Here is a 141,945-nt window from a genome sequence, read left to right as displayed (position 1 = left end):
ATTCTACAGTTTATTTGTGGGGAGATATAAGATGGAAGAGTCCAATGGGGAGATACTGCCTTGAGGGGTAAGTGGGTTTGAAGGCTAGGGATGCAGGTCAGACAGATGGGCTGAGATGGGAAGGTGCTTCTGGACAGCATTTTGAGGGACAGAGGATGGGCAGACTAGGGATGAACTGGTCTTCCACAGTGAACATTTCTTCTGCCCCCTGAGAGTCAAGAACCCTCCTGGGAGCTGTGGTGGGGTTTGGCCTGTGGTCTCAATATGGCGGACACTCTCTGGGAGGGAAGTGGTTCCCAAAGGCTGGTGGAGACCTTCACCCTGCCTCATAGTAGGGGAGACAGGTTGCTCTGCCTGAAGGATATTTCCTTAACCAGAGACACGTCTACATTCCACTATGCAAGACATCCTGTCCTTTCCTGGGGGCAGTAATTTGGGGAAATTCGGCGGCAGAGTAATGTACTGTGGTCTCAGGCAGAGGAGAAGCAGGGCTCTCAGAGGAAGGGGCCCTGGGGTCCTCACGACAAGGCACTGCCGTCAGAGGGGGCTTGACTGAAGGCTTTTAGGAAACACTTTCCCAACTGCTTGACAGAGAACAGACCTGTGGGCTAGAATGAGTGCAGCCTCCTAGCAGGGACGCTCTTGGTCAAGACCAGGAATTGGATTGACATCATAGATTGACGTAACGAACGTCATTACGTAACGTCCTTGGCGCATCTCCGCTTCAGGCTGTCCAGATGCCTGACCCCGAGGCCCTACAGCCCAGCCAGGCAGTCCTGCGTATCTCAGAGCCCCTTTTCCCTCGCTGGGCTTTCTCCACTCAAGGTTTCCCTGGACGGTTTTCAGGGCCCCCCAGAGACTGCCCTGTGGCCCAGCTTCCAAGGGCTGTATTTTGGTGGACAAGGCCAACTATCTAAGTAGCCGGCCCTGGGATCCTCTCCTCCGGGACGCAGGCCCACGCATCCCGATGTGCTTGCCCTCCCCACGCTGACTGGTCCTCCTGCACATTCACCCAAGCCCAGGCCACCCCCAAGCCCAGGCTTGCCGACCACCTGGACTACTGATTTCTCCTCCCATCAGGTCTGGCCTCCAACTATAGGCGAAGGTCCATCTAGTCAAAGCTATGGTTTTTCCAGTAGTCATGTATGGATGTGAGAATTGGACCATAAAGAAGGCTGAGTGCCAAAGAATTGATGCTTTTGAACTGTAGAGCTGGAGAAGACTCTTGAAAGTCTTCTTGGACAGCAAGGAGATCAAACCAGTCAATCCTAAAGGAAATCAGTCCTGAATGTTCATTGGAAGGATTGATGCTGAAGCTGAAGCTCTGGTACTTTGGCCACCTGATAGGAAGAACCGACTCATTGGAAAAAAAAACCCTGGTGCTGGGAAAGACTGAAGGCAGGAGGAGAAGAAGGTGGCAGAGGATGAGATGATTGGATGGCATCATCGACTCAATGGGCAGGAATTTGCGCAAACTCCAGGAGACCGTGGAGGGCAGAGGAGCCTGGTGTGCTGCTGTCCATGTGGTTGCAAAGAGTCAGACAAGACTGAGTTACTGAACAACAACAACAAAATGTTCTGAGTGCTTATTGTGACCTAGGCTCTTAGTTAATTCTCCAAAGTACCCTTGGCTTATCCCCATTCTACAGGTAAGGAAACAGAGGTTTAGCATGCTTGAGCGCTTAGGGATGTGAGGGCCTTGTCTCCCCAGACCAGCTGGGGGCAGCTCCAGGGCAGGCCATCTTGTTTACTATCTGGATTCCCGGACCCACTCCACTGGGTGCTTGTTGAGCTGTGGAAGAGGAGCACACCCATCTGTTGTCTCCTGGGAGCTTTGGTGCCTAGAATCCACCTTATCAGTCAGAGCTTTGACTAAGTCAGGGTAACAGCCAAAGCACAGATCCTGGAGAGAGAATGAATATTCAGCGATCCATTCTTCCCTTGGCTGCCAGAATGCTTACAGCTAAATTTACTGCTCAAGTGCCACTCTCGGAGTCAGATGTCTGGTGTAGCTCACATACTTTATGCTTTACTAGCCGTATGGTAACATATGCCCTTTGTTCGTCGTTCCTCCAGATGCTCTACACCTGCGGTAGCAGATGAAAAGACGCACACAGACGCAGAGGAGGAAAGAGCCTCACTTGGCAGAGGGGACAGGAAGGGAAAGTAAGGATGCTGGTGTTGGGGGAGCCTAGGAATAGACCAGTGGTCCTTAAACTTCTGTGGACCACCAAGCAGGTGGGTAAGATATTTGAAAACTCTCTCCAGAAAAATGTGCATAAAAACAGCAGACTGGAGACTCCCCTGGTGGTCCAGTGGCTAAGACTCCGAGCTCCCAGTGCAGGGGGCCCAGATTCGATCCCTGGTCTGGGAAGTAGATCCTGCAGCTAAGAGTTCGTATGCCACAACTAAGACATGGCACCATCAAATAAATAAATATTTAAAACAAACAAAACCAAGAATTTGCATGTAATTTCAGAAGTCACGTGGATCCTCCCACCCCCACCCAAGCCCACCCATCACCTTCAGAGTCTCTGAAGCTCTGAAATTTTAACCCCTCATCCTGCACATATAAGAACAGAGGCCTTTAAAAGGAGAGGGGCCCCTGGGGCTGAGGGTGGGAGGGAAGGAAAGATGGAATCTGCAGTTTTGCCAGGGCGGGCCCTGCTGGCAGGTGTCCAGGTCTCCTTGTGACCCTGGGCTTGGGAGCACCCACCACAGGAGGAGCCTGAAGGTAATTGGGAAACTGTGTGGGGCCAACGGAAACAGCTCCCCAGCTCTGCAACCCTCTTCTTGTTCTGCAGGCTTGGGAGCGTTGGGTATGCAAGCCTACAGCTAAGTGGGCTGAGACTGGGACCAGATCAGGAGTCACCATTAGCCAGAGGACCCCAAGACCCTCGCCTCTGGGCCCAGATTGAAGGCTCCCTGCTACCTGGCTGGGCCTGGAGGCTGGAGTACACCCCCGGAGGTCCTGCCTGGGTCGGAACCAGGAAGCCCAGGGCCTGCCAGCCCGTGGGTTGCCCCTTCCTCGTGAACAGTCTGATGAGGGCTTTTCATTTCGCAGCTGCAGCAGCTGCCGGCTCCGCCCGCTCCATCTCCTCTGGCTCTGCTGTGCTTTGTTTCAGGAAGAAGAGAAAGCAGTGATTGCTCGCCCCCACTTCTATTCTCAGTCAAGGTCACAGGCTTCTCCTCTCCTCCTGGGGTCAGTGCTAGTCATCTCTTATCAGGGTTTCGAGAACAGTCTTCTGAGCTTTCCACAGCTCTGTGAAACCGGTTGTTTGGGGACCCATCTCTGTGGGGTCAGGGAGATGCTCAGAAACTCTTCGTTGTCTGTCTGAGGTCAGGTAGGCACTTGAGAGAACCTGGGGGAAATCAAGGACTTATCCACTGTCACCATGGGGACCTGCCTTTTGCAAAAGTATCTGGTTTATTAAATGAGCTGGACCAGGCGGGTAGCAAGCAAGAGGCAACTTTTTTTTTTCTTCCATCATCACGTTCAACCCCTTTCTGTCAGACCCGCCTTCTTTACTGTACCAGATTTCCACTGCTGCCTGATTATCACCAACACCGAGTGACTGAAAACAACCACCTCTCACGTGCACACGGTCCTGCGGATTAGCAACTTGGGACAGGCCCCGAAGGACAGGTTTTCAGCTGGTGCCACCTGGGGTCCTTCATGCTGTTGTTGTTTTGTGGCTTTGAGGCTCGATGGGGCCTGGATGGCTCCAGATGGCCCGGTTCATGCATCTGGTGGTTGGTGCTAGCTCAGCTAGGCCCCCTCCTGCCCCAGCTTTCCTGCTGCTTCGTTCACGTGGACATGACACTGCCTCCATGTTTTCAAGGTCCCGCTGTCACCATTGGGGCTTCTGGCTGCAATGCAGGAGATGCAAGAGATGAGGGTTCGATCCCCGGGTGGGGAAGATCCCCCTGGAGGAGGGCTTGGCAACCCACTCCAATATTCTTGTCTGGAGACTCCCATGGACAGAGGAGCCTGGCGGGCTATAGTCCGTGGGGTCGCAAAGAGTCGGACACAACTGAAGCGACTGAGCGTGCACGCACACTGCCACCATCAATCAGACGACTGACTGGCTTTCTCAGTTCCAGATTCCTAGAGGAGAACATGGGACAGGCTAAGTTCAAGTCAAGTTTATCCAGGTTTGATCAGCCGTGACCAGGCAGATGCAGTCTCGTGGTTGTTATACAAGTGTCGTGTTCTGCTCTGTTTACAGCAGAAATGGAAATTCCCAGGGAGACACGTGGCCATGGGCTCCCAGGCTGGACAGACAAGCCCAGGAGGCGTGTGCTGCAGTGGGCACTGAGACCAGAACCAGCCCCGAGCTGACCACTCACGATAACAGCTCCCACAAGCCCATCAGGCTGATTAATTCCGAAACCATTGGTGGTTACTTAGAAAGCTGCTTCAGCAAAGTGGTGGGAGCAAAAAAGCAGATTATGAGTGGCTGAAGGTAAGTTGGAGCGAGGAAGTGGAGGCAGCATTTACAGACTGCTTGAATTCATAGAGTCAGAAAGTTCATTGGTAGATGCTGGGGGCTGGTGGGGGTGGTGAGGAGGGAGGATGGGCACTTAGTGTTTAATGGAGATGGAATTTCAGTTTCAGAAGATGAAGAATTCAGGAGGTGGATGATGGTGAGAGATGTACAACAATGTGAATGTACTTAGCGCCACCGAACTGTGCAGTTAAAAATGGTTGAAAGAGTATGTGTTAGATTACATGACTTTTATTGTTGTTCAGTCACTCAGTCATGTCCGACTCTTTGAGACCCTGTGAACAGCAGCACACCAGGCTTCCCTGTCCTTCACCATCACCTGGAGTCTGCTCAAACTCATGTCCATTTAGTCCATGATCCCACCCAACCATCTCATCCTCTGTCACCCCCTTCTCCTTTTGCCCTCAATCTTTCCCAGCATCAGGATCTTTTCCAGTGAGTCAGCTGTTCGCATCATGAGGCCAAAGTATTGAAGTGTCCGCCTCAGCATCAGTCCTTCCAATGAATATTCAGGGTAGATTTCCTTTGCAGGATATTCCCTTTTCAGGGTTTGATCACCTTGCAGTCCAAGGGACTCTCAAGAGTCTTCTCCACCACAATTTGAAAGCAACAATTCGTCAGCGTGCAGCCTTCTTTATGGTCCAACATCCACACACCACTACTGGAAAAACCATAGCTTTGACTGTGCAGACCTTTGTTGGAAGAGTGATGTCTCTGTTTTTTAATACACTGTCTAGATTGTCATAGCTTTTGTTCCAGGGAGTAAGTGTCTTTTAATTTCATGGCTGTAGTGACTATCCAAAGTGATTTTGGAGTGCAAGAACGTGACCTTTACCACAGTAAAAAACATTACCAAAAAAAAAAAGATGTCCAGACTGCTCAGAATAGACATCTTTCACTCATCCAACACATCTGTCCTTCTGGGGAGAGCTTCCCCGATATTCCTCCTGCTTCACTGACATGGCCGGGTGGAGCTGCCATGTACTCACATGGTCCTGCTTCCCGTACCAGTTGGGTGAGCCCCCCCAAACTCCAGCTGTGCCCATTGGAGCCCTTCCACAGGGCACAGGACTTTGCACCATGAGTGGGGCAGCAGAGGCTGTACTTGTCAAACTCAGAAGCTTCTAGGACGTTTTTTTCTTATCACGTGGACAAGGCTGGTCTTTAGTGAAGGACCATGGAGCTGACCACAGAGCGGAATGGGACTGAGAGATGGAGAGAAACTTGGCGTCCAATGAACCATAGATTCCTGACATTTCTGAGGCCAAATTGCATTCAGGGCTTTCTGTGACAGCTATGAGATGCACCTCGTGGGTTTCCCTCCCAAACCAAGGCCATTCCACGTGGGTGAGTTGGGCACGGTCAGCCTGCCACTGCCAGTGTCTCCAGAGTCCCCTTCAGCTTGTGAGCTGAGACCCAGCTCTCCTCAGGAAGTCCCTGGCAACTGGAGGGTGGCGGTCACTCGTGCCTGGCCGTTCCTGTCTACGTGGACTCGGGCATGGCCGTCTGAAGTCCCACCTACACGATTCTGTTCCCCCACTTTCCTTTCCAAGGTGTCAGAGCCACATTGTGCCTGAGACTGTTTGCTCCCTTTTAAAAAGATCTTTCAAAGGAATTGGGCTTCCCTGATAACTCAGTTGGTAAAGAGACCCTGGTTTGATTCCTGGGTCAGGAAGATCCCCTGGAGATGGGATAGGCTACCCATTCCAGTATTCTTGGGCTTCCCTTGTGACTCAGCTGGTAAAGAATCTGCCTGCAATGCGGGAGACCTGGGTTTGATCCTTGGGTTGGGAAGATCCCCTGGAGAAGGGAAAGGCTACCCACTCCAGTATTCTGGCCTGGAGAATTCTATGGACTGTATAGTCCATGGGGTCACAAAGAGTTGGACATGACTGAGCAACATCCAGTTTCACTTTCAAAGGAATTACTTTCCAATATATCTCTTACCCCCGCCTCTGCCTGCTTTCAGAAGGGCCTATCTGACACCCCTTCCTACGAATTCAATGAGCCAATATATTTCCCTTTTCATCTTGGCTAGTTGAGCTGGGCTTCTGACCTTGCAATCAAAAGAACCCTGACATTCTCTTCTTGGCTTACACAAGCAGTATTAAAAACATGAAGTGGGTTCCCCAGCCTCTTGTCCAGGACTCCTGCCCTTCCTGGAATCTTTTCCTCCCACCACCAGAGGACCCAGCTGGCCTGGTTTCCCATTCAAAGAATAGCCCTCCTGACCCCTGGCTTGTTCCTACTGGCTGGAGTCCAGAGCTCTGCTCCATCAGCAGAGGGTCCATTCCTGTGATGTTCATTGGAAGATAGGAACACAGATTCATGGAAAAACCCACTCCCCTCTCCTCCTAGCCACTGATTCTCAGAAGATGGAGGCTTGCCTTTTCCCCTTCCTCCAGGTGAAACAGCAGTGGACAGGCTCAAGAGCCCTACTCAATGGGAGCCCAGTTATGTGCAGGCCTATAAGGGGGTGGCAGAGCCTGACACTTGCAAGCTTCCAGCTGGGGTCAAGGTTATTAACACCCCACTGTGCCCAACATCCAGGCAGTAACCGTCCCTGGTGATGCCACTATTGGAAACGTCACTGAATGCCTGACTGCTAAAGGAAAAGAGGGCTTCCCCAGTGGCTCAGCAGATAAAGAATGCCCTTGCAATGCAGGAGCCACAGGAGATGTGGGTTCAATCCCTGGGTCAGGAAGATCCCCTGGAGAAGGAAATGGCAACACACTCCAATATTCTTGCTAGAGCATTCCATGGACAGAAGACCCTGGCAGAAAAAGAAGGTGGCAGCAAAGGGCCCTGTAAGTTCTGTCAACTTAGAAACAAAGAAACAAACGAACAAAATGAAACAAAAACCCAGCCACAACCTAAGAGTTGAGAGTTATGTTTTATTTGGTGGAAATTTTTAAGATTTCAAGCCCAGGAGACAGCATCTCTGGTGACCCTGAGAAAACTGCTCTGAGGAGGCGAGTGGAGGAGCCAGGTTATATAGAAGTTTTACAACAAAGGGCAGGGAGGCTGAACATCAAGAGATTATTGTTCATTAAAGGAAATAAGATATCCCAAGTTAAGGAGTGTAGCACTTTTCTATGTATAGGAAGTTGCACAAGTCTGGGCTCACCGAAATCATTCCTTTCATATTATCTTACCAATCTGAGGCCAGTACATCCTGAGTTCCTCAGTGCTCACCATTAGGAGTGGCTTCAGCCTGGCGTCTGCTGGATCTCAGGTATTATTCTCTTTCCTGGGTGCCTTCAGGACTCACAGATTCATCTTTGGATGGCTGGAATCGCTGATGACAGTGGCATCCTTGTTTACTGATACAGCAGATGGTAAAGAATCTGCCTGCAATGCAGGAGACCTGAGTTCAGTCCCTGGGTTGGGAAGATCCTTTGGAGAAGGGAATGGTAACCCACTCCAGTATTCTTGCCTGGAGAATTCCATGGACAGAGGAGCCTGGCAGGCTACAGTTCATGGGGTCACAAAGAGTTGGATGCAACTGAGCAACTACATTTTCACTTTTCACTCCATTTCTTAGTTCCTTTTCATCAGCCTGCCTTCCAGAACCATTTTTGTTGTTCAGTCACTTAGTCGTGTCCGACTCTTTGCAACCCCATGGACTGCATGCAGCACACCAGGCTTCCCTGTCCTTCACCATCACCTGGAGTTTGCTCAAACTCATGTCCATTTAGTCCATGATGCCATCCAACCATCTCATCCTCTGTCACCCTCTTCTCCTCCTGCCCTCAATCTTTCCTAGCATCAGGATATTTTCCAATGGGTTGGCTTTTCCCATCAGGTGGCCAAAGTACTGGAGCTTCAGCATCAGTCCTTCCAATGAACATTCAGGGTTGATTTCCTTTGGTTTGATCTCTTGCTGTCCAAGGGACTCTCAAGAGTCTTCTCTGGCACCACAATTCAGAAGCATCAATTCCAGAACCATCCTCCAAACCAAACCAGCCATGATACCACAAGGACAGAAATGATAACTGGGGCCCTCAGGCCAGGGCCTGGAGCCAGGGATACAACCTTTCCTGGACCACCTGGAGCCATTTTCAGGCAAACATGGTAGAGCCTGTGGGTGAGGCAGCCCTCCCTCTTGACTGGAAAGACTGGCCTCCGGCAGCCTCAAGCAAGAAATGGAAGAGAAGGAAAACCTTCCCTGGAGTGGGGCCTGTGAAGGAAGAGGAGACCCCTGGCAGGACTGTGCGACAAGAGGGAGAGCTCTCCCCTCTTAAAGGATGTGATTCAATGTGCCTCCAGCATGACTGGGAAGAGAGGACCCAGGGAGAGCTTGTCTGACACCAACTCAGCCCTTCCCCTCACCCTAGCTGAGCAAGGTGACTTAGCTAAGCCTCCACTTCCTCTTGGCAAAATGAGGACAAAGTGACGCTTCACTGGAGGAAATGGAATAGTGTGTAATTGATGGAGCACAGGGCCTACTGCATTCTGGGTCTGAAATTATCTAATGTTAATTAAAAAGCACATTCATTCTTATTTTATAAAACTCATTTGGGGCAGAACTATTCTCAAATCTTTCCAACCTAAATCCTCACGGAGCATCATGATTGTGAGTTGCAGAAGTAAGTGCTTCCCTTGTGGCTCAGCTGGTAAAGAATCCGCCTGTAATGCGGGAGACCTGGGTTCGATCCCTGGGTTGGGAAGATCCCCTGGAGAAGGGAGTGGCTACCCACTCCAGTACTCTGGCCTGGAGAATCCCATGGACTATACAGTCCATGGGGTCACAAAGAGTCAGACACGGCTGAGTGGTTTTCACTTTTCACCTTCAGTGAGTGGTAGCCAGTGATGGTTTTGTTCATTTTGTTTTCTCCTAGGAGACAGGAGGTTTTATTGATGCTGATCGGGGTAGGAAGGGCCCCAGGAGCCTGGAGTGGGTTGCAGGGCTGAGTCAGTCAGCAGATGCATAAAGCCTGGGCACGTGGGGGTGGGTTAGGGCACATCCATCTGTTTAGGAGTCTTCTTTTCAGGGGTCTTTGTGGTGGCGTGTGAGATCTTTGGTTGTGGCATTTGGGATCTAGTTCCCTGACCTGGGATTGAGCCTGGGCCCCTGCACTGGGATTGCAGAGTCTTAGCCACTGGACCCCCAGGGAAGTCCCCAGCTTTTCAGGATTCTTTGGCTCCTTCTTTGGGGAAGGGAGGGAGCACCTTGACGGGGAGCAATTTGCAGAGTGGCGAGCGGGAAGGTGGGGATGACTGAGAGCTCCTGACCTGAGAGAAGCCCCCGCAGCAGGCAGGAACATCTGTGTGGACGGCTGGTTTAGCTGGTCAGTAGGGGAAAGGGAAGGGGCACTGGGTTGGCACAGGCCAGTTCTCTGTGAGTGACAAGTGGGTGCTGCGGCTGAAGGTCAGGCCAAGGTCAGAGGCACATTCGTTGAATGTGTCTTGATAGAGGGCTTCACAAACAGAGGTCACGGCCAGGGTTGAGAGGCCCCAAGTGAAGAGCCGTGATGATGGGAGAGTAAAGAAAACAGGATGGTTTTTAGGAGAAAAGTTGCCGGTTAGAAACATGCGTAGGTTTAGGGTCGTGGAGTTCATGTGAGGGTCACTAGCAGTAGGTCACACAGTCCAAGGCCCAAGTTCACACACCAGCCAAGTACTCTGACACTGCAGTGTCTCTCTTGGTGGAGGCATCTCTCCGTCTCTCTCTCTCTCCCCATGCCCTCCCTCATAGCATCAGACAACAGTCTGATCCCCACAGCAGACCAGCTTTTGTCAGTACATGCTGGACAGGTGCCAGCCACGGGTAAACAGTAGGCCACCTAACATGCATGTGGGATGGGGTGGGGCTGGAGGTGGCAGCTGAGGCTCCCTCCTGCCCTTGTGCCCGCGGCGGGCACACAGGCTGCCACTCGCCTGGCTGGCCCCACACGGCCGAGGAGACTGGCAGGGCCAGGGGGTTGAGCAGCACGAGGGCCAGTAGCCACCCACCCCCAGCTCCACAGTGGTCCATGCCACTCCCTCGGGCTGCACTGCCCCCTCTCCCTTTCCTGGGGGCAGGGAATTGAACAAAGGCTCAGGACCCCTCCCCGGCCCTCCTGCTTGGATCCGCATCCTTTCCCCAGGCTCAGGGAGGAGACTGTACTTCCCACGTGCCCCCCCACCCCCAGCCATGAGCCAGGGGCGCTCTGCTGGTTGGAAATCGTGGTTCTCAGCAGAAGCCTCTCCTTTCCCCCACTTCTTCCCTGCACCCGGAGACCCTGAACAGCCTGATATAAAACAATGGAGGGCACTCAGCACCCCCTGGACTGGATGAGAGTCTTGAACACGAGATCAGTCATGAAGAAATAATGAGTCAAATTCAGATAATGGGATGTTGTACAAGACAATGCGCTGACCTGTGAAGAATTGTCAATGTCCTTAAAAAACAGAAACAGAGTTACCATGTGATCCAGCACTCCCATGCCTGGGCATGTATCTGGAGATATCTCCAAACATACAGGCATATATCTGGAGAAAACTCTAATTAAAAAAGATACATGTACTCCAGTGTTTATAGCAGGACTGCTTATAATAGCCACGACACGGAAGCAACCTAAATGTCCATTGACAGATGCATGGATACAGAAGATGTGACATACACGATGGAATACTACTCAGCCATAGAAGAGAATGAAACAAAGGCATTTGCAGCAACATGGATGGACCGAGAGATTATCATACCTAAGTAGGTCAGACAGACAAAGACAAATATCAAATGCTATCACTTATTTGTGAAATCTTTAAAAAATAGTAGAAATGAGCTCAGTTAGTTACAAAGCAGACTTACATAGAAAACAAACATATGGTTACCAAAGGGGAAGTGGTGGGAGGGATACATTAGGAGTTTGGGATTAGCAGATACTACTATCTATAAAATAGATGAGCAACAAGGACCTCCCGTATAGCACAGGAAACTATATTCAGTATCTTGTAATAACCTATAATGGAAAAAAATCTGAAATATATATATATTTATATATGCTATATATGTGTGTGTGTGTGTATATATATATATATAACTGAATCACTCTGCTGTACACCTAAAACTAACATAACACTGTAAATCAATTATATACTTCATTGAAAAGAGAAAAAAGAATTGTCAATGTCATGGAAGAAAAAAGTACAGAAGAGGTTCTAGATGAAAGAAGACAAGAGATGGGCCAACCAAATGCAATGCATGACACACAATTTATCTTTGTCCAAGGTCAGTTGAACCTTGGACAAAGATAAATTGTAAGTCATTATTGGGACCACTGGGGAAATCTGAATATAGACTGCATTATACAATGATATGTCAAAGTTAAATTTTGGGGGTTGTAGTAGCATTATGATTATGGAGAAGTTTGTCCTTAGGGTATCAGTCCAGTCCCCCCATTAGTCACTCAGTCGTGTCTAACTCTTTGTGACCCCATGGACTGTAGCCCGCCAGGCTCCTCTGTCCATGGGATTCTCCAGGTAAGAATACTGGAGTACTGGAGTGGGTTGCCATGCCCTCCTCCACGGATTCTTAGGGTATACATGATGAAATATTTCAGAGAGAAATACCATGATGAATGTATTTCATGATGAATGAAATGCCATGATACTATGTTTATGAATTATTCATCAAAAAAATATATATATATGGAGAGAGAGATGGAAAGCAACTGTGGCTAAGTTTTTTCTTTTTTAAAATTCATTTGGCTGCACCAAATCTTAATTGTGGCATGTGGGATTTTGTTGTAGCATGTGGGATCTAGTTCCCCCAGCAGGGATTGAACTCAGGCTCCCTGCATTGGGAGCACAGAATCTTAGCCACTGGACCACCAGGGAAGTCCCAGTTCAGTTAAGTCGCTCAGTCGTGTCCGACCCTTTGCAACCCCATGAATTGCAGCACGCCAGGCCTCCCTGTCCATCACCAACTCCCGGAGTTCACCCAGACTCACGTCCATCGAGTCAGTGATGCCATCCAGCCATCTCATCCTCTGTCGTTCCCTTCTCCTCCTGCCCCCAATCCCTCCCAGCATCAGAGTCTTGTCCAGTGAGTCAACTCTTCGCATGAGGTGGCCAAAGTACTGCAGTTTCAGTTTTAGCATCATTCCTTCCAAAGAAATCCCAGGGCTGATCTCCTTCAGAATGCACTGGTTGGATCTCCTTGCAGTCCAAGGGACTCTCAAGAGTCTTCTCCAACACCGCAGTTCAAAAGCATCAATTCTTCAGTGCTCAGCCTTCTTCACAGTCCAACTCTCACATCCAGACATGACCACAGGAAAAACCATAGCCTTGACTAGACGAACCTTTGTTGGCAAAGTAATGTCTCTGCTTTTGAATATGCTCTCTAGGTTGGTCATAACTTTCCTTCCAAGGAGTAAGCGTCTTTTAATTTCATGGCTGCAGTCACCATCTGTAGTGATTTTGGAGCCCAAAAAAATAAAGTCTGACACTGTTTCCACTGTTTCCCCCATCTATTTCCCATGAAGTGATGGGACCGGATGCCATGATCTTCGTTTTTTGAATGTTGAGCTTAAGCCAACTTTTTCACTCTCCACTTTCACTTTCATCAAGAGGCTTTTTGGTTCCTCTTCACTTTCTGCCATAAGGGTGGTGTCATCTGCATATCTGAGGTTATTGATATTTCTCCTGGCAATCTTGATTCCAGCTTGTGCTTCTTCCAGTCCAGCGTTTCTCATGATGTACTCTGCATAGAAGTTAAATAAGCAGGGTGACAATATACAGCCTTGACGTACTCCTTTTCCTATTTGGAACCAGTCTGTTGTTCCATGTCCAGTTTTAACTGTTGCTTCCTGACCTGCATACAAATTTCTCAAGAGGCAGATCAGGTGGTCTGGTATTCCCATCTCTTTCAGAATTTTCCACAGTTTATTGTGATCCACACAGTCAAAGGCTTTGGCACAGTCAATAAAGCAGAAATAGATGTTTTTCTGGAACTCTCTTGCTTTTTCGAAGATCCAGCGGATGTTGGCAATTTGATCTCTGGTTCCTCTGCCTTTTCTAAAACCAGCTTGAACATCAGGAAGTTCACGGTTCACATATTGCTGAAGCTGTAGCTAAATAACAAATGGTGAATTCTAGGTGAAGCATGCTTGGATTTCATAATACCATTCTCTCACATTTTCTGTAGGTTTGAAATTAAAGGTAAACATATCAATTCCACTATACTACATGATATATTTTGTGGAATTGATATGTTTTGCTAGTGCTGACGGAGAAGGCAATGGCACCCCACTCCAGTACTCTTGCCTGGAAAATCCCATGGATGGAGGAGCCTGGTAGGCAGCAATCCATGGGGTCGCTAAAAGTAGGACACGACTGAGCGACTTCACTTTCACTTTTCACTTTCATGCATTGGAGAAGGAAATGGCAACCCACTCCAGTGTTCTTGCCTGGAGAATCCCAGGGACGCGGGAGCCTGGTGGGCTGCGGTCTATGGGGTTGCACAGAGTCAGACACGACTGAAGTGACTTAGCAGCAGTAGCAGCAGCAGCTAGTGCTGAATGTCTTTTAGAAAACATTTGACTTCCCCTGTCCAGAGCCCTAAGATGTGTATTCAGTGATTCTATTTCAGGGGACTTCAAAACAGGAGAAAAGCCTTGGGCACTGCAAGCCAAACACCAACAGTAAAAATATGTCCACACAAATGATGGTGCCTTGGTTGCATGGAATGTTGTTCAGTGATTAGAACTGCAATGTGAAATGGTTCACACAGTCACATTAAACACTCAGGATACACTCACTTCTGGCTGCAGGAATCATACTGGAGGGCTTTATAACAACTTTGGGATTTATTAATACCAATGTTGTTGTTGTTTAGTCGCTGACTTGTGTCTGGCTTTTTGTGACCCCATGGATTATAGCCCACCAGGCTCCTCTGTCCACGGGATTTCCCAGGCAAGAATACTGGAATGGGCTGCCTTTCCCTTCTCCAGGGGATCTTGCCAACCCAGGGTTAGAACCAGTGTCTCCTGCATTGGGAGGCAGATTCTTCACCATCTGGGCCACTAGGGAAGCCCCTTGCTAATACAATGGACTTTGTAAAATAAAATGTGAAAATTGAGAAAGGATATATCTGGCAGGGGGAACAGCAAGGAAAACAGTGAATGCGTGGGCTCAGGTATGCGGAAGGAGCCTGGCTGAAGTGTTAGTTCTGGAGAAAAGTCAGTGTGTGATATGATTGTTCAGCTAAGTAGAGGCCGCCCATGAAAGGCTGTGGATACCAGCGGGAGGCGTAGGACTTGATTCCGCAGGCCAGGCGGCGTCTAGGAAGGATGCTGACCCCGCCCCCAGCCCCAACCTCCGCCCCCAGCAAGGTGGCAGCAGTATCCAGCCCTGCTTTAGGGAGAGAAGCCTGGCAACAGTAAGACGTGGACTCACCCCACATCCAGGAAGCACACACAGGATGACTTCATGTGTGGGCAGCGGAAGCTTTGAGGGTGTCCTTCAACTTGTTCGGAAATAGGAGGGGCCGAGGTCGTGGCTTCTCAGCCTTCCCTGCAGCCTTAGGACCACACTGGTTGCAGCTTTGATCTGTAATTTCTTACCCTTCCCTGCAGGTGGCGCCGAGGCCCTGGGACGGACGCCCCTTCTACCAGTTGCCAGCCATTGCCTCCTAAACTGGAATTCCAGAAACGCAGCCACTCTGCCTTGCTTTGACAGAGCAGGTGGTCCCCATGCAAGGTGATGAACGGTGAGAGGCACCCCAGACTAAGGAGAGCCTCCTTTTCTGCTCACCACTGCCTGCGAGTCAAGGGGTGATAGAGTGATAGACAGACCCCAATGCCAGGCCCACTCCAGACCAATGGAATCTGTGTGCCCAGGGATGAGGGCCGCTGCTCTAGGGTCCTGTCCTTCGTCACCTTAAAGTCCAGATCACTGCCAAGCCAGAAACATTTACAACCTTTAGAGCGGAGAGGATGGAGTGTCAGGTCCCGTGATGGGAGGACACAGATGCTCCAGGACCACGAAACAAAGTTCCTAACCTGTTACCTGTAATAATGTGTGGCCAGCCTGTTAACAGGTGGTGCAGTGGTAAAGAACCCCCCTGCCAATGCAAGAGACACAGGTTCAGTCCCTGGGTTGGGAAGATCCCCTGGAGAAGGAAATAGCACCCCAGTCCAGTATCCTTGCCTGGAAAATTCCATGGACAGAGGAGCCTGGTGGGCTACAGTCCATGGGGTCGCAAAAGCACTGGACACGACTGAGCGACTAAGCACACACAAGCTGTTAACATGGGGGAAGCAGAAACACAGCGCTGAACCCCAAGTGTTGATGGTACAAGCTCACAGTTTCAGTTAGAATCTGGAGGTTCTGTCAACTCTTGGGAAATTTCAATGAATTCATATCAATACCCTTGTTCTCTGGTGTCTCAAATCCAAATAAGAAAATTATCCAGGCTTTCGGTACATGTTGATTGAAGCCCTACTATGTCCCTAACCCAGTGTTGGTACAGAGATACGATATGTATCCACGCTCATTCATAGAGCTTACAGTTGGGGATGGGGAGCAGACAGTCAACAAATAATGTACAAAATAAATATTTAAGTTAGTAATTGTAAAAATCTTTTCTCTTCCTCCCTGAATTGCCTCAAACGTGAAGGTGCAGCTTTCAGTATGCCCTCAATCCAGATGTTTTAGGCCTAACTTTGCTCCAAATCCAGATTACCCAAGCTCCCAGCACAGCTTCATCCCCTGGTGGCTGTGTGACCTTGAGCAAGTTTGTTAACCTCTCTGTGCTTCAGTTTCCTCATTTGTAAAATAAGAATGAGATAATAGTAGTATTTACAGCTATCTAAACTGTTGTGAGGAATGAAGGAACTCATAAAAAGTGCTCAGCAGTTTTCACCATATAAACTTTTGATGGATTTATTCCTAGATATTTGCATTTTTTACTAAAGGTAAAAATTGTTTTCTAAATGCCAGCTGTTGTTATATGCAAATACAACATTTCATGTACTGGTCTTTAGCTAGTTACCTTATAAACTCTCTCATTAATTTTAATAGGTTATCTATAGATCCTTTTTCAACTGTCTATGTATAGAGTCCTGTCACTTGTGAGAAATGACTCCTGTTTGTTTTCTGAGTCTCCAAACTTCTTCTTTGCTTGCTGTCCTGCCTGGGACATCCACTGCAGTGCTGAGTTACAGTGTGAAAGCCAGCCTTCTTTTCTTGTTTAATATGTCATCATTATGTATTATGTTTGCTGTAAGATCCCCCCCTTTTGGGGGGTAGATAATCTTTATCAAATAAAGCAATGTCCTTTCAAAAGGACATCATGTTATTATAGGAAGGAAGTTAGAAACATTCTTTCCTGGTCCTGGAGCATCTGTGTCCACCCATCATGGACCCAACACTCCATCTTCTCTGCTCTAAATGTTGTCCATTCTCACTTAGCACGACTTGGACGTGCTAAGTCGTGTCCATGACTAAGTGTTTCAATTGTGTCCGACTCTTTGCCACCCTATGGCCCAGGACCCTGTCCATGGGATTCTCCAGGCAAGAATATTGGAGTATTGCCATGCCTTCCTCTCTTCCTGACCCAGGGCTTGAACCCACTTCCCTTACGTCTCCTGAGTTGGCAGACAGGTTCTTTACCACTAGCACCACCTGGGAAGCCCAGTCTGCTTAGAGTATCTATGGATGTAGGCTCTTATCAAATGATTTTTATGCAGCTATTGATCATGTGACCTTTCTTCTTTATTATGACCATGGGTTATGACTAGTGATTTCCAAATGTTAAAACCATCTGTGAATCTCTGCAACAAACCCAACTCAGTCATGATTTTTTTTCTTTTTATAAACTGCTGATTGTTGGATAATACTCTGAGATTTTTGCATCTTTGAACATTTTTGGAAATTAGTGTGTGACTTTCTTCTGTTGTACTGTTCTCAAGTTCTGGTTTCAAGATTATGCTAGTTTTACAAAATGAATCCAAGTATTCTATATTTTTCTGTTTCTTGGACTACTTTACATATTACTGAAATAATCTCCTTAAATGAGGTAGAATTTACCAGTGAAGCTTTCTAGGTCTATCATTTTGGGGAAGGTGTTTGGTCATCAATGCAATTTTTCTAATGGCCTGAGACTAGTCAGGTTTGCTATGTCTTCCTGAGTCTTTTTTGGTAAGTTGTATTCCTGTGGGAGTTGTTTGAGTTTTCAAATTTTTGGCAAAGTTTGCAGTATCTTTATCTTCATATAGCCTATACCAGAATCTGCAGTGACGTCATCTCTTTCATTCTCGAGATGGGTGATTTCTGCCCTTTTTTTTTTTCCAGTGATGGATCACACCACAAACTGGTCAATTTTATTAGTTTTGTTGAAACCAAAATTTCTGGCTTCCTTAATCATATCTATTTGTGTTGTTCAGTCACTAAGTGGTGTCCAACTCTGCGACCCCATGGACTGCAGCATACCAGCTGTCCTTCACTATGTCCCGGAGTTTGCTCAAACTCTTGTCCATTGAGTTAGTGATGCCATCCAACCATCTCACCCTCTGTCATCCCCTTCTCCTCCTGCCCTCAATCTTTCCCAGCATCAAGGTCTTTTCCAGTGAGCCAGCTCTTTGCAACAGGTAGCCAAAGTATTGGAGCTTCAGTTTCAGCATCAGTCCTTCCAGGAATATTTAGGAACTTATTTCCTTTAGGATGGACTGGTTGGATTTCCTTGCAGTCCAAGGGACTCTCAAGAGTCTTCTCCAACACCACAGTAAGAAAGCATCAATTGTTTGACGCTCAGCCTTCTTGATGGCCCAACTGTCATATCCGTATGTGACTACTGGAAAAACCATAGCCTTGACTATACAGACCTTTGTCGGCAAAATCTGTCTCTGCTTTTTAATATGCTGTCTAGGGAAGCCTCTCTATATATTTATGTTTATGCTATTTCAATAATTTCTACTCTTTAAAAATTAATTGGAGGATAATTACTTCACAATATTGTGATGGTTTTTGCCGCACATCAACATGAATCAGCCATGGGTGCACCTGTATCTCCCCAAATTTCTCTTACCTTTACATCTCCTTAACCTTTGGGGGAATTTCCTTCATTGTCCTGTTTGTAAATGCTCAGCCTTACCTTTTTTTGTACTCACTTAGGCCTACCCATTTTTAAGTATTAATTTAGCTTAATCCTACAAGTTTTGATATGTGGTACTTATAGTTCAGTTCAAAATATTTCTTATGAGTTCCTCATTGACACACAGATTATTCAGAATAATTCTTTTCTAATATATAAGAATTTTTCATTTTTTGTTATTTGCTTCTAGCTTAAAGCTAAAGTATGGCCAGAAAACATACTCTGTATAATTTTAATACTTTTAAATTTGTTTAAATTTGGGCTTAGTATAATGTCAATTTTCGTAACTGTTTTACGTACGCTTGAAAAGAAGGAATATTCTGTAGTCCTGTGGTGCAATGTTCTAACTATTCATCAATAGAGCCAATTTTGTTACCTGGTTTGCCCAAATCTTCCATATCCTTCCTGCTTTGTCCAATCAGTTTCTAAAAAAGAAAAACTATGCTAAAACTTCCCAAATACAATTGTAAATTTGAATGTTTCCCCTTTTAGTTCTTTAAATGTTGAGGCTCATCAAGGGGGGAAAGAATGACTCAAAACCCACAACACTGCCAGTAGGAAAGAAGCTTCCTGCCCGAAATGAGTGAGACAAAAACACCAGCAAAAATAAGATGGTATATTCAAATCTCAGTATATCAACAATAATATTACACAGAAGTGGATTAAGGGCTCCGACTAAAGAATAAAATTTGTCAAGTTGGATTAAAAGACAAAATCCAACAGGAGGCTGTTTACAGAAGCCACATCTAAAACAAGGACACAAGAGGGTGGAGAGCAAGCCTGGTCCGCCTGCCTGACAAGCTCCTTCCGGAGAGTGGTGATGTCTGGGGGTGTCTCAGGGGGCTAAGGGCCCCCATTCTACTGGACCCTTGGAGGGGGCATCTGGAGGCTGTGGGGCCCTGCCTTGACCCGCCCAGGTGGGACCTTCCCTCTTTCCTGCCTCACAGTGGCCTCGGGCTGACAAGCGGTGGTCGGGACACAGGGGACCCTCATGTGTGCAAGCGCCCGGGGAGGGAAGGTTCTCTGCCCCCCACCTCCTGCCCCCGGGAATTCCTGAGTTCACAACAGTCTGTGGTTTCTCCTACCAAAGTGACCACACTTCCTCATCAAGTAGATGAAGACAGACACAGGACCAAACTCCTAAACTGCCAACAGGTTTCTCTACCAGATCAGTGGTTCTAGAAGGCTTTTCAATTCATGCCTTGGGAGGGGTGTTGTCCACGTGGCAGTGGACCTGGGGGGAAACACAGCCGCAGCTCATGGAACCTCCCACCGTTCACTTCATGGCTGACTTTCCACATTCTTAAAAAAGGACCTGAACTTCTCACAAGGTCCAGCTGGACTGGGAGCCCCCCGGCCTGGGCGGCATCAGGGCACGCACTGTTCTAACTCGGCCGGAGGAAGGCTGTGCATCCCCGAGCAAGTCCCTCGCCCTCTCTGAGCCCGTGTGCTCCTCCGTGCCTGCAGCACAGGGTGGTGCAAAGGCTGGTATTTGCAAAGCCCACAAAACCGAGCCCTAAAATGTCACACGGGCGTGTACAGCGGGCCACCCCGACTCCTGCTACGGAGGGTGAGCAAAGGGCCAGACAAGCCCTCCTCCTTCCAGCCCGAGCCCCTGGTCCACAGCGCTGACTCCATCAGACCCTTCCAATGGCTCTGAAACGGCCCAGCGTCACTCCCTACACAGCCTGGAGACAGCTGGACTCATCTTTCTAGGAAGAAGGCCTAGACCTCTTCTGTTCCTTATTCTTCATCAAGTTATGGCTAGCTGTGAAAGCTGCGTGTTTAAACAACCTACTTACATGATCTCATACACCTAGCTTCTGAGACGGTCATCGAGGGACTTGCTCCAGTCCTGGAAACGTTCTAACACTCAGTTTTGATGGTCTGTTTACCCAGCACTTGCCTCTCCTGCCATTGGCATCAGTGCCTGCTCCTTCCACAGGGATCATGAGCAGCACAGGCCAGGCCCTGCGTGTCCCCAAAAACCCGATTTTAGGGGTGCACTGGGCAAACCAGCCAATGGGCCCCCCTTGAGCACTCACTGTGGCTACAGCCCCTCTGGGTCCCAAGCCGGCTCAGGCCTCAGTGCTGCGCCCGGTTCCCTGACAGCACAACTGGGCAGGGCCTTCCCAGAGTGCGTGGACCGTCCCGAGGATTCCTCAGATCAGGTAAGGGCTTGGTGGGGAAAGATCAGGAAAAAAGATCGGAAATGCAGTGATGACAAGCAGGTCACTCCTGATGCCCCAAGTGAGGGGTGGGACCCAGGGCAGCCCGGTGACGCTCCCTCCTCCCACCAGGACCAAGACGAGCTCGGTCCCTCATGTGTGTCGGGGGTTGGATTGTGCACTCCCGTCCCCAGATTCACACACTGGAACCCTAACAACCCCAGGACCACGAACGAGACCTGAATTAGAGATGAGGTCTTTACGGAAGCGATCGTGTTAGAGGGAGGGCGTGAGGATGGTGTCCTTAGACAAAAGGGACACTGAGGGGCATGAGCAAAGGGAGAGCGCCCTGGGAACGCGAGGACAGTCAGCGACCAGCCCCGCAGAGGGGCCTAGGGCAGACTTGGAAGGAACCAACTCTGCCGACACCTGCGTCCTGGACCTCTGGCCTCTGAACCGGGAGGATGTAAACGTGTGTTGTTGGAGGCTCCTGGGCTGTGGACTGTCATTACGCGAAGCCAACACATGCGCCGCTCTCTCCCTTGGAGTCGGCAGGATTCTTCCCCTAACATCGGGCAGGCTGCTGGATTCTCCGGAGGAGGCGGGAAGGCAGGAGCCAGCTTGTCCCCAGTACTGGTGACAACCACACAGCCACACTCTGCTGCGGCCCCTCTGAGTGCCTTTCTTCCCCTTGGCAACCACCTTCAGTAACTCAGAATGCACACAGGTACATCCAGCCCCGGCCAGGGGGTGGTGGAGATCTGCCTCAAAGGGAAGCTAAGCCCCTGTGGACCAGGAAGACGGGCACCACGCTCCCCAGCGCTGAGGTCAGGATGGCAGGTGCTGAGACGAAGTGGTCTCATGGCCCCTCTGCAGCGGCCCGGGGCACCCCGGGCACATGTGGTGTGCCCGCACATGGCACACACACACATGTGGACGCACACCACCCTCCCGCCCGCCTTGGCGGTTCCAGTGAGAAGGGCCAGAGGGGGAAGCAACATTTAAATGAACCTGAGTCAAGAAGCCAGAGGCATGGTTGGGGAATGCAACCCCCTCAAACGGCGGCCTCCCTGAGCAATGGTCACCCTGGAGTCAGGGGGCCCCTTCACGGCCTCAATGTGGAGAAGGTTCTGCTGGAGGGGGGCGAGGTGGCTGGAGGTGGGGCACCCTCCGTGGGGCTGAGTCCATGAAGGTGGCGGCTGGGGGGTCCCCATGCTGGGTCCCTGAGCTCTCCACCCCACTGTTCACCCTCAAGGGCTCTCTGGAGCCCCACCAACACGCCACCTGGATCCTTCGGCCACCTTGGGATCCTGGGTGGGGCAGCCACCACACCCCGCGGTTCTGCCTCTGCAGTGCCCACCGAAGCAGCCACCTGGGGGGGCAGGGCAGCCGGCAGTGAAAGGGGAGGGGGGCTCTGGTGGGCCTCGGGGTGCCCGAAGGGGTGAAGTACAGTCTGCACAGCAGGGCCACTGCAGGCTGAGGAGTGAGACTGCCAGGGAGGGCTGGAGCCGGGCCCGGGGGGCTCTGCTGAAGGGGTGTCCAGAGGCACCCGACGGAGCCTCCCACTGGACAGGCCCGATGACAGTTCCCCGGCCCTGCAGCCTTCAGCCAGGCCCCCCCGCAGGATCTTCGGTCTTGGCCTGGGGGGGCCCTTGTGCCTCCAGTAGGGCAGGTGTCTGTGGGCAGGGCCGCTGGACAAGCGAGGGCCCCGGGGAAGTCCCTTGGGCCCCGTGCCCCGCGGGCGCCGCCCGAGTCGATCCACCTGGGTCCTCACGGCAGCCACCTCCTGAGCCAGGCCGGCCAGGGCCCCAGCTAGCCGGTCCAGCTTCTCTGAGAGGGCGGCGCCCAGGCTGTGGAGCTCCTGTTGCAGGGAAGCCCCACAGGGGCACGGCGGCCGCGGGGAGGTACCAGGTGAGGCCCCAGGGACAGCGGCTGCAGGCTCTGGCTGGAGCACACCCCCAGGAAGGGGCTCCCCATCGGTCCCGGCTGAAACCAGAGCGGGATGCGGTGAGTGTGTTCAGCTGCTGGGACCTTCCCTCCCCCGAGGCCCTCCAGCTGGTGTGTCTGTCACCCTGCCCACTAAGGGAAGGAAGGGTCCTGGTGACTCAGGCTGGGCAGCATGGAAGGCTGCCCCCCTAATTCACGGGCAAGATAGATCACAGGCTGGGTCTCCACAGAAACCAAGCTGGCTTAGGACAGAGGCCTCCCCACCTCCTAGGAAAAGGACTGGTGGGTTCCTATGCCACCTCTGGGACCTACCGCTGCCTCAGAGCAGCTAATTCTGCCTCTGGAGGGCCGGCGGGCAGGGCCCAGAGAAGCTGCTATGAGGCAGGGCCGTGTGCAGTGTCTAGAGAGGGCCCAGGTGTTTCTAGCGGAGAGACAAAGGGGGCCGCATCAGCACCTAGCACTATTTGCTCTTCAGTCCCTAAGTCGTTTCCAACTCTCTGCGACCCCATGGACGGCAGCACACCAGGCTTCCCTGCCTTCACCATCTCCTGAGTAGCTCAAACTCATGTCCACTGAGTCAGTGATGCCGTCCAACCATCTCATCCTCTGTCGTCCCCTTCTCCTGATTTCAATCTTTCCCAGCATCAAGGTCTTAGTCATAAGCAAACCACAGGGGTCCCCACCCCCTCCTGACCTTTATCCTCCCTAATCAAATTACAGACATAGGACTTAAGTTACTTTAAAAAAAAAAAAAAGTCACCTACTCCTTCACCCAAGCTTCTCCTGGACCTCGTCTTCACCCAAGGCCAGCCTCATAAGGAGCCGCAGGACAGACCTGGTTTCTGGCCATGTCTGAGTCCCCAGACCGGCTCCAGCCTGAATCTCCCAGGACCCCTAGGGCTTCAAACAGCAAAAGTGGAGACTGGAGCCCAAGGACTCAAACGCTGCCCAGCCATGTTCTTCAGGAAAGATCTCGGCTAAGGGTCAGCAACGGTGCTGCTGTCCTGGGTGTCTTTCTACCCAAGCTGGGGCAGTGAGTCCATGGGCCTCGGGCCAGCTTAGCACTCCTAATAAACAGCTGCACCTCCAGCCAGGCCAGGCCCATGACACGCTGGAGCCCCCATCACAGGCTTCAAGTGTGAGGATCTGGGTGCATGGCCCAGAGCGGACTGGGCACCAAGCCCCGCCCGCCCACCTCTGCTGTGGTCTGGAAGACCTTCCCGGGGTTCAGGGTACAGACGCCTCTCTGGGGACCTCCCCGCCTGGTCACTCACTACTGACCCTCATTATCCCTACCTGTTCTCTAAAGTCCCCTCAAACCCCAACCTTGATCCTGGATGCATCTATTCAGTGTTTCTTTTGCCTCTAAGAAGTGTCTGCGTCCTTTCATAAAATAGCCAGCTATTCCTATAGGAAAACCCTGAAATGAAATAAGCCAGCTGAAAGGGACTCGACATGAGGCTCTTCCTACTTATGACCCAAAAGACCCTGGAAGGCTGTTCAGAGAAAGCCTACCCCAGGCTGTGGCCCCAGGGCTTCTCACCAGCCCACCCTGCCAAAAGGAGCTGAGCAGCGGGGAAGGAGGGAGGGGTGACTGTGCAGACGCTGAGCCCCAGCCGCCCCCCGGCCCCGTGCCTGTGGGGCTCCCGATACTTGGGGGGCTGGGGAAGCCCCAGCTCACCTGTCACACCTGGTCTTCCGTCCCCAGGCCCCAGGCCCCTGGACTCTTCACCGGCCGTCGGCTTCCAGGACTGGGGCCCATGGGCTAAACCAGGAGGCTGGCAGGGTCCAGGCCCCGGCCTTCTTCCCAGCTGAGCGGCAGGGCAGGGATGCACAGCGGACCGCACAGGAAGAGCACAAAGCATTTCCGGTGTGGCCACGCACGGCTCCGCCACGGCCACACTGACGGGGGACACTTGGACATGGCCTAAAGCAAAATGAAACTTTCAAGCACTGGTGAAATGAGACGCAAGAGGGTTACACTGGGCTCACCAGGAAGCCCATCTCTGGTTGAATGGCTGGCTGGGGCCCGCGGGCTGAGTGAGGGTGGACATTGTTTCCGGAATCTTCTGCGGCTCTAGCATGAGGCCTCTGGCTCTCCCAGGAGGCTGGAGAGAGCAGATGGAGAGGGCTATACCCACAGGTCCAGCCCCTGGTGAGGTTCCTCCAGGGACGTGCTGGGGGCCCTGTGGGTCCATGCCCGGCCAACTCTGCTGTCTCCTGTCAGGCCCACGGGCAGGAAGGAACGTGGGGACCAGCCAGGGCCTGTTCAGAGGCCAAGGACTGGGTGGAGTCACTGGCCTGAGTGCAGCAGGGGGGGCCCCCTTCCCAGACCTGGCAACCCACCCACCCCTACCTCCTCCGGCGCTGCCCAGGGAGCCAGGCGGTCCCAGGGTCTCCAAGCACACCTCTCTCCAGGGTGAATGGGACCTGCCTCCCACCTTCTCTTCTGCTTTTCCTGCTGGGAATGATCACTGGGTCAGGACTGGACTGAGAAGCAAGGAGGCGTTGATACATATATATATATGTATGCTAAGTCACTTCAGTTGTGTCCAACTCTGTGTGACCCCATAGACGGCAGCCCACGAGGCTCCCCCGTCCCTGGGATTCTCCAGGCAAAAACACTGGAGTGGGTTGCCAGTTCCTTCTCCAATGAATGAAAGTGAAAAGTGAAAGGGAAGTCGCTCAGTCTTGCCCGACTCTTAGCGACCCCACGGACTGCGGCCCACCAGGCTCCTCCATCCATGGGATTTTCCAGGCAAGAGTGCTGGAGTGGGGTGCCATTGCCTTCTCTGATATATATGTATATATATATATACATATATATATGCATGCATGCATGCTAAATCGCTTCAGTCGTGTCTGACTTTTTGCAACCCTATGGACTGTAGCCCACCAGGCTCCTCTGTTTATGGGATTCTCCAGGCAAGAATACTGGAGTGGGTTGCCATTTCCTTCTCCTATTATATATATCAAGTTTACTGGGCTTCCCTGGTGGCTCAGACAGTAAAGAATCCACCTGCAATGCACAACAGTCAAGTTCAATCCCTGGGTCGGGAAGATCCCCTGGCGGAGGGCATGGCAACCCACTCCAGTACTCTTGCCTGGAGAATCCCATGGACAGAGGAGCCTGGTGGGCTACAGTCCATGAGGTTGCAAGGAGTCAGACACGACTGAGCAATGGACACTTCGACTTTCCAAGGTGATTGCCAGGTCTTTAAACACACTCGTCTGACAGCCCTGGGGCCCCAGGGGCCTCAACATCTCCACCTTTTTTTCTTGGACTCGGCTCATCCTACAGGGAACTCAAGTGTGACAAAGGCAGAGAGCCTTCTGGCAAGAGTCAGGCCAAGTGATGAGTGGGACTGTCCTTGCACCCATGGCCCTCCTGGGGGACACGCTCCCCTCCTCCAGAGACCCCGGGCTCACCTGCACTGAAATCGCAGCGCTGCCCGGGCTCACGTCTCCTCGAGCCTTCCCCAGGGCTGCAGCCAGCACGGGGGCCGCCACGTTGTGGGGACAGGGTGCCAAGGCCCTTGCTGCTGGGAAGATGGTCCCTCTCTGGCAAAAACAGAGCCGGGGTCAGGGTAGCGCTCACATGCCGAGGCCGGGCTCCTGGTCCCCATCTCCCCCCAACAAGCTCACCCTGCAAGGGGTGCTGCCAGAGCTCGGGTTCCGGCCTCGGGTCTTCTCCTTCTGAGCTGCTGATGCTCGAGCTGGAGCTGGAGCGTGGGCTGGGGCCCAGGCCGGCCAGGCAGGCAAAGCGCAAGGGCCCCCCAGGCAAGATCCCCTTCAGAGAGTTCTCCAGGCAGTGGAGCGGGGAAGGCTTGGTGGCTGGCCCTAGGCAAATGGCAACCAAAGAGCGCTCTGTCCGTGAGCCCAAGGACAGGCCGGAGGGCCTCGGCCTCCATGGACAGGCACGCAGAGCTGGTCCCCCTCCAGCTCAGCCCCACACAAGCCCTGGGGGAGCCTGAACAGCATCCCATGGCCACGGGAAGCGGAAGGAAGCAAAGCCAGATGCTGGTCTGGCCCCCAGGCACTCTGGAAGGCCACAGCAGAAACTTCCAGAAGCTTGGGTTCCGAGTGACCCTGGAGGCCACTAACAGTCTGGTTCCAGCCAGGCTCTGGGTCTCGTAAGCCAGGCAGCCCGTTCTACTTGTGTTCACTCAGGACCAGCAGCCTACGGAGAGGCTCAGTCAAGTCCACGGGAGGCCCCCCGGAACAGCGCTTGCCTGGAGGGAGTATGACAAATACCTGCACTTTCTCAATTAGGTCAGGCCTGACCCGCCCACTTCAGCAAATCTAGGCAAGGATTCCGCTGTAAGTTCAACTGAACTGGAGCAGCAGAAGGAGGAGACCCCCACCCCCCAACCCCGACCTCCATCCCCAGGCAACTAGAATTAAGGAAATAACCGGTCCTTCGCCCAGAGAAACCCAGCCTCTGGATGAGAGCAGTGCTTTCCCCACTTGCTTTCAGCACACCTTGGAGCGCTCCAGCCAGCAGGCTTTCGGAGACGCACGCACACACCCTCCAGCCAGCAGTCCAGGAATGGCTGAGACAGTGAAGGAGTGGAGGAATAGGAGGGGAAAGGGAAAGTCTATTCTCTCATCAAAGATTTTACACGGAGGGGAGGAGACATGCGAGCGAGTCCCTAGGCAAGAATCCCGCTCACCGTCTGGAAGCCACCTCCACTGTCCTGGCCTGGCTGCCCCGAGGTCTCTGGGGCCTCGTGGGGAGCAGGTGGGTAGGGCACCAGAGGCAAGGGCCTGCGGGCTGGCCAGTCGGAGGCTCCTGGCAGGCACGTCACCCCCACGCTGTCCCAGGTGGGCTGGTTCACAGGCCTCGCCCCTCAGTCCTGTTTCAATGAGAAGCCAAGAGGCCCATCAGCTGGGAGCCCTGAGTTAGCACGCAGGCCAGGGAGGCGCTGTTCAGAAGACAAACTCTGGTCCAGGATGTTGGATGACGCTACCGAAGTGGGACACACCCTGGCCCTGCAGATGTTCCCAGGGCCACCCTCATCCTCCAGGATCTCATTATTTCTGGACCCAGCTACCCAGCCTCCCGGGAGCCCCCACAGCTCAGCGCCGTGCCAGAGACCAAGGCCAGCATACAGACACCCTGTTGCCAAGGCCCCACCTCAGGCCTGGACTCGGAGCAGCACTGGGGGGCTGGGTGTCCAGGCCCACCACACCCCTCCACCCAGGAGAACAGCGCTATTGGCCTTGTGGCCTCCCACGAGCCTCTAGCCAAGCTGCTTCCAGAAGGTTGACTCATATCAGGCCGGGAAGTGGGCCTGCCCACATTACCTTCCATGCCTGCTGCCCAGTTCCTGGGCTCTGCTCGCCGTGGCCCTCCATCTCCAGCTGAGGAGCAGGGCCAGGCAGGCTGCAGCCGGGGCTCAGGTATCTCTCTGAGACAGTTCTCCAGGCCCTGGAGCGGGGAGCTTCCCACGGGGCTTCCTGTGAAAACCCAACACTCACGGTCCTGGCCAGCCAGAGCTCAGTCCTGTGAACCCCAGGAGCCTTGCCCATGTCCCGGGTCCACTGCAGCTCGGGCCCTGGACCTGTCACACCAGCTCAGGGCACCCAGAGGGAGACCTGGCCCCAGACCCGTGTCAGCCCTGCCTCTGGGTGGCCCTGGGAGAGGCCCCCTCATCTTGACTGCCTACACAGAGAAGCCAGTCAGCAGGCCATCGGGCCAGTGACGGGGGAGATGGGCCCCGAGGCTGGACTGTCGTCAGCTATTCACTATTCACGTGACTAGTCAAAGAGGGAAAAGGGTACAGATGCAGCAGGTGAAGAAGGAGAACATGAATGCATTTCAACTCGAGGATAAAAACACACTGCAGAAATCCTATTTCTAGTGACAGCGCTGGAGAAACTATAGCCACTACATGAACTGAAATTCTAGATACAGGAAAAGCCCTCCCCTTCCACATCTCAGCCAAGCTCTTTCCAGAAAAGCATCTTTGCTGATGCGGGCGTCAGGCAGAGAGGGGGAGAAAAGAGAAGCTGCCAGAGGTCCGAGCATCGTGGGGCTGGGACCTCAGTGTCTTGAGAGGAGTCCTGCATGTGGCTTCCCCACGGATGCTGCGGGGTTCTGGGGCAGTGCAGGGAGAGCTAGGGGGCTGGGCTGGATGCGTCCACAAGGCAGTGTGAAGTCGCCTGCTGTTTGGGTGACTCAGAAAACAGGTCTGCCGATAGAGAACACTCGAGAAGGAACCACAGACACTGAGCAGCTGCAGGAGAAAGGGGAGGGGGCCCGTGCAGCGCCGAGGACCCTAAGGCCAAAGGGAAGCGGGAAGACAGGGAGCTCGGTGGAGAATCCGCGAGAGGGATGCTCGCCTGCGCAGCATCCCTGGAAGTGCAGGAACCGGCAGCAGGGGTGGCTCAGGGGACGCAAGTGCTGGAGAGCAGGGGAGGGAGGCAGACACCACCGACCCTCTGCAACCTAACCGCAGCTTTTCAACAAGACGAAACGAGCACAGTACCTACTAAAAATTAAAAAGCAAAGTCAGCTGCCTGTTGGGAGCTAAAAGCTCCCCTACTCGAGGGGCTGAGCTGTGGTGGGCGCAGGAATGCGGGCCCTAAGCCCATCCGATGGCCCCAGAGGGCCCAGCACAGAGCCCCAGGGGGGCTTCAGGCCTTTCCACTGACAGTGTGAGGCCAGGACACAGAGGTGAGCCCCGGGGAACCAGGTGTCCATGAACAAGGCAGATGGGGAGCCCTGGGATTATTCAAGTAGAGAAAAGGGTTGAGGTCCTGCAAGGTCCCCTCACGGAGGGACCTGGGGGAGCACACACCAAACACACCCTTCCAAGATGGTTTTACACGTTTTCCCTAAGTTAGAGAGTCAGTCAGATGTTACAGACACTGACTTCTTCAAGGCTGGGATAAGGAAGTATTTGATGCTTCTAGTAAGAATGCTTCTAGTAAGAAGCATCAAATGCCTTCTAGAGATCTTAGATGTTGTCCTGCCTTTTCTGAGCCAAGTCACTAAAACAGACCCCCACCCCCCAAAACAAGTCCTGCGCCTGCTCTCTGCAGCCGCTCCAGGCGCGGAAGCCTGGTTTGGACACTGGTCGGGTCGGACACGTGGCGGTGGGCAAGGACGCTCCCCGCCGCCCTTCCCCAGGACCCACTCCCAGCCTCAAGCTGGCCATCTCACCTTTTCCGGGCCGATGCCCCTGGCTGCGCTCAGGGCTCTGGAAATCTAGGTCCCCGTCGGAGCTGCTAGATGACGAGAAGCTGCTAGGGGTGCCTTGGGAGCCCAGGGGCAGGGCCGGGCTGTCTCTCATGCAGCCCTGCAGGCCCAGAGCCGGGAGAGGCCCTATGACCACATCTGTGGGGAAAAGCACAGCTGGCATCGAGGGGAAACCGTGGGCGCTGGGCTGCGGACAGGCGCCCCGCCCTGCCCCAACGCCTCTCCCGTGCGATCTCCCCTGAGGTTAGGGTGCTCATGGCCCTGATTAAAATCCAGTAGCTTGTTAACCCACATAAACCCAACTGCTGGCCTCAGGGGCCTAGAGGGTCAGTGAAGCTCTCAGAGGTGGCAGGGGGCAGAGTTTAACTGGCTTCCACCAAATGCAGGGGTTGTTGGGGGGCAGGCATGAGAAGGGGCTGGGAGACAGGGGCATGTGCGCCCCCCGCTTTAGCCTGGGATGAGGAGGGGGGACCTAACAGCGTCCTCAGCATTCCCCCCACCGACCCCCTTCCGTACACAAGGATAAACGCCACCCTGAGCCCATGGCACAGGCTACCTTTGCTGTGTGGTCCAAGGCGCGGTAGCTCGGGCCTCTGAGACCCGGGGTCTCCTGGCTGGGGGCTCCGGGACCAAGAACTGGCCGGTGGCTGGGGAGGTAACGACCCACTCAGGGGAATGCCCTTCAGACAGGCCTCCAGGGCTTCCAGGGGTGAGCTCGAGGCGCTGCCGGCTGGGACGGGGAGATGGCCCGTCACCATCTCTGGCCCGTCTCCCCCCACCGGCCCAGCCCCGGCTGACTGCCCGGCCTGCCTGTCTTCCTCAGGAGTGATGAGTCCCACATTAGGCGTGGGGCCTGCCAGGCAGGATGCCCTTCCCTCAGGGCCGGCTCCCATCAGCTCTCTGCTCCCCAGTCTGGAGGAGCGATGCCAGCCAGCTGTACCCAGGCCCAGGGGTGGGTGGAGAGAGAGCCACACGCAGTGGGCAGCTTCCTGACACTTGGGGATTCTCTGCAAAACCAAGGCCCTTCTAATGGAAGGCTCCCTGGGCAAGGGCCTGGGTTAAGGAGGATGGAGATTAAGGGATGGGACGAACCACTTGGAACCCTGGAGAAGGAAATGGCAACCCACTCCGGTATTCTTGCCTGGAAAATCCCATGGACAGAGGAGCCTGGCGGGCTACAGTCCATGGAGTCACAAGAGTCGGACACGACTTAGCGACTAAACCACCACCACCACCACCTCTTGGGAAGGATGCCCAGGTGGACGCCTCTGTCCACGCGCGAGACACCCAGGTGCCCCTTCCCTGTGGGCTGGCAGAACCTTGTTGGGGGCCTGAGACCCCCACCCGGGAGGACTTGAGCAGATGAGCCCAGGCCTCACCTTGAGCTGCAGGGCCCCAGCTGGGCATCCGGACCTGGGCGAGGGCAATGTCTTTGACATTCCTGGGGCTGCTGGTGGCAGAGGAGCTGTGGGGCTGCTTGCTGAGCTGACAGGATGTGGGCTCCAGGGGTCCCTGGGGCCAGCTATCCTCCACCTTCACTGCAGAGAGCATGCTGCTGGCTCCAGGCCCAGGCCCCGGAGGAGGAGTCTGGAGGGGTCGGAGTCCTGTGGGAAGTCACTCATGAAGTCTCTATAGGGTCAGGATTGGGTTTCCATAGCCCCCAGCTTCCACAGCCATCTCAGCTCCAAGACAGTCACTGCCCAACCATCAGCAGATGGACCAAATCCCACTTTCACGTCTAGAGGTTTCTACTGAGGGGTGATGCCAAGCCAGCCCACCCCAGGAGCATTGAGTCAGGGTCCTGCTTCCGAGGCCAGCAGCCAAATGACTCTCAAGAGTTCTGGAACACCAACGACCCATGGTGAACCCAAACGATCACAAGAACCCCCACATCAGAACGAGCCCCGGCATGTGCACTGCCCGGAGCTCTGCCTTCTGCTTTTTGTCTCTCCCTCCCAGTGATTCCCTCCTTCCTTTTGGAACCCTCAGCTCCTACTATAAGAGCCAACCTGGAATGTTTTCACACTGATGCACTCCCACATGCCCAGCTCCTTCTACAGCGTGAGCCCCAACGTCTGGCCACTCTAGCCAACACACTGACATGCGGGCCCGAGTGTCTGGTGGTGGAAGGTCTGCTTGGAGCAGAGAAAGGAAACAAGCGATGCCCAGGGGCTCCCTGCCCAGCCGGCGGCCTTTACCTCCAGAATTCCTTTTCCAGGCCCCTGGGTCCTCCCGCAGCCATGGGTCACTGGCTCCTGAGGGGCTGGGATGCCTGTCCCGAGCCTCGGGGATCTCCTTCAGACAGTTCAGCAGGCCCTGGAGGGGACAATCTCCCGAGGCTGCCTCTGTCTTCACTACAGGAAAAAAGGAACACGCGTCCCCCTGAACCCAGTGACCTCAGTCTTGGTGACAACAACCGAAAGAGGGATCAATTAAAGGTCCAAGGCCAGAAACCCGGGGATGTGGGTCTTCTTGCAACTCACTCAGCCTTGCGCAGGGCCACTGTCTTCTTAGCACTTGGTTTAAAAATGCCTGGCTACACCTCCCAGAGCTGGCTGGGTAAAAGGAAGATGAGGTTCTGCTCTGAGAACAAACAAAGGAAGTGGGTGGCCTGGCTCACTACTTGGAAATGGTTCTCTTGGCCTTGAGCAGAACTTAATTTGAGGACGCCCAAGCGTTTTACAAACACTTACACACACATCATTAGTGTGCCTAAGCCTCAGGACAGTCCTCTAAGGTGAGAACAGTTACCCTTTTTACAGATGGGAAACCGAGGCTCGAAGCCCCAAGGAGCTTTTCACATTCTGCCCGGCTACCAAGCTTCAGAGTTCAGGGCTGGGGCTCCAGCCCCCACCATATCACCCCCATCCCCAAAGCCCATCCCAAGGATCCCGCATAGGGTCAACAAGAAGTGCCCCTCAGCCTCTTATTCTCAGATGTCCCACCTTAGGATGAGTCAAGAACCCATAAGAATCCAGGGCAAAATCTATTTCTGGTTTTCTTCCACAAGCTGATTATGCTGACCACGCTGTTCCCTTAACACAGCCATCTGGCTCCAGAAATGTGACACTAGAGATACCGGAGCAGCCAAGCTGGCAAGGATCCTTAGGGAAGACGCCATACCTACAGAGAAGTATCTACAGAGAGCAACTGGAGCTCTCCACGGGCTCAGAAACCTTGGCCCAACGAGACAGGTCCGCAGGGACTCACCGGCCCAGGGAGGGCCCCCAGGCCCCAGCTCTGCCCTGCTCAGCTGGGAGGCACCCAGGCTGGGGGCGGGTGGCGGTGGCGAGCTCCGTGGTCCCTCGGGGCCCTGGGGCCCAGGCTCGAGGATCTCCTTCAGGCAGTTGATGAGGCCTTGCAAGGGGCTGTGCCCAGGAGAGATGCTCGCAGCTCCTGCAAGGCCAGCCGCGGTCAGGTTTCCCACCCATGACCACAGGGATGCCGTCTGCCAGGTAGGACCATCAGGAGGCCCCAGGTGAGGGCCACATGATGCCTCCCCACCTGCCCCCCATCCTCAGCCCCACCCTCAGGAAAGCCGGCCCCTCACCTGCCCCCGGGGTCCCTCTCTCCGGATTCCTGCGGCTCTTGCTACTGCCCTGACTGCAGGTGGCAGGGCTGGGCTCCCGGCCAGGGGCTCCTGGGCTCCCCTCCTCCACAGGCCTTGGCTTGTCGGTAGTTTCTGTTGCAGAAGAGACAGGCAGGCCTTTCCAGCCCAGGCTCCAGACCCTGAGAAATTGCCCCTTCCCAACACACACACAGAGGATGGGCCTCCCCAGCTTTTAACTGCTCCCCAAGGGACAGCTGAGTCCTGGGAACTCGGTGGCTCAGCCAGCTATGACGGGCTTGTTCCCAGAGTCCATCCTAAGGTGCAGGGTCCTTCCCCATTTCCTTCTGGTGTGAATGTAAACACAAGACTGCTCGCCCCGGGGACCCTCCCGTGAGGGTCTCTGATTGCCTCCTCAAGTTTCTGATTGCCTCCTCAAGTCAGGCCACAGCCTTGCACTCAACATTTCTCAAAGCTGGACATGTGGGACTCCAGAGCAAAGGTGCCAGCTGATGCCTGAAACTACGAGCTAAGTGGGGCATGCTTTTCTTTTTTTTGGTGGCCACCGGCATGTGGAATCTTAGTTCCCTGACCAGGGATTGAACCCATGACCTCTCCATTGGAAGAGCAGAGTCTTAACCACTGGACCACCAGGGTTAAGCCCCTGCTGCTGCTGCTGTTAAGTCACTTCAGTCGTGTCCGACTCTGTGTGACCCCATAGATGGCAGCCCACCAGGCTCCCCCGTCCCCGGGATTCTCCAGGCAAGAACACTGGAGTGGGTTGCCATTTCCTTCTCCAATGCATGAAAGCACTGGCTATTTTATGCCATATTAATTCAAAATAGTTTAGATAAAAATAGACATTTAGACAAATGTAAAATCCGCAAGCATTTTAAAAATAAACTGAGACCCAGAGAAATTCCAAAGGCCAGCCTTGTCTTCCCCCGCTGTTAGGGCTGTCCTGATGAGAGGTCTGAGTGTCAGGTCCGCAGACACACTGCACACAGCACTCCACGAGTGAGGCTGAGCATCCTGAATCCTCACTGGTCCCCAGACAGAGGCCAGCACCAGGCCTGCTCCGCACCTCCCCCAACTCCGCCCCACTGAGGAGCTGGACCCAGTTATAAAGGAAACCAAGTCCTGGAAAAAAATCAAGAGGGTGTGGGCCCCCTGCACTGAGTCCTACTCACTGATGGGGAGGGGGCTCCCCGGCCCCCTGGCCCCGGGGGTGCTGCTGGACGAGCTGCCGCTGGGCGTGGCGGCCAGGCCAAGCAGGCCCACGGGTGTATCTGGAAGGCAGCGGAGCAGGTCTCGAAGAGGGCACATATCCTCCGTCACAGCTGCTGAGGGGGGTGGGGGGGGTATTGGAATTAAGCCTGGCAGGAGGTACAATGTCCCAACACTGCCCCATGCTGGCCCTTCCTTGCCATGTTCAACTAACAACGACCAGGATGTCAGTAACCTCTGCCTTGCCATCCCTGGGCTCCAAGATGTAGATTCAGGCTGTGGCCTTGTTCTAAGAAGATCGTCCCCAGCTGACCATCAGCTGAGGGGACGCAAAGAAACCCTGCAGGCTGGGGCTGGGGGGATAAACTTCTGGGGAGGCGGGAGAGCCTTGCAAGCTTGGGGGAGGAAGAAGTCTGGTAAGACAGGGAGAGCACAGGTTGTGGGGGACTCAGCCGCTGGGCACTCATCTACACAACAGGGACGGCCTCATCCACCACTGTAGGGCAGGACGCGACGGGGGTCCCAAAGGCGTGGATGAAGCTGGGTCAAAACCACTAGAGAAAGTCAGAGGCCACAGTCTCTCCCCCGTCCGTGTCCTCTCAGGGGACCGGCCTGCCACCCAGGCATTCATATTAACGGGTAATTCCACCCAGGGGCCGGGCCGGCAGCTTGAACTCGTCTGTGGGATGCAGCGGGGCCCCCCGTCAGACTCACCCTGGGAGCTCACAGCCACCCCATCCAGGCTGGCTCCCCCACTACTCTCGGGGCTGCCTTCCCCGAACAGGAACTCGGGGATCTCCTGCACGAGCTGCACCAGGGCACTGAGGTGCAGGCTGTGCTGGGGGGCTCCTCCTGCCAAGAGACCACAGTGAACTCCGGCCCCCTCCCCCAACATCAGTCGGCACATGCTGCGTCTCACGTAATCCTCCCACCACGGGAGGGGCTGCAAAGGAGACACTGATGTGCGCAAACAAAGAGAACCTGGGTTCAAGGCAGGTGCCCTGCGCGTGGGCACAGCAGGACCAAGATGCTGGGGGCTGCGGGTAACAGAGCTCCTCTCTGCTCTGTCCCTCGGTCCCTGTTGGGCCATGGAGGGGACACCAAGGGAGGACTGCCTCCCCATCTCCGGCCACCATCCGGACTCCTGCCTCTCCTGCCAACCCCTGGACCACATCCACCCCCCCGAGCTCTCTGGACCTTCAAGGGCTGCAACTGGCTCTGCTTGGGTGGCGGGGGAGGGGGCCTGAGGGGCAAAGACTCTCCCAGGGTGAGCCCAGGCTGCTTCTGAGCGCTTCACACAATGAGCAACAGTATACCAGGCTCCTGGTTCAGAGGGGTCGGGGTGAAAGGTCAGGGAGGGGTGGGTGTGGCGAGGTGGGGAATGCTGAGGTCACAGTATCCTGTACGGAATGAATCCAGGGGCCGAGGACCACACAGTGGGAGGGACATGAGTGAGTCCACCCAGGGCCCAGGCAACCCAGGGGGTCCAGGACCCACCCCGAGGGGCTCTCATCTGCACAGATTACTCACCCAGGGGGCCTCCTCCCTGGGGCGGCTCCTGCCGGTCTCCAGCACGGCTCCGGGCCCCCACAGCTCCTCCAGGCTCTGAGGGAGATAGGAAGGCCGAGAGGGGGAGCGGCTCCGCCGTCCCTGGGAAAGAAAAGAGGGACCGTCCCCGGGAGTGGAAGCCGGCCTCCACCCTTCTACATCATCACACCAGAGGCCCAGGCACCCAGACATCCAGGCACCTATGTACATGTGTGTATGTGTGACCACCCAAACCCCATGTACATGTGTGTACATGTGTCTCCATGTGACCACCCAAACCCCATGTACATGCATGTACATGTCTATCCATGTGACTTCCCAAACCCCATGTACATGTGTATACACATCTATCTGTGTGACCACCCAAACTCCATGTACATGTGTGTACATGTGACCACCCAAACCCTGTGTACATGTGTACACACATGTCTGTGTGATCACCCAAACCCCATGTATATGCATGCACATGTCTATCCATGTGACCACCCAAACTCCATGTACATGTGTGTACATGTGACCACCCAAACCCTGTGTACATGTGTACACACGTCTGTGTGACAACCCAAACCCCATGAACATGCATGTACATGTCTAGCCATGTGACCACCCAAACTCCATGTACACGTGTGTATGTGACCACCCAATCCCTGTGTGCATGTGTACACGAGTGTGTTTGTATGACCATCCCAAACCTGTGTACATGTGTGTACATATGTGTGTCTGTGTGACCACCCAAACCCCAGGGACCGTCAGAACTTCCAAGACCAATGCCATTGTGCCAGCTGTTTGGCACCCCCACCAAATCGCACCCAGACCCTTGGTACTGTCCACAGTAACAATGGCATGGAAGACCTGAGAGGCGCCCCCAGCTCAGTGTCGGCTCTCGGACGCCACCTTGCTGTGTGAACGAAGACTAAGGCCCCACGAGACACCCAAGCTCCCAGGCAACCCTGGGCCCTCGAGTTGCTGCGCCGGCACCCTCCCACCCGACAACGGCCCCGCTCCTCACCCAGGGAGGCCAGCGTGTCGTAGTTCTCCCGCATCACGTCCAGGTAGAGCGCCCTCTGGCCCTCCCCCAGCAGCCGCCACTCGTCCTCGGAGAACCGCACGGCCAGGTCCTGGAAGGCGATCGACACCTGTGGGCACAACCTCAGGGCAGTTGGCTCGTTCCCTCCCAGCAAGGCCGCCCAGGAGTGGTCCTCGGCGTGCTGACCCAGCCCACATCCCCTGGTGGACACGGCGTGGGCACCTGACACATGGAAACAGGCAAAGGGGCAACGGGACAAGAGACGTGTTCCCAAAAAGGCATGCTGATGTCTTCACCCCGGTAGCCGAGAATGTGGCCTTATTCAAAACTAGGGTCGCTGTAGATGAAATTAGTTAAGCTAAGGTCATAATGGACTAAGGTAGGTCTTTAATTCAATATCTGGAGAAGGAAATGGCAACCCACTCCAATACTCTTGCCTGGAAAATTCCTTTGGATGGAGGAGCCTGGTAGGCTACAGTCCATAGGGTCGCAAAGAGTCGGACACGATTGAGCAACTTCACTTTCATTTTCCTTCACTTTAATCCAGTATGACTGGTGTCTTTATAAGAAGAGGAGCACAGACAGACCCACAGGGAGGAAAAATCCACGTGACCAGGGAGGCAGGAGTGATGGGGCCACAAGTCAAGGAATCCCCAGGGCCACCAGATGCTGGAAGAGGAAGGCAGGATCCTGTCCTAGAGTCTTGAGAGAGGGCATGGGCTCGCCAACATTTTGATTTTGGACTTCTCCCCTCTTGCACTGTGAGATATTAAATTTGTTGTTTAAGCCCCCACCCCCGCTTTGTGAAAGTACTTTCATGGCAATCCAGGGAAGCTAATACAGAGAGTCTCGTGGCCTGCAGCTCAGGCCCAAGAAAACATCAACTCCAGGATGGGAACTCCAGCCAGCCCTGAATTCACCATGCTATAACAGGTTTTTTAAGATGGTTATGGAGGAGACAGGATGGCTCTTGAGTACAAATAAATGATAAATAAATACAAATAAATGTGTGTGTGTGTGTATTAGTCGCTCAGTCATGTCCACCTCTTTATGACTCCATGGACTGAAGCCCACCAGGTTCCTCTGGGCGTGGAATTCTCCAGGCAAGAATATTGAAGCGGGTTGTCATTTTCTTCTCCATGGGATCTTCCCAATCACTGAATATTCACTGGAAGGACTGAAGCTGAAGTTGAAGCTCCAATACTTTGGCCACCCGATGTCAAGAGTCACTCATTAGAAAAGACCCCGATGCAGAGAAAGATTGAGGGCAGGAGAAGAAGGGGGCAACAGAGAATGAGATGGTTGGATGGCATCACCGACTCACTGGACACAACTTTGAGCAAATTCCGGGAGATAGTGAAGGACAGGGCAGCCTAGTGTGCTGCAGTCCATGGGGTCACAGAGTTGGACACGACTTAGCAACTGAACAACAGCTCCTGCATTGCAGGCAGATTCTTTACCATCTGAGCCACCAGGGAAGCCACTGCTAAATGGCTGAGTTTAATAGCACGGCCCTGGCTGTAGCAGCAGGCGGGGAACCCAGCAGAGCTGAGTGGTGATTCTGTTGACCAGCTAGTTCACGCCAACAGATAGCTTCTATACTTAGCAAACCAGATAAAAAATACTCTGCGTCCTTATCTTCTCCCATCAGAGTTTACTACCTAACAACTGAAAACACAAAAGAGCTTTTAGGCTCAAATAAGGTTCACAGTTCCCTTTATTGAGGACTGAATTTCTCACCTGATCTTAGATCGACTAAATCACAATTGTGTTCAGTGCTTTCAGAACCCAGAAGCTGACATCTTCAAGCTTCCCAGATGATTCTGACACATTCTAAGTTTAGAATCAGAGTGCTGGGGAAGAGCTGCTGTCCAGTTACTGGCTCAAGACTGGGCAGACCTGCCTGGGCTGCCAGAAATGAAAACTACTCCGGTAAACGGGACCCTCTCCTCCCCGCAGGGGAGAGCTGTCCACTATAGAACGTCTGTGAACTAGAACTCACCGACAACTGCAGAATACCTTTAAGGGGTAGTGAACATTTAGTGCCAACTTCTAGGCTCACACGGTGAAGAAGCTGTCTGCAATGCAGGAGCCGCAGGGAGATGTGGGTTCAATCCCTGAGTCGGGAAGATCCCCCAGGGAAGGGAATGGCCACCCACTCCAGTATTCTTGCCTGGAGAATCCCATGGACAGAGGAGCCTGGCAGGCTACAGTCTACAGGGTTGCAAAGGGTTGGATACCACTGAGTGACTAACTCATTCATTTTTTTTTTTTTCTATTTACAATAGGGGGCTCTTCAATTTCTACTTGAATACCCATAGCAACTATGGGGGCTCACCACAGTCCTATGGCTGGCCTAATCTGGCATTAAGAAGTTCTGGGACACAAACAGGCAGAGTGTGGAGGTTTGACCTTGACCCCAGGAGCCACGTGGCTGGAATTCCAGTCCCTGCTTTGCTTACATTTAGCTCTGGGCCCAGTAAACTCATCTATAAAGGAGGATCATAAGAACCTCTCTCATAGGGATGTTGTGAAGAGTAAATGAATTACTGTGAGAAAAGTGCTCAGAACAAATGCTGGGATGTGGTTAAGTGCTATGATTCCTGCTCCTGCAGCCAAATCTGTCTGCCTCACATCCACTGGCAGGTCACAGTTGGCCACCTCACACACCACTCCTAACCCCAAATGCCTCTTTGTCTCCTGGCTAAATATACCAGCTCTTTTAGACATCCGGAAGAGATGGTTTCCAGGCCACTCGCCACCTCAGCCAGAAGATAAACTCTTGTCCAACAAAGTTGGGAACAGGAACTGACTGTGGCCAGGGTAAGTGGGTCCATTGGTAGCAGCCCCCACCCAGAAAAAACAGAGGAGTGTGTGTGTGTGTGTGTGTGTGTGTGTGTGCACGTGCACAAAAAAGGTAGGGAGCAAGCACAATGTGCAAACCCTCAGGCCACAGACTCGGCCTGCGGGTCCTTCCCAGGGCAAACCCACTTTCCTGGCGTGTTTCAGGCTCAGCCCTGAGCCCTGCTGCCCCCACCTGTGGGCTGTGCTCCCACAGCCTCTGGGCATTTGGGAGTCACGTTAGACAGGAAGACAGGAGGCGCACCCTGTTCCTCTCCATCTGACTGTGACCTACTAGCCCCCAAGGCCACGGCCAGGCCCTTTTCCATGAAGACACACAGCGTAAGGACACACCCCAGGACACTGGATCTGAACGATCAGTGATCCAGCCCCTCGCTGTATAGAGAAGGAAACTGCGGTCGGAGGAGGCCTGAACATGGGGCCCTTGGGCACATCTGAGCAGAGATGGGGGTGATGGTGGAGGGTGTCCTTCGGCTTCCTAACTGTACGGCCAGATCTGAAAAGGAGACTGCCCCTGCTCCCACAGCAGCCAATCTGCCTGTTGTTGTTGTTCAGTCGCTCAGTCGTGTCCGACTCTTTGCAACCCATGGACTGCAGCACGCCAGGCTTATCTGTCCTTTGCCATTTCCCGGAGTTTGTTCACACTCACATCTATTGAGTCGATGATGCCATCCAACCATTTCATCCTCTGTCGCCCCCTAACCTACCTGGCTTCTCGCTTTTTCCCAGGAGCTTGTGGGGCATTAACGCCATCAAGGTCTTGGCACAGTGATGCTCTGCCTGGCCACAGACTGCCCCAGCCCCTCATTACCACCCGCTCCTGGGCCCTCAAACCATGGAGTTGGCAGTTGCCTGAGGTTGGCCCAAGCTAATGAGCCACAATTACAGAGCTGGCTCCAGGCTCCCCCAAAAGGACGTCCAGCAACTCCCCACTGGTATCATCAGGTTTCCTAGCGCCTTCACCGCCCTGCACACAGCTTGCACCCGACAAACTGGTCCCAGGCTATGACAGATGGGGCTCCCCTTGTAGCTCTCGGACCTACATATCTCACCTAATGGCTAAAAACCTGGGACCCTGTTCATGCCCTCCCCCATCCGGGAGCCCAGGATCCTACCAAGAAGGAAAGTGCACAGATTTATTCTTTCTCCTTGGGCCTCCATGCCCATCGCTCCCAGGATAATTTTTAAAAGCCACGCCAAGAGAGTGCGAGGCTTAACCCAAAGGAGTTTCCAAAGATGGAGCTCCGGCTCCAAGTCCCTTACACGGAGGGGACGGGGAGAAGGGAAGAGGAGGGGTCCCAGATTCTGGACTTCCCTGCACCAAATCCTGCGCACCCCAACCCCCAACGCACCTCGCCCGGCCAAAGTTAGCGGGTCCCAGGCTCGCCCCCCGCCCTCGAGGCCCGCACAGCGTGGCACTGGGCAGGCCCGGCCAAGGCGATCGTCTGTCCTCCCCGGCTGCCGGCGGGGTCCCGGCTCGCGCGGCGCTGTCCTGGCTTGCCTTACCTGGCCCGCCATCCCGGACTCAGTCTCTGCTCCCGACTTCCGGCACGGCGGGGGGAGCACTCGCTCCGTCAGCGATCTAGGTCGGCGCAGGAGGAAATCGGGCCCTGGGGAGCGGGCCGCAGGGGAGGGGGCAGGGGTAGGTGGGCGTCCGAAGCAGCCCAGAGCACCGCATCCCAGGAGAGGGGGACCAGCCCCCGCGGCCCTCCGGGCGCAGGCGCGAACTACATTTCCCAGAAGGCGCCGCCTAGCCGGCAGGGAAGGCGAGGGGCGAGGGGAGGGCGGGGCGAGCCTGGCGGCGCCCCCTCCCCACTGGTTATGCCTAGACCCGGTGAAGCTTGCCAGGGGAGGGGCTTGGCGCCGGGATCTGCCTTGTGGCCAGCTCGCTGTGTGCTTGCCGGACTAAACCCGTGCATCCACACATCCATCCATCCATCCATCCTTTCTTGCATCCAACTTTTACTGAACGATTCCTATCCGCCAGGTGGGGATGCTCGGATTAAACGGGATCCGTCTCTGCCAAAGGACGCATCCCGCAAGCCGACCGTGACTAGGGAAGGGGTGGGGGAAGCGGACCCCGAGAGGGGCGGAGGGGGCTGCAGGCTGGACCCCGTGACTTGGGTGGTGGATGGGCTGGAGTGGCCGCCAGACCCCAGCGCGCGCTCAGGTCTGTCCCCCCGCTCCCGCGCTCACCCCCGCCTTGACCAGTGAGCCACTGTACCTGTGTAACTATTTGCTGCTCTGTTTTGTTGATTTGTAGACGTTCCTGGCACGGAGTAGGCCCTCAGATAAATGTGTTGAATGAATGAAGCGCGAGCCCACCATTCTATGGGTCAGAAAGGACGCAGAGAGGCTGGAGGAGAGTTGTGTTCTCGGTGCGGGGGAGACGATCCCCGGCTGGGCCTCATCCCAGGTCTGGTGGACCCTTGTTAGAACAGCTTAGAGAAGGCGGGCTCGTGGGGCTAAACCTGCGGTTTGCAGAGGCCGAGGAAGCCGGGGTCCAATAGGAGGCGACGCCTGCCGCCCGGAGAGCCCTTCCCCACGCCTGCGCCCCCGACAGTTCTCTTCCTCTGGACTCAGAGAAAGGGAATTTATTGCCCAGAAATCCCAGTGTTGGTCCCTGTGGGTCTAACCTCCGTGGGTCTCCGCTGGCCTTGCTGCGGGTCACCTCCCAGAACTTTGGGGTACAATGTTGACCACTTTGGCCTGGCCTCCAAGGAAAGACTGCGTGGGTAGAACACCCCCAGTGACTGTCCAGCCCCTTCCCTGGACAAAGCCCCCTTCTCCACACCCAGGGAATCACTGACACAGGACCCATGTTGTGAAGCCCACGGTCCTGAAGATCTGAAGATATCACAAGGTGTCAGGCGGTGGAAAAAGGCAGGTGCAAGTTCAACATCTGCTCTCAGGATTCCTCAAGGCCACAGTGCCCCTTGGTAAGTACCTTACTTGTGCTTGGTGCCTAGGGCCCTTCTTGCTGAGGTCAGCTTTCTCCTGGTAGGTATCCCTTCTCTCAGCTCATCCCACATGCCACCCTTAGTTTCAGAATCCGTAAACTTTAAAATCCCTTCACTTAAAAAAAAAAAAAAAGTAATATCTCTACCCAAGAAAGATACGTTTCCTTTAGCATGTACAGGCTTGGTACCTCTTTGATTCAACCTCCCCCTTACCTGACCAGGCTGGGGCCCCAACTGTAGACTCTGGGTCAACAATTGCTTTAAGCAATTCACCAACATCCTGTGTGCTGAATGACCCTGTTGCCAAAAATCAATTTGCAAATGGCCAGTTCTCCCAGTGCCTGAGAAACCTCTTTCCTACCTTTAAATTGTAGTTGTACCTCCCACCCCATGCCGGCATCCACCTTGGCTTCTGTAACTGCCGTGTAAAATGATTGTGGAGAATGGTCCTAAATTTAGATCATTGTTTATTTGGCGGTTCTGCACACAAACAAAGGGAGGAATGCAAATGGAACACAATTTTTAAAGATTTTCAATAATTCAGATTGGTTTTTCAGCAACTCAATGTTCAGTGGTTTGACTTTCATACACTTTGCTTTTGGCTCTCTGGTCATTCTGTGAATTGGCTTTTGGTGAACTAGCCAGCTACAGTTTTCCCAAATAATTTAGCTAGCTTCCTGTAGAGATGCTGTCTACTTCTCCTTGTGAAAACAGCCACAATCAATTTGAGTATTTAAATATTTTCTGATTTTTGTTATTTCCTTTTTTATCTATTAGAGTACTTTTTAGTTTCTGAATGTATGTCTTTAATGATGTTATATTTTTGTAATTGAGTTTTGCCTTGCATTTAAAAAATGTAGTATGTGATGCTCATATTTTTAAGGATTTTCTGATACGCACTTTGTGTTAAAGTTATGCAATAAATGTTTCAAAGTGTTCTATGTTTGCTTCAAAAGAGTACATATGTGTGTGTGTGTGTGTGTGTGTGTGTGTATGTGTGTGTGTAGAGATCAAGTTACTTCTATTACATCAAGCTTGGGTTGTGTTATTTATGTCTTCTATATCTTTTTTATTTTTTAACTTTTGATCTATCCGTTACTGAGAAAGATGTGTTAAAACCTCCTATCAATCTTGTGCGTTTGTCAATTTCTTCCTGTATTTCTGACAATTCTTGCTTTACATATTTCGAGACTGTGTTTACAAGTTTAGAATTGTATTTTCCTGGGAAAGTGTTTATTTTATTATTATGAATTAATTCTCTTTATCCTTAATAATACTTTTAATCTATACTCCATTTTGCCTGACTTAGTATTGCTACATTAACTTTATTTTTGATAGTATTTGTTTAATATATCTTTTGCCATCCTACTTTCAAACTTTCTGGATATTTATATTTCAGTTGTGTGTTTTATAAGAGTATGTAGCTACATTTTGTTGTTGTTGCATAATCCAATATGACAATCTCTATCTTAATTGGCAAGTAGTCTATTTACCTTTATTGTGTTTAGTAATATGTTTTACTTCATTTCTATCATCTTATTTCTTGCTTTCTATTGATAATGATTTTTTCTGTGCCTTTTCTACATTCTTTCCTTCTATTGGATTGATTAATTTTTCTTTACTCACCTTTTTTATTCTACTGATTTTAAATTTATGCCTTCCTTTTCTATGCTTTTAGAGGTTACTCTTTAAAATTTTTATACACATATTTGTTTTAATATAGTCTAATTATATTTTACAGTTCACTCTCCTTCTAAACAATAGAAGGACTTTAGTATATTAATTTGTATAATCTATGCTGTTTAGATTTACTAACATGGTTGCTAGTATCTTCATTCACTATTTTTTCTCTTCTTTTTCTTTTCTTCTGGGTTCTATGTTTTTCTTTCTGAAGTACAACTTTTCAAAGTTCTTATAGCAAAGATAGATATGTTAGAAGTAAATGACTTCAGTTAAATACCTTATTATTCTCTCACTCTTTAATATTTGAGCTAAGTAGAGAATCCCAAGTTAGTTACTCTTGTTGTTGTGCTTAGTCTTTACCACCCCATGGACTGTAATCCACCAGGCTCCTGTGTCCATGGGATTTTCCATGCAAGAATACTGGAGTGGGTTGCATTTTCTCCTCTAGAGGATCTTCCTAACCCAGGGATTGAACCCATGTCTCCTGCGTCTCCTTCATTGGCAGGCAGATGCTTTGCCACTGAGCCTCTTGGGAAGCTCCAGTTATTTTACACACTTAATATTTTGTTTCATTGTCTTCCAACTTTCATTGCTTCTGTTGAAAAGTCTGCTGTCAGTCTAATTATTAGTCCTTCTCACAAGAATTGTCTTCTCTGTCTGATTGCTTTTAAAATCATCCTTTGTCTGTGGTATTATGAAGTTTCTCTGCAATGTACCTAGGTATGGATTTATTTTTATTTATCTTTCTTGGAACTCATGGTTCCTAAATCTGAGGCATTGTATTTTTGTACAAGTCTGGAAAATCTCAAACATTATATCTTTTAATAGTGCCTGTTCTCCATTATTTTTCTGTTTGTAGAATTCATATGTGATATTTGTTGGAACTTTCAATTTTATTCTCCACCTTTCTTAGCCACTCCTTTATGTTTTGCATTCTTTTAGACCTCTGTGCTTTGTTCTTGGTCATGTTTTCTAAGATTTCTATCCCATTTCATTCCCAGATTTCTCTTTTCTCTCTCTCTCTCTGTCTAAACTGCTCTAAACTATTAATTTCAATTATTGTATTTTTTATTTTAAATGAATGTCCTTCATCTCATTAGAAATCATCTATTCTCATATATTCAATTCCTTATATCTCCAATAACATTAACCATACTTAATTTATAATATCTGTTTGATAATTCTGCTATCTGACATTCTTTATTTGTCTAATAGTGTTCATTCATGGTAGATGGATTCCTCATATATTTTACTATTTTGAACTGTGAACTCATCTTAATCCAGGTTTCATCAGCAGAGTTCTGTGGGGCCTCTTGAAGGCATGCCCGTAAGAGTTTGTGTTTGCTCCTTCTGGGTACTCCAGAATCATTGTTAGCCTGAGTGCACGTTTAAGGTTAACTTTCAGCTTGGGAAGTGTCTGAAGCATGCAGCTACTGTAAATTCAAAGCCATAACATATGTGGGAGTAAATCTGTGGCTATGAATTCTCAGGGGAGATGCCTTCTTCCTGCTGAAGAGAGAAAGGCCCCGTGTCTTCTTTGTGCTGGTGTTTTCCTAGTCCACCCTTTCACTAATGGTGTGGCTAGAGGGGATAAAAACCTAATTTCCTGGACTGAAATGGCTATTAAGACTCAGCTAAGTAGGTTATATCACCACAACCATCACAGTCCTTCTTGGAGGGTTTTAGTTCACCCTCCACCCCCATTCCTAAGAGATCTTTACTGCTGTGAGAGCTCAGCAATGAATGGATATTTGCTCTCTTTCACTTTACATTTCTGGACATTCTGAGGTAGGAGGAGTTTTAGAAGATCAAGTCTAGCATATTGCTGGTTACAGAAATCCTTTTCTTTTATTTTTTCCCTTTTTTTTCCTTTTCTTTTAAATTAGCACCTTTCTTCATTTATCTAGTTATCCTTACATTCAATTGACCAGTTCTTCATTTGATTCCCTTGCTCACCACAAACAGTTCCTGCTGTGCTCTGTCTCTCCTGTGTCTGGCATCAAGTAGAACGCAAATATGTCTTGAGTAAATGGATGATTCTGTCATAGCCATTGCTCTTATTTCTGTAAGCTTTGTGAGGATAGCGTGGGGGGTCAAAGAGCCCATGCCACTATAGGGAAGATGGGTTAGGAGTAGTGGTGTGCTTGAGCCTACTTGCACCAGAGAGGCACTTCAGCATGTCTTCCCAACACCGTGATCAGCGATCTTATGTTTGTGGCTTGACATTGGATTTGGTGAGATTATTTATACTGTGAAGTTGGAAAACACTGCAAATCAATGTTTCCCCTCCCCTCAAGAGCTGGTCGTTAAACACTTACCAACACAGCACTGACTTAAGGCAATGAAAACATGTAGAAACATGCCTATGTAGAACAAGACCAGTAGTAAGTGAAATAAAAAGTCATAGTTGGAGGAACGTATCACTCTAGAGTTGTGGTGTTCAGAGACAGGGTTTTAAGTTACCCCAGATTTGAGAAGACTTGGTATCCTGAGGCCCTGGATAGGGGAAAGAAGCCGAATCTTCAATACCAGCTTCAGCTAGCAAAAGTGAAGGACAGCAAGGGGGCACCTGGATTTGAACCAGGGACCTCTTGATCTGCAGTCAAATGCTCTACCCCTGAGCTATACCCCCTGATGTAAATGGAGGCCTTAGTACTACCTTTTACCTGTGTAGCCATGCCCAACACTCCTATAAATTTTTGCCACAAGATGTTCACCAGGCTGGGCCTGCTCAAAGCTGCCAAACCGGCCTCACTATAATTTTACTCCCTTGATGCAAAACAAGCACCAGGTTCCCCCTCCCTGTAACCACCTCCCTGCTCTTTCTGGAAAAGCACTGACACTGGTATTTATGGCAGGAGGGGCCTTCAGGGTCACTGGTCTATGCCCTTCACAGTGGGCATCTGAACACAGAGATTCAGGATTACTGGTCTGCCCAAGCACACACAGCTCCTCACAGATAAACTCAGGACCTGAATCCACTTCTCCTGACTTTGGGTTCAGGACCTTATAACTAAGCCAGTGAGTCTCTTATCTTCCTCTTTTCCCTATCCTCTATCAGTCAAAAAATGTAAAGGCTACGGAAGAGGAGTGTTTTAATAGATTAATGATGAATTGGGACCATCAGGGGAACTAGAGTGTGGGCCTAGCAGAGCACAAGGAAAAGCTAATGGGGACACCAGAATTTGACCTTGGGCATGCTACACCCTTCGGGCCAGTCCTCAGATTTCCTGAGTTCAGGAGGCATCTTGGGAGCTTGTCAAACATGCAGATGTGATGTGGGGTTAGGAACAAGCTTCTTATTGAGGGTCTGGGGGATCCCACTTTGAGAAACACCTGTCACAGATCTATATCGGCTCCCTTGTGCGCCACCTGCAGGAAGACTTAGGTACTGAACCCCCAGGAAGGGATGGGTTAGGAATTCTAGCACCTGCCTCAGGGTCAGGCTGAGCTGGTGGGCAGAGGCAGGATGAAAACCAAGGACCACAGTGAGATTGCTCATCCTCTGAACTCTGTTCTAGACCCCTGGTTCTTAATTGTAGGGTGCGTCAAAATCACTAGGAGGACTTGTTAAAACAGGGATGTCTGGGCTTCCCCCTGAAAGTTTCTAATTAACAAATTCTCAGGTAAATTCTCTGATCCTGGGGGTCTGGGGCCATGCTTTAAGAACCGCTGCTCTAGATCCACACATCTGTGACTAGGCCCTTTCACACTTGCAGCCACACCCAGGGTACCTGTTCACCCTTGCCTCATCTGTGTGTTTACTGAGCACTGGTGCCTCCTCCACTCCATCAAAGATCCATATCCTTACATCCCACCCCCCCCCACCCTTTCCTCCCATTGCCTGCTGGGAGCCCCCGGGAGGGTCTTCTTTGTCATGGATTAGCTCTCTTCCTAGTTTACCATTCAGGAAACTAAATCTAAAGAAGCTTCTGCCAATACGGGGAAAACTCATTCAAGGGAGTCAAGGAGATCCAGCTCTTCTGTCCAGAGCAGCCCGATTCAAGCTGAAGATCCTCAGTCTGCCTCAGAAAAATTCAGCCCAGGGGGTTGCACTGTGACTCCTATATTGCAGATGAGGAAACGGAGGACAGGAGAGTATCTTTGGCCCCACAAAGGCAAGTCGCTCAGGAGAGAAGGCGGTTCCAGATATCCCAGCGGAGTCATCCTTCAGCTTTGCATTTCCTTGTTTCTCTCTGGGTTCATCTCCCTTCTTTCTCCTTAATTCATTGAGGTTCTGATCCAGTTAATGCTCTTAGGTTTGGCACATCTGAAATGTCTTTCTTTTGTCCTCTTGCTTGAATGTCAGTTTACCTGGGTTCAGAATTCTAGATTGAATCTACAGCTGTAGCACCCTGAACGCACCCGATCTTGTCAGAATTTTAGGTTGGAAGTTTTTTTTCTTTAAACCTAAAAAATTTATTTTATAATACTATAAAGTATCAGTAAAGACAACTTTATTATTCAATTGCTCTTCTCACCAAAGTATCACATTAAAATTTTTTTTGAAATGCATGCATAGTTGGGTCTGGCCACACAGCTATTTAATTTTACTTATTTGTGCCTATATCTTCACTTACACAATTTTAAAAAATAACATTTTCCTAATTATGATAAATAATAATAAAGTGCTGTACTCAGTATGTCAGCAAATCTGGAAAACTCAGCAGTGGCCGCAAGACTAGAAAAGATCAGTTTTCATTCCAATCCCAAAGAAAGGCAGTGCTGAATAATGCTCAAATGACCATACAATTGTGCTCATTTCACATGAAAGCAACTGCTACCTCTAAGTCGCTTCAGTCGTGTCCAACTCTGTGGGACCCCATAGACTGCAGCCCACCAGGCTCCCCCGTCCCTGGGATTCTCCAGGCAAGAACACTGGAGTGGGTTGCCATTTCCTTCTCCAATGCATGAAAGGAAAAAGTGAAAGTGAAGTCGCTTAGTTGTGTCCGACTCTTAGGGACCCCATGGACTGCAGCCTACCAGGCTCCTCTGTCCATGGGATTTTCCAGGCAAGAGTACTGGAGTGGGGTGCCATTGCCTTCTCCGCATGAAAGCAAGGTAATGTTCAAAATTCTTCAAGCTAGGCTTCAGCAGTACATGAACTGAGAACTTCCAGATGTTGAAGCTGGATTTTGAAAAGGCAGAGGAACTAGAGATCAAATTGCCAACATGCATTGGATCATAGAAAAAGCAAGAGAATTCCCGAAGAACATCTACTTCTGCTTCTTTGACTACTCTAACGCCTTTGACTGTGCAGATCACAACAAACTGTGGAAATTCTTAAAGAGATGGGAATACCAGACCACCTCACCTGTCTCCTGAGAAACCTGTAGGCAGGTCAAGAAGCAACAGTTAGAGTGAAAAAAATGGCTTAAAATTCAACATTCAAAAAAACTAAGATTTTGGCATCCAGTCGCATCACTTCAAGATAAATAGATGAGGGGAAAGTAGAAACAGTGACAGACTTTATCTCCTTGGGCTCCAAAATCACTGCAGATAGTGACTGTAGCCGCAACATTAAAAGACACTTGGTCCTTGGAAGGAAAGCTGTGACAAACCTAGATAGCATATTAAAAAGCAGAATATGACTTTGCCGACAAAGGTCTGTATAGTTGAAGCTATGGTTTCTCCAGTAGTCATGTATGGATGTGAGAGTTGGACCGTACAGAAGGCTGAGCACCAAATAATTAATGGTTTTGATTGTGATTGCTGGAGAAGACTCTTGAGAGTCCCTTGAACTGCAAGGAGATCAAACCAGTGAACCCTAAAGGAAATCAACCCTGAATATTCATTGAAAGGACTGATGCTGAAGCTGAAACTCCAATACTTTGGCCACCTAATCCAAAGAGCTGACTCACTGGAAAAGACCTTGATGCTGAGAAAGATTGAGGGAAAGAGGAGAAGGGGATGACAGAGGATGAGATAGTTGGATGGCATCACTGACTCACTAGACATGAGTTTGAGCAAACTCGGGGAGATGGTGAAGGACAGGGAAGCCTGGTGTGCTGCAATCCGTGTGGTCACAAAGAGTCGGACACAGCTTAGCAACTGAACAAGAACTATAATAAAGCCATAAAAAGGTATAAACCCACAGGACAAAAAGTATATAGATGAGATAATTAGTTTCACCTGGAAGAAAAAACCAAAACAGCTAACATAGTCTGTAGAGAAATCATCCAAGAAGTAAGCACTTCTGTGGGAGGCGCAGGGGAGGTTGGAGACCAGAGGGCGTTACTGAGGGATGCAGTTCTACAGGTTCCCACTGGCTCTTGGAGAATGGATGGTAATTGCCGTCTACTGCATACCTGGGTGTTATGACATTGTGAATTGGTGCTAGTTCAGAACCTAGAACAGCCTGGGGGTATAGCTCAGGGGTAGAGCATTTGACTGCAGATCAAGAGGTCCCCGGTTCAAATCCGGGTGCCCCCTGCTGATTTTCTTTCCATCTGGAGACCACACACGTGGTCACTGTAGATTAGATCTCAGTACCACCAACCTTCACCTCCACCCCAACCCCACTTGTTGGGAGGCTTTTTAAATTAGGCTACTTTCTTCTAGGGGGGCTTAGCAAACAGAACATGGAAGGAGTAAGGAGAGGAGAAGAAAGATAGAAAAGGTCATCTTCTGACTCAGGAAATGGTTGGAAGTTTTCCTCATCCAGCGTTAGAGGCTTTGTCTTGACACTAAGAGCTGTGTGTGTTTGGTCAGCTCTTCCAATTGCTGTTTATATTACTATTTCTCTTTTCAAGTGAGTTAGGAAGGTCCAAGGAGCCAACTGAATTAACAGCTCTGCCCCACAGACTCTGGGGACAAATCTGAATACTTTTATTTGAAAAACAACACATTCTCTGCTCTTCCTACCCAACCAGCACTATCTACCCGATCAGACACATTTGGGGAGAGATGATACTGGATGATTCTCAAGCACGTTTTGCCTGAACATGGGCTTCCCAGGTGGTGCAAGTGATAAAAGAACCTGCCTGTGAAAGGTTGTTGTTGAATCACGCGAATACACCAGGATTCTTGGCCCCCGGAGGAGAAGAATTCAATCCGGGGCCAGAGATGAGGCTTGATCGCTCAGAGCTTTTGTGTAATAAAGTTTTATTAAAGTATAAAGGAGATAGAGAAAGCTTCTGACATAGGCATAAGAAGGGGGCAGAAAGAGTACCCCCCTGCTAGTCTTCAACTGGATGTTATAGTCACTAGCAGTCTGTTAATAAAAGAAAGGAATGTGTTAAAATTCAGAATGGCACCAAATGGTTTATCCTGGGCCATAAAATGATTAACTTGAATCTTAAAGAAGGGCAGACCACCATACAAATAGTTTCATTTACATAGATTAGGGGAACAATATCTGAGTATAACATACTGGTTTGTCAAGTAGGTTCTGGGCCGAGAGGCGGAACGACTTGGAGACAGAGTTTGGGGTAAAGGTGTAGTACATTAGCATGGCTTAAGACAAACATTTTCATAAGAAAAAGGCATTGGTTATCTCTAGGCTCAAGAATAGCTAACTTCAGGCGAAACCAGGTGTCATTATGGCAACACAGTATTTTAAGAGAAACCTCTCTTTAAATTTGTATAGAGAAGGAAAAAAATATTGCTAGTTTGTTTCCTCCTGCCGCTTAAGAGAGATAAAAATGTCTGACTCTTGCAGGCTATTTCTTCCATTTGGAGACCCCTCTCTCCTTGGGGACCCCTAGATTTCCTATCAACCTGCCTAGGAAATGACTCTCTCACCTGCCAATGCAGGAGACTAAGAGATGAAGGTTCAATCCCTGGGACGGAAAGATCCCCTGGAGGAGGGCATGGCAGCCCACTCCAGTATTCTTGCTTGGAGAATCCCATGGACAGAGGAGCCTGGCAGGCTACAGTCCATGGGGTCGCAAAGAGTCAGACACGACTGAAGCGACTTAGCACGCAAATATGATTATCAAAGCCAGTGCCCTCGACAGGGCCAGGAGCAAGGAGGGAGAGGGCAGACCTGGTGGGAAAGTCGTGCTTCTGCCAGGGGGCAGACCCCCAGGTTCTGGAAGCCACAACCACCTGGGTGACTCGCTGTGCTATGGGTGGAAAGGTGCTTTTTAGATAATAACGGCTCACAGATCATTTAAACACAGATCACGAGGTCTCTGATTCATAATCCAAGTAACGTTACTGCTGTCACTTTAAAAAATTAATAGACTTTATTTTTCAGAGTAGTTTTAATTTTAAAGAAAAACTGAACAGAAAGTACAGAGAGCTCCCCCCCATCCCCTCCCCTCAGCTGCCCCCTCCCAGCTGCCCCATTATTCAATTTTATATTAGTGTTGTTGTTGTTGTCCAGTCGTCCAGTCACGTCTGACTCTTTGCAATCCCGTAGACTGCAGCACGCCAGGCTTCCCTGTCCATCATCATCTCCTGGAGCTTGCTCAAACTCATGTCCATTGAGTCGGTGATACCATCCAAACATCTCATCCTCTGTCATCACCTTCTCCTCCTGCCTTCAGTCTTTCCCAGCATCAGGGTCTTTTCCAATGAGTCAGTTCTTCACATCAGGTGGCCAAAGTATTAGAGTTTCAGCTTCACCATCAGTCCTTCCAATGAATGTTCGGGACTGATTTCCTTTAGAATTGACTGGTTTGATCTCCTTGCAGTCCAGGGGACTCTCAAGAGTCTTCTCCAATACCACAGTTCAAAAGCATCAATTCTTCTGTGCTCAGCCTTCTTTATGGTTCAACTCTCACATCTATACGTGACTACTGGAAAAACAATAGCTTTGACTAGATGGACCTTTGTTGGCAAAGTAATGTCTCTTCTTCTTAATATGCTGTCTAGGTTGGTCATAGCTTTTCTTCCAAGGAGCAAGAGTCTTTTAATTTCATGACTTCAGTTACCAGCTGCAGTGATTTTGGAGCCCAGTGAAATAAAGTCTGTCACTGTTTCCATTGTTTCCCCATCTATTTGCCATGAAGTGATGGGACTGGATGCCAAGATCTTAGTTTTTTGAAAGTTGAGTTTTAAGCCAGCTTCTTCACTCTTCTCTTTCACCCTCATCAAGAGGCTCTTTAGTTCCTCTTCACTTTCTGCCATATGGGTGGTGTCATCTGTGTATCTGAGGTTATTGATATTTCTCCCAGAAATCTTGATTCCAGCTTGTATCTCATCCTGCCTGGCATTTCACATGATATACTCTGCATAGAAGTCGAATAAGCAGGGTGACAATATACAGCCTTGACTTACGCCTTTCTCAATTTGGAACCAGTCCATTGTTCCATATGTGGTTCTAACTGTTGCTTTTTGACCTGCATATAGGTTTCTCAGAAGACAGGTAAGGTGGTCTGGTATTCCCATCTCTTTAAGAATTTTCTACAGTTTGTTGTGATGCACACAATTAAATGCTTTAGCATAGTCAATGAAGCAGAGGTAGATGTTTTTCTGGAATTCTCTTGCTTTTTCTATGATCCAGCAGATGTTGGCAATTTGGTCTCTGGTTTCTCTGCCTTTTCTAAATCCAGCTTGAACCTCTGGAAGTTCTTGGTTCATTTACTATTGAAGTCTATCTTGGAGAATTTTGAGCATTACTTTGCTAATGTGTGAAAGGAGTGCGATTGTGAAGTAGTTTGAACATTCTTTGGCATTGCCTTTGTTGGGATTGGAATGAAAAGTCCTGTGAGACTTTGGAATGAAAAGTCCTGCTGAGTTTTCCAAATTTGCTGGCATATTGAGTGCAGCACTTTCACAGCATCATCTTTTAGGATTTGAAATAGCTCAGCTGGAATTACATCACATACTCTAGCTTTGTTTCTAATGATGCTTTCTAAGGCCCACTTGACTTCCCACTCCAGGATGGCTGGCTCTAGATGAGTGATCACACTATTGTGGTTATCTGGGTCATGAAGATCTTTTTTGTATAGCTCTTCCATATTCCTGCCACCTCTTCTTAATATCTTCTGCTTCTGTTAAGTCCATTCCATTTCTGTCCTTTATTGTGCCCATCTTTGCATGAAATGTTCCCTTGGTATCTCTAATTTTCTTGAAGAAATATCTAGTCTTTCCCATTCTACTGTTTTCCTCTATTTCTTTGCACTGATCACTTAAGAAGGCTTTCTTATCTCTCCTTGCTATTCTTTGGAACTCTGCAGTGGATGGATATATCTTTCCTTTTCTCCTTTGCCTTTCACTTCTCTTCTTTTCTCAGATATTTGTAAGGCTTCCTCAAACAACCATTTTGCCTTTTTGCATTTCTTTTCCTTGGGGATGGTTTTGATCACAGTCTCCTGTACCATGTTATGAACCTCCATCCATAGTTTTTCAGGCACTCTTTCTATCAGATCTAATTCCTTCAATCTGTCACTTCCATTTTATAATGGTAAGGGATTTGATTTAGTGTGACCTTTATTAAAAATAACAAATGAATGTTGATGCATTAATATTAACCAATGTCCATGGTTAACATTAAGGTTCATGCTTGGTATCATATGGTTTTGTGGGTTTTGACAAATGCATAATGTCATGTACCCACAATTACAATATCCTTCAGAATAGTTTCACTGCCCTAAAAATTCCCCTGCTATACCTATTCATCCCACTCTCCCACCCTAAATCCCAGGCAACCACTGATCTGTTTGCTGTCTTTACAGTTTTGCCTTTTCCAGAATGTCATCTAGTCGGAAATGTACACTATATGGCCTTTTCAAACTGGCCTCTTTCACTTAGCAATATGAATGTAATGTTCCTCCATGCCTTTTTGTGGCTTGATAGCTAGTTATTTTTCATCACTGAATAATATTCCTCTGTTTGGACCTGATACGGGGTGTCTGGAAGTCTGCAAGGGGACAGGCACACACAGGACCCAGGATCTCCCACCGCGGGCCAGAAGGAAAGAGCTCTGACCACATAGCAGCGCCCCTTGGTCCCAGCCTATAGGCCCCCAGATAACCGCCTTTACGTATCTGGTCATGAAATTGAAAGACGCTTGCTTCTTGAAAGAAAAGCTATGACCAACCTAGACAGCATATTTAAAAAGCAGAGACATTAATTTGCCAGCAAAGGTCCATCTAGTCAAAGCTATGGTTTTTCCAGTAGTCATGTATGGATGTGACAGTTGGACCATAAAGAAGGCTGAGCACCGAAGAATTGATGCTTTTGAACTGTGGTGTTGGAGAAGATGCTTAAGAGTCCCTTGGATTGTAAGGAGATCCAACCAGTCAATCTTAAAGGAAATAAAGTCCTGAACATTCATTGGAAGGACTGATGCTGAAGCTGAGACTCTGATACTTTGGCTACCTGGTGTGAAGAACTGACTCATTGGAAAAGACCCTGATGCTGGGAAAGATTGAAGGCATGAGGAGAAGGGGACGACAGAAGATGAGATGGTTGGATGGCATCACTGACTCAATGGACGAGTTTGAGCAACCTCTGGGAGATGGTGATGGACAGGGAAGCCTGGAGTGCTGCAGTCCATGGGGTCACAAATAGTCGGACACGACTGAGCAACTGAACTGAACGCCTGGTCTTAGGTTCCCCGATTGTGCTCCCCAAAGGATCTTGGCGCCACCTCTCCTCGAGTCTCCCCTGGGTTCAGCCCCTAGGACACCGCTTCAGGCGGGCACCAGGCCGGGAGAGCTGAGTGTGCCTTGGAGGGTCAGGGAAGGAAGGAGGCTGAGGCAAGGAGGCTGGCGCAGAGCGGGGGGCGGGGTCAGAGGAGCTGGGGGAGGAGGAAAGGGAGGAAGAACGCTGAGGGGGCGGGGTCTCAACCCTAAAAGCCCTAGTTCTCAAACATGGTGCCTCCCTCCCCGCTGCCGGCAGTGTGGTGGCAACTAGAATGGAAAGGTACCTCTTGGACAAGGGCGGGGCCTCGGGGGCTGCAAAGGTGAACCCTGGCCCGAGAATGGACTCCAGTCAGTTTGTGGTGGCTTCGCCAGTTTCAGAGGCGGTGAAGAATGAATAGAATTTACAGTAGCTATGGAATGCTTGGGTGTGGTAACACACTTGAAGTAGGGTATTGAGAAACCATTGTGGAAGAAGGGGGTGTAGCTCAGGGGTAGAGCATTTGACTGCAGATCAAGAGGTCCCCGGTTCAAATCCGGGTGCCCCCTGGCAGCTTCTTTTATTGCCAAATGGCTTCCCTGACAACAGATTTGTCATAACTCCGCCACCGCTCTTCCCCAGAACTTGTTGTCTTTCCAAGTGCCTTCTCTCCTGTGTCAGAGAGAAGTGAGGTAGACTGACCTATTGGCTGTAATTCACCTCTATCGTCGTTTCTACCCCTGTTGTTTTGTGACCTGTCTTTGCTGCAGAAGCCGGTGTCCTCTGCGTCCCTTTGCGCTGGGCTCTGCTGCAGTTATCAGTCTAGGCCAATCAGGAGACAGAAACTGCACAGTAATTTAAACAGGGACGTTTAAAATAAAGAATGATTGTGCTAAAGAACGATTGTGCTATGAAGAGGGAATAACTATAAAGGTGCAAAAGTGAAAGAAAGTGAAAGTGAAGTTGCTCAGTTGTGTCCGACCATGGGATTTTCCAGGCAAGTGTCCTGGAGTGGAATGCCATTTCCTTCTCCAGGGGATCTTCCTGACCCAGAGATCAAACCTGGGTCTCCCACATTGAGGGCAGACACTTTACCGTCTGAGCCACCAGGGAAGCCCCATAAAGGTACAAAGAAAACCCTAAAGATATCCCTGGGGTGAAGGGCCCAGTCAAGGGCGAATTTGGAAGGGGAACCCTTCACCAAAGATAGGAATCAAACCTCATCGAGGAAGGTGGGGTTATAGCCCGCTAACCACGTTGCCCCAGCCAGACCAGCTCATGGTTTCCAGGCAAGCAGGAAGCAGCCTTGGGGGACACAGGTAAGCCATGTGGAGGTGTGAGGCCTGAACTGTGCAGTGTCCACACTGGGAGGATGTGAAATCAGACTTCTGGGCAGAGGCAAGTCGAGGCTGGCAGGCAGGTGCATGGTGGGGGGTGGGGGTGGCGGCTGGCAGGTACAGGAGTGGTCATCCGCTCAGCTGGGGCTGCAAGGTCACCAACTGATTCGTCCTCTGGGTGTGTACCTGGGGCAGAGCATCATCAAGTGTCCTTACACACCTACACCACTGCCCAACTTGCAACAGGAGGGCCAGGGGCAAACACCTGCAGCAGGAACTAGGCAGAGGACTGCTTTCTCCTGCAGTGTCCCTCCTGCACCTTCTACTGACAACTGTTAATATTGTGCTCACTTAAAGGAGAAACAAAGAACCCAGTCCATTATCCCACCGCAGGTATGGAAGGGTGAATTTGGAGCTGAGAGTCTTGATAACTGGCACACCATGTGACTTGTTTTGGCCAATAGGATGTGGGTAGATATGATACAAGCAGCGCCCCGAGATCTACTTGCAAGGTTGGGTTTGCCCTCTGGCACTTCCGCCCTTACCCTGAGCCGGGCTTACCCTGTAAGCTTCTCTCCTTCAGCCAGGCCCCTGAATGAGCACACAAGACCCAACCCTGACCCCAGCTCACTGAGAGGCACCAAGGCCAGCTGGCCCAGAGCTTGAAGCCCACTCACCCAGCCCAGCCCAGCCTAGACCAGCTGATTCCTGCAAACCCATGGAGGCGACAGTAAATGCTTATTGTTGTGTGTTACTGGTTGGAGGCGACTTGTTATGCAGCATTTTTGTGAATAAGACCGGCCAGTACTGAAATCCGTGTCTCGGAGGAGGCTGTGGCTGTACCCAAAGGTAGAAGGGCACGTGGTAGTTTCTTCTGCATACTCATATCTGCTTCCTGTCTTGTCCAGCGTGTGAAAGTAAATGTTTATTGCAGTAAGTCTACTGCAAGTGGTCCACTACTGTGAATCTGCAGTGTCCTGTCACTGGATTCGGGCTGTGTGAGGGGTGGATAACTTGTCATAGGTTTCCAGGTGCCTCACCTGGACCTAATGTAGATCCTGAACTTTGTCTGATTGAATGAGGCTTTGAGGACTTGGGATGAAGCTGAGTATATTTTGCATGTGGTAGAGCTGCAAGTAATTATGACAGAGCAGGCACACCATGGTAGATTAAACTTTTCCCCCACCTTGTTCACTTTTTCTGTCTTGTGCCCTTTGCCACAAAGCTTTTCAGATCCTCTCATTACAAGGAGGTATGTTTCCCTGCACTTGCTTTAGGGCTTGGTCCTGTGACTTGTTTTGACTGATGGGATGTTAGCACATGTGATACAAGCAGAGGCTTGTGATCTGCTTGCGTCATCGGACTTTTTGCATTTTTGCCATTTCCAAGAGAAAGCTTCCCCTGCAAGCTGCTACTCCTCCAACTGGGACTCTGAAATGAACAGACAGGGAGCAAACCCGAGCCCAGTTCACAGAAACCGAGCACAGATGGACCCACAGCTTCAAGCGGGGCCATCAGGTAAAGTCCAGCTGAGATCCATCATTGTTTGGCATCTGTTCTGCTGCCCTATGAACATGAAAATAAATGCTTATTGTTGCATGAATCAGAATCCTGGGATTATTTGCTTTGAAGCATTACCATGGGCATCGCTGACTGATACAACTATGGTTCTTACAGTCTTCTCTCCCCTACTACAGTGCTCACCAGGTTCTGAGTGAGGGGAGAGGATGAGACTTCAGTTTTTGAAGAAATTTGGTTTGTGGCTAGAGGGTGGAAAAGTGTTGATTAGACACATGTGGGGTGTCTGGGGAATGGAAACAAGATGAACTCATAGACAGAAGTCAGTCTCAGTTTGGGGTGAGTCCGCCAATGTCCACAGTCTGATTGGGAATGAACAAAGTTTATAGCACACTATGGAACTGGTTGGTGTGGCAACACAGGTGAAATAAGCTAAGGAGGACCTTTATTTAGGTAAGGGGGTATAGTTCAGGGGTAGAACTGCAGATCAAGAGGTCCCTGGTTCAAATCTGGGTGCCCCCTGCTGGTAGCTTGCTTTATTAGCAGATACAGATAAATGACCCTATTTAGCATTTTCCACCACCGTCACCATCGTCACCACTCTTCCATGGTCCTTGTCAGCTTTCTCCTTGTGTTCTCTGACACAGATCATGGTGTACATGTGTACATGTGTTCAGTCATGTCCCACTGTTTGCGATCCCATGGACTGTAGCCCACCAGGCCCCTCATAGTTCTGTCTTTGATGATCTGTGTGTGTTTCACTTCTTAATGAGTTCCTCTTCTTTAAAATTTACATTATGGAGGACACAGTGAATCACAGGGTACCCTGCTTGACTGCACCGGAATTACTTAGGGACATTATTAAAAATACAGATTAGTCGGAGGATGGGGCAATGTAGGGTAGGGGATTAAGCGGTACAAACTATTCGGTTATAAAATAAGCTACAAAGAGATATTGTACAACACAGGGAATATAACAAATATTTTATAATAACTGTAAATGGAGTATGACTTTAAAAATTGTGAATCACTACCTTGTACACCTGTAACATATCGTATTGTACAACTCTACTTCAATAGAAAATAAAATTAAAAAATTTTTAAATACAGATTAGCCCCAGAAATCCTGACTTAGTAGAACTAATGAGGGGCATGTGAGCTTTGTTTTGAGGAAGGACATACTCCCCTGCTAACCTTGACCCCAAAATCCAGTGATTCTAAGTGGCTAGAAAACTATTTTGGAACTTGAGTATGCATGCTAAGTCATTCAGTCGTGTCCAACTCTTTGTGACACTATGTGTAGCCCACTAGACTCCTCTGTCCCTGGGATTCTCCAGGCAAGAATACTGGAGGGGGTTCATGCCCTCCTCCAGGGGCTCTTCCTGACCCAGGAATTGAACCCAGGTCTCCTGCGGCTCCTGCATTGCAGTTGGATTTCTGCTGAGCCACCGGGGATTCCCTTTGGAACTTATACCCCTGTATAATGCTAAAGAACCTCTGGTGGCAAACCTCAAGGGTCCAGCCCAGGGGTGCCTTCAGCCCAGGACTGAGGGAAGACAGGGTGCAGGGCTGTAGGCATAGACCATGGCCAGGTGTGCAGAGGTGGGAGAATGTGGGACCCGGAGGAGGGCACAGGCATGGTAGAGTGGTGACAGGTTATAGCGGCACAGTATTGCCAGCTGGGGTGACTGCCCATAAGTAGTAAGTCAGCTCCCTTCGTTAAAGTGCAGAATTGAAACAGGCTTATAGACGCCACTGGTTGTGTCTGAGTAAAACATCTGATTGATGATTCAGAGAATCCTTGTTTATAGGCAGATGTGTTGCTTCCTTTTCCATTTTACCCCAGCCTTTCAACCCTTTTCCATGTTTTGAGGGTTCCCTATTGTGTGAGCATGAGCCCTGGTGGAAGAAATGGCTCTTCTGGCAGCTGCAGAAGCCAAAATCAAAGGCTATTTCCTCCCTCCGTCCTCCTGGCATCTCCGACTCACATGATATCCATAGACTGAGTGGCACACACCCCAGGGTTGGCAGGGCCCAAGCACCATCCAGGAGCGCCCTAACCAGCGTGACTTGCCCAGCAAGCTGGCTAGGTTCCTTCCCTTGGACCATCCCTGGTTCATGAACCCGTGTCTCCAACCTTCCTTCAGTGCCATGAACTCTCCAACATCAGACAATGCTTGTCTTACCAGTTTCGCTTTCTGTAACGCTGTTCCTAGGGTAATGCAACAATTGGAGTGGGTTGCAGACAAAAGACTTTAAAGAAAAATAGGGCAGATGTAGGACTGGTTTTCTGTCCTAATTGGGATTAAAGAAAGTGGAAATCCTTTGATTCTTCAGGGCCAAGAAACCAGGAGCCCAGGGCTTCAGTGGCAAAGTAGCTGATCACACAGATGCAACTAACCTTCTGGATTCAAGGCTGGTTATTCATCTGGAAGGCACTTAATGACTATTTATATCTGGCATCCATTCTGATTGGTCAGTGTCTGTGGTTGCCATTGAAGGTTTTGAGTATCACCTCTTCTTGAACAAAACTTTTAAAGACCAGCTGTTGTTCTGAGAACGGTATGAAGGGCCAAGTCCGAAGGCTTTGGGAAGCTCGAAGACACATGATGGAAAGCTCAAATGTCTGCATTCTCTTCTCTGACTCAGGTGGAGATGGTCAGTCTTCCCAATGACTGCACTGAAAAACTCAGCTCGTGCTGCTGAATGACGGGGACTGCTGGTAAATGAAGGCAGAGCTGCCAAATTACAATCCTAGTTGGGTTCGTTGTTTTCCCCGTTTCTGGTACCAATTGCCACTTCAGTGACGGCCACTCCTGCAAAGTTTCAGAGACTCTCAGGACAACTCCTCACACTCGAAACACAAATTGCTGCATCTTGCCCTCACCTTAGCTTCTGTTGGGAGTGTTTTCTGTCCCTCAGGTAATGGTACCAAGGATGTTAAAATACTTTGACACCAACGTGGTCTCCCTAAGTAGTTGAGTAGAGCCAGTGGTTACAAGTGGCCAAGTTCTACATCTATGTACATATGTTTTTATATTCGTGGTAATCCCAAAGCCTTTTTAAAAAAATGTTTAACTCATACATACAAATCCACACACGCGCGCACGTGCACACACACACACAACTTTGACATCTCCCATTTGAATGTCTGTGGTGGCTTTCTTATTGGATGAGAAACAGACTTTCTGTTTCTCATCCAATAACATCTAATAATAAATTGAACTTTGTAATAAGAGAAGGGCTTCCCAGGTGACTCCGTGGTAAAGAATCTGCCTGCAATGTAAGAGACGTGGGTTCAATCCCTGGGTCGGAAAGATCCCCTGAAGTAGGAAATGACAACCCACTCCAGTATTCTTGCCTGGGAAATCCCATGGACAGAGAGTCAGACACAATTTAGCAACTAAACCACAACAGTAAGAGAAAGAGCCTTGGTATTGAGTTAAAACGGATATTTGGCAGAAGCAAAAAGTACAGACTAGGAAAGCACTGGTCTCCCAATTTCTCTATCCTCTCAGATGTCCAGTTGCAACAACTATTCCTATACTGCAAACACAGCGACTGCTTCACATTTCTTGATGCAAATATCTCAATAATAACTAACGTTGTAGATAGGGGGGAGTACTCTGACTTCTCAACCTCCATTTCCACGTCCTAATAGCATTCCAGTTTCCACTTGGATCGAGTCTGGTAAGACCGGAATCGCAGACCTTCTATAACTAAGAAGTGGGCATGCCTTGATACTAACTAGGTCATGCAAATGATCCCTCCTTGCAAGGAATCTGAGCCTTGGGCAAGAGACAAAGCACCCAGATTGGCTGGTTCTGGATTCTGCAAATGCATTTCCCTGACTACTCCAGCCTCACGGTGAGATTGCTACTCAGTCTTCGAAGCTGACTTCAGAATCTTAGAGTTTGACTTGGTCCTGCCTTTCACATTGTCGTAGCAATTTTGTGATGTGTTTCCAATAAATTACCCTCTTAAATTAGGAAAAGAAGTTTGCTGAAAGATGGATACAGCTGTCTTCACGCTCTTCTTACTTTCTGGCAACTGGAAGATCCAAGCGGTGATGTGCTTGGACCAGCAGTGGGCGAGAGTCAGAAGCTTTGTAAGAAAAACCTATCTGGTTCTGCAGAAATGCAAAAACTCTTTCAAATAATAAACCACTGGAGTCACCAAAATGAGGTCAGAGATCCTGAATCAGGTGTCACTGCGTGATGAGACAGCAGCCTGGATGCTGCGTCTTCCGTGTAACACGATCAGGAAGAAAGGTGGAATCTGGGCAGCCAGGACCTGTCTCCGCTGACCCATTTCAATCCTTATTCAAATCAGTTTCTTTTCAGATAAAAGCATTTCTTAAGTGACACTGATAATTGAAACCATTGCATTTTTAAAAAGCAAGACTGAATTGTCTGGAAAAAAGCAAATAAGTCCTTTCAGAGATAATACATATTTATAATTTCTTATAACAATTAGCTCTTCTTCCTGTTTTATGATGATTTTTAACAATAGAAGTCTGGATTACTTTTTCATGCCAATAAAAAAAAACCTTTCAGGACACCTTTCATAGTAGCTGCATGGTATTCTATATGGCTGCTGCTACCATTTATTTAGCCAGCCCTTCTTTGTTGGATATCTGTGCAGTCTCTAATTCCACTCCTATAGACAGCTCTGCGAAGCATCCTGTTGAAGATGTGTCTCTGTTTTTCATCTTACTTTGCTTTATCATAAATTCCTACACATGGAATGTATGCGTATCCATGTTTAAGCCGTTATATTGTGAAATTTTTCTCCAGAAAAGACATATAGACACTGTCAACATCAGAGTCTGAAAGTACCAGCAAATAGATTTTCATTGTGAAATAACATATGTACTATTTAATACAGTATTTAATCAATACTTATAGATACCCATGTATCCACTGCTGGGGAAAAAATAAAACATTGCTAGCCACCCCCCTCCCAGGTGACTCAGCAGCAAGGAATCTGCCTAAAATGCAGGAGACACCGGATGTGAGTTCAATCCCTGGGTCGGGAAGATCCCCTGCAGGAGGAATCCAATCCCCTGCAGGAGGATCCCCTGAGAATCCTGCAGGCCACCTCAGGATCCATTTGTGTCCCCTTTACTTACCACGACATCTTCCCTTCTAACTTGTATCCTGATCTTTGTGAAAATAATATGTGTGTATCAATCAGGCCACGTTTGTCAGCTCTGTTATTGGCCCTCCACACCCCACTGCCATATTGTTTACCTGTTTTGTAAGGTATTGAGAAAGGTAAAGTCTCCTCAGTCCTATGATTGAGGCTTTGTTGCTCCTTTTTATTTCTGTCCCTTTTGTTTTACATGTTTTGATACTATGTTATTGGGTGCATTTAGATTTAGAATTGTAATATTTCCACTGACTTCCTTTATTAGAAATCATTCCATTTTATTAACATATACCAAGTTCACATGTAGTCTGAATAAAGCCTTTCGAAACTTACTGTGAAATCCCTAATCAAAATACAGATTATGGGAAGTAAAATTATTATTATATGCAGATGACATGATACTCTATACAGAAAACCCTGAAGACTACTAGAACTGTTAATAAATTCAGCAAAGTAGCAGGATACAAGATTAACATACAGAAATTATTGCATCTCTTTACACTAACAATGAAATATCAGAAAGAGAAAAAAACCCGTTAAAGATCGCGTTTTAAAAAACACCTAGGAATAAATCTGAGTGAGGAGGTGAAAGACGTATGCTATAAAACATTGACAAAGGAAACTGAAGATGATTCAAAGAAATGGAAAGATATCCCATGCTCTCAGATTAAAAGAATTACTTATTTATCATGTGTGACTTGCCCATTCAAACAAAAATGATTCCCTTCGCTAAAGTCTTAGGAGATGCATGGGTGTGTGGAGCATCTATATCTTCAAGATACATTTTAGTAACTGTTCTCTATAGACAGGGATGCTCACTGGAGATCTTACAGTGGAGAGGGATTCTCTGATTTCAGTGGGGACAGGAGGATACTAGGGTGTTAGAGTTCAAGAAGTATGACACTTCACCTCCAGATGCAAGTTGGAGGTTACTGTCTGGTCCGTGCCACACAGAGCATGGCTGTGCTTGACTGGTCCTGAGGTCCTTGGGGCTGACGATGGGAAGCCAGCCCCCGTCCTCTTGACTTGTAGCACAAGGAGATTCCTGACCTCTCACTTGGTTCCCAGATCTGAATCAGTTCAGAGGCCCAGCATCCCTTGAAAGGGAAATCTGAGTAAACTTGAGTAAAGGATTCTTCCAAAATATCCAACCGTGGGATGTGAACTTACTCCTGGATTTCCCCAAAGTGCCCTTCAGCCGTTTACCTGGAAACCCTTTACTAGGGAAAGACAAATACCCATGTATCTTCCAGGTTATTGGTGTCTATTGCCTCTGTGAAACTTCTGGAGGTCTAATATTTGAGGGAACATCAGCATATCCCAGGAATGACGACATCCTGTACCTCACCCTGTTGAACCACCACAATCACAGCAAATAGCTTCCCCGGGAGGATCCCATCAAAGCGGAGGACCAGAGGGAGGAAGAACAGCAGCAGATGCGCGCTGAAGCCTAGGTCTGTCTGGTGGAGCCCAGGAGGAGGTCGTGCAGGAGGCGGGGTCCTGAAGGGGTTAGAATAGAAAAAGCGCAGGATGGAGGGAGTCTCAGTACCAAGCCATGGCTTTACAAGCAGTGCCTTCAGCCTGGAATTTGAGATGACTGAAAGAAGGAATATTTTCTTTCTTCCCACCACCCCCTTCTTCTTTTTACCTCCCAGAACTTAGCCGTGTTACAAGAATAATGAGTCCTGTTCCTAACACACTTTTGCCATGGTCCTCCTTGGCCCCCTGGGTGGCAGCCATCCGATGTTTTAGCTGCTAAGAAGGATCAGTTAGTGACATTACCAGAGCCTGTCCTTCGGTGGTGAGTGGTCTGTCCTGCTGCAGAGCAGAGCTTGGCAAGGAGAGGCCTGTCTCTAGGGCCCCAAGGGGTCAGCTCTTCAGCCAGGCCAACCTGCTGGTTTGGGGCCTCCTGCGGAAAGCTGGAGCTGCATTTGGGCCTCACGGGGAGGCTGCAGGTTTCATGGCCAAATACCTGCCCTGGTGTCCACCAAGTCTCTGCAGACTCTGCCAAAGCCCTGGACTTGGCCATGGATGAGGGAAACACCACAGAGGAGGAGATGGCCATGGAGACCCAAAGTCCCTCTGCACTTCTAGAGGGCACAGTGTGGAGGCCCCAGGTGGGTGCTGAGAGAGAGGAGCTTCAGGTCAGGGCAGAGGAGTGTCCGAGCCCCATGAGCATAGAAGAACTGAGCTCATGGCCGGAGAAGGGTCAGTTTGCAGTGAGGTCCTTCTGCCAGGTGCCCAGGAACAGACTAGGAACAAAGAGGAACGACAGTGTGCTGGTGAGGGTGGGGAGCACACTGATTAACAGCAATAAACCACCCTTGCCCCAGGAAAGGGGTATAGCTCAGGGGTAGAGCATTTGATTGTAGATCAAGAGGTCCCTGGTTCAAATCTGGGTGCCCACTAATGAATCTGCTTTTATCTGCCAAGACAGCTCTGTCCCCCCAACCTTAGGAAGAGAGAAAGGGGCGGGGTCAGAATCACATGGTTACAGGTCTTCCTTTGTCACAAAGCCAGATGGGTTCCAACACCCAACCCCGCTGCACTAGGTCAGTCCCTTTCTTGTGGCTTCAGGCGGACTTTTGTCTTATTTTTTGCCAACCCATCACCGGAACGTTCTTCCTCTATTTTAGCAGAAGAAGCTTCTGAGTGCTCAAATGAGGAGCCTGGAGGAACAAGAGCTTATGGTAAGAAGAGGGTGGCTCAGCCAGGCCATAGAGCTGACCAGGGAGAAACAGAAATGACTAGGGTGCGGAGAGACTTCCACTGGTGGCCCAGTGGCTGGGACTTTGCCTTCCAACGCAGGGGGAGCAGGTTCAGTCTCTGATTGGGGAGCAAAGATCCCACATACCTCTAGGCCAAAAAAGCAAAACATAAAACAAACAATATTGTAACAGATTAAAAAATACAAACTTAAAATACAAAGACTGGGAGACTGGAGGACCCTCCCTGGGGAGGCCACAATCATGAAACAGTGTCACATAGGAAAGGGTCGGAAGTGGGTTCCTGGCTCAGGGGAGGGGCCTCTGACTGCAGGTTTAAAGGGTTGGATTTTCAGGCCCCTGCAAGCTTATTTCATTTACTACCGGACATCAGGTGCAGGGCTTCCCAGGTGACTCAGTGGTAAAGATTCCACCTGCAACGCAGGAGACGTAAGAGACACAGGTTCGATCCCTGGGTTGGGAAGATCCCCTGGAGGAGAGCATGACAACCCACTTCAGTATTCTTGCCTGGGAAATCCCATGGACAGAGGAGCCTGGCAGGCTACAGCCCACAGGGTCGCAAAGAGTCAGACATGACTGAACAACTGAACACACACACACACACACATCAAGTGGAAACCTTTCAGGTCATCTCTGGGGAAGGTCTATCTCACTCCACCCCGTCAGGGCTCGGCCACAGGAATGGACAGCAGATGAAGGCAGTGGGCAAGGTTGTGCCCTGCCTCGGGGTGTTGGGGGCAGGAAGAGCCTGAGAACCAGCCATGTGGATCTGGTCCCAACCCTATTATTAATCAGGTGTGTGTGCACAGGCACGTCTCTTAATTATGGCCTCTTTTTGAGCCTATAATGTGGAACACAAAACTAAATTGGTGATTCCCAATTCTCCCTTTCTTTGGGGATCTTCTCCAGAGTTTGTTAAAAATAGAATCTTTGGGAACTTTCCTGCTGGTCCAATGGCTAAGACTTTGTGTTCCCAAGGCAGGGGGCCCAAGTTTGATTCCTAGTCGGGGAACTACCTCCCACATGCCACAACTATGACTTGATGCAGCCAAATAAATTTTTTTTTAAATTCAAAAGAAATGATCTTGCCAAAAATTTATATTTAAAAATATAGAGGACTTCCCAGGTGGTCCATCAGTTAAGAATCCATCTGCCATTGCAGGGGACCCGGGTTTGATCCCTGGTCCGGGAAGATTCCACATGCTGTGCCGGGGTCCAGCCCCATCTGATCCAGGGTATTCGAAGGAGAGACGGCGTAGGCGAGGGTCAGGAAACAACTGCTTAATTAAACGTTAATTAAGGATATAAAGAGTAATAGAATGAGGTTAGCTCAGTAGGAAAATTCAGTGGAGAAAAGAGGCTGAGTAGCTTGGTTTACGCGGGAGACCAATAAAACTTCAAGACAAGAAGTTTGCACCACTTACGTAGGCCGCAGGCGTCCTTCCGTTCTCCCGAAGGAGAGGAGACACTGAGGCCTCCCCGGTCGGATCTTAGAAGCCCAGGCATGTTTAGCAAGCATGGTGGGTTCTGCGCTCCAGATGGAGACTCAGCCAGAATTTGAGAGAGCGACATGGGGAGACCAAGTTTCAGTGAACAAGGCCCGCACTTTATTTTCCAAAGTAGTTTTTATACCTTAAGTTGTGCATAGAGGATAATGGGGGAAGGGGTGGAGTCATGCAAGGACAGCAGTTCCTGGTCCTAATCGAAGCCAGGCTTTCAAACTTATCATATGCAAAAGTTCAGATGATTTACATCATCTTCTGGCCAGGAGGCCTGTTAACATTTTAAGAAACTTATTTTTCTCTAAAGGTGATTATTTCAAAGTCAGGCACCAGCCTCCAAAAAAGCATTGGACAAAGCTGCATTTTACATTTCTATACACCCATTATATCAATCAATACACCACCAAGGACACAGTAGGTAAGGAGTATGGAGACTTAGCAGCAAACATTGGCTCAATAAGTGAAAAACCCTTCACCAATACAATTTCTAATCAATCTTTTAACTACTCAAAAGAATCTGTGTTTAGACAGTTTAGAACATCTCCTGCCTCTCACAGTTGGGAGGCTCTGAACAATCACATGTGGCCGGAAAAACCTATTCAGGCAGGCTAGAGGATTTCCAAAGGAGTTTGTAGGTTAAACACTGTCACGCCCAGGAATTATTAACTGGAGCTGTAAGCTAATTCTTTTTTCAGAGAGAGGTAGTGGGGGACAGCCCCCCGTAAAGTCAGAGGTGTAGGTGAAAGCACAAAGCAGAAAGTAGGCAGACTCTGGTTTGGGGGTAGATGCTCGAGAATTTCCAGGGGGACTCCTGAGGCTCGATCCCGCCTTTGCGTATGCCGAGCCTCCTTCCTCATGACCTTTGTCATGGGCGGAGTTCCTCACGCTGGCTCCCGGCAGTGATAGAATTCCTGTTGAGCTATTCCAGATCCTGAAAGATGATGCTGTGGAAAGTGCTGCACTCAATATGCAATATGAACTCAATATGCAATATGCCGGCTCCCGGCAATGCTGCAGAGCAACTAAGCCCCAGTGTGTCAACTACTGAAGCCCACATCCCCTGGGGCCCATCCTCTGCAACAAGAGAAGCCACCGCAATGAGAAGCCCACACACCGAAATTAGAGAGTAGCCCCCACTTGCCACAACTAGAGAAAGCCTGTGCAGCAACAAAGACCCAGCATAGCCATAAATAAATAATTTTTTTTTTAATGGAGTCCTTTGATTTCATGGCCAACCCTTCTGATTCAGGAGGTCTGACCTGGAGCCTTGAACTTCATGTCCATGAAAGCACATTCTACTTACCTACTTCACAGGCCTGTGTGTGATGGGCAGCCCAGCTTTGGCACTGTGGCCTCAGTCTAGTCCAGAGGCCCTCCATGACACAGCCATGGACTTCTACTGATGGCTTGGCCCTGGATGGCTGGGCGGGGGCAGAGGACGGTGCAGAAGGGGATGACAAGCAGGGATGCCTTCCAGGTGCAATAGAGCAGGGTTCCTGGGCTCACTAGACACAGGGCAGCTCAGTGTCTGGAGGAGTGCTGGATACAATCACAAAGCCCAGGGGTCTCTTTTTGGCCAAAACAAAGAGATGAGCTTTTAAGGACAGCTGCGTCTTCCCTGTTCTTATTGTGATTCCGGCTTCCTTTCCCTGGCCAGAGCCGATGATGTGGCACAGAGGAGAGAGAGAAAAGAGGCAAGGAGAGTCAGGCAAGTCCTTCCGCCATCCCCTCACTCTTTGGCTTTAATCCCACAGCCGAGAAGGATAGGCTGATCCTGTTCTTCCCCAGGCCCTGCTCTGTCTGGGTCTGTGAGTCAGAGCAGACCCAGTTGGAGCTTTAGGACCTGGGGACATGGACCCTCAGTCCAGGACCTCTGACCTGCAGCCCAGCGTGAGGGGCTCAGGAAGCTAATACAGAGGCTCCTGTCGGTTCAACTACTTCTGCATCATAACCCACTTTGGGTATGATGGAGACACACCAGCCACTTCTGTGGAGAATGTGCGAATCTGTGGAAGGTTGAAATCTCTGGCTGGAGCTGAGGCAGAGCCAGAAGGGCTGGAGGAGGCAGGGATCTGTGCCTTGTGCACTTCCATTTTCATACAAGTCACCTGAAGGAGCACCTTTAAATTCAGATTGGGTCTGTACTTTCCCAGGAGTTGTGAATCAAAGGGTTTGAACGGCTTTGTCTTTCTTCTCCAGGTGTCCTGATCTGGGGAAGGGGGGGTGTGGACAGGTAACGTCAGACCCACTTTGGGATTGAAAATGAGAAAAAGGAGGGGGCACCTGGATTTGAACCAGGGACCTCTTGATCTGCAGTCAAATGCTCTACCCCTGAGCTATACCCCCAGACCTGGTAGGGAGGTATAATTAACACCTTTTACTGTGTTGACATACCAGTATTCCATCTTGCTGGTTGAGATGTCCAGGTCAGCTCTGCTTTTTTGAACCCTGGCCTCCTAGCTGCCAGGGACCAGCCTTTGTTTCCCTGTCACTTCTATGTGCATCTGGCTGGGGACCCCCTGGTAGCCTGGTTGACCTTTACAGGTTGGGAAACATTTCAAATCCTCCAGATAATCCTCTTGGGTGCTAACAGGCACTGAGCATCTACTATGTGTCAGGCGTGCTGGGATGACAATGTAACTGTGACATGGTGACATTGTCTTCTCCCACTTGAAAGAAGTTCACAGCCTATGCCCAAGAGTTATTTAAAGACATAGACTAATCTTTATGAAAGTTCAAGTGAAAAGGCAGTTACAAAAGTGTGTCTGAGAAGAATTATAGGTGATTTCAACTTTTTGTGTGTTTTCTCTTTCAACTTTTCTATATTGAGCACGTTGCCATTGTAAAAAAAAAAAAATGTTTCTTAGGAAAAATGATACTCTAGAAGAGTGCCACTTGTAGGAATATATCCTTCAGAAATACTCATGAATGCACAGCGAGTGGTGGAGACCCACCGCAACCTCTTTCTGTATTAGCAGTGAACTGGAAACCACCTAATATCCACTGACAGGGAGACTGGCTATAAACATTATGGTGCAGTCATAGGAATATGATGCAACAAGAAAGGATGAAATTGGTCCAGAGTGTGTCATGGAAAGATGCTTAACAATACCATTAAGTGAAAAAAACCAAATTGCATGACAAATGCGTGTATGCTGTAAGTTCATTTGGGCTTTTTAAAAAGCTACTGTGGGGACTTCCCTGGTGGTTCAGTGGTTGACTCCACACTCCCAATGCAGGAGACACAGGTTCAGGTTCGGGTCCGATCCTTGGTCAGGAAACAGAGCTCCTGCGTCCATCCCCATGTAAGTGTCTGAGAACAATTAGAGGAAAGCTCAACTCTGAGGCTAGTTGAGCCTTGCAATACAGTAAGTCCTCTACATACAAAACTTCAAGTTTTGAACTTTCAAAGATGAGCACATGCATGCCAGCCCCGGTATACCAGCTGTTGTAGTTCCCTACTGTACTTTTCAAAGTACTGTACTATAAAATTAAAATGTTTTCTTTTTTGTTGCTTTTTATGTACGTATTACGTGTGTGAAAAGTATTATAAGCCTATTACAATGTAGTAGTAGATAGTCGATTGTGTTAGTTGGGTACCCAGGCTAACTTAGCTGGACTCAGGAACAAATTGGATATATGAACACGCTCTCTGAACGGAACTCATTTGTATGTAGGGGACTTACTGTAAATCGAAATGTGGATGGCAGTGTTTTTAAAGGCAGAGAAAGTTTTTTATATTCATTCTTGGAGCAAGGTATTCAAGGAAGGGCCTGGTCCCAGCTAAGTGATGAAATTATATACACAACTGACAAGGCCTCCCCTCAGCCAGAGGGAGACAGCTGGGGGTGGGGTGGGCCCTAGGGAGCCTCCTAAAGGGCAAGAGACAGGCGGATGCAACTGCCTCCCACTCAGAGCCTGCATGCTCAGTCCTGTCCGACTCTGATGGCTTGGTGGTTAAAAAAAAAAAATCCTCCTGCCAATGCAGGAGACTCAGGAGACTTGGGTCAATCCTTGGGTCAAGAAGATACCCTGGAGGAGGTAATGGCAATTTGCTCCAGCATTCTTGCCTGGAAGATTCTGTGGGCAAAAGAGCCTGACGGGCTACAGTCCAAGAGGCCACAGAGTTGGACACGACTGAACACACAGACCATTACATTATGGGAAAGGTTAAGAAGGAAGGAATCACCCCAGTCAATGGGGTTCCAGACTGCTTTCAGGGCTGATGGGTCAAGTTGCAGGACCAAAAGGAGCAAAGAGGAGGCAAGACAGAGGTGGCCATCAGTGAGATAACCTTCACTATCAGGAAGCGTCCAGGGAGGGCAAGGACAGGAAAGGGACCAGCAACCAGATTCTAAGCCAAAAGTCCAAGTGCTTATGAACCTGGAATAACGATCGCCACCTCCCTGAGGAAAAAAATACTAATTTAAAAATTCAAGTCTCTTGTTAACAAAATCAATGAGCTTTAATGAAAGAGGAATTAGAGTACATCCCTGACAATTAAAGAAGTTTTGTTTTTACAGGCACGTATGCATATGTTGATAAGATAATTCGTGTTGAACAGAATAGTTACAACACAGGAAGTTAGACAAAGAGCTATTTGCCAACTTATCAAGTTAGACAAAGTCTCAAGGAAAACCAGAGTTGGCCATGCTCTGTCTTAAATGGCTATTTCTCAATAGAAAGAGATTAAGACTTTCTTGCAGTCAAATAGTTTTATTATGAGAAATTTATTATCATTATTTATAATAATAATTTATTATTATTATTTATTTTTATTTTAGCCCATATAAAGTTCTGCTGTTGTAGTTGTAAGAAAGGTCATAAAAGATGGTTAATGTCAGGGATAATAAATTCAAATGATAAAATTCCCATGAACTGTACTTCTGAATTACATGCTAAGCTCTGAACCTACAGTGAATTCTCAGATCATCAACCAAAACGTTTGTTCTCCAAGCCAGAAAGTCATGGAGTTCTTTAGTTTTGAGATAGTTGATATAATTTACTTGTTCCTTCTGCAGAAGTTTACTTGTAAAGCTTGAACAAGACATAAAATTGTCTTTAATAATTACACAACCCAAACCTACACTTTCACATTTTCATCCTCTGCGCACTCTCTGAGCCCCTCTCAGGGAGGGTTCACTCCCTGAGAGCCACGGGTCCTGGTGGTTTGGCTTGGAAATAGATCAGTTCCACCTTGTCCCATAGAGAATGACTGGACTGAGACAGGGAAAAATTAAGGAAACCAAGAAATGCTGAAACAGCAATTGTTCCTGGAGGATGACTTTAAGGTCAAGTGACAAATAATACCCTTCAGAATGGAGGAACGCCAGAACACAAGCTGCTGGGCAGACATATTGCAGAGAAGAAGCCAATTCTGACTTCATGTTGGAAACTGTTTCTTTGGCTTGTTTTTGGTTGCTCTTGTTATTGTGTGTGTGTGTGTGTGTGTGTGTGTGTGTGTTAGGACTTCAGTCACGTCCGACTCTGTGACCTATGAACTGTAGCTCACCAGGCTCTTCTGTCTATGGGATTCTCCAGGCAAGGATACTGGAGTGGATTACCATGATCTCCTCCAGGGGATCTTCCTGACCCAGGAATCGAAACTTTTCTGTCCCCTGCATTGGTGGGGTCTTTATCACTAGCGCCACCTGCAATCATACATAAAAGCCTACCTCAGAGAACCGTGCCCCTCTGCCTGACTGTAAACTAAAGTGCCTTTGCTCAGCTCCTAGAGTGATAATCTGACCCTGACCACCATGTGAATAGCCACAAGAAAAAGAAGAGATTAACGCACCCCTCCAAAGGCTGGCCATTCCCAGAGATGTTTTTGAAGACTGAAAGGCTGAAGACCCTTTCACTTTACTTCTCCACTGCCTCTCCCTCTTTATTCTGCCTTTTGACTTTAGTTCCTCATTGCTTTTCTCCCTCTGATTCTGTAAAAGAACTTGGCATCCAGACCCCAACAAGATGGTTACTCTGAGACATTAGTCTGCCATCTTCTCAGTCAGCCAGCTTTCCAAATAAAATATTCCTTGCCTCAATACCTTGTCTCTTGGATTCACTTGGACTCAGTAACAGACAGAGCTGGGATAAGGGAACCACTCTGAGAAGACTTCTGAAATCTCTGCTAAAGGTGGTTTCAACTTAGCTGCAGACTTAGGAGCTTTGGGGAGAGTTTACCATACCTGGGCTCCACCTCAAATACACTGATTTAATTGGTCTGGGGTGTGGCCTGGGAAATGGTACTTTTATAGACTCTTCAAGGGATTCTAATTTATACTCAAAGTTAAGAACTGCCAACTATCATGGTAAAGCTTCACAATTTTCTGGTTCTAAAAACAAAAACAAAAAACTTTACATTGACGTATAATAAGGAAGAAGTTGAAATGCTGTACCAAAAGGCAAAAGTCAAGAATAAGTAGGGGGCACCCAGATTTGAACTGGGGACCTCTTGATCTGCAGTCAAATGCTCTACCCCTGAGCTATACCCCCTTCTGTGATGGTGTGAATTAATTAATGTTGTTGTCTATCCAGCCACACCCAGACTACCTGTAAACCTGTGAGCTGCCACTTCAGGATGGACCTCTCTAGGAAACTGCAAAATCTGCTGCTTGAAAACTCATCAACCTGCTACAGAAAAGGCAGCCAGCTCTCTCCTCAAAAACCACACAGCCTGTGTCCCCATCTCACCCAGCCCTGCCCCCAGCCTATAGCCCCAGGTGTGGGCAGCAGCCTGGAGAAGCCTAGACATTGACTGCAGAATGGCCTTCAGAGTCAGATGACTGTGCCCATCATGGTGGGCACCTGAAGAACAGAAACTGGAGGTGATGGAGGTATCTGTCCAAATTCACTTCATGAGGGTCTAACCCTCAGGGGCTGACACTCAGTTCAGGGAACTTTCTAGTAAACTCAGTCAAGGGCACAGATGACGGTACCAACCTCTGTTTCTTCAATTAATAGAGATATGACCACGGAGAGTCCCCACTCCTAGGAACAGGCAGAAGTAGCTGAAAGAAGCCAATCTGAAAAGGATACATCCTGTATGGTTCCAACTATATGACATTCTGAAAAAGGCAAAGCTATGGAAAGATCTTAATGACCCAGATAACCACGATGGTGTGATCACTCACCTAGAGCCAGACATCCTGGAGTGCAAAGTCAATTGGGCCTTAGGAAGCATTGCTACAAACAAAGCTAGTGGAGGTGATGGAATTCCAGCTGAGCTATTTGAAATCCTGAAAGATGATGCTGTGGAAGTGCTGCACTCAATATACCAACAAGTTTGGAAAACTCAGCAGTGGCCACAGGACTGGAAAAGGTCAGTTTTCATTCCAATCCCAAAGAAAGGCAATGCCAAAGAATGTTCAAACTACCACACAATTGTACTCATCTGACACGCTAGCAAAGCATTGCTAAAAATTCTCCAAGTTAGGCTTCAACAGTACATGAACCAAGAACTTCCAGATGTTCAAGCTGGATTTAGAAAAGGCAGAGGAACCAGAGATCAAATTGCCAACATCCCTTGGATCATACCAAAAGCAAGAGAGTTCCAGAAAAACATCCACTTTTGCTTCATTGATTATGCTAAAGCTTTTGACTTTGTGGATCACAACAGTTGAGTTCAGTTCAGTCTCTGTCATGTCCAACTCTTTGTGACCCCATGGACTGCAGCACACCAGGCTTCCCTGTCCATCACCAGCTCCCAGAGCTTGCTCAAACTCATGTCCATCGACTTGGCAATGCTACCCAACCATCTCATCCTCTGTCATCCCCTTCTCCTCCTGACTTCAATCTTTCCCAGCATTAGGGTCTTTTCCACTGAGTCAGTTCTTCACATCAGGTGGCCAATGTATTGGAGTTTCAGCATCAGTATCAGCCCTTCCAATGAACACCCAGGACTGGTCTCCTTTAGGATTCACTGGTTTTCTATCCTTGAAGTCCAAGGGACTCTCAAGAGTCTTCTCCAACACCATAGTTCAAAAGCATCAATTCTTCAGCCTTCAGCTTTGTTTATGGTCCAACTCTCACATCCATACATGACTACTGGAAAAACCATAGCTTTGACTAGATGGACCTTTGTTGGCAAAGTAATGTCTCTGCTTTTCAATATGCTGTCTAGGCTGGTCATAACTTTTCTTCCAAGGAGCAAGTGTCTTTTAATTTCATGGCTGCAGTCACCATCTGCAGTGATTTTCGAGCCCCCCAAAATTAAGTCTGTCACTGTTTCCACTGTTTCCCCATCTATTTGCCATGAAGTGATGGGACCAGATGCCATGATCTTAGTTTTCTGAATGTTGAGCTTTAAGCTCTGAAAGAGCTGTTAAGCCTCTTTCACTTTCATCAAGAAGCTCTTTAGTTCTTCACTTTCTGCCATAAGGGTGGTGTCATCTGCATATCTGAGGTTATGGATACGTCTAGGGCAGTGTTGAGTCTAGATTGTGCTTCATCCAGAGTAGCATTTCCCATGATGTACTCTGAATATAAGTTAAATAAGCAGGGTGACAATATACAGCTTTGATGTACTCCTTTCCCAATTTGCAACCAATTGGTTGTTCCATGTCCAGTTCTAACTGTTGCTTCTTGACCTGCGTACAGATTTCTCAGGAGACAGGTAAGATGGTCTGAGATTCCCATCTCTTGAAGAATTTTCCACAGTGTGTTGTGATCTACACAGTCAAAGGCTTTGGTGTAGTCAATAAAGCAGAAGTAGATGTTTTTCTGGAACCCTCTTGCTTTTGCTATGATCCAATGTTTGTTGGCAATTTGATCTCTGGTTCCTCTGCCTTTTCTAAATCCAGCTTGAACATCTGGAAGTTCACAGTTCCATGTACTGTTGAAGCCTAACTTGGAGAATTTTTAGCAATGCTTTGCTAGCGTGTCAGATGAGTACAATTGTGTGGTAGTTTGAACATTCTTTGGCATTGCCTTTCTTTGGGATTGGAATGAAAACTGACCTTTTCCAGTCCTGTGGCCATTGCTGAGTTTTCCAAATTTGCTGGCATATTGAGTGCAGCACTTCCACAGCATCATCTTTCAGGATTTCAAATAGCTCAGCTGGAATTCCATCACCTCCTTTAGCTTTGTTTGTAGCGATGCTTCCTAAGGTCCACTTGACTTCACTTTCCAGGATGTCTGGCTCTAGGTGAGTGATCACACCATCGTGGTTGTTTGGGTCATGAAGATCTTTTTTGTGTAGTTCTTCTGTGTATTCTTAGCACCTGTTCTTAACATCTTCTGCTTCTGTTAGATCCATACCATTTCTGTCCTTTATTGTGCCCATCTTTGCATGAAATGTTCCCTTGGTATCTCTAATCTTCTTGAAGAGATCTCTAGTCTTTCCCATTCTATTTTTTCCCTCTACTTCTTTGCATTGATCACTTAAGAAGGCTTTCTTATCTCTCCTTGCTGTTCTTTGGAACTGTGCATTCAAATGGGTCTATTTTTCCTTTTCTCTGTTTCCTTTCACTTTTCTTTTCTCAGCTATTTGTACGACCTCTTCAGACAACCATTTTGCCTTTTTGCATTTCTTTTTCTTGGGGATGGTCTTGATTACTGTGTCCTGTAGGATGTCACGAACCTCAGTCCATAGTTCTTCAGGCACTCTGTCTATCAGATCTAATCCCTTGAATCTATTTGCTTCCACTGTATAATCATAAGAAATTTGATTTAGGTCATACCTGAATGGTTTAGTAGTATTCCCTACTTTCTTAAATTTAAGTCTGAATTTTGCAATAAGGAGCTCATGATCTGAGCCACAGTCAGCTCCCGGTCTTGTTTTTGCTGACTATATAGAGCTTCACCATCTTTGGATGCAAAGAATATAATCAATCTGATTTTGGTATTGACCATCTGGTGATGTCCATATGTAGAGTCTTCTGCTGTGTTGTTGGAAGAGAGTGATTTCTATGACCAGTGCATTCTGTTGGCAAAACTCTGTTAGCCTTTGCCCTACTTCATTCTGTACTCCAAGGCCAAATTTGCCTGTTACTCCAGGTATCTCTTGACTTTCTACTTTTGCATTCCAATCCTCTATAATGAAAAGAACATCTTTTTTGGGTTTTAGTTATAGAAGGTCTTGGAGGTCTTCATAGAACTGTTCAACTCCAGATTCTTCAGCATTAATAGTTGGGGCATAGACTTGGATTACTGTTATATTGAATGGTTTGCCTTGGAAATGAACAGAGATCATTCTGTCATTTTTGAGATTGCACCCAAGTACTGCATTTTGGACTCTTTTCTTGACTATAAGGGCTACTCCACTTCTTCTAAGGGATTCTTTCCCACAGTAGTAGATATAATGGTCATCTGAGTTAAATTCACCCATTCCAGTCCATTTTAGTTCACTGATTCCTAACATGTTGATGCTCACTCTTGCCATCTCCTGTTTGACCACTTCCATTTTACCTTGATTCATGGACCTAACATTCCAGGTTCCTATGCAATATTGATCTTTACAGCATTGGACTTTACTTCCATCACCAGTCACATCCACAACTGGGCATTGTTTTTGCTTTGGCTCTGTCTCTTCATTCTTTATGGAGTTATTTCTCTACTCATCTCCAGTAGCATATTGGGTACCTACCAACCTGGGAGTTCATCTTTCAGTGTCCTATATTTTTGCCTTTTCATACTGTTCATGGGGTTCTCAAGGCAAGAATACTGAAATGGTTTGCAAGTGGATCATAACACACTGTGGAAAATTCTTCAAGAGATGGGAATCCCAGACCACCTTACCTGTCTCCTGAGAAATCTGTATGCAAGTCAAGAAGCAACAGTTAGAACTGGACATGGAACAACAGACTGGTTCCAGATTGGGAAAGGAGTACGTCAAGGCTGAATATTGTCATCCTGGTTATTTAATTTCTATGCAGAGTACATCATGGGAAATGCTGGGCTGGATGAAGTACAAGCTGGGATCAAGATTGCTGGGAGAAATATCAATAAGCTTGGATATGCAGATGACACCACCCTTATGGCAGAAAGTGAAGAACTAAAGAGCCTCTTGATGAAAGTGAAAGAGGAGAGTGAAAAAGTTAGCTTAAAACTCAACATTCAGAAAACGAAGATCATGGCATCTGGTCCCATCACTTTATGGCAAATAGATGGGGAAACAGTGGAAACAGTGACAGACTTTATTTGGGGGGGCTCGAAAATCACTACAGATGGTGACTGCAGCCATGAAATTAAAAGACACTTGCTCCTTGAAACGGAGAAGGCAATAGAAGCCCACTCCAGTACTCTTGCCTGGAAAATCCCATGGACAGAGGAGCCTGGCAGGCTGCAGTCCAGGGGGCCGCTAAGAGTAGGACACGACTGAGCGACTTCACTTTCACTTTTCACTTACATGCATTGGAGAAGGAAATGGCAACCCACTCTAGTGTTCTTGCCTGGAGAATCCCAGGGATGGGGGAGCCTGGTGGGCTGCCGTCTATGGGGTCGCACAGAGTCGGACATGACTGAAGTGACTTAGCAGCAGCTCCTTGAAAGATAAGCAATGATAAACCTACACAGCGTATTGAAAAGCAGAGATGTTATTTTGCCAACAAAGGTCCATATGTTCAATAGTTTTTCCAGAAGTCACATATGAATGTCAGAATTGGACAGTAAAGAAAGCTGAGCACCGAAGAGTTGATGCTTTTGAACTGTGGTGTTGTTGAAGGAAAGGGGACCCCTTACAGGGCCCGAAACTGGGTTCTTGTCTAACACTCGGAAATGAATTGCCCGAGGAGACACATGTGCTGACAAAGCAAGAGATTTTATTGGGAACGGGCACCTGGGTGGAGAGCAGGAGGGTAAGGGAACCCAGGAGAACAGCTCTGTCACATGGCTTGCCGTCTCGGGTTTTATGATGATGGATTAGTTTCCAGGTTGTCTTTAGCCAATCCTTCTGACTCAGAGTCCTTCCTGGTGGTGCACGCCTTGTTCAGCCAAGATGGATGCCAGAGAGAAGGATTCTAGGAGGTGGTCGGACAGGTGGTGTCTCCTTTTGACCTTTCCCGAACTCTGCTGGTTGGTGGAGGTTTACCAGGTTTACCAGGACCTCCTGTTGTAAAACAGCTCATGCAAACGGTTACTGTGGTACCTGGCCAGGGTGGGCGGTTTCAATCAGTGTGCTTCTCCTAACAGTGTTGGAGAAGACTCTCGTGAGTTCCTTGGAGTGCAAGAAGAGAAAACCAGTGAATCCTAAAGGAAATCAGTCCTGAATAATCACTGGAAGGACTGATGCTGAGGCTGAAACTCCAATACTTTGGCCACCTGATGGGAAGAACCCTGCTGCTGGGAAAGATTGAAGGCAGGAGGAGAAGGGGACGACAGAGGATGAGATGGCTGGATGGTGTCACTTACTCAAAGAACATGAGTTTTAGCAAGCTCCAGGAGTTGGTGATGGACAGGAAGGCCTGGCATGCTGCAGTCCATGGGGTCGCAAAGAGTCAGACACGACTGAGCGACTGAATGGAACGTAGTATAAGGTGGCTGAGTAGATTTAGGAATCCCCTAGATCATGAATGGACCTAAGCTAACATAAATCTAAGACCAAGAAATGCTGCTGGAGAAGAACCACATTCTACCAGAGGCTCTGTGATCTGTGGGCAAATGTGTAAGATGAACTCACTTTGATTGGCCCCCTCCATCTCCATGCCAGAGAGCGGGTAAACTGTCTTTGCTGCAAAGTGTCTCTCCCAACTTTGGAATCTCTCCCTCTCACCCATCAGCTTCCCTCTTGGGGCCTTGACACCCCAGCCACTATTTCCCCTCCTCTTGAGGTTAGGAGATAGATGGACTCCACGCTGGACATTTACCATCAGCCAGCCTCCTCTTTGCATTTCCTGAGATAAGAGATAGGTGGGCTTTAGTTGAGGAATTTACAATCAGCCCTCTGTTGACTGGTAAATAGCCAGTCTTAGTCTCTTGTAAACACTTCATGGAAATAATTGTGGCAAGGACAAAGAGAAGAAAAAATTCCTGAGTTAAAGATAAGGGGACACTCCACATGTTCAGGGAGACTTGGGGTCAAAAGTCAGAGGATAATTCCAGGCCAGAATGAGTCTTGCTCCTCCCAGAAGCCTTCACTTTGAGATCCATCTTGGCTAAGGTGTGCACACCCCAGGGGAAGGTCCAGAGACAAATTAACCAGGGGGGAATAAGGCACAGGAAGACAAAGACCCATAGAACTGCCCCCTTATAAAGGATTTAAACTTCCCAAAGGTGTAACTCTCTCTCTGAGCTTGCCCGTCTCCTTTCAGCATGTACTTTTCTTGTCAATAAAATTTTTACTTTACTCATTTCCTTCTGCCTCCTTGCCTGAATTCGTCTTGACTAGGCAGACACTACTAGGGACCTTAGGCCTAACTGCTGGCTCCTCTGGCCCAGTTTTAGGACTCCCAGTCTGGGAAACTAAGACCCTGCTTCCAACTACTGCTCACAGTGCTTGCTGCAAGCTGCCACTTATGCTGCACGTGTCTGATGCTGGGAAGATTGAAGGCAAAAGGAGAAGGGGTGGGCAGAGGATGAGATGGTTAGATAGCACCACTGACTCAGTGGACATGAATCTGAGCACGCTTTAGGAGATAGTGAAGGACAGGGGAGAGTGGAGTGCTACAGTCCACGGGGTCTCAGAGTCGGTTAGTTAGTGACCGAACAACAACAAATATATATATCATTCATCTGTAGATGGACATTTAGGTTGCTTCCCTGTCTTACCTATTGTAAATAGTGCTGCAGTGAACAATCAGCATTGAGGGGCATCTTTTTTAAAAAAAACTTTTTATGTTGTATTGGGATATAGCTGATTAACAATGTTGTGATTGCATGTATTGTTTTGAATTAGAGTTTTCTCAGGACACATGCCTAGGAGCAGGATTGCAGGATCGTATGGTAACTGTCTTTTTAGTTTTGATTTACCTTTTTCTAATAATTAGTGACACTGAGTATCTTTCCCTGTGCCTGCTGTCTTATTTGGAGAAATGCCTATGTAGATCTTCACCCATTTTTTTTTAATATTAAGCTGTATGAGTTGTTTGTATACTTTGAAAATTAATCTCTTGTCTATTGTATCTTTTGCAAACATTTTCTCCCATTCGGTGAGTTATCTTTTCATTTTGTTTATTATGGTTTCCTTTGCTGTACAAAAGCTTTTAAGTTTAATTAGGTCTCATTTGTTTTATTTTTGTTTTTATGTCCATTACTCTAGGAGACCAGTCCAAAAAAATATCTCTGCAATTTATGTCAAGCAGTGTTCTGCCTATGTTTTCCTTTAGGAGTTTTATAGTATTTGGTTTTGCGTTTAGGTCTTTAGTCCATTTATAGTTTATTTTTGTATGTGGTGTTAGAGAATGTTCTAATTTTACTCTTTTTCATGTAGCTGTCCAGTTTTCCCAGCACCATGTATTGAAGAGACTGTCTTTTCCCCATTGTATACTCTTGCCTCCTTTGTTGTAGAGTAACTGACTGTAGACGCCTGAGTTTATTTCTGGGCTCTCTATCCTGTTGCATTGATCTACATTTGTGCCCTTGTTGACCACCTTTGTGCCAGTCCTAGAACCAGGGACCTCTTGATCTACAGTCAAATGCTCTATCCCTGAGCTACACCCCCAGGAACACCGGCACAGTCTAAGGAACACCTTTCATCCGTGTGGTGACACTAAACTCTACAAAATTAACTTATAGATCCTCCAGGACTGACTTTCTGGAAGCTGCCAGACCTGGCTCCTAGTAAGACATCTTCCATCCAGTCTACAACTTTTCAGGCCTCAGTTGGTGTGTTGGGTCATCAACAAGGAGAAAGGGAGAGCAGTTGCCTGATGAACCCCAACCCACTTCCGATCACCTTGCTTTAGCCCAAGAGCTACCCAAAGGTCTCCATAACTGCCCACACACCCCTCCCTGGGCTCTTGGACCCTTGTTCCCATAGGTCTGACCCCACCCCCACCCCCACTCTGCTGTGCCAAACTGTTTTGGATGAGGGTGGTAATTTAGGGTTACCATTTATTGTCTGTTGCTGGGAAGTCAGCTGTATCTACAACTTTCTAGCCTGCCCTAAAAACACCCATCAGTCTGTATCGGGGGCCTTGCCTTCTCTTTGAGGATCCAACAGAGCTGGAGAAATGAGAAACACACAGAAGAAGAAAACGCAGATGCCACAAGGAGGCGGGATACCTGGAGTGTTAGTACAGGAAGACAAGGGAAGGGGTGTCCACCCAGGCTGCTCCTGTATCAGTGCTGACCTGGAGCTTCCTGTTTCAAGGAGGATCCGAACTGGTGGAAAAATGAAGGAAAATGGAACGAGTAACAGTCTCCATGAATGAAAAATCCAATATGACAGGGGGCACCTGGATTTGAACCAGGGACCTCTTGATCTGCAGTCAAATGCTCTACCCCTGAGCTATACCCCCTTGCTTATTATAGGTGTCTAATAATCACCTTTCACCTTCATAGTCACACCCAGGACTCATGTAACATACTGGAAGTTTCTATTGGTTTCTAGGAAGCTGGTAAGACCAGCAACTTATTCCTCCACGAGCTCAGCCCATAGAGGTCTCCCCACCCCAGGCCCTGGAGTCCCACAACCCTACCCCTTCACATGCCTGCATCTCTCCCTTCTCCTCCATGTGTGGTGACATCAGCAGCCTGGAGAAGCATGGACATCTATTGCTGGAAGGGCCTTTAGAATTTGTCTTTCTCTTATTCTGCACTACAAAACAGCAAGTCGAAGAGATCCTGCCTATCTCTTGGGAGACACATGCAGTACCTACACCAGAACGTGTCTCTTCAGCCTGTGTATCTGTGCATTAAACCTGGGGGTGCTGGTGGGGACACTGGGGAGGTTGGTGAACTTCTTAGTCCCTAACCTGGATCTTTTTTATTTTCCTAAAGCTAGTGGTAACCTCATGCCTCTTAGGCAAATATTTTATATAACTAAGCAACTTGCAGCTACAATTATATTATTGTTAGTTGCTCAGTTGTGTCTGATTCTTTGGGACCTCATGAACTGTAGCCCTCCAGGCTCCTCTGTCCGTGGGATTCTCCAGGGAAGAATACTGGAGTGGGCTGCCATGCCCTCCTCTAGGGGATCTTCATGACCCAGGGATCAAACCCGGGTCTCCTCCATTGCAGGTGGATTCTTTACCATCTGAGCCACAGGGAAGCCCACAATTATATTATTAGTGGTTATTATTATTCCCTCGCTTTGGAAGAGAAAACCTGTCAGACAGTATGATTTTCGCTTTTAACTATTGTGCTGCAGTCCATGGGGTCGCAAAGAGTCGGACACGACTGAGCAACTGAGCAACAAATTGTTGATGAAGAAATGGAGAGGAAGAGTGGAGGGAGAGGACCCGGAATTTCAAGTGGAATAAACAGGGCAGTGAAGTCTGTGAACTAGCTAGATGCGCCCCCATGTGGTCATGATGTGAGTTTATTGACCTGAAATAACAGGAAGATCCCCTGGAGGAGGGCATGGCAACCCACTCCAGTATTCCTGCCTGGAGAATCCCATGGACAGAGGAGTCTGGTGGGCTACAGTCCACAGGGTCACAAAAGTCAGACACGACTGAAGCAACTTAGTGTGCATGCATGTAAGAGCTTCCTCGGGAGACAACCGGCCCGCCCTCTACAATATGCCAGTGTGAATAACTGAGCATCCATTACAACAGAATGGAAACCACTGCCTTTGCCAGCTTTCCTCCAATATGCCATAAAAAGTCCAGTGCAGTAGGGGGCACCCGGATTTGAACCGGGGACCTCTTGATCTGCAGTCAAATGCTCTACCCCTGAGCTATACCCCCTTACTTGTTATGGGTGTCTAATAACCACCTTTCATGCTTCCCCAATGGCTCAGCAGTAAAGAATCCACCTGCAAGGCAGGGGACGCGGGTTTGATCACTGGGTCGGGAAGATCCCCTGAAGGAGAGCATGGCAACCCACTCCAGTATTCTTGCCTAGAGAATCCCATGGACAGAGGAGCCTGGTGGGCTACAGTCCACAGGGTCACACAACTGAAGTGACTTATCACTCATACAACCACCTTTCACCTTCATGGTCACACCCAGGACTCCTGTAACACACTGAAAGTTTCTACTTATTTCTGGAGAGCTGGTAAGGTCGGCAACCTATTCCTAACAAACTCAAACGGAAGCAGTCACCTGGATCATCTTCCTGAAAAAACATGTTGGCGCCCACTCACACCCGCCCCCCCACCACGGGCCCTGTGAGTCTTTGCTGCTCGGGCCAAAAGCCGACGTCCACAGTACATTTCCAGGGTCCCTGTTAAAGGCGGGTGACTGAGGTTCTGATGGAAAAGTAGCCTGGGGCGTGGCACGGATCGCATGACTGAAAGTGGATTGCAGCCCCTACTGTGTAGCCGCCAGTCACCGTCCGCATGCTCCCTCAACAGTGCCCATCACTGCCACCACTGCCCTTTCTTTAGTCTCTGCTCTGTGCAGACCCTGCTGAAGCAGCTCAGGATGGAGCGACTGGAGCCCCGAGGACCTCCTGTAAGCACCTCACTGTGCTTGGTTACAAGGCGAGCGTAGGAGAGGCATCAAAGCTCCCAGTTCCCCACCACGGCGGTGCCTGTGCGTGGTGAAGGGGGGATGAACCCGCAGGAAAGGTGACGTCTGCAAGGCTCTAAGGTAAGTGTTAATGGGCATCCAGTCAGCCCTGGAGAAGTTCACCTGGGGCTGCAAGAAACTAGAGAGGCTTTCTGGCAAAGACCTAAACTATCCGACCTCTCCTCCATCCTACGAAGACTCATTCCACGGGACCAGAGGCTAAAAAACAGACGTTTTTTTCAATCACAGAAAATTAACTGAAAGGGAGTTGTTGGAAGATGGAGAGACCAAATCACATCCTCTGAACCAAGAAGAAACTTTAAGAATGGAAAAAGAAGCAGACGACTCCATAAAGTACAAATACGAAAGTTTATTGTGGATGACCTTCACAGGTAGGACCTGGCGGAAAACGATCCAGCATCATTCAGAGTGGCGCCCTGTGCCGCTGATGGGGTACAGGGGAATTATAGCGCCCAAAGCTAAAGACAGAATCTGACCACTACAGGAGGAAGACATCCACATTGATGGGAACCCAGGTTTTGTCCTCCCCCGTGGGGATCTCATGACCAGAACTCATGACCAGGATCAGCAAAAGGCACTCTTCTGTGGTTTATCTCAGAGGGAAGCAAGGGTAAAAGCTGATGGAGAATTTCTGTCTTGGACACATTCCTTATAAGTGGGCTAAAGGAGGGGAGGGGATAAGACTGCCCGCCTGAGATGGAGCTGAGAAAATGGGGTCCTTGTGGTTCAACCCCGCAGGCCCTTCCCTTGTTATAACTGTAATCTCAGCAGCACCTTTTTTTTTACTTTCCATCAGCCCATGAGGACAACTCCACTGTCAACTAAACCCATTCCCTCTCCTTCCCCCAAGCGTGGACACCCTCCAGCCTGGTGGCCCTGAAGCTTCTCCCCACCCTTCAATTCATGCCAAGTCCTCTAAAGCGACTGCTGTTTTCCCAGAAGGGCTTTCAGGATGATCCAGTACAGGAGCTGCTAAATGTGGCCCCAGAAAAAAAAATCATCTCTGATGTTTCTGTGATGTGAGTGGATGAAAGGAAGTTTCAGGATGGAACTGAAAGGAAGTTTCAGAAAGGAACATCAGGGGATGTTTTACTGTTGAAAACAGCCAAACAAAACCCGAATCTCTGGAGACAGGCCTAGAGGGGGATATATATGTTTATATGTTTCCGGGTAGTTCTAGTGCTCAGATGAGCCTGGAGTCCCCATGGTCCAGGATAAAACTATCTTGCTGGTTCTGGGACTTTCCATTGCCCCAGCCCAGGAGATGAGCTCAACAGCTTCCTTCTACTTTACTAACTCCTTTGCCACCATCTCCTTTACCAACTATTGCACCCCTCAATCTGCCCACCGAGAAAAGCCCACCTGAAGGTGTAATTTGGTATAGGTACTAAAATAAGACTTACTTGAGGGGGCACCTGGATTTAAACCAGGGACCTCTTGATCTGCAGTCAAATGCTCTACCCCTGAGCTATACCCCCTTGCTTATAAGTGGTAGCTAATAAATACTTTCTCACCTGTGTTGAAATGCCCACACCCACGGTGCACTGAAATTTCTACTGATTCTCAGAAAGTTCTGAAAATATGGAAATTTTGCCTGACAGAAAATTCGCACCTTTTGGCCCTCCTCTTCCCCATAGACCTCCCTCCCAATTTTAGCCCCCAGAAACCTCTGCTCACAATTTTGCAGTCTCATTTTTCTTGGTACTACCGTGAAGGCACCAGCTGGAAAAATCACTGCTAAGCGCGGGCCCTCCTTTGCCTTCCTCCCTTTCCTCAGCAGCTCCATCTACCAACTTGCCCCCAGCTCGATTTTCATCTTCCCCACCTTCACCCCAGTCCTGAGGGGTGGACTGGGGGGCTCTGTTGCCCATCTCAGCCTTTCCCCTCTCCTTTCCTCTCATCGCAGCTATGTCTTGACTTTCGGCAGGATCTTGACTGTTTTTTGATCCTCCAACTCCCCCTTCTGGACTTTTACTTCAGGATAAATTGTGTAAGGCTCTATAATTCCCTCGTTCAATAATACTTAGGGTGATTTTGCTTCTCAGATGAATACTGACTGGCACATCTCACTGGGTTTATTTTTTTCACTTTTTCGTTCATGTGTAAAATGTACAGAAAATGCATAAATCATAGGTGTTCCACTTTATGAATAATAATAAAAAATACACCATGTAATCTCATATCCAGATCAAGAAATAGAACATGACTCGGGGAGAATGGAAATGAGATGTAAGGGCTAGAGTAGAGAATTGGTCCTTCCTGAGTGTACACTTTTATATAGCCTCAAATTTGAATCATTTTAATGTTTTATTACATTTCCAAAAAAACACAACTCAAGTATGGAAAGATGAACCTGAAAATATAAACAAAACCCAGAAACCCAATGGTATGTCACACTGATAATTTGACCACAAAGAAGAAAGTACATTCAGTGGTATATATACTAAGGGGAAAAAGAGATACTGAACTTTACTTAGAAGTAAAGTTGTTTCACTTTACTTGATATGAGAGTTGGACTATAAAGAAAGCTGAGTGCTGAAGAATGGATGCTTTTGACTGTAGTGTTGGAGAAGACTCTGGAGAGTCCCTTGGACTGCAAGGAGATCCAATCAGTCCATTCTGAAGGAAATCAGTCCTGAATATTCATTGGAAGGATGCTGAAGCTGAAACTCCAATACTTTGGCCACCTGATGTGAAGAACTGACTCATTGGAAAAGATGCTGATGCTGCGAAAGATTGAAGGCAGGAGGAGAAGGGGACGACAGAGGATGAGATGGCTGGATGGCATCACTGTCTTGATGGACACAGTTTGAGCAAGTTTTGGAAGTTGGTGATGGACAGGGAAGCCTGGCGTGCTTCAGTCCACGGGGTCACAAAGAGTCGGACACGACTGAGCAACTGAACTGAAAATTGTTTGGTATAACTTACAAAACCTATGTTTTTGAGCAAATGAATAAAGTTTTGATATTTGGGGGAACCAGGGTTCTAATCCTGAGACAGGAGATATAAATATGGAACGGAGACAGGCAAGGAAGAACTGTGGAGCTGGACTGGAATTGTAAATAGCTATGTGAACACACGTGCACACAGTGCATGCACACACTCACACGCAAGTACACACATACACTTCTTAACTCTGCTCTCTGAAGAGCACTAGAAACATCTCAGTTGCAGTGAGCGCTCCTGATGCCTGTATTGTAGTTATTAAATACCATTAAAAAGAGCCAGAAACTTGGAGATCTGGCTGATTTCAGGGCCGGGCAAAAAACCTAAAAGGTTAACTATGGAATGTGTCGTGCTAGGAAGTAGGAAAGTGCCCCGAAACCGATGGGGACACGTCAACAGAGCACAGGGCCAGCTTGAAGAGGCTCACCACTAGCTAAATTTGGGACAAGTTGAGCATCAAAACAAACAGAGGAATGTGTTATAGCTCACTGGGGCTTTCCAGCCATTGCTAGTGGTAAAGAACCTGTCTGCCAGTGCAGGAGACATAAGAGATGTGGGTTTGAACCCTGGGTCAGGAAGATCCCCTGAGAAAGGCATGGCGACCCACTCCAGTATTCCTGCCTGGAGAATCCCATGGACAGAAGAGCCTGGCAGGCAACGGTCCACAGGGTTGCAAAGAGTCAGACACAACTGTAGTGACTTAGCACACACACACAAACGTTTTAACTCATTAAAGAATCCATAAATCCATGTTACTAAGGTTTTTAAAATTTTTTTAGGTAGAGAAAGGAAAGCTTTACAAAAATCTTTACCAACAAGTCAATTAATAAAGGTAAAAAGCAGGATCTAAATACAAAATCATCAATTTATGACCATCATTGTAAAAACTTAGATAAGAATCATTAACGGATGCTTAATTTGTTAGATGAAGAATATCAGAGAACAGGAAACAGAAAAATCTGCTAAACACTACTTCAATTCATTATCCAAATTCAACTTCATCAATAATGTAACAAAGTAACATCATTTCCTTTTTTTTTAATTAAAAATTTTTTTTTCATCATTTCCTTTTGATGTGAGGCACAAAAGACATAATATCACTTGTGTGGTCATTTTGCTAAGATACTGAACTTTAAATAATGAGGGGACTTCCTTGGGGGTCCAGTAGTTAAGAAGCCACCGGCCAATGCAGAGGATACAGGTTCAATCCCTGGTCCAGGAAGATCCCACACACCTCGGAGCAACTAAGCCAGTGCTCCATGTCTACTGAGCTTGCGCACAAAAAACCCGTGCTCTGCAACAGGAGAAGCCGCTGCAACGGGAAGCCCGTGCACCACCATGAAGAGTAGACCCCACTTGCCGCAACTAGAGAAAGCCTGGGCCCAGCAATGAAGACCCAGTGCAGCCAAAAAGAAATTAAAAATTTTAAGTCCATCTAAGGATGACTTGAGGTGTAACACACAAATTTTACATCTGTTCTATGTTTATCAGCATTCGTTTCAAAGTATTTTCTAATTTCTGTGAGTTCTTGAGAAGAGTGTCATAATTTACCATTCCCCGTGTTTCAGACTTTCTGATTCCTGTCTGGAATGTCCCTTGCCCCCCAGCCTTTGTCTGCTTAGCAAATTCCTACTGACCCTGTATGCTCTAAGAAACCGCCTGCGCTTGCAGGAAGGACCTAGCACACCTCCTGCGCGAGACGGAGTGTTTCCACGTCCATCGTGCAGCTTCAGCCTGAGCGGTGTCAGCGGAGCAAACCGCCTTGCGTGCTTATTTTCTGGAACAATCATCATTTCAAATGTTCTCTTTTATGCAAATGAATCCATGAATTGTCCCAGGTTTTTCTACTTTGAGGGTCCAAATGACATTACCCAGACGATCTCTTAGCACCAGAAAGTGACATAAAAATTCTTTGTTATACTGAAAACCTGGGAGTTTTGTTTACAAAATGTGGTCATCTTGACTATATACTCTCCAGGCTGACGACCTTCAGGTACTCAGTATGGGCTTATTGACTAAGTGCTACTAAGTTTTGCCCCTCGCCAAGCTAGAAAGGACTCGGTGTCCCTATAAAACACTCCTAATTTCATCTGACTAGCCTTTGATGTGACAGGCTTCACCTTCAAAGCCAGAGGTGGCATTGTTCTCATTACAAGGTCATCAAAAATGGCTGACTCAAGGGTCAGCCTTATAAAACTTCAACGTCGCTTGTAAATATGAGTCATAATCTGAGGAATAAGCTTTTTTCTCTTATAACTAATAATGTCATTGCTGGGGTAGGCCATGATCTGCACAGTAAGTGCTCCTTAATGTACATGGTGAGAAATGTTGGTTTTTTGTTTTTAACTGAAACACTATTCCCAAAAGCTGTGGGGAATTTAGTTATGGGGAAATTCAATAACCTTAGTCATTCTTTACAATAAACCTGAAAACAAACTCTGATGCTTGTATGAAAATATGTCTGGATTTTTCCACATCTGGGGTTTGCTTAAAGTAAGACCCACCTAAGGGTTGTCCTTGACGGCTCACTAGTAAAGAATCCATGTGCGAGACGCAGGAGATGAGGGTTCGATCCCTGGGTTGGAAGGATCCCCTGGAGAAGGGCACGGCAACCCGCTCCAGGATTCTTGCCTGGAGAATCCCATGCACAGAGGAGCCTGGTGGGCTGCAGTCCATGGCATCTCAAAAGAGTTGGACACGACTGAGCACACACACGAGACCCCCTGAAATCCTTTTGCTGTTCTTCTCACCTTTACTGGCTCAAGGTGACCTCACCTCTGCTCAGGGGGTGATCCAGGCCTAGAGGCTTTGCCTCTGCTGAGGGAGCCTGGAATCCCCTGGGGTTTGATCCTTCATTCTTGAGGCTCATAGCTCTGATCCCAGGGAAGATGCAGGAACCCTGGGATGAGTCAGTGTCTAAGCTGTTGTCAGGCACTGACATCCTCAGTGTAGGCAAGCTGACACTTGCGTATCGAAATAACTGAGGCCATGGAAGGTTCTAGAAAGCACTAGGGGCAATCATGGATGCCAGGGCACTGAAGCATCCCCACACATCTGCCGCATGCCCACCGTGCCCCCAGCTCTCTAAAGCCACTCCAGGGACTCCCTCCAGGTTGGCTGAGGGTGATGCCATCACGGGGGAAACAGCCTCCCTGGAGCTGTGCTGCTCAGACTGAGGCAAGGAGGGAGGCCCAGAGTGAAGGTGGGGAGGAGTGAGGGAGGCCACGGGAAGCATCGAATCACCAACCTTCTTCAGTGGTTCATATGGCAAACAATGTTTAAAAATTCAAACAATCATAGGAGTGTTACAGAGCGACTACAAGATTTATCAGTTCAGTTCAGTTGCTCAGTCGTGTCCAGCTCTTTGCGACCCCATGGACCGCAGCACGCCAGGCCTCCCTGTCCCTCACCAACTCCAAGAACCTACTCAAAGTCATGTCCCTTGTGTCGGTGATGCCATCCAACCATCTCATCTTCCGTCATCCTTTCCCAGCATCAGGTTATTTTCCACTGAGTCAGTCCTTTGCATCAGGTGGCCAAACGATTGGAGTTTCAACTTCATTATCAGTCCTTCCAATGAATATTCAGGACTGATTTCCTTTAGGATGGACTGATTGGATCTACTTGCAGTCCACGGCACTCTCAAGAGTCTTCTCCAACACCACAGCTCAAAAGCATCAATTCTTGAGCACTTGACTTTCTTTATAGTCCAACTCTCACATCCATACATGACTACTGGAAAAACCATAGCCTTAACCTTTGTTGGCAAAGTAATGTCTCTGCTTTTTAACATGCTGTCTAGGTTGGATCATTAAAGCATGGCCACTCAATACAACTTCCGGTTTGCTGAGGGCTTTTCAGGCAGTGCCCAGACCCATAGGACACACACAGTCTTGTGTCCAGCCTTGAGCACCATGGTGTCAAACATTTGTGAAGTGCTGGTCTCCAGTCTGTTCAGTCCTTTGTATCCCACTCCTGCTATGCTTGGTCAGAACTCACCTCACTTCATGCTTGGACTCTTGCAGTAGCAGCCACCTGACCAATGTTACATCCCTCTCGACCCCTCCTGCCCGCCACTTTCAGGGACATCTCCATGTCAGCACCGTGACCGGCTTATTCCCTGCTTGGCCGCAGTTATCCAACCCAGCACCCCCCACCCCCAGAATAAAGTCTGTAAAGCTTGCTATAATATGACTCAGTCTATTTTCCTTTGTGACTCAAAGTCCTAACTGATCACGTTCCTTCTCTGAAATGCGCTTTGTACCCTCTGGCCCCCCTTTTTCCTATGCTGTTCCCCAGCTCACATCTCTGCTACCATCCTCTGGTCTGGAATGCTCTCTGATTATTAACATCCTTCAAGATCCAGTTCAAACATTATCTACTTTACAAGGTTGACTCTGAAGAAAAAGAAAAAAAAATATATATATATATATATTTACTATATGTGTGTGCACATGCATGCACACATCCACACACACATACACTTTCTTACCAGTTGTGTGCAAGGCTGTCTACCAGTCTTGGGGAATACAAAGAGGAGCAAGTCACTGTCCTTGCCCAGAGACGTACCCAGTGCAAAGGGCCAGAGTAGGAGACGAGGACTGACATTGGACAAGGCTCACAAACTCTATAGGCTGTTCATGCCCACAACTCCCTTTGGAGGAAGGTAATCCGTGGTAGATCAGGTGGTCTGGTATTCCCATCTCTTTCAGAATTTTCCACAGTTTATTGTGATCCACACAGTCAAAGGCTTTGGCATAGTCAATAAAGCAGAAATAGATGCTTTTCTGGAACTCTCTTGCTTTTTCCATGATCCAGCGGATGTTGGCAATTTGATTTCTGGTTCCTCTGCCTAAACCAGCTTGAACATCAGGAAGTTCACGGTTCACATATTGCTGAAGCCTGGCTTGGAGAATTTTGAGCATTACTTTACTAGCGTGTGAGATGAGTGCAACTGTGCGGTAGTTTGAGCATTCTTTGGCATTGCCTTTCTTTGGGATTGGAATGAAAACTGACATTTTCCAGTCCTGTGGCCACTGCTGAGTTTTCCAAATTTGCTAGCATATTGAGTGCAGCACTTTCACAGCATCATCTTTTAGGATTTGAAATAGCTCAACTGGAATTCCATCACCTCCACTAGCTTTGTTCATAGTGATGCTTTCTAAGGCCCACTTGACTTCACATTCCAGGATGTCTGGCTCTAGGTCAGTGATCACACCATCGTGATTATCTGGGTCGTGAAGATCTTTTTTGTATAGTTCTGTGTATTCTTCACACCTCTTCTTAGTATCTTCTGCTTCTGTTAGGTCCATACCATTTCTGTCCTTTATCAAGCCCATCTTTGCATGAAATGTTCCCTTGGTATCTCTAATTTTCTTGAAGAGATCTCTAGTCTTTCCCATTCTGTTGTTTTCCTCTATTTCTTTGCATTGAAAGCTGAGGAAGGCTTTCTTATCTCTTCTTGCTATTCTTTGGAACTCTGCATTCAGATGCTTATATCTTTCCTTTGCTCCTTTGCTTTTCACTTCTCTTCTTTTCACAGCTATTTGTAAGGCCTCCCCAGACAGCCATTTTGCTTTTTTGCATTTTTTTTCCATGGGGATGGTCTTGATCTCTGTCTCCTTTACAATGTCACGAACCTCATTCCATAATTCATCAGGCACTCTATCTATCAGATCTAGGCCCTTAAATCTATTTCTCACTTCCACTGTACGCAGGTCAGGAAGCAACAGTTAGAATTGGACATGGAACAACAGACTGGTACCAAATAGGAAAAGGAGTACGTCAAGGCTGTATATTGTCACCCTGTTTATTTAACTTATATGCAGAGTACATCATGAGAAACGCTGGACTGGAAGAAGCACAAATTGGAATCAAGATTGCCGGGAGAAATATCAATAACCTCAGATATGCAGATGACACCACCCTTATGGCAGAAAGTGAAGAGGAACCAAAAAGCCTCTTGATGAAAGTGAAAGTGGAGAGTGAAAAAGTTGGCTTAAAGCTCCGCATTCAGAAAACTAAGATCATGGCATCTGGTCCCATCACTTCATGGGAAATAGATGGGGAAACAGTGGAAACAGTGTCAGACTTTATTTTTTTGGGCTCCAAAATCACTGCAGATGGTGACTGCAACCATGAAATTAAAAGACGCTTACTCCTTGGAAGGAAAGTTATGACCAACCTAGATAGCATGTTCAAAAGCAGAGACATTACTTTGCCAACAAAGGTCCGTCTAGTCAAGGCTATGGTTTTTCCTGTGGTCATGTATGGATGTGAGAGTTGGACTGTGAAGAAGGCTGAGTGCCGAAGAATTGATGCTTTTGAGTTGTGGTGTTGGAGAAGACTCTTCAGAGTCCCTTGGACTGCAAGATCCAACCAGTCCATTCTGAAGGAGATCAGCCCTGGGATTTCTTTGGAAGGAATGATGCTAAAACTGAAACTCCAGTACTTTGGCCACCTCATGCGAAGAGTTGACTCACTAGAAAAGACTCTGATGCTGGGAGGGATTGGGGGCAGGAGGAGAAGGGAACGACAGAGGATGAGATGGCTGGATGGCATCACTGACTCGATGGACATGAGTCTCAGTGAACTCCGGGAGTTGGTGATAGACAGGGAGGCCTGGCATGCTGCGATTCATGGGGTCGCAAAGAGTTGGACACGACTGAGCGACTGAACTGAACTGAACTGAACTGAATCCATGGTAGATCTCTCTACATAAAGCTGCTGGCAATTTTGCCAAGTACAAAATGTTAGCCTAGCAGTGCTCTTCTGGCCTCCAACCAGCTTTGGGGGCCTTGGCTTTTGACTCAGCTTAAAAGGGGCACCGCCTATTAGATGAAAGAACCAACCTAATCAGATCCTCTCTCCTGGGAAGAATTCACACAGATGGTCACTGGAGGCCAGGCTGCATCTGCCCCGGTGCTGTTCTCCTCCTCCACAAGGCAGGTGATGGGTCCCATCTTAGAAGCACTGGGACCCCGAGGGGACACATCACCACTCTGTTTCCTTGAGAATGAAGAAGCCCCTTCTCCAAGGTAATCTGGGAGCTGATTGACACATGGTGTCATGAGAACATAAGCAAGCTAGTATGTGTGTTAAGTCGCTTCAGTCATGTCCAACTCTTTGCAACCCTGTGGACTGTAGTCGGCCAGGTTCCGCTAGCCATGGGATTCTCCAGGCAGGAATACAGGAGTGGATTGCCCTGCCCTCCTCCAGGATCTTCCCAACCCAGGGACCAAACCTGAGTCTCTTATGTCTCCTGCATTGGTAGGCGGCTCTTTACCCATAATGCCACCTGGGAAGCCCAAGCTAGTACATGGAGTCACCATCAGACAGGCCACAGTGAGAGGAGCAGACCCAGTAGTGTTCAGCTGGGTCCAGTATCAAAGCAGATGAGTGCAAAAGAAAGCCCAGACCCAGGAAGGTTTGCAGAATAACCTGATGTAATCTGGGTCTACATGTGAGCAAGGAGAGCCGGGGAGAGGCTGGCAGATGGGCCCAAGTAAATAATAGAACCAGTAAATAATAGAACTTTCACGTCCTAGAACCCGAGTTCTCCCCACAGTAACACATTGCACAAGTCCCAACCTAGACAAGACTTGGCTAGGTTCTGATGGCCTTTTTTTAAAAAAATCAAGGACTTTTCTGTGAAGCTAAGGAAGCTTCAGACAGCATCCCTTGTGTCACTTGTGTACAGACTTTTTAAAACTTGGAATTTGGTGAAGGTTTTTTTCTTCATATTCCCCAATTATACAAGCTTCAGGTGTGCACCCTTGGTACAGGGGATGGGTTATTTGGGAAGGAAAGATGATATGGAAGAAAAGCTAAAAGGAAAAGAAAAAGAAAAAAATAAAAAAAGGTAAAGGACCCCGGGCAAGATTCCAGAACATTCTCCTGCAGTGAGTGGGTCGACTTTGCCTGCTCACGAATTTCCTCCAAAAGGCCAAAGGATGCAGGGGCTCCAATTGGGAAACCTTTATCCCTCATCACACTCCCACATTTGAGAGCCAGGGTCGGAGGGTGGGGCGCTCATCAGAAACCAGCTGGGCTAGTATGAGTGAGAAAAAGAAAGCCAGGCACCGGAAAAGACCTCCCGCAAAGGCAACACTGTGAGTAAAGTGTGGCCTCCCCACCCCCGCTCCTCCTGGGGAGATTCCACTTCCGTACACAAAGTACGCATGCGGGATGACCCCCTTGCGGTATGTTCAGCTCCAGGTGATGGTGAGAAAACAAAGGCACCTTAAGGCCCGGGGCGGCCAGAGCCGCAGCCCTGCGGAGTACCGAGCACGTGGTGCGCAGGTCCCTCTCCGCCCAGAGTCCGGTTTAGAGGAAATGCTGAGCGGCAACGCATCTGCACGGCCACATGGGGGCGTCAGTCAAAGGCGCTTTCTGTCCGCCCGCTCCGGTTCGCCTTTAGAGTTTTGCGACTTATTTTTCTCTCCTCGTTTAAAAAAATACTATTCTTGTTATTACAAAATATTTTTAAAACATTACTGTCGTTACTACAAAACGTAAAGCATCTAAGTTAGAAAATGCATAAAAATGGCTTGTGGTCTGATTGTTAGAGAACTACTTAGACCATATGCTTCCAAACCTTCCAATGATTATCTACGTAATCATGATATACCTAATATATATTATATACATAATATATAAAATCATATAACCATCCTTGACAGACTTCTCTTAAAGTGTCATGAACATCTTCCCTTACCAACTTTTTGAGCGAAATAATTTCAGGTATTGGTGTTGTGTTCCGTTGTCCATTGCATTAAAAAAAACATTTTTATAGGTCACCCACACGTTAGAGAAAGCTGCAAGTGCTGCCTACCGGGATATAGTGAACTATATTCCTATTGCTGGAAGGACGTTTTTCATTTCAACTCGAAGGTGAACAGGAGGGACGGCTGGCCAAGGAAGTGAACACGCAGAAGCCCCGAGCACGGGGGCCAGGACCCAAAGCCGCAGAGGCGACGTGGCTGCTGCCCCTGGAGAGACGGCGCGGGCCTCCCGGGGCTGGCGTGGGGTGGGGGGTGGGGGGGCGGCTGCTGTCGCCGCGGTCACCAGGCGGGGGGGGGGGGGGGGGGGGGGGGGCCGGCTGGTCCCTGCAGCGGGGAGATTCTTTTCGGTCACTGAGCCCCTCGGGGCGCAGGGGGACGGAAGCCCGAGACGCTCGCGGCCCCGCGGGCAGGTCGAACGCTGCGTCCAGGCGACGACTCTGCGCGCGCGCCCGGCCGCGGCCGGTGGGTCCTGGCGTCGGGGAATCTGGGGATCGGGGTGTCGGCGGAGTGGCGGGCCAGTTGGCCGGTAGATCGAGGGAGCCGGAGAATCGGCGGGCCGGTGGATCGGGCGGCCGGTGAGTCGGTGGGTTGGCGGGGGCCGGGGGTTGGGGTGAGGGGGAGTGTGGGCAAGTCGGCGGGGCAGGGGTTGGGGGAGTTGAGGGCTCGCTGGGCCGGCGGGCCGGGCAGCGTCTGGGGGCTCGGCAGACAGGCGGGCCGTGGGGCGGGGCGGGGCGGGGCGGGCGCCGCGCCTGCCGTTCGCCTCTCCGGGCTGCAGGTGGGGCTGTGCGGCCGCGCTGCCTCCAGGAAGCCTCACGGGCCTGCGCCGGCTCCCAGGATGCAGTGTGGACCGGCCGGTCGCTGACGGCGGCGGCGCGTCTGCGGGCGGAGCGGCGCGGGCCGGCCAGCGAGGAGCGCGGCGACGCGGGTGGGGACGGCGGGGCCGGGCGGGCGCCGCCTGCGGAGAGGCCCGGGGCCGGCCTGCGTGGGGCCGCGCGCGGCGGCGGCGGCGGCGACGACTTCCTCCGGGCCGGGCCGGACAGCGCAGGGCCATGGCCGAGGCGGCCGCGGCTCCGGTAAGGGCGGCCCGCGCGCACGGACGCGCGGACTCGGGGGCCCCCGGGGCGGCTGGGGCCCAGCACACGGTGCCGCAGGCCCTGGGGAAGGGCTCCGGGGGCCGGGCCTGGCCGCCGGGCCTGGGGCTCCGGACGAGCGGGACGCGGGGTCCGCCGGGGCCTACGGCGCCCGCCCGCCGGCTGGGCGCCCCCCCCTCCCCGTTCTGGGCCGAGCCTGAGCCGGGCGGAACCGGTCGTCCCCGCAACGCGGGCCGCCCCTCGCCGAGTTCCTGCTGCCCTCCGGGGCTTCCTGCCCCCGCCCCATCCGCTGGCCACCCCCCATCTCCCCGCGCGCCCCCCACCACCACCACCCCGCGTCTCCTTTCTCTGCCCACCGCTCGCTACCCCCCAGCTCCCCCCAGCGGCCTGGTGGCACCTGGGAGGTGTCCGGAGCGGCCGCGATTCCGCAGGCACAGAGTCCCCCTCTGCGCGCCCAGCTCCTCGGGGGAGTGGGGGTGCGGTTCGGGGCGGGGAGACAGCTGCTCCCCCCGGTTTCGTAGAGGCAGGCGCCGCACCAGCCGTTAGGCGTGATTTTGTCCTCGCAGCAAACCTAGGGCGGGGGTAGGTCCTCACTGTCATGAAAAAACCCGAGGCCTAGAGAAGTTAACTTGCCCAGGATCGCACAGCTGGCAAGTGCGTGGGAAGAGAGGGTCGCTCTGTGTGCTGGGACACTCGACGCCTCGGGGCAAGCAGACAGGTACACTTGGTGATGGCGAAGGAAAACATGAAAGAGGCAGGGGAGGACACCTTCTGGGCCTGGGCTGCTGAGATGCGAGTGGGTCTTGCAGGGGAAGGCTCGGGTTTCACCACCCTGTGCGCGGACCCGGTGGAGCTTTTCGGATAGGATAGGAGGCTTGGACACGGAGAGGCGGGCCCCGGCCGGTGTGTTCGAGGAGGAGTCCGTTTGCCTGGAAAAGGAGGTTTTGGTACGGAGGCAGGGGGAGAAGAGGCCGCAGGGAGAGTTGGAAGGGGTGTGAGGACCTGGACTGCATCATCCCGGGTGGGGAGCCACTGAAGGCTTTGGCTGTTCTCTTCCCATCGGCGGCTCCCAGGCGGAGGGTTTCCGCTTCCCTGGCAGGAGCCTTGAGGCCAGCCCCATGTCGTCCGCTCACCCGTCAGTGAGGAGCGTTCCTTGAGCAGTGGCCTCCTCCCACCAAATAGTGTGGAAGCCTTCCAGGAAGCTCCCTGGGCCCCCGTTAAAATGTCAGAAAACTGGGTGGTGCGTTTGTCTATAAGGTCAGAGTTTATGCAAAGGCCCTTTTCTTGCAACACAAAGATGATGATAATGGCAGTCGGATGCTCTTGGAGGAGGTTAAGTAGGCTTTTAGGGGATACAGAGCTGGGCAATAAAGTGAAGACACTTGTTAGCGTCCGGGGCCCTATGTCAGGGACTGGTCACCAGAGGAGGACTGAGGGGAAGGGAAGAAACATGGCCCCGCGCCCAGGGGCGCCTCGCACTCAGAGGCAGGGCTGAGCCAGCCCAAGGTGCCAGACTGGTGCAGTCCCCACAGCCTCAGGGCAGAACCACCTACCTCTTGAGCAAGAGACCCACCCACATCCAGTTGTTTCTCTGCCAGTCCAGCTCCTCCATCCTTTGAGATCTGTCTTCCTTCTTCAGGTCAGAGGTCATTGGTCCAGCGGCCTTCCAGACAACCCCACGATCCCAGATGCTCCGTCCTCAACAGTTTTTCCAACCTGTTTTCAAACTGTCTTGTCACTATTTTCTGAGGTGTCCACCCATGTGCTGGTTCTCAGCAACTCTTTAAATGAATCCTCACTGGTTCCTATGAGTCACTTTTTAACTTTGCAAATAGTCACCAGACATTTGGTTAGGAATGATTTTCAGAATGTTGTAAGGTCATTCTGAGGACCATTGATCCTCAGACGCTGCCAGAAGGTATAAATATCAGGTCTTCCTCCCTGACCCATGGGTCCTACATTCAGATGTGTGTGTATATATGTGTGTGTGTGTGTGTGTGTGTGTGTAGGGGGTGTCTAGAGGTCTAGCCCACCCAAAGCAAAATGTGCCAGGCAGGTCGCTGGGGAGTCTCCGTGTCTTTATGATGGTTACAGCGCATATAAAGTCTAACCTGTTGGCGAATGTCTTACCTTCCTCACCCGTCTGTAAGATGTGTCACTGATCCTGGGCAGCACCAAAAATGTCTGAAACTGGTTCTCCCCTTGTGAGTGGTGGGAACAGTGAGAGGAGACAGTCAGTCTCACCAGGGCAGGGCGTTCGTGTTGGATCGGAGTCTTAACTCTTGGCTGGGGGCAGAGCGGGGGGAGGGGGGGAGATTTGCAGTCATGGTGATTTTTAGTTTGAGGCGGGTAGTAATTGGGAAGGGGACAAAATCAGATTGTCCTAGGGTGGAGAAGAATTGGTCACTGGATTTCCATGTTTATTAAAGAGACACGAGATGCTTTTTTAAAAGAGCAGTTGAGCAACGCTCGTGTTTGTGTCGTTTCAGTGAACCAGCTGTTTTTTTTTTTTTGCTAGGTCATCGTCAGTAGACAGATCCTGTGCGGTTATGATGGGAGGTGCTGGCTAGGCGCTAATAAACCTGCAGTTTACTATTTCTCCACTAAAACGTACCAGCAGCTTGCAGTCACTATTTATCTAACACAATTGCACCGAGCGCCTACCATGGGCCCCTGTGTGCTGTGAGCAGATACAGCACTGCCTTCAGAGGCAGAGGCGGGAGGTAACTAACTGTACAGGGTGCTGAGTGCCGTGACTGGGGTCTCCATAGGTGGGCTGCAGAGGCCTGGAGGGAGGGTACCCACCCAGAGGAGCTGACCCCCCAGGTGGAGGTCCGGCCTGAACACCCCCCATCCCGCCATGCACACTACTACCCCCTCCCAGCACAGCTCCCTGACGCCTCAGGGAGAGGGGGCTCCTGAAACACAGCAGATGGAATGATTGATGCTGGTCTCCTCTCTTGTTTCTGAAAGATTTCTCCCTGGACAATGGCAGCCACGATTCAGGCCATGGAGAGGAAGATTGAATCGCAGGCCGCCCGCTTGCTTTCCCTAGAAGGCCGAACGGGCATGGCCGAGAAGAAGCTGGCCGACTGCGAGAAGACGGCCGTGGAGTTCGGGAACCAGCTGGAGGGCAAGTGGGCCGTGCTGGGGACCCTGCTGCAGGAGTACGGGCTGCTGCAGAGGCGGCTGGAGAACGTGGAAAACCTGCTGAGGAACAGGAACTTCTGGATCCTGCGGCTGCCCCCGGGCAGCAAGGGCGAGGCCCCCAAGGTAAGCTCTGGGCACCGGGGGTGGGACAGCCTGCGGCCCTTGCCTGTTGGCGTGCGGGTGAGCCTGCGTGACCCTGTGGTTCCAGGTGCCCTTTGATGACGTGGCCATGTATTTCTCTGAGCAGGAGTGGGGCAAGCTGGACGAGTGGCAGAAGGAGCTGTACAAGCACGTGATGAGGGGCAACTATGAGACGCTGGTCTCCCTGGGTAAGGCATGTGATTCATTTCCTGGTTAAATGTGATTTAAGGAGGTCTCAGGGCTTCCCTGGTAGCTCAGTTGGTAAAGAATCCGCCTGCAATGCAGGAGACCCCAGTTCGATTCATGGGTCAGGAAGATGCCCTGGAGAAGGGCTTGGCTACCCACTCCAGTATTCCTGAGCTTCCTTGACAGTAAAGAATCCACCTGCAATGTGGGAGACCTGGGTTCGATCCCTGGGTTTAGGAAGATCCCCTGGAGGAGGGCATGGCCACCCACTCCAGTATTCTTGCCTAGAAAATCCCCTTGGGCAGAGGAGCCTGGCAGGCTGCAGTCCATGGGGTCGCAAAGAGTCAGACACAACTGAGCGACTAAGCACAGACAGCACGGGGAGATCTCAACCTCTTTCTTGCTGCTGGTGGTTTTTTATTGCAAGGACACGTAAATCACTGGGACCCTTGACCATGGACAGTTATCTCCCTCCTCTTACTGAAGTTGAGCCCAGGGTGACTGAGTCAAAGGCTGTCTTCTGCCCGGTGAAGTTCACAGATTGCCAAACCGAGAGGCATAGCGACCCCTCTCCTAACCAGGCCCGGAGCACAGCCGTTTCTGTCTCTTGCTGAGTCCTGGAGCAGAGGAGGCTCCTCCGATTCTCAGATCTTGTACGATCAGTCCACGTTTGAGGAGTGCTTTTGCTCTCGCCTTCTCTTACTGAGACATGAGGCCTTGGCCGAGGAGAATACGGGCAGACCAGGCTTCTCGCAGCCAGTGCTGCCCTCTTACCTGGAGGCTTCCCTGACCCTGGGCCTGCTGCCGCTACCCTCATGCGATACCCCCCAAGAAGGCCTGGACTGTTTCTTCTGGACCTGCTACCTCTTCAGACGATGTCTGTGTGACCGCTGTCTGAAGGCAACAAGGCGTGCTTATGAGGCGGGAGCAGGAACAGGTGTGAGGTTATATTCCGGTTTGCAGGAATGCACTGCTTCTTAGGGGCTTCCCTGGTGGCTCCGTGATAGAGAACCCACCTGCCAGTGTAGGAGATGCAGTTGATCCCTGTGTTGGGAAGATCCCCTAGAGAAAGAAATGGTAACCCACTCCAGTATGCTTGCTGGGAGAATCCTATGGACAGAGAGGAGCCTGGAGGGCTACAGTCCACTGGGTCGCAAAGAGTCAGACACGGCTGAGCAACTAAACAACAACTGCTTCTTAACCCAGAGACCCTGTATCAACGTGTCTTATGCTCAGCACCGCATCTTGGGCCAGATGAGGCTTTGTTTTGGGGACCATCCTGGACCTTGTAGGACGGCCATCAGCCTCTTGCCAGCAGATGCCAGCGGCACCTCTGCCCCGTCCCCAGTCTCGACAACCGAAAACATCTCCGACTCTGACCATTTTCCCCCTGGGAGACAGACTCACCTGTGCTTGAGAATCACTACCCTATACAAATCGAATCGAGAGGTGTGGTTTCTAGGCCATCCTGGTTTCCCGGGCTGCCTATCCCCACCTCTGAAGTGGAACGTGGCCAAAGCTAACCCTTCTGTTCTTCTTCAGACTACGCCATCTCCAAGCCTGAGGTCCTCTCCCAGATCGAACAGGGGAAGGAGCCGTGCAGCTGGCGTCGCGCTGGCCCCAAGGTTCCAGATGTTCCTGTGGACCCGAGTCCAGGTGAGGGGTGGGGATGGCCGGGGAGACAGCAGGGGGTCGGATGGACCCAGGGGAGGACACGGCCAGGGCGGCCGTGACCTTCTTTCCAGGGGAGAGCTGAGGAAAAACAGCAGTGCTTTAAACCCGAGTTTTCTTAAGGCCTTCAGCACATTCATCTTCCCAGCATGGAAACAGGTAGCAAACCTAGTTTTTAGGAAAGAGATGGTGTCTGTGGCTCGGAATTAGGGGAAGAGGGAGCAGGAAGCAGACAGGAAGGTAGAAGGTCATGAAGACAGGATTTAGTTCATTCATAGCTTTTCAAAGAGTCAGCCTTGCCTCCACCCGAGAACCAGATTTCACTGAAACCCATTAGCAGTCACAGAACATTGACCCGTTAGTCACGTTTCAGTCTGACCAGAGCCACCGATTTATTTCAGGTGAATCTGGATACCCGACACCACATTCTCAGGTTTTCCTGGGCCAGTCAGCACCTTTGAAAGTTAAGGGAAGGACAGGTGGACACACGAGAAAAGCCAAACGGGTGAAGGGAAGACCTTGCTGGGCTGGGGGTCTGCGACAGTCTGTCCGTAAGCAGGGGGCAACCCCTGCAGCCTCAAGCCGGCCTCCTCCCAAGACCTCTTGTCTGTTGGCACCACCTGCCTGGGGCTTTCCTTCTTGTCTGAACACCTGTCTTAGTAAACAGTCTTATGTGTTTAATTTGTGATTTATGAAACGTGTCTTCCATGTGTGCCGTTATCACCGCAGTTCGATTTGCCGTTTCCCAGGGGCAGGCTGTGCCCAGAAAGCATTCACCCGTCTAGGTCAACAAACATGTTTTTTTTCAGAGTCTCCCGGGTGCCAGGGACTGTGCTGAAAGCAAGACCTTGACGAAGAGCAGAGTGCTGCCTGGATGGGGAAGACAGTTAGGACACACGGGTAGCCAGCTGCTTGCCAGGGTGGGAGGCTCCCCGTAGGTCTGTTTTAGTGCACTGACAACATCCGTGGGGAGGCCTCCCTGGCTTCTCCAGCACGCTAAGAGAGTGAAATAGGGGCCTGGAAGTGCGGTGGATTCTGGCGAGACCCTCGCCCGCACCCCCTCTGGGCACTCACATTCCCCTCTCTTGGCCTTGAGCTCCTCTGCGGGAACCCCTGCCAGGTGGCCCCCCCATCCCCTCCCAGCCTGGTCCCTGGCTCACCCTCCCCAGCTCAGGGCTTGGTGCAGCCCCTTGACAGACCTCCTCTCCACTTCTCTGCAACCCCAAAGTCCTCCCACGGTAGTGCTCTGTGGAACTCGGTCCCCAGCAAGCCCACCCCCCAACCCCCGACCCCAAGAGTCCCGCCTGCTTCCCTCCCCTCCCCTCCACTGGGCACCAGGGGTGCTTCTCCTGGTTTTCCTCCTGCCTGTCCTTTGCTATTTCCAGCCCCCCCCCCCCACCTTTTCTGACCTTTCGTGGTTGGGGTGCCCTCAGTGTGCCCTCTCACACCCATACCCAGTCATCCTGGCGGGTGCTCTCACTGGGACCTCTCCCCTGGTCTCTGTGGGGTCCATGTGCCCATGGACAGGTTACGGACGTCCTGTTTGGAACACATGCCTCGCCAAGCTCCTCGTCCGCCATCAAAACCCACTCCTCCCAGGCAGTAGGCAGCCTCCGCTGCAGCCCCAAACCCGGGGTCGTCTCTGACCCTTATCCACACCCATCTGTCCCATCAGGGAAACCCTGCTAGTACTGCCTGCAGACTTTCAGGTCCCTGGTTTCCTGCATGGCCTATGGCAGGCACCTCCTGCCCGTCTCCCTGACCCTCTAGGGCCTGGTCTCCCGCGTTACAGCAGACAGCCCTGCTGGCTTTGCACCGACTCGCACCGTCGGGCTTGTCCCCCCTGGCCCTCCACTCCCTGTCCCAGCCTCCCTGCTGTTCTCCCAGAACTCTACACTGGGCCAGCCTCTGAGCCTTTGCTCCTGGTCCTGCCTTCTGCCAGGCATGCTCTCCAGATACTATTTTATATTCACGGATTTTATGTGGACAAAGATATTATTAAGTATGTAGAAATAAAATACATTTCGTATTTATAGAAGATACATGTTTCATATTTATAGATTTGCTTATCTGGTAACCACCCCCACCTTCATTAGGATATAAATCTCAAGAGAATAAGAACCTCTATTGATTTTGTTCATATAATCTTGGCTCCTAGAATACTGCACAGAGTGTATATATATAGCACAGAGTAGGAATTTAATATTTGTTGAACGTGTGCCGTGTTTCATCATTTGTATGTATGTGTGAAAAAATATATTTCTGATGTAATCTAAATTCCTTTTCAGCTCTCTCAGTCTCATTCCTCCCCAGGGTAACCAGTTGTCCAAAAGTCGATGTCTGTCCTCTCTATCCACATTTTAAAACTTCTATTATGTACATATGTAGCCATAAACAATACAGAATATGGTTTTGTGTGTCTTGAAAACATCACATAAATGTCATGCTGTCTATGAGTACTCTGTATTTCATACTTATCTCTATTGGTGCATATAAATCAAGTGCATTCATTTAAAATGGATGCTCAGTATTCCAAAAGCAACTATATCTCAATTTATTATCCATCCGTCCGTTGAGTTGTGCATAAGTGGTTTCTAATTTCTCAGCGTCACAAGTGGAAGTCAAGTGGACATTCAAAGGCGTTTCTCCGTGTCCAGGTGCTGGTGTCCTCTAGGGAACAGACCAGGACGGGCGTGCCAGCCTGCACCTCTGCCTTTGCCCTTAACCACAGATCACCCACCCTGGGCGTCTGTGCCTCCCAGCCCTTACGGGTGGTGCCTGTCTTCTTAATTCCTTGCCCAGTTTTCAGAGTTAGATGTTTGCCAGTCTGATGGAAATGAAGTGGTATCTTGTTTTAATTTGCATTTCCCCAGTTGCCAGTGGAGCTGAGCACCTTCTTCAGATTGTTATTTGGTTTCTTCTCTAGTGAATTATCTTTTTCTGTTTTTCTGCTGTTTTCATTATCTTACTGATTCAGGACCTCTATGTAGTTTGGGATATGAACCCTTTATCTGTTATTTGCATTACAGATTATCTTCGCCCAGGCTGTGGCAGGTCTTTTAACTTTGTAGTCCTTGGGTAGAAGTTTTAATTTTTGGCGGAGTCGTTAACACCAGTCTTTGCCTTTACGATCTGTGCTTTTTCTGCCTTAAAATATCCTTTCCTGCCTCCCTCTAGTTTTGCTTTTCACATTAAAGTCTTTAATCCAACTAGAATTCACATTTGTGTAGATTGCAAGGGAGAATTCTTTCAAAGTTTCCCCACAAGACATCTGACTTTCCAGCAGAGTTCACTGGATGTTCTTCCTTTTCTCCGTGTGTAATGTCTGTTGCATCATGAACCAGATTTCCATACACGCGTGCACCGTTTCTCTGTCTTCACTCATTTCTTCTGTCTCTATCTCTGTACCAATTCTCACTGTTGTTAGTTTCATAATAAGCCTTGACATCTAGTAGACTACACGTTCCCTACTTGTTTTTCTAAACTTTTCTTGGCTATTCCTGGACCTTTGTTCTTCTATATGGATTTCAGAATCTTTATGTCAGGTTCTCAGAAACCCTCTTGGAATTTTGACTGGAATTGCATTTCCTTTGTAATTTCACATCTAGAGAACTCCTGTCATTGCAATATGGAGCCCCCTTATCCACAGGAAGACTCGTTTATTGTCGCCTTCTGCGTGTGCCTGAATAAGGCTTTAACACTTTTCTCCTGCTCGTTGTTTCTATTGTGGATGAGATTTTTAAATTAATTACACGTTTTAAATAGTTGTTGCAGGTGTGCAGTTATGCCGATGACTCTGTTTAGTGAAAGAAAACATTTTCTCAACCTCTCATTACGTCTAATGACTTGTCAATTTAGATTCCCAGGTTTTTTTTTACATAGACAGTTGTGCCATCCATGGACAGCACAAAAGTTACCTCTTCTTTTGAAATTTTCCTAACTTTATTTTTCTGGTTTCGCAGTGGGTATAGGACATGGTTAAATTTTAGTAGCAGCCACGATAGCTGGCATCCTTGTCTGTGGAGTTTCAGCATTTAGGGTGATTTTTTGCCATAGACTTTTTGTTTTTTAATTGGGGGATAATTGCTTTACAATATTGTATTGGTTTCTGCCATACATCAACATGAATCAGCCACAAGCATATATATGTCCCCTCCCTCCTAAACCCTGCTCCCACCTCCCTCCCCACCCCAGCCCTCGAGGTTGTCACAGAGGACTGGGTTGAGCTCCCCGTGTCACGCAGCAAATCCCCACTTGCTGCCTATTTTACATACGGTCACGGATCTGTCTCCATGCTCCTGCCTGTGTGCCCCGCCCTCTCCTTCCCCCACTGTGGCCACAGGTCTGTTCTTTACGTCTGCATTTCCACTGCTGCCCTGCAAATAGGTTCATCAGTACCATCTTTCTGGATTCCATATGCATGTGTTAATATACAATATTTGTCTTTCTCTTTCTGACTCACTCTGTATAATAGGCTCTAGGTTCATCCACCTCATTAGGACTGAACATTGCTCATTACTAGAGAAATGCAAATCAAAAGTACAATGAGGTATCACCTTGCACGGGTCAGGATGGCCATTATTAAAAAATCTGCCATAGACTTTTGAAGATAACTATTAGTTTAAAGATGTTTCCTTCCACTTCTGGCTATGGTTTTTAATCCTGAACAAATTTGTTATATTATACCAAATGCTTCTTTTTTAAATATTGTTTTATTTCTTTCATACATTGTTACTGTGTATTATATAACATAAAAAATACAGAATAAATATACATAACATAAACAAAATACATGAAGTTGAGAGAACAATTAGTCAACATCCCCCATATTCCCAACCTCCAACATAAGAAATAGATCATAACCAGAACCTTCCAACCTTCCAGAACCCATTGTCCCTTCCAGACCCCACACCCTCCCTTACTCTTCACAGATAAACAGAAATGCAGACCTCTGAGATCAGTCCCTTGCTTTTCTTTGCCTTTTTATTACCTGTGTATATATTCCTAAGTAACATTGTTTAACCAATTTTTGAACTTTCTGTGAATGAGATCGTACTATATATATATATATTTTTTTTTTCTTTAACTTGCTTTTTTTGTTTGACTTTACATTTTTGAGAGTCATCCACGTTGATGTAGTATAGCTGTAGTTCATTCCTTTTCATGATTTTCACCCCTTTATAGTTTGTATTTTTGAATATAACACACGATGCGTTTTTTCTTTCTGCTGGTGATGGTGTTTGTGCTGTTTCTAACTGTTTTGCTTTCAGGAACAATGCTGTGGTGGAAAGTCTTACGCATGTGTAAGAGTTTCTCAAGGTGGAGGCCGGGCAGCAGAACTGCTGGGTCATAGGAAAGTGCACACGTGGCTCTTCCCGGTAGCGTCTCAGCGTGCTCTCCAGCAGTAGCGCACCCTGTCCTCAGCCCTAGAAATGCCGTCTATTTTTATTTCTGCCCATCTGGTGGCAGTGAAATGGTTTAAAATTTATAGTTTCAAATGTGTATTTTCCTAATCAATGAACATTATATCCTCTGTTTATGGGCCACTTATCTTTCCTCTTCTGTAAAATGCCTGCTTATGCCTTCTGTATACTTTTGTTTTCCCCTTCTGTATTGACTTGTAAGAGTTCTTTACTGTTCTAAATATTAATTCTTTCCCTATATATATATGAAAGTGAAAGTGAAGTTGCTCATTCATGTACGACTCTTTGCCGTCCCATGGACTGTAGTCTACCGGGCTTCTCTGTCCATGGGATTTTCCAGGCAAGAGTACTGGAGTGGGTTGCCATTTCCTTCTCCAGGGGATCTTCCTGACCCACGGATCGAACCCAGATCTCCTGCATTGCAGGCAGACGCTTTACCCTCTGAGCCACCCACATATATATTTTCTCCATTTACGGTAGATTTTAAAGAACAGATGCTTTTTATTTTAACATACCTGGACTTTCTAATTTTTTACCTTTATGGTTTGTCCTTTTTATATCTTAATTAAGGAATTTTCCCCTACCTCATGGTCATGATACACCATCTTATTTTTCTTCTAAAATGTTGCCTTTCATGGTCAAGTTCTTAATCCATCCGGAACAAACTTTTATGGCCACCGGAGGTTGGAACGCTGGTACTTTTTCACTGGCACTCTGGGCTTCCTTTCCTTTGTCCTTTAAGGTAAACGTCCTAATTGCCTTACCAAATTCCATAAAAAATCGAGTTGGGATTGTGGTTGGAACTGCACACATTCTGTTAATCATTTTGGAGAGAACTGACCTTTTTACTATATTAAGGGTTTTATTTGTGAAGATTGTTAAGTCCCTCCATGCAGCTCATCTGTAATGTCTCAGTGAAGTTTTATAACATTTTTTCGTTATATCTTATATTCCTCCATTCTTTGCATGTTTTGAATCACTGTTGTCATGGTGCCTTTTTTTAAGGTGCATTTTCTGTTTGTTGCTGGTGTGTGCTGGGGTCGTGGGGACAGGGAGCACCCTTTCCCAGTGCTTTTTCTCCTGGGACAGGGCTCCGTTATGTAACATCCCACCGTCTCCCACACAGTTAGGCATCCCACCAGGGATGCACCTTGTCGGGGAGTTTGGGAGCAAGGCTTGGACATGCGCAGTCCCTGCCCACCCTTCTTCCCTTGGGCAGCTGGCCGCCCCCAGGGACGTGCTGCTGTACTGGAGAAAGCCTCCTTCACCATGGTCCAGTGGGTGACTTCCTGATCCAGGGTCAGTACTGAGGACCCCTCTTGCCACAGATAAAAGCTGTATCCCTGTTTATCAGTTATAAGAAGAGTTTATCCATCCCTGTTTATCAGTTATAAGAAGAGTTTATCCTCACCAGCCTTCCTCTTGGGTTTTAGTTCTCTGATTGTTAAGATCCATGACAGGGAAGAAAAATGGTGATTGCTATGCTCCCTTAAAACCCTAGGAGTAAACAAAAATGCAGTTGTCTTTTATTTATTGATATTTCTAAGAACTTTGCTAAAATTCTCATTAGTCCTAATAACTTTTATAATAATTATCCAATGATTCTCAGGTTTTCTAAAGAGATCATCATATCCCCTATGAGTAATATGAATTTTTTGTTTGTTTTCAAATCTTTTAGTTTTCTCTTGTGTGCTAGCTGAGAGCTCGCAGAAAATTCTTATACAGAAGTGATGACAACAGGTGTCCAATTGGTTCATGATGTTAAAGAAGATGCTTTTTAACTTTTCACACTGAGTCTAATATTTGTTAAAGGTTTTGTTGATCAGTGTCATTTATCAGGCTAAAAGAGTTTTCTCTATTTCTGGTTGACTAGATATTTCTAACAAGAATAGCTGAACCTTAGTTGTCTCTTTATCTAGCTTTGACTCATTTATCAGATCTCAATAGAATCATAAATTCCTAAGAAAACCTCCAGATCCTCATGTAGTTTAATGGCCAAGTCAAGCACTCATTATACTCTGTACTCTTTCATAACACTCAACATGAATAAAATAAAATGATTAATTTGGAAAAAAAAAAAAAAGAATAGCTGTGAATTTTTATGGAATGCTGTTTTGGTATCTATTGAGATGATTATAGGCTTCCCTAATGGCTCAGATGGTAAAGAATCTGCCTGCAATGTGGGAGACCTGGGTTTGATCCCTGGGTTGGGAAGATCCCTTGGAGAAGGGAACGGCTACCCACTCCAGTACTCTTGCCTGGAGAATTCCATGGCAGAAGAGCCTGACAGGCTACAATCCATGAGGTCGCAAAGAGAGACAATTATATGATTCTTCTTCTTTAACCTCCTAGAATGGTAAATTATGTTATTTTTCTAATGTTGAACCACGCTTGCAACCTTGGGGAAAAGTCTTAAGTTACTCATGATTCTCTATAAACAGTGCTAGACTTAATATGCTAAGTATTTTGTGTAGAATTTTGGAATCTTTTTTCATGAGTGAGCCTGGCCTATACTTGTCCTTTCTTAGACTGGCTTTGTCTAGTTTTGATATTAAAGATAAAAGTTATGATGCATTCCCTCTTTTTTTAATTTGGTCATAGACTTTCTGTAATATTGGAATTATCTATTCTTTGAATGTTTTTCTTTCTAGGGGAGATTTTTATCTACTGATTTAAGTTCTTTAATAGTTATAGGACCTTCTATTATTTTTAATTAGTTTGGAAGTTATGTATTGTTTCTATTCTTTTAGAAGTAATCTGGAGATGTTTATCTTCTAAAATACACACTTGTTATTTGTGTGTATGTGTGTGTGTGTGTGTGTGTGTGTGTATCTGGTGATGATAAAAACTCTCAGTTGTGTGGGTTTCTATATGTGTTTATATGTGCCTGAAAATGTCCTTCCTCCATTTCTACATTTGAAAGACGTAATTCTAGTTTGATCGTTAGCTTCTTTTAGCCCTTTGAAGATAATTTGCTAGCCAGTATTCTTGTGGGTAATCTTTTTTCCCCTGCCTTTTAGATATTGGTCTTGGTGATCTGCAGTTTCACTACAGTGTATCAAGGTGTGGATTTCTCTTTCTTTATCCTGCTCCAATCACTGATATTTTTCAACAAGTTGGGAAGTTTTGCAGCACTGTCTGTGAATACTGCCTGGCCCCATTTCCTCTGCTCTCCTATTCTGGAACGGTTCACATCAGTTCATACTTTGACCTCGTCACATCTTCCTCTCCATCCCTTCACTGAGCTCTGAAACATCTCTTCTGATCTTTTCTTCTAGTTGGTTCACCTCGCTCTATCCAGTCGTTTCCGTTCTGTTGTTTAACCTCCAGGTTGGGTTTCTAAATCTCAGTTATTTTATGTTACAACTGTTTTGTCCATCTCTTATTCGTTATGCTCTCGCTCTATTTATTTCTATGAGTGTATTAAACTTCAGATTCTGTGTATGAGGTTTTCCATATCCAGTTTTTGCGGTTAGTATTCTGCAGCTCATGATTTCTGATGGACTGAGGTGACTGGTTTTCCTGTTGAGGTGGTGGTTTATATTTGGGAGTTCTTTAATGCCTGAGAGCTATTTAAAATGCTGTCCTGAGAATCTCTCTCTGCCTTAGCTTATCATCAGGTCACTACAGTGTTGGCCTCGAGGTTTTGGGGCCATGCTGTTGTGTGAGGCCCAGCACCAGAAACCCTTGAGCACCCACCTGGGCTGTGTCAACTCCCGGGGAGGCTGTTCTTCCCATTCAGACAAGACCAAAGGCCAGAATGGGCAGTCTCCTTCCACGGGACAGGTTTTCACCTTTAAGTTTAGTGCACTGGGAATGTTGCCTTTGGGCCCTGGTTTATGTGTGTGGTGGTGGTGAGGGGTCTCCAGCCCAACCTCCCACCCTGCTTGAGCCCCAGGCTTCTCACAGGTGGGCCCAGTCCATCACAGCCCAATAGTAGAGCGGGAAACGCCTGGCAATTTACCATGGTTGACCTATGCTTTCTTAGAGGTCATCCATGGTTAAAAACTTTGGGGGTTTTACACTTTACCCATCATTTTTGATATTCCATACTGAGAAGAGTTCCTCTGCACAGCTAACCAGTCAGACAGAAACATTAGAAGTGAATGTTGCCTCTGTGTCCGTTGAAATGACTGTATGGTTTTCTCCATTAATCTGTTTGTGAGTTGTGTTACTGCATTTTCCAGGAGTAGCTTCATCTTGAGTTCTCAGGATAAATCCGGTTTGTTCTTAATGTATTGTCCATTTTCTTTTTTAAAAACATATCACTGAACTTAATTGTAATTCTTTCATTTAGGATCTTTGTGTATCTGTTCATAAATGATCATTTTATAAATTGTTTCTCTAGTTCGTGCAATGAAAATTATACCAGCCTCAAAATGAGTTGAAAGCGATTTTCCCTTAGCATTTTGAAGATATTATCTTCTTACAGAAGATATTATCTTGCTGACAGAAATCTGCTTTCAATCTGAATGTCATTCTTTTATCTTTGGTGTCCTTTAAAATTTTCTCTTTGACTTTGCTCTTATTCCATTTCACATGAGTACTGTCTAGGTTTGTATTCTTTCTTACTCCCTACTTAGGAATTGGTGTGTTCCTTCAAACCATGGGCTCACCATACCTTCAGTTTTGGAAAATTATGAGCCATTATTTCTTTCTACCCATTGCCATGTATCCATTTCTCATTCCCTCCTAGATTTCTACCAGCTTATGTTGGAACTTCTCATTGAATCCTTTGTGTCTCAGCTTCTCTTTTATATTTTCATTTCTTTATCTCTCAGTGTTGTGCTCTGGACTGTTTCCCCAGTTCCATCTTCTGAGTCACTAAGTTTCTCTGCAGCTGTGTTCATTGTGTTGTTAAGCCAGCCATTGACTTTTTCATACCTGTGACTGGTTCTGTCATTTCTAGAATGTCTGCATGGTTCTCTTTCAAATCTGCCTTTTTAAAAATAATTTCCTGTCCTTGCCTTAGAGAGTCTCCCTTCATTTCTTTGACTGTTTTAAACATACATATGCTATTGTATCCTTCTAGCTATTCTTTTTTTCCTGTAGTTTGTGGGAGTGAGTTCTGCTCTGGCTCTCATGCCAGTTGGCTCCACTTCTGGTTTGTAGGTTTAGCCTTTTAGTAGGGGCCCTGTAAGGCTTGCCTTGTGGGGATGCCCTAATGGGCAGGTTTGCATTTGCCTTGGTTTGGGTGTCTCTTGGGTTGCCATGGTTTTCAGTCAACTTTTCTGTGAATTTCTCAACTTAGGGCTTCCGCACCATATGGGTAGTATGAAGTTACTTTCTAATTTCTTTTAATTTCTTCTGGATGGCTTCCCTACCCATGGCCCTGGACAAGAGGCAGCTTCCTCATAGCTTGCCTTTCCTCATAGATGGTCTTAGTCCCCACTCCCCGACGGGACAGAGCCTCCTGGCTGGATGATCCAGGCAGCTCAGCCCTGCTGCCTCCTCACTTGGACATCACAGCCCAGCCCCTAAGGCCTGCATCCTGTTTAAGCAGCTCTAGTTGGCTTCTCACTCAAGCTCTTCATTTGACTTTGTGTTCTTCCTTTGACTCTTATATATCTGGACTCTTTCTCTTGTGCTTGCGTAAGTACATGTGTATGGGTAAGATTGTGGGGACAGGGGGTAGATTTTATGTGTTTAAAATGAGAACAGGACCTCCCTAGGGCAATTCAGCCTTGCTCATGGACCAGAGATCCAGCCCTGAGCGTGTGTTCTGTCTTCCTGCCTGACCCATGTGCTCCATACCATGTGACCTCGTGCTTTGCCTGGAAGACCCCTCAGTTCCTCTTTGAGCTCTTGCCTTCCCTTCCACCAGGCTCTTTGACCTTTGCAAGGCCCTGTGCGCCTTTCCTTGGCTGGAAGTATGTCTACCCCAGGGCCGCTGATGCTGTCGCTCACGCATTCTCTATTTTCTCAGGCTCTGGGCCCCCGGTTCCTGCCCCTGACCTCTTAATGCAGATCAAGCAAGAAGGTGAGCTCCAGCTCCAGGAGCAGCAGGCTCTGGGTGTGGAGGCATGGGCAGCCGGACAGCCAGATATTGGGGAGGAGCCGTGGGGCCTCAGCCAGCTCGACTCTGGAGCAGGAGACGTCTCTACCGACGCTGCCTCTGGTGAGTGGCTGAGGCTGCGAGCAGACAACGGGAACCAGATGTAGAGACTGAGGGCAAAGCCTGGGAGGAGGAGTTCCTGGAAGCATCGTGGCGAGGCTGCGGGCTCTGGAACATCTAGCCTGACTAGTTTAGGTTTCCCACCTCGTGGCAGGGGTTGCTCTGGATGACATCTTGCGAGTCCCTCTTGTCTCTGAGATGCTCTTGTCCTGGTATTTCTCTGCTTCACTCTCACCAGCCACACCCCTGTTCTTCTTGCCCCAGCACTGAGCATTTAAATCACCAGCTGCCTCCTAAGAGGCGCTGAATGGAGGTAGGAAACAAACTTAGGGTTACCAAGGGGGTAGGGACGGGGAGGTGGGATGAACTGGGAGATTGGGAATGACATGTATACACTATGTATAATAGACGACTAATGAGAAAGTACTGTGCAGCACAGGGAATTCTACTCAGTGATCTGTGGTGACCTAAATGGGAAGGAAATCCGAAAAAGACAGAATATGTGTACACGTATAACTGACTCACTGCTAACACAGCAGAAACTAACACAACATGGTAAAGTAACTGTACTTCAAAAAAAAAGAAAAAAGGGGGGGGAGGGGGCTGTATGACAAGAGTCAGCGACATCTGCGTTTCCTGGTGCCTCAGAGAAGGGGGCAAAAACTGGTTCAGGAGAGGTGGGGCCATGATGCTCGGGCGGGAAAGCTCCCGCTGGTGGGGTCCCCGGGCGCCTGCCTCCCCGCACTTTCCCTGACCCACCCGCTCGCCCGCTCTCTCTTCACTGCAGGCCTCCACGCCAACTTCTCAACCACTATCCCGCCCACCTCCTGGCAGGCCGACCTCCCTCCCCACCACCCCTCCTCCGCCTGCTCGGACGGGACGCTGAAACTCAGCACAGCCGCCTCCACAGAAGGTACGGGGTATGGCGGGAGGACTGGAAGAGGGAGGAACGGAAGTGCTCGTGGGGACCGGAAGTGCTCGCGTCTGCCTCTGAGGCACCAGACCCGCCAGCCAGGAGGCATTTAGGGGCCAGTGATGTGAGAACTCTGTGCAGTCTGGCCTTTCTCTCCTTCCACATTGTTAGACTTGAAGAGCCTTTCTTGAGAATGTCCATGTTTCCCACAGTTCCTTTCTTGTATTATTAACCAGTCAGTCCTGACAGGCTGATCCCTTGAGAGAATATATACCTCTTGCCCAGACTCAGCAATCCTGGCCCCTCTCTGACCTGGAAAAGCCAAACCCAACCGGAACCAATTCTTAGGTATTAGCACTACCAAAGACAGAGGTCCACCAGCTCAAATTGGAAAGAACTGCCATCAGTTGAGTTCAGTCGCTCAGTCGTGTCCGACTCTTTGCAACCCCATGGACTGCAGCACGCCAGGCTTCCCTGTCCCTCACCAACTCCCGGAGCTTACTCAAACTCATGTCCATCAGTCGGTGATGCCATTCAACCCTCTCATCCTTTATCGTTCCCTTCTCGTCTTGCCTTCAATCCTCCCCAGCATCAGGGTCTTTTCAAATGAGTCTTTTCAAAAGAACTGCCATATTTATGTATTAATTTTCTGTTCTGTTTTGAAAAACAGTTAGCTGTTACTTCAATAATTTCTGTCATATTTTAACACCCCCAAATTGTGCTAAAAGCCTAGATCTCTGATATAAAACTTGAAAGTGTGAAATTCAAGTACATTTAAGTAAAATCAAACATTACTATTTTCATGAGTATTTTTATCATTAGCTAGCTGGCTGCATTTACTGAATGCTTGCTGCATGCAAAAACAGCATGCTCAGTGCTTTCATGTGGGCTGCCTGGTTTAATCTTCATGCAACCCTGTGGAAAAGGGTATTCACAGAGGAGCTTGCCTGAAGTTGCAGCTGCTCTGTGGGGAGCCAGGGTCCAGTCTCAGATGTGCCTGAGCCCAGCTCTGTGCATTGCCACCAGTGGTCTGAGTTCCTTCCTTGGAATAGCTTCATGATTAGCCTTACCAGCCGAAGTGAAAATGGGAAGTGATGGGGCGATGCAATGGTTCCTTACCTGTGGTGAAGGCTCTAGAACAAGGTGAGCAGATATGATGGTTGCTTTACCTGTAGAGAAAGTTCTGGAACACGATGTTCTCACCCACAGTTTGAGGCAGTTGCCTGACCACCTTGGGCACCTCTGCTGAACTGGATCCTGAGGCTTGGAGACTAGGGCTCAGAGTGGCCTTGGTGGGGTTGAATATCCAGATTAAAGTATCAGATCCTCCCTTTCTAAGCAGGAAGGGGGACAGAATGATACCTGGTCTTTTCTGTCTTTCTCAGCAGATGTAAAAATTGTGATAAAAACAGAAGTCCAAGAAGAAGAAGTGGTGGCCACACCAGTGCACCCTACTGACCTAGAAGCCCACGGGACACTGTTTGGACCAGGCCAGGCCACAAGGTTCTTCCCCAGTCCTGTCCAGGAAGGAGCCTGGGAGAGCCAGGGCAGCTCGTTCCCCAGCCAGGACCCCGTGCTGGGGCTGAGAGAGCCCGCCCGGCCCGAGCGCGACCTAGGGGATCCCAGCCCCACAGTGACCCAGGACGAAACCTCTCCAGGGGACTGGCTCTTCGGGGGGGTCCGGTGGGGCTGGAATTTCAGGTGTAAGCCTCCCGCGGGCCTCAACCCGAGGACCGGGCCCGAGGGGCTGCCCTTCTCCTCCTCCGACAACGGAGAGGCCGTGCTGGACCCCGGCCAGGCCCCAAGACCCTTCAACGACCCCTGTAAATACCCCGGCCGGACCAAAGGCTTCGGCCACAAGCCGGGTCTGAAGAAGCACCCGGCAGCCCCCCCGGGGGGGCGGCCGTTCACGTGCGCCACGTGCGGGAAGAGCTTCCAGCTGCAGGTCAGCCTGAGCGCACACCAGCGCAGCTGCGGGGGCCAGCCCGATGGGGTGCCCGGGGCGGCGGGCGGCGCGCGGGACGGCAGCGGCCTGCGGTGTGGCGAGTGCGGCCGCTGCTTCACGCGGCCGGCGCACCTCATCCGGCACCGCATGCTGCACACAGGCGAGCGGCCCTTCCCCTGCACGGAGTGCGAGAAGCGCTTCACTGAGCGCTCCAAGCTCATCGACCACTACCGCACACATACGGGCGTGCGGCCCTTCACCTGCACCGTGTGCGGCAAGAGCTTCATCCGCAAGGACCACCTCCGCAAGCACCAGCGCAACCACGCGGCGGGCGCCAAGCCGGCCCGGGGACAGCCACTGCCCGCCGTGCCCCCCGACCCCTTCAAGAGCCCCGCCGCCAAAGGACCCTTGGCCCCCACGGACCTCGTGACCGACTGGACTTGTGGCCTGAGTGTCCTGGGACCCACCGACGGTGGGGACCTCTGAGCCCTGCGCGGCCGCCCAGCCCTCGGGCCCCCGCAGGCCTGGGTGTAAAGAATCGCCTCTCCAGACGGCCGGGCGGCGTGCGCAAAGCCTCGAAGCCGGATGGATGGAGCCTGGAGGGGAAACCAGATTCCCATTTGCTGAACTGCTCACCGGAGCAGGAGAAACTCCCAGACGGCCCAGCTTCCACCTCTAAACAAAGTAGAATTCTCTGATTGTGAAACTGAGCAGCGTAGAATCTTAAGTAATTTAATTACGAAACTTTTTTTTAATTCTTGGAAGACAAAGCTGGAAAATAGTAGTAGTACCAGTTTAAACTTTAACAGTGTACCTTTGGTTTCTGGATTGCGTGTGTGTTGTGGGCTGTGTCCTTATGGAGTCTTGACAGAGCCGCCAGCAGCTTGGCCGGCCGGGGATGCGGGCGAGGAGGCACTCCGACCTCCCTGGCCCCAGTGACCCCCGGGGGACGGGCCGGTTTCAGCGCGCACACAGCCCCAGGGGAGTGGAGATCCGGCTCTGCCCGGGGCCAGCAGGGCGCCATGGACGTCCAGCAGCAGCTTGGGCGCGAGGAGGACTGAGCCAGAGCGGCCCGGCGTCTCCCAGCACCTGTAAAGACCCCCCCTGCACAAGTGCCGGCCCTGCGGCAGACAACTGCCGCCCCATGGCCCTGGGACGCACGTGACTCGGGGCCTCGTGATGGAGGGCTGTCTGAAGACACCGGTAGGGCTGCAGAGGTGAGGCGCGGGGTGGGGGGCGGCGGGAGCAGAGCCAGCCACAGCCAGGCCTGCCCACCACCCCGCCATGGGGGATGCTGCCCTCTGCTCCAGCCCGATGCCTGCTTCCTTTTCTCCTCGTGTGGTGTCTTCTCCCTGTCCAAACGCTTCCGCTCCGAATCTCATTTGATCGTTCCTGTGACCTAGTGAAGCGCCCAGAGGAGCATCCTTTCCCATAAGAGGCAGAAAGTTAACTCGGAGGAGGGACTCAGCTCAGCCTCGCGCGCCCCCCTCTCCGTGTGCACAGTGAGTGCAGACAGCTGGCAAGAGCCTTGGGTCAGACGGGTCGGCGCGAGGCTCATCCTCCTGGGCCGGCAGTCTGGGGTGGACAGCTTTTCACGCTGCCCTCTTAAAAGATTTGACCCCTAACTGCCCGAGCCGGAAGTGTCAGGCCTCACACTTTAGCTGACCCGCGGCCTCTGTGACTGGTGGTTGCGCTTCCTTTCCCTCCCACCCCAGGGGCCGGGGCAGGGCTTGCTTGCCCCCTGGCTGGCATCTTAAAAGAAGGTGGAATCAGAAATGGGCTCAGGTTTCTTGATCCCACCCCAATGCTGTCCCTGCCACACGAGTATCCATTCCTGTTTTGTTGAGGCAGACGCTGGTTCTTTGACCCCGCCGGGATCTCGTTTCCCCGAGGACAGGGAGACCACGGCTCCTGTTCATTCAGCTCCCTTGTGTGTACTTTTATTAGGCAATAGACTAGTTAAGAAAATTGTTTCTATGTACTGTATATTTTGTACCTGTTTACACTTCTAATATTGATATAACTGATATTTTGAAAAAAACAAATGAAGAGGAGACATCCTGCTAAAAATAAAACCTAACCAGCACCAAGGTGGTTTGGTGGGTTCCATTCTTAAACTTGGTCTTTGGCGCTGGTGCCTCTCTGCACGCATCACCCGTGGTCAACTTCTGTACCCTCCTTCTGCTCAGGGTCGCTGGGCCCAGGGAGGCGACTGTTTCTGAGAGCTGGGACAGGAGAATCCAGAGAAGTTTGACTTTGTGGTGATAAAACTGACATCTGAGAGAAAATAAAGCCACATCCAGTCCCTTTGCTTCAGGATATAGTCATGGTTTTTGTCATTGAGTTTAATATAATATGATACCATGTACATGAAGACAGGAAGAAAAAAAAATTGCAGGATATCCAAAAAAAAAAAACCAAGCCGGGTGTTTTCTCTTTGCGTCTTTTCTTGGCTGGGCAGAGGTGAGGATCCTGGGTGCCTGTAGTGGCCATAACCCTGATCTTGGAGTGAAGTCTACCTGATGGACTTGAGCCAGGCTGGCTGACACCCATATTCCCACCAACCAGAGTTGACAGTTGTTAGCAATCCTATCTCATGTTTTGGTTACACTCTCTTGTTTTGATCATTGTTTTTTGTTTAAGAAAACAAAAAGATTAAAAAAATCCACCCGTTTGTCACCGAGGGCATGGGAGGCAGAGAAGGAAGGGGAGTGGAAGTCATCTAGACCCATGGTGAGATGGTGGGAACAGGACATGGCGTCTCTTTCCTTCTTAGCAGCTCTGACCTGTCTCCTGTGCTTCTGGCCCACCCTGGCCCCCGCTGGCCATGTCTCAAGTGCTTGGAAGTCAACCGGGACACTTCTGGTGTCTGCCCAGCTCATGGTACCTCTCTTCCACCACCACGCCCTCACCCATCTTCACAGTGTCCTCATATCCCCTGACCTACACGCTGCATGCCTGTTATGCTACAACCCAATGGCTCATGAATGGACGACTCCTACGTTCTGGCTTGGGTGCAGTCTCCAAACAGACAGCATGGGAGGAAAGGGTTTAGGTAGTGGGGAGGGAAGATGGAGTTAGTTCAGTCTCAGACATCCAGAGGAGGCACTCAATCAGGGACACCAGACACACACTGTGGAATGGGGGCCTCCAGCGACTCCCAAAGGATTCCTGGGAAACCTTCCTCTGCCACTACTCTAGGAATCCCACTGAGGCCCAAGCACAGTGGTCCTTTGTATTAGTTTCCTATCGCTGCTTTAACAAATTACTGCAGACTTCGTGGCTTGAGCTAGCTTAAATGGCTTAAACCATTTCTGGAGGTCAGAATTCCAAAACAGTCTCCTGGAGCTAAAATCAAGGGCTGCATTCCTTCTGGAGACTAGAGGAGAATCCATTTCCTCACCGTTTCCAGCTGCTAGAGGCTACCTGCATTCCTTGGCTCGTGGCCCCTTCATCTTCAAAGGGAATCACTCCAACTTCTGCTTCTGTCATCACATTTCTTTTTGACTTGGATCCTCTTGCTTCCCTCTCATAAAGCCTCTTGCAATTTCCTTGGGCCTGCCCCGATAACCAGAAATGAGCTCTCCATCCAAAGATCCTAATTTAATTATATCTGCAAAGTCCCTTTTGCCATACTATAAGGCCACACAGCCACAGGTTCTGGGAATTAGGGTGTGGACAGCTACCCAGATCTCAGGACAACCCCCAGCACCTCAGTTCAGTTCAGTCACTCAGCTGTATCCGACTCTTTGCGACCCCATGAATCACAGCACGCCAAGCCTCCCTGTCCATCACCAACTCCCAGAGTTCACCCAAACTCATGTGCATCGAGTCACTGATGCCATCCAGCCATCCATCCTCTGTTGTCCCCTTCTCCTCCTGCCCCCAATCCCTCCCAGAATCAGGGTCTTTTCCAATGAGTCAACTCTTTGCATGAGGTGGCCAAAGTATTGGAGTTTCAGCCTCAGCATCAGTCCTTCCAATGAACACCCAGGACGGGTCTCCTTTAGGATGGACTGGTTGGATCTCCTTGCAGTCCAAGGGACTCGAAAGAGTCTTCTCCAGCACCACAGTTCAAAAGCATCAATTCTTTGGCGCTCAGCTTTCTTCACAGTCCAACTCTCACATCCATACATGACCACTGGAAAAACCATAACCTTGACTAGACGGACCTTTGTTGGCAGAGTAATATCTCTGCTTTTTAATATGCTATCTAGATTGGTCATAACTTTCCTTCCAAGGAGTAAGCGTCTTTTAATTTCATGACTGCAATCACCATCTGCAGTGATTTTGGAGCCCCCAAAAATAAAGTCTGACACTGTTTCCACTGTTTTCCCATCTATTTCCCATGAAGTGATGGGGCCAGATGCCATGATCTTCGTTTTCTGAATGTTGAGCTTTAAGCCAACTTTTCCACTCTCCTCTTTCACTTTCATCAAGAGGCTTTTGAGTTCCTCTTCACTTTCTGCCATAAGGGTGGTGTCATCTGCATATCTGAGGTTATTGATATTTCCCCCGGCAATCTTGATTCCAGCTTGTGCTTCTTCCAGCCCAGCGTTTCTCATGATTACTCTGCATAGAAGTTAAATAAGCAGAGTGACAATATACAGCCTCGACATACTCCTTTTCCTATTTGGAACCAGTCTGTTGTTGTGTGTCCTGTTCTAACTGTTGCTTCCTGACCTGCATATAGGTTTCTCAAGAGGCAGGTCAGGTGGTCTGGTATTCCCATCTCTTTAAGAATTTTCCACAGTTTATTGTGATCCACACAGTCAAAGGCTTTGGCATAGTCAATAAAGCAGAAATAGGTGTTTTTCTGGAACTCTCTTGCTTTTTCCATGATCTAGCGGATGTTGGCAATTTGATCTCTGGTTCCTCTGCCTTTTCTAAAACCAGATTGAACATCTGGAAGTTCACGGTTCACATATTGCTGAAGCCTGGCTTGGAGAAATTTGAGCATGACTTTACTAGTGTGTGAGATGAGTGCAATTGTGCAGTAGTTTGAGCATTCTTTGGCATTGCCTTTCTTTGGGATTGGAATGAAAACTGACCTTTTCCAGTCCTGTGGCCACTGCTGAGTTTTCCAAATGTGCTGGCATATTGAGTGCAGCACTTTCACAGCATCATCTTTCAGGATTTGAAATAGCTCAACTGGAATTCTATCACCTCCACTAGCTTTGTTCACAGTGATGCTTTCTATTGAATGGTTTGCCTTGGAAATGAACAGAGATCATTCTGTCGTTTTTGAGATTGCATCCAAGTACTGCATTTCAGACTCTTTTGTTGACCATGATGGCTACTCCATTTCTTCTGAGGGATTCCTGCCCTCAGTAGTAGATATAATGGTCATCTGAGTTAAATTCACCCATTCCAGTCCCTTTCAGTTCGCTGATTCCTAGAATGTCAACATTCACTCTTGCCATCTCTTGTTTGACCACTTCCAATTTGCCTTGATTCATGGACCTGACATTCCAGGTTCCTATGCAATATTGCTCTTTACAGCATCAGACGTTGCTTCTATCACCAGTCACATCCACAGCTGGGTATTCTTTTTGCTTTGGCTCCATCCCTTCATTCTTTCTGGAGTTATTTCTCCACTGATCTCCAGTAGCATATTGGGCACCTACTGACCTGGGGAGTTTCTCTTTCAGTATCCTATCATTTTGCCTTTTCATACTGTTCGTGGGGTTCTCAAGGCAAGAATACTGAAGTGGTTTGCCATTCCCTTCTCCAGTGGACCACATTCTGTTCTACAAGACCACATTCTGACCTACAAGACCTTTTAGAACTAACAGCCAAAAAAGATGTCCTTTTCATTATAGGGGACTGGAATGCAAAAGTAGGAAGTCAAGAAACATCTAGAGTAACAGGCAAATTTGGCCTTGGAATACGGAATGAAGCAGAGCAAAGACTAATAGAGTTTTGCCAAGAAAATGTACTGGTCATAACACCCTCTTCCAACAACACAAGAGAAGACTCTATACATGGACATCACCAGATGGTCAACACCGAAATCAGATTGATTATATTCTTTGCAGCCAGAGATGGAGAAGCTCTATACAGTCAGCAAAAACAATACCAGGAGCTGACTGTGGCTCAGACCATGAACTCCTTATTGCCAAATTCAGACTTAAATTGAAGAAAGTAGGGAAAACCACTAGACCATTCAGGTATAACCTAAATCAAATCCCTTATGATTATACAGTGGAAGTGAGAAATAGATTTAAGGGCCTAGATCTGATAGATAGAGTGCCTGATGAACTATGGATGGAGGTTCGTGACATTGTACAGGAGACAGGGATCAAGACCATTCCCATGGAAAAGAAATGCAAAAAAGCAAAATGGCTGTCTGGGGAGGCCTTACAAATAGCTATCAAAAGAAGAGAAGCGAAAAGCAAAGGAGAAAAGGAAAGATATAAACATCTGAATACAGAGTTCCAAAGAATAGCAAGAATAGATAAGAAAGCCTTCTTTAGCGATCAATGCAAAGAAATAGAGGAAAACAACAGAATGGGAAAGACTAGAGATCTCTTCAAGAAAATTAGAGATACCAAGGGAACATTTCATGCACCTCTCCTAGGCCAGGCCAAATCCTCCTGGGATGCTCGGGTGTGTTCTGGCACTGAAATAACGTGCCAAAGTGAGAACGTTTGAGGTTCATCATCCCCAGTCATTCCTTCATCCTGGCCACCCTCTGTTCCCCATCAAAAGGTACCCATCTGCTGCCTGCCCCCTGTTGACATCTCTCTTTACCTTCATCTTTCTACAACTTTGTTCTCATTCCTATGCTTCCAAAAATGGTCTGCATCCCGTCCAACTCTCTGTTGTTAAGTAGTAGTGCTACATCACTGCCGTGTTTACAGCAGACTGAGGACAAGGTGGGTCAGCTGCACCCTAAGCACCGCAACAGCACCACGATCCTTGGAGACTGTGCTGGCCGCGTGTAACCATTCCTCTTTTATGTCTCCCTGCCGGGGAAGATGTCCCCTCCTCTAAAGTTCCTGACACCTTGTCTCTCTTTCTCTGTTTATTAGTCTTTTTCCACATCAGCAAAGGCTTGCCAGAAGTCCTTCTGGGTAAGTCTGTGATTCTGACCCCATCTTGCACTGCTGCTTCCCTCACATAGATGCAGGGTGACCTTTCTAACTGGGAGATGTGATCCCTCTCATTCCCAATTAAAGTCCTCCAGGGACTCCGTCACCTGCATTGAGAATCTAAACTTCAGTGCAGCAACTCAGGTGGCTCCTTCCCTGCCCCATCTCCTGCAGCTCCCCTTGCATCTGACCTTGTAGTTGACCCAAACCCACCTGCCCTTCTGAGAGCATCATGCTGTTCCTAAGCTCTGCAAGTGCTGTTCCCCCTGCAGACCATGTCCTCCCTCCCTTTGCCCCACCACCCTCATCCACCTAGTGTATCCCTTCTTACCCCTCAGATCATGGTGTCACCCAGCCTTCCCCAGTCTCTGCAGGTGGGATTAATGCCTCCCCTGTTTTCCATAGACACTTGCTCAGACACCATCTGTCATTTCATTGGACTCTCTCCATATCATGTGTTCCTGGAAACAGTATAAAGGTAAATGTGTAAAAATGAAGCAATAAAATGATGCAACCAACAAGGGGGTAATTTCCAAACTATGCAAGCAGTTCATACAGTTCAATAAAGAAAAAAAAAAAACCAATGAAAAAATGGGAAGAAGAGCTAAGTAGACATTTCTCCAAAGAAGATATACAGATGGCCAACAATCACATGAAAAGATGCTCAACATCACTAATCATTAGAGAATGCAAATCAGAACAGGAATGAGGTACTACCTCATACTGGGCAAAATGGCCCTTATCAAAAAGTCTACAAATAATAAATTTTGGAAACAGTCTGGAGAAAAAAGAACCCTCTTATGCTGTTGGTGGCAATATAAACTGGTCAGTCACCATGGAAAACAGTATGGAAGTTCCTTAAAAAAACTAAAAATAGGCTTACCATATGATTCGGCAATCCCATTCCTAAGCATATATCCAGAAAATACAAAAAGTCTAATTTGAAAAGATACATGTACTGCAGCATTCATAGCAGCACTATTTATAATAGCCAAGTCATGGAAACAACCCAGATGCCCATAAACAGATGACTGGTTTAAAAAGATGTGTTATACATACACAATGGAATATTACTCAGCAAGAGGAGAAGGGAGCAACAAAGGATGAGACAGTTGGATGGCATCACTGACTCAGTGGACATGAGTTTGAGCAAACTCTGGGAGATGGTGAAAGACAGGGAAGCCTGGCATGCTGCAGTCCATGGGATCACAAAGAGACATGATTTAGCAACTGAACAACAACAACAATAAAAAAATAACGAAATATTGCCATGTGCAGCAACATGGATGGACCTAGAGATTATCATACTAATCAGAGAAAGACATACACTATATGATATCGCTTATATGTGGAATCTAAAAAAACTGATACCAATTAACTTATTTACAAAACAGAAGTAGAGTCACAGACATACAAAACAAATTAACAGTTACCAAAGGGGAAAAGGTGAAGAGAAAGAAAGTACGAGTATGGGATTAACAGATACACGCTACTATACATCTCAGTTCAGTTCACTTCAGTTCAGTCACTCAGTCATGTCCCACTTTTTGCGACCCCATGAATCGCAGCATGCCAAGCCTCCCTGTCCATCACCAACTCCCAGAGTTCACCCAAACTTGTGCATCGAGTCGCTGATGCCATCCAGCCCATCTCATCCTCTGTCGTCCCCTTCTCCTCCTGCCCCCCCTTCTCCTCCTGCCCCCAATCCCTCCCAGAATCAGGGTCTTTTCCAATGAGTCAACTCTTCGCATGAGGTGGCCAAAGTATTGGAGTTTCAGCCTTAGCATCAGTCCTTCCAATGAACACCCAGGACGGGTCTCCTTTAGGATGGACTGGTTGGATCTCCTTGCAGTCCAAGGGACTCTGAAGAGTCTTCTCCAACACCACAGTTCAAAAGCATCGATTCTTTGGCGCTCAGCTTTCTTCACAGTCCAACTCTCACATCCATACATGACCACTGGAAAAACCATAACCTTGACTAGACGAACCTTTGTTGCAAAAGGTCAGTTTTCATTCCAATCCCAAAGAAAGGCAATGCCAAAGAATGCTCAAACTACTGCACAATTGCACTCATCTCACATGCTAATAAAGTAATGCTCAAAATTCTCCAAACCAGGCTTCAGCAATACATGAGCCATGAACTTCCAGATGTTCAAGCTAATTTTAGAAAAGGCAGAGGAACCAGAGATCAAATTGCCAACATCCGCTGGGTCATCAAAAAAGCAAGAGAGTTCCAGAAAAACATCTATTTCTGCTTTATTGACTATGCCAAAGTCTTTGAATGGGTGGATCATGATAAACTGTGGAAAATTCTGAAAGAGATGGGAATACCGGAACACCTGACCTGCCTCTTGAGAAACCTATATGCAGGTCAGGAAGCAACAGTTAGAACAGGACACACAACAACAGACTGGTTCCAAATAGGAAAAGGAGTATGTCAAGGCTGTATATTGTCACCCTGTTTATTTACCTTCTATGCAGAGTACATCATGAGAACGCTGGGCTGGAAGGAGCACAAGCTGGAATCAAGATTGCCAGGGGAAATATCAATAACCTCAGATATGCAGATGACACCACCCTTATGGCAGAAAGTGAAGAGGAACTCAAAAGCCTCTTGATGAAAGTGAAAGAGGAGAGTGGAAAAGTTGGCTTAAAGCTCAACATTCAGAAAACGAAGATCATGGCATCTGGTCCCATCACTTCATGGGAAATAGATGGGAAAACAGTGGAAACAGTGTCAGACTTTAGTTTTGGGGGCTCAAAAATCACTGCAGATGGTGACTGCAGCCATGAAATTAAAAGACGCTTACTCCGTGGAAGGAAAGTTATGACCAACCTAGATAGCATATTGAAAAGCAGAGATATTACTATACATAATACAGATGAGCAAAAAGGATTTACTATAGATCAAAGGGAACTACATTCAATATCTTATAATAACCTATAATGGAAAAAAATCTGAATCACTTTGCTGTCACCTGAAACTAACACAATACAGTAAATCAACTATACTTCAATTAAAAAAAAAAAAAGAGGCAATAGACTTACAAGTCATAAGGAAGACTATTCCCTGACAGTTGTAAAACAAAGTTCCTGATTTGCATATCAAATTTCTTTTCACCCTGAGTATTGTACAATTTATACATGATTATTTAAAAATCTTAAAAGCACAATTTAGACATTAAGTATATATACTTTAATAATTTCCATCTTAAGAAAGTTCTTAGTCAAAAAGTAATTAATATAAAATACTGAGCACACTCCTGATACAAATACCTAGAAATTCCAGATGTGATATAATAAATGTAATTTCAAATAGAGAGCTAATATAAAAAGGAATAAAGGGAAATCATATTGTGCCAGAAATGAAGATAAAAGAGAGCAGCCATGTTGGAAGCCTGAGAGTAGCAGCCATAGGTACCTGGAGTGGGGTGGAGAGAAGAGTAAATAGGCCTTGGGCCCCTCAAGGTGAGAAGTTGGAGCTAACACCTCCAGATAAAGTCCCTTCAAGGCCTCATCTTCAGAAAATGTATGGATCAGAAAAAAATGCATCCTAACCCAAAAAGACAACATGTTATTTTGGGCCTCGGGAAGTGGGTGCTGAGACATAGTTTGAAGTACAAGAGGATTATTGGAGAATGATGCCTATAAAGGTAAAAGGAAGAGGAAACGGGGTTTTGCAGGCAACATCTCAGACCAGGACACTGGTCCAGCATCTGTGAAAGGAAGGAGGAGAAGAAGCAGGTTTGGGAAGCAGAAATAGACCATGATGCAGCCTTGACAAAGTTTCAGCCAACTGAACAAAGGATTCTAGAGCAAATATTGCCCATTAGATGAGTCTTGTGTTGGGCAGAAATGATGGTTTCGAACTGTGATGTTGGAGAAGATTCTTGAGAGCCCCCTGGATGGCAAAGAGATCAAACCAGTCAATCCTAAAGGAAATCAGTCCTGAATATTCATTGGAAGGACTGATGCTGAAGCTGAAGCTCTAATACTTTGACCATCTGTTGCCAACAGCCAACTCATTAGAAAACACCTTGATGCTGGGAAAGATTGAAGGCAGGAGAAGGGGACAACAGAGGACAAGATGGTTGGATGGCATCATCAATTCAATGGACATGAGTTTGAGCAAAATCCGGAAGATGGTGAAGGGCAGGGAACTCTGGCATGCTGGAGGCCATGAGCCATGACTGAGTGACTGAACAACAACATTAGTAACTGGTCAGTTAACTGCACTTCTTGTAGCTGAATGGTAAGCTCTTGAACAGAGATCTCAGTGGCATGACTCCGTGGCTGCCACAGATGACAAAAGGCTATCTCAAGCTAAGCTCTGAGCTTACCTGATGGTTGGATGGCATCATCAACTCAATGGACATGAGTTTGAATAAACTCAGGGAGTTGGTGATGGACAGGGAGACCTGGTGTGCTGCAGGCCATGGGGTCACAAAGAGTCAGACATGACTGAGCAACTGAACTGAACTGAACTGAAGCTCTGAGTGATGGTAATGGATGGGGTGATATCTTCCTTGAGAATCCAAAACCACAGCTACTACCTTACGGAGACTGGGATTCAAGTTTATATTACCCTCAGGGCTGATAAATTGACATTAAAATTGGACCTAGGCCAATGAAAGCACTTGAGGTTTCTGGCTGAAAGAAACAAAAACAGGAGAAACTATCCCACAGTTCAGACCACAAACCTGGCTCAATATAAGCTCACAATCAGAAATTGCAAAATCCACAAGGAAACAAAAGACCAAGAGTAACTATCCAAGAACTTGAATTTAGGTAAAATAATTCAAAATAGACTAGAATGTTAATATTTTTATACTTTATAAAAACTAAGAACAGGGAATCCCCTGGCCACCCAGTGGTTAGGACTCTGTACTTTCACTGCAGAGGATGCAGGTTCAATCCCTAATTGGGAATATAAGATCCTGAGAGCTGTGCAACTAAAAGTAAATAAACTTCTTACATTGTTATTTTAAAAAAAAACAAAACACGGGCAAAAGGAAGCAGCATAGAAAAAGTAAAGTTAACACAAATCAACAAACCATAAGAAAAAACAAGATACTATTAAAAAGAAACATTTTAAAAAGAAAACAAGAGAAGAAAATCAGATCAGATCAGATCAGTCGCTCAGTCGTGTCCGACTCTTTGCAACCCCATGAATCGCAGCACGCCAGGCCTCCCTGTCCATCACCAACTCCCAGAGTTCACCCAGACTCACGTCCATCGAGTCGGTGATGCCATCCAGCCATCTCATCCTCTGTCATCCCCTTCTCCTCCTGCCCCCAATCCCTCCCAGCATCAGAGTCTTTTCCAATGAGTCAACTCTTCGCATGAGGTGGCCAAAGTACTGCAGTTTCAGCTTTAGCATCATTCCTTCCAAAGAAACCCCACGGCTGATCTCCTTCAGAATGCACTGGTTGGATCTCCTTGCAGTCCAAGGGACTCTCAAGAGTCTTCTCCAACACCACAGTTCAAAAGCATCAATTCTTTGGCACTCAGCCTTCTTCACAGTCCAACTCTCACATCCATATGTGACCACAGGAAAAACCATAGCCTTGACTAGACGAACCTTTGTTGGCAAAGTAATGTCTCTGCTTTGAATATGCTATCTAGGTTGGTCATAACTTTCCTTCCAAGGAGTAAGCATCTTTTAATTTCATGGCTGCGGTCACCATCTGCAGTGATTTTGGAGCCCAGAAAAATGAAGTCTGACACTGTTTCCCCATCTATTTCCCATGAAGTGATGGGACCAGATGCCATGATCTTCGTTTTCTGAATGTTGAGCTTTAAGCCAACTTTTTCACTCTCCACTTTCACTTTCATCAAGAGACTTTTTAGTTCCTCTTCACTTTCTGCCATAAGGGTCTTTCTCTTCAAGAAAATCAGAGTTACCAAAGGAACATTTCATGCAAAGATGGGCTCGATAAAGGACAGAAATGGTATGGACCTAACAGAAGCAGAAGATATTAAGAAGAGGTGCAAGAATACACAGAAGAACTGTACAAAAAAGATCTTCATGACCCAGATAATCACGATGGTGTGATCACTGACCTAGAGCCAGACATCCTGGAATGTGAAGTCAAGTGGGCCTTAGAAAGCATCACTACGAACAAAGCTAGTGGAGGTGATAGAATTCCAGTTGAACTATTCCAAATCCTGAAAGATGATGCTGTGAAAGTGCTGCACTCAATATGCCAGCAAATTTGGAAAACTCAGCTGTGGCCACAGGACTGGAAGAGGTCAGTTTTCATTCCAATCCCAAAGAAAGGCAATGCCAAAGAATGCTCAAACTACCGCACAATTGCACTCATCTCACATGCTAGTAAAGTAATGCTCAAAATTCTCCAAGCCAGGCTTCAGCAATATGTGAATCGTGAACTTCCTGATGTTCAAGCTGGTTTTAGAAAAGGCAGAGGAATCAGAGATCAAATTGCCAACATCTGCTGGATCATGGAAAAAGCAAGAGATTTCCAGAAAAACATCTATTTCTGCTTTATTGACTATGCCAAAGCTTTTGACTGTGTGGATCACAATCAACTGCGGAAAATTCTTAAAGAGATGGGAATACCAGACCACCTGATCTGTCTCTTGAGAAATTTGTATGCAGGTCAGGAAGCAACAGTTAGAACTGGACATGGAACAACAGACTGGTTCCAAATAGGAAAAGAAGTTTGTCAAGGCTGTATATTGTCACCCTGTTTATTTAACTTATATGCAGAGTACATCATGAGAAACGCTGGACTGGAAGAAACACAAGCTGGAATCAAGATTGCCAGGAGAAATATCAATAACCTCAGATATGCAGAGAAGAAAATAGAGCCACTGAAAACTGAAAAATCCATGGACTTGTTAAGGTTAAGCAGCACATCTAGACACAGATGGGAAGAATTACTTAAATGAAAGATAGACAAAGAAAGTACCCAGAATGAAAGACAGATATAATGATGGATGGAAACACAGCGTATGTTAAGAACACAGACTAGGAACACCTACCATACATCTATCAGATCATATTTTCTCATCCAGAAAGAGATAATTAGGAAATTAGAAGAAAATATATATTTTTGAAAGAATAACTAACTTTCTTCAAGAATTAATGAAAGACATAAATCCTCAAATCTAAGAGACACAAATGTAAATCCACATGTATAAACTTTGTGGTGAAATTAGAGCACCAAAAGCAAAGCAGAAGTCCTTAAAGGAGCCAGAGAAAAGGCAGATTGACATCAAAGAGAGAACTATTAGATTGACAATAGGCTCTTCTGTGATAAAAGTGGAGGTCAGAAGACAATGGACAAACACCTACAAGAGTGGTGAGGGAAAATAACTGTCAACCTAGATTTCACACTCTGATCAATTTATCACACACACGCAAAGCCAAATAAAGACATTTTCAGAAGATAAAAATTGGAAATATACCATTTATAAAACCTCACTGAAAAACTACTGAGGACTATACTTTGAGAAGAGGAAACTTGAATGCAGTAAGAAGAAGGACACAAGAAAGCTGATGAGCAAAATAAATTCAGTAATCATGGGTAGATCTCAATATGCACTGACTTTATAAGACAATAATAAAGACAAGTCTAGGAGATACAAAACAAATGGAACTATAACAGCAGACAACATTTAAGAAGGATGGAGCATAACTTCAACGAAAGCCCTGGTGATCTCACGAGAAGGGCAGAGAGAGAGACTACATTTAGACTAAGCCAAACATACATATTTATTATGTTCATAATAGCCGCTAAAGGAAAGAGGAAGAATGGCTCATAGCAGAGAGAGAAGAGGTGACTAAAGAAAATCTGATTAATTTAACAGAAGGTACAGCAAGGGGGGAAGAAGCAAAGTTACAGTAAAATAAAGATCACAAAATAAGATGACAGGAAAAAAATCCAAATATATCTATATTCACTACAAAGAAAATAAGCTCTTCATTTGAAAGACAAATTATCAGGGACTTCCCTAGCTTCTCTGGTGGCTCAGAGGGTAAAGCGTCTGCCTGCAATGCGGGAGACTGGGGTTTGATCCCTGGGTTGGGAATATCCCTTGGAGAAGGAAATGGCAACCCACTCCAGTATTTTTGCCTGGAAAATCCCATGGACAGAGGAGCCTGGTAGGCTACAGTCCATGGGGTCACAAAGAGTCAGACACGACTGAGCGACTTCACCTTCCCTAGCGGTACAGTGACTAGAACTCCACACTTCTAATGCAGGGGACCTGGGTTCCATTACTGGTCAGGGAACTATATCCCGCAAGCCACAACTTAAGAGTTCACATGCTGCAACTAAAGATCCAGCGTGCTGCAATGAAGATCAAAGGTCCCATGTGCCAAATCTAAGACCTGGTGCAGCCAAATAAATAAATGTCAAGGAGACATATTATCAGATTATAAAACTATGCAAAAATCCAGCTCTATGCTTTGAAGTTTTATGAGAAATACTAACTCATTGGGGGCATAAACATAAAATAGTCTCCCCTTTTCCAATGACTGCCCCACAACTGTGTTATGTCAACCCTTCTTTCCTTACTGGTTATTCAGTACAATAATGACATTTTTTTTGAGATTCCAAAATGTTTCAAAATCTTTCTGTTGTCAGAAAGTCTCATTCCAGCCTCCAGTCTGAACCATGTTTGAACTCAGTCAGAGCTGGGGCCCCTTCTACTCCAGTTCAGGCTAGATCTGTCTGGGACACTAGTGAGTGGCTTGAAGTGAGGAGAGCACATGGTCTGCTCATCAAACCCTTCCTCCTTTCTCTGTCCTGTCTTCCCAGCTTCCTTTATCCACACTCTAGGTTGCGTGTGTGTGTGACAAATCACTTCAGTCGTGTGTGATTCTGTGTGACCCCATGGACTGTAGCTGGCCAGGCTCCTCGGTCTGAGAATCCCCAGGCAAGAATACTAGAGTGGGTTGCGGTGCCCTCCTCCAGGCGATCCTCCCAACCCAGGGATTGAACCCAAGTCTCTTACATCTCCTGCATTGATAGGAGGGTTCTTTACCACGAGCGCCACCTGGGAAGCCCACACTCTAGCTTAGACCTTTGCAAAGCCTCACTTTGGGCCAAGGCATGGAGCGTTCGGAAGGGAGCTGAAGGAGAACGTGGCTGTGTGTGCTGACCAGAGCCCTCCCTCCCCTGGGTGCCACCTGGAGGCCACAGGCCTGTGCTGCTACCGAGGCTTCTAGGGACGCAATAGGGGAGGTTATCTTGGGGCAGGGCTCAGCTTCACCCTGTCCTTCTCTCGCACTGAGACTCACTCCCAGAGGGGTAACTAGAAACGTTTGCCCCTAATTCTTCCCAGGGGTAGGTGCCCATTACTTGGTCTGTGGACCTGTGTAGATCTGGACAGTGGCAGGGTCCCTGGTCCACCCCGTCTAACCTCTGTGCTCTACAAGAAGGCGAGGAAGCTGCTTGGGTCTTTACACTGCACCATCAGAGATTGAGGGGAACTTGAACCAGGTGGGAGTAGCGTCATGTTTTCCTGGTCATGTATAAAGCCTTCAGAAATGGCTATATTAAAAACTGTCTGCTTCCATGTTCCAACATTCCCACAGACTTCAGGAAACATGTATCACGTACCTGCCTCATCTTCCCTGTAATGGAAGAGAGCCCTGAGCCACACTCCCGGGCTCCACAAAAGGGGACCCAGATCTCTCTTACACGGTGGAAGGGGAAGGACGGCCCAGAAACCCCTTCTCTTGCAGTCCTGTTTATGCTGGGGTGGGGGTAGGGGAGCGGCAGGAGGGACAGTGTGTGCCTCCTCATAAGTTCTGTAGGTAAGTGACTGTCCCCGTGCCTTCAGGCTGCACGAAATCAAAATGTGGGGTGGTTTAATGCCTTTCGTCCTCAGCTCCGGGCCTTAGCCTTGATTCCCAGATAAGGGTAAAAACACACTTGATATTATGTAAACAGCATGTGACTAAATACCTAAAACCTAAGGACACAGTATAGTGCAGAGTAAAGAACTGGGAAGGAAAAAAGGCACATCACCAAACACTGATCAAAATACAGTTGGCACAGCAATACGACTGGATAAAACAGGCTTTAAAGCAAAAACCAGTACTAGAATTAAAAGGTTACTATGTTGTGAATGATCTCTGTTCGTTTCCAAGGCAAACCATTCAATATCACAGTAATTCAAGTCTATGCCCCAACCAGTAACGCTGAAGAAGCTGAAGTTGAAAGGTTCTATGAAGACCTACAAGACCTTTTAGAACTAACAGCCAAAAAAGATGTCCTTTTCATTATAGGGGACTGGAATGCAAAAGTAGGAAGTCAAGAAACACCTGGAGTAACAGGCAAATTTGGCCTTGGAATACGGAATGAAGCAGAGCAAAGACTAATAGAGTTTTGCCAAGAAAATGCACTGGTCATAACACCCTCTTCCAACAACACAAGAGAAGACTCTATACATGGACATCACCAGATGGTCAACACCGAAATCAGATTGATTATATTCTTTGCAGCCAGAGATGGAGAAGCTCTATACAGTCAGCAAAAACAAGACCAGGAGCTGACTGTGGCTCAGACCATGAACTCCTTATTGCCAAATTCAGACTTAAATTGAAGAAAGTAGGGAAAACCACTAGACCATTCAGGTATGACCTAAATCAAATCCCTTATGATTATACAGTAGAAGTGAGAAATAGATTTAAGGGCCTAGATCTGATAGATAGAGTGCCTGATGAACTATGGATGGAGGTTCGTGACATTGTACAGGAGACAGGGATCAAGACCATTCCCATGGAAAAGAAATGCAAAAAAGCAAAATGGCTGTCTGGGGAGGCCTTACAAATAGCTATCAAAAGAAGAGAAGCGAAAAGCAAAGGAGAAAAGGAAAGATATAAACATCTGAATGCAGGGTTCCAAAGAATAGCAAGAAGAGATAAGAAAGCCTTCTTCAGCGATCAATGCAAAGAAACAGATGAAAACAACAGAATGGGAAAGACTAGGGATCTCTTCAAGAAAATAAGAGATATCAAAGGAACATTTCATGCAAAGATGAACTCGATAAAGGACAGAAATGGTATGAACCTAACAGAAGCAGACGATATTAAGAAGAGATGGCAAGAATACACAGAAGAACTATACAAAAAAGATCTTCACCACCCAGATAATCACGATGGTGTGATCACTGACCTAGAGCCAGACATCCTGGAATGTGAAGTCAAGTGGGCCTTAGAAAGCATCACTACGAACAAAGCTAGTGGAGGTGATAGAATTCCAGTTGAGCTATTTCAAATCCTGAAAGATGATGCTGTGAAAGTGCTGCACTCAATATGCTAGCAAATTTGGAAAACCCAGCAGTGGCCACAGGACTGGAAAAAGTCAGTTTTCATTCTTTGGCATTCCCAAAGAAAGGCAATGCCAAAGAATGCTCAAACTACCGCACAATTGCACTCATCTCACATACTAGTAAAGTAATGCTCAAAATTCTCCAAGCCAGGCTTCAGCAATATGTGAATCGTGAACTTCCTGATGTTCAAGCTGGTTTTAGAAAAGGCAGAGGAACCAGAGATCAAATTGCCAACATCCGCTGGATCATAGAAAAAGCAAAAGAGTTCCAGAAAAACATCTATTTCTGCTTTATTGACTATGCCAAAGCTTTTGACTGTGTGGATCACAATCAACTGTGGAAAATTCTTAAAGAGATGGGAATACCAGACCACCTGATCTGTCTCTTGAGAAATTTGTATGCAGGTCAGGAAGCAACAGTTAGAACTGGACATGGAACAACAGACTGGTTCCAAATAGGAAAAGGAGTATGTCAAGGCTGTATATTGTCACCCTGTTTATTTAACTTATATGCAGAGTACATCATGAGAAATGCTGGACTGGAAGAAACACAAACGAATCAAGATTGCCGGGAGAAATATCAATAACCTCAGATATGCAGATGACACCACCCTTATGGCAGAAAGTGAAGAGGAACTCAAAAGCCTCTTGATGAAAGTGAAAGAGGAGAGTGAAAAAGTTGGCTTAAAGCTCCACATTCAGAAAACGAAGATCATGGCATCTGGTCCCACCACTTCATGGGAAATAGATGGGGAAACAGTGGAAACAGTGTCAGACTTCATTTTTCTGGGCTCGAAAATCACTGCAGATGGTGACTTCAGCCATGAAATTAAAAGACATTTACTCCTTGGAAGGAAAGTTATGACCAACCTAGATAGCATGTTCAAAGCAGAGACATTACTTTGCCAACAAAGGTTCGTCTAGTCAAGGCTATGGTTTTTCCTGTGGTCATGTATGGATGTGAGAGTTGGACTGTGAAGAAGGCTGAGTGCCGAAGAATTGATGCTTTTGAACTGTGGTGTTGGAGAAGACTCTTCAGAGTCCCTTGGACTGCAAAGAGATCCAACCAGTGCATTCTGAAGGAGATCAGCCGTGGGGTTTCTTTGGAAGGAATGATGCTAAAGCTGAAACTGCAGTACTTTGGCCACCTCATGCGAAGAGTTGACTCATTGGAAAAGACTCTGATGCTGGGAGGGATTGGGGGCAGGAGGAGAAGGGGACGACAAAGGATGAGATGGCTGGATGGCATCACCGACTCGATGGACGTTGAGTCTGGGTGAACTCCGGGAGTTGGTGATGGACAGGGAGGCCTGGCGTGCTGCAATTCATGGGGTTGCAAAGAGTCGGACACGACTGAGCGACTGATCTGACTGATCTGATCTGATGTTGTGAAATAGTGGCAGGCTTTATTTTGGGGGGCTCCTAAAATCACTGCAGATGGTGACTGCAGCCATGAAATTAAAAGACGCTTACTCCTTGGAAGAAAAGCTATGACCAACCTAGACACCATATTAAAAAGCAGAGACATTACTTTGCCAACAAAGGTCCGTCTAGTCAAGGCTATGGTTTTTCCAGTGGTCATGTATGGATGTGAGAGTTGGACTGTGAAGAAAGCTGAGTTCCGAACAATTGATGCTCTTGAACTGTGGTATTGGAGACGACTCTTGAGAGTGCCTTGAACTGCAGGGAGATCTAACCAGTCCATCCTAAAGGAAATCAGTCCTTAATATTCATTGGAAGGACTGATGTTGAAGCTGAAACTCCAATGCTTTGGCCACCTGATGTGAAGAACTGACTCATTTGAAAAGACCCTGATGCTGGGAAAGATTGAGGGCAGGAGGAGAAGGGGACGCAGAGGATGAGATGGTTGGATGGCATCACGGACTCAATGGACATAAGTTTGAGTAAACTCCGGTAGCTGGTGATGGACAGGGAGGCCTGGTGTGCTGCAGTCCACGGGGTCACAAAGAGTCGAACACAATGGAGCAACTGAACTGAACTGATGTTGTGAAAAAAGTAAGGTACAATGTACCTTGGAGAAGGAAATGGCAACCCACTCCAGTGCTCTTGCCTGGAGAATCCCACGGGCAGAGGAGCCTGGCTGGCCATGGTCCATGGGGTCGCAGAGTTGGACACGACTGAAGTGACTCAGCACGCACAATGTACCCAACAGCATGAACTCAAAACACAAAAAGCAAAGAATGACAGAATGAGGAAAAAATAGGAAAAAAATCACAATGGCGTGTATCTACGCACCTCTTTCTCTATAATTGATAAAACAGACAAAAATTAGTAAGAATATAGAAAATCTGAAAAACAACTAGATATTTTATGTTCTTTTTAAATATACATAGAATATTTACAAAAATTGGCTGCAAAGCAAATTACAACAAATTCCAAATAATTTTATTCAGATCACTGTTTATAATCACAATGGAATAAAATAAGAAATAAATAATAAAATGATATACAAAATACATATTTTTTAATATTAACCACTTATTTAAGAAAAAACCAGAGACTGCCCTGGTAGTCCAGTGGCTAAGACTCCAAGCTCCCAATGCAGGGAACTTGAGTTTGATCCCTGGTCAGGGAACCAGATCCCACATGCCACAGCTAAAAGATCCCTTGTGCTACAACTAAGACCCCACATAGTCAAATACATAAACATTTTTAAAGAAGAAAAACAAAACACATTTTGCTGACATTTTAATACTGCCTTACATGTTTGTTTTTTGGAACAATTCCTATGTAATAAGTTCATAGCAAAAAACTTCAACTGATTACACAATATTTACTATTAATGTGTCAAATATACAACTGCTAATCTTGAGGGAGAAAATATAGCAAAAGTTTATACAACTACAGAACTAAATTCATAGTGAAAAATACGTGTGTGTTAGTCGCTCAGTTGTGTCCAACTCTTTCCCACCCCAGGGACTGTAGCCCACCAGGCTCCTCTGTCCATGGGATTTCCCAGGCAAGAATACAGGAGTGGATTGCCATTCCCTTCTCCAGGGAATCTTTGCAACCTGGGGATTGAACCCAGGTCTCCTGCATTGCAGACAGATTCTTTATCATTTGAGCCACCAGGGAAGCAGGGAAATGCAAATCAAAAGCACCATCAGATACCACCTCACACCTGTTAGAATGGCTACTATCAAAACAAAACAAAACAGAAGATGATTAGTGTTGGCGAGGATGCATAGAAATTGGACCCCTTGTGCACTGTTGATAGGAGAGTACAATGGTGCATCTGCCATGGAAAACATTATGGTGGTTCCTCAAAACATTAAAAATGGAACCCGTATGATCTAGCAATTCAGCTTTGAGTACATACCCCAAAGGATTGAAAGCTGCGTCTCAGAGATATTTATACAACCATGTTCATAGCAGCATTATTCACAATAGCCACGGAGGAACAGATGAGCAAAATATGATCTACACATACAGTGAAATATCATTCACCCCTAAAACGGAAGGAAACTGTGACACATGCTCCAACATGGATACATCTTTTTTTTTAATTTTTGGTCACATGTAGGACCTTAGTCCCTGGAGCAGGGATCAAACACTCAGCCCCTGCATTGGAAGGTAGAGTCTTAACCACTGGACTATGGGGGATGTCCCCGAAGAGTCTGTGTTTATTTATTTATTTTTGGCTGCACCTGGCTGTTTGTAGGAGCTTAGTTCCCCAACAAGATGGAACCTGGACCCACAGCAGTGAAAGCCTATGTCTCAACCACTGGACCACCGGAGAATTCCCAACAAGGATCAATCTTGATGACGGACATTATGTTAAGTAAAATAAGCCAGTCACAAAAAGACAAATACTGTATGATTCTACTAACATGAGGTACCTAGAATAGTCAGATTCATAGAGACAGAAAGAAGAAAGGTAGTTGCCCAGAGCTGGGGCTGGGGCAAATGGGGAGTAATTGTTGGATGGGTATGATGTGTTAGTTTTGCAAGATAAAGAGAGTTTTGGAGATTGGCTATACAACAGTGTGAATGCACTAAATACTACTGACTTTGAAGTGTACACTTTAAAATGGTTAAAATGCTAAATTTTATATCATGTGTACTTCACAGCAATTAAAAAAAATTTAATGGGCAAAGATTCTGAACAGACACTGCTCCAAAGAAGACATACAAATGACCAACATGCACATAAAAAGATGCTCAATATCATTAGTCATTAAGGAAATGGAAATCTATGCTTGAGGGGCTTCCCTGGGGGCTCAGTGGTAAAGAATTCGCCTGCCAACGCAGGAGACACAGGTTCCACCCCTGGTCCAGGAAGATCCCACATGCCATGCAGCAATAATGCCCGAGTGTCGCAACTACTGAGCCTGTGCTCTAGAGCCCACATGCTACAACTACTAAAGCCCGCCTGCCCTGGAGCTCATGCCCCAAACAAAACAAGAGAAGTAACTGCGATAAGAAGCCTGCGACAATGAAGAGTAGCCCCCAGTCGGCACAACTAGAGAAAAGCCCAAGCAGCCACAAAGACCCAGAATACCTAAAAATAAATTAAAATAAAATTATTTTTTGAAAAAGCAAAGTGAGATACCACTCCACACCCAGAGATCACTATAATAAGAAAGATAATTAAGTATTGGTGAGGATATGGAGAAGTCAGGACCCTCTTACACCGCTGGTGGGAATATAAAGTGCAGCTTCTTTGGAAAACAATTTAGCAGTTCCTGAAAATATTAAGTAGTTAGTCCAAGTAAGAGTAATCCTACCCTTGGGTTTATACCCAAGAGAAATAAGAATATCCGTCCATACAAAAATTTGTCCACAAATGTTCACAGCAACATTTTTGATAACAAAGAGTAGAAACAATCTAAAAACCTAGCAAGTGATGAACTGATAACTGAAATTGGGTCTATCCATACAACACAGTATTATTTGGCAATAATAAGGAATGATATACTCTCATGCTACAATGTGGATGAATCTTAAAAACATTCAGTTCAGTTCAGTTCAGTCGCTCAGTCGTGTCCGACTCTTTGCGAGTATAAAAAGCCAGTAAACACTGACCACATATTACATTTCTATTTATTTGAAATGTCCATATAGGCAAATCTATAGAGACA

At 48.3% G+C, this 141,945-nt stretch overlaps 2 protein-coding genes, 1 long non-coding RNA gene and 9 other non-coding genes across 22 annotated transcripts; 4 read left to right on the top strand and 8 right to left on the bottom strand.

The window, feature by feature from the left end:
• Positions 1-19,186: 19,186 nt before the first annotated feature.
• KRBA1 (KRAB-A domain containing 1) lies at positions 19,187-41,824 on the bottom strand. 6 transcript variants are annotated; one of them, XM_006072224.4, is made up of 18 exons: positions 41,622-41,823; positions 37,236-37,362; positions 36,209-36,328; positions 35,393-35,530; positions 34,642-34,794; positions 33,455-33,586; positions 33,115-33,300; positions 32,103-32,258; positions 31,284-31,508; positions 30,461-30,634; positions 29,869-30,042; positions 28,008-28,160; positions 27,374-27,556; positions 26,346-26,540; positions 26,130-26,261; positions 25,057-25,161; positions 24,382-24,627; positions 19,187-22,739 (listed from the first exon to the last, which is right to left on the bottom strand). In XM_006072224.4, exons 1-18 carry the CDS (start codon positions 41,631-41,633, stop codon positions 21,859-21,861), a joined length of 3,492 nt encoding a protein of 1,163 aa, XP_006072286.3. In that variant the 5' UTR covers positions 41,634-41,823; the 3' UTR covers positions 19,187-21,858. The 6 variants fall into 6 exon arrangements, with proteins under 6 accessions (XP_006072286.3, XP_006072288.3, XP_006072289.3 ...); XM_006072226.4 differs by having other exon boundaries at positions 25,057-25,158; XM_006072227.4 differs by having other exon boundaries at positions 37,236-37,344.
• Positions 41,825-47,318: 5,494 nt separating this feature from the next.
• Positions 47,319-47,390, bottom strand: TRNAC-GCA. Its single transcript has one exon. It is a non-coding gene; the product is annotated as a tRNA-Cys (tRNA).
• Positions 47,391-51,118: 3,728 nt separating this feature from the next.
• TRNAC-GCA lies at positions 51,119-51,190 on the top strand. Its single transcript has one exon. It is a non-coding gene; the product is annotated as a tRNA-Cys (tRNA).
• A 5,579-nt stretch (positions 51,191-56,769) lies between these two features.
• On the top strand, positions 56,770-56,841 carry TRNAC-GCA. The gene has a single exon. It is a non-coding gene; the product is annotated as a tRNA-Cys (tRNA).
• An 8,078-nt stretch (positions 56,842-64,919) lies between these two features.
• On the bottom strand, positions 64,920-68,487 carry LOC123466104. The gene is made up of 2 exons (XR_006641342.1): positions 68,429-68,487; positions 64,920-65,778 (listed from the first exon to the last, which is right to left on the bottom strand). It is a non-coding gene; the product is annotated as an uncharacterized LOC123466104 (long non-coding RNA).
• Positions 66,615-66,687, top strand: TRNAY-GUA. The gene has a single exon. It is a non-coding gene; the product is annotated as a tRNA-Tyr (tRNA).
• A 2,293-nt stretch (positions 68,488-70,780) lies between the features above and the next one.
• On the bottom strand, positions 70,781-70,852 carry TRNAC-GCA. The gene has a single exon. It is a non-coding gene; the product is annotated as a tRNA-Cys (tRNA).
• Positions 70,853-74,929: 4,077 nt separating this feature from the next.
• Positions 74,930-75,001, bottom strand: TRNAC-GCA. The gene has a single exon. It is a non-coding gene; the product is annotated as a tRNA-Cys (tRNA).
• An 8,828-nt stretch (positions 75,002-83,829) lies between these two features.
• Positions 83,830-83,901, bottom strand: TRNAC-GCA. The gene has a single exon. It is a non-coding gene; the product is annotated as a tRNA-Cys (tRNA).
• A 1,320-nt stretch (positions 83,902-85,221) lies between these two features.
• On the bottom strand, positions 85,222-85,293 carry TRNAC-GCA. The gene has a single exon. It is a non-coding gene; the product is annotated as a tRNA-Cys (tRNA).
• Positions 85,294-87,485: 2,192 nt separating this feature from the next.
• Positions 87,486-87,557, bottom strand: TRNAC-GCA. Its single transcript has one exon. It is a non-coding gene; the product is annotated as a tRNA-Cys (tRNA).
• Positions 87,558-98,693: 11,136 nt separating this feature from the next.
• On the top strand, positions 98,694-120,533 carry ZNF746 (zinc finger protein 746). 6 transcript variants are annotated; one of them, XM_025292081.3, is made up of 8 exons: positions 98,759-98,881; positions 101,418-101,622; positions 101,873-102,172; positions 102,258-102,378; positions 103,919-104,032; positions 115,397-115,588; positions 116,373-116,498; positions 117,884-120,533. In XM_025292081.3, exons 3-8 carry the CDS (start codon positions 101,888-101,890, stop codon positions 118,927-118,929), a joined length of 1,884 nt encoding a protein of 627 aa, XP_025147866.2. In that variant the 5' UTR covers positions 98,759-98,881; positions 101,418-101,622; positions 101,873-101,887; the 3' UTR covers positions 118,930-120,533. The 6 variants fall into 6 exon arrangements, with proteins under 6 accessions (XP_025147870.2, XP_025147864.2, XP_025147863.2 ...); XM_025292079.3 differs by lacking the exon at positions 101,418-101,622 and having other exon boundaries at positions 98,704-98,881; positions 117,887-120,533; XM_025292078.3 differs by lacking the exon at positions 101,418-101,622 and having other exon boundaries at positions 98,704-98,881.
• Positions 120,534-141,945: the final 21,412 nt, after the last annotated feature.

Source organism: Bubalus bubalis, chromosome 8, assembly GCF_019923935.1.
Source record: "Bubalus bubalis isolate 160015118507 breed Murrah chromosome 8, NDDB_SH_1, whole genome shotgun sequence".
Lineage (NCBI taxonomy): Eukaryota > Metazoa > Chordata > Mammalia > Artiodactyla > Bovidae > Bubalus > Bubalus bubalis.
Note: the sequence above shows the minus strand (reverse complement) of the source record. Positions and strands in the feature narration are given on the sequence as shown.

Bases quoted from the DNA above. Each gene is read 5' to 3' on its own strand.
- KRBA1 (XM_006072224.4), bottom strand. The intron at 30,635-31,283 runs GTGAGGCCTGGG...TCCCCGTCCCAG, and splicing joins CTGGGGCCCTGCAGCTCAAG to CCGGCAGCGCCTCGAGCTCA. The intron at 28,161-29,868 runs GTGAGATGGCCA...GGGTTTTCACAG, and splicing joins GGGGCATCGGCCCGGAAAAG to GAAGCCCCGTGGGAAGCTCC.
- ZNF746 (XM_025292078.3), top strand. From the start codon at position 98,858: ATGGCCGAGGCGGCCGCGGCTCCG. The intron at 102,173-102,257 runs GTAAGCTCTGGG...CTGTGGTTCCAG, and splicing joins GCAAGGGCGAGGCCCCCAAG to GTGCCCTTTGATGACGTGGC. The intron at 104,033-115,396 runs GTGAGGGGTGGG...CTATTTTCTCAG, and splicing joins TCCTGTGGACCCGAGTCCAG to GCTCTGGGCCCCCGGTTCCT.